This window comes from Paroedura picta, chromosome 4 (genome assembly GCF_049243985.1).
Source record: "Paroedura picta isolate Pp20150507F chromosome 4, Ppicta_v3.0, whole genome shotgun sequence".
In the NCBI taxonomy this organism is placed as follows: domain Eukaryota; kingdom Metazoa; phylum Chordata; class Lepidosauria; order Squamata; family Gekkonidae; genus Paroedura; species Paroedura picta.
In genome coordinates, this window is record NC_135372.1 from 132,667,438 (window position 1) to 132,811,616 (window position 144,179).

Consider the following 144,179-nt stretch of genomic DNA (forward strand, 5'->3'; position numbering starts at 1 on the left):
AGGCACCAAAAGGCAGAGCTTTTGCCTGAAATGCTGAAGAGACATTACTAGAGTTATGCATGATCTCACTCCTGGATCAACCTATTGGGGCAGCCATTTTGTGGTTGCCTGTGTCTCCCGGGGCAGCCATTTTGTGGTGGTGCCCACCATCTTGTGAGAGAATCCCAGTGGTATCCACGGGCTTAAGTAGCTGGGAACCCCCCGCCTTTAAGAAAGCCCCCAAGAACTAGTTTATGTTTCCCGCTCAAGAACTGTATGGGAAGAACCTCACATATGTCTTCTTCTGTTTGTGTATGTGTGGCTGACTGCAGTCTCCCAGTTTATGTAAGTTTCTCCCAGGTTTGCCATTCCCCTGTTGGGTATGGAGGGAGATCTGCTGCTGAGAGCAAGGGCTTTTCCCCAGCTGGCCAGCATATGTGTGTGTTTGTTTGTGTGTTTGTGTGTTTGTGTGTTTGTGTGTTTGTGTGTTTGTGTGTTTGTGTCTTTCTTTCTTTCTTTCTTTCTTTCTTTCTTTCTTTCTTTCTTTCTTTCTTTCTTTCTTTCTTTCTTTCTTTCTTTCTTTCTTTCTTTCTTTCTTTCTTTCTTTCTTTCTTTCTTTCTTTCTTTCACCAAAAAATGGTCTCGAGGTGGTGGAAGGGCAGGATTGTGGGAGATGGGGTTGAGATTAGTTACCCTGGGGGAAATGGTCTCTGAAGGGTGGCCTTTGTGGCATTATATCCCACCAAAGTCCCCCTCCTCACTCTCTGCACGCTCCACCTGCAAAATCACCAGGTATTTCCCACCCTGGTTCTGGCAATCCTATGCTAACCTCACTCTCCATGTGCCTGGAAATGACATCAGTGCATTACTGGAGGACACAGGGGGACTCAGGCACTTGAGCTAAACTCTATGGTTCAATCATAGAGTGTTGCCTAAATGCCGGAGCTTCCCCAGTTTCCCCCAGCAGCATGCTGATGTCACTTCCAGGCACAGGGGGAGTGATGTCATTGTGCAGCCAGGAATGTCATTATATCGCTGTTGAGGCCCCCCTCCTCTGCCAATAATCCCCCACCCCCACTGTTGCCTCGTCCTGCCTGGCAATTCTAGTTTCTCTCTCACTGGGAAACAGGACCTAGTTTTGAAGATACTGGAGTTTCCTATGTGCCATCTACTGACAGGCCAGGAGAATGATCTGAATAGGTAAGATTATCCCTGTCCACTGCACCACAGAGAACGCAGCACTGTTTGCATATGGAAAACCTCCATCTCTCGTGCCCTTCCCCTTTGTTTATTGAGCTGCCAACCCTGGTTTGCGACATTCTTGAAAATTTGGGCCATGAAGCTTGGAGAAGGATCTCTGAAGGGTATAATGCTACAGAGTCCAAATTCCAAAGCAGCCATTTTCCTTGGGGGAATTGCTCTCTAAAGACTGGAGATCAGATGTAATTATCTACGTCCTTCTTGAAGTGAGGCCTCCAGAACTGCACACAGTACTCCAGGTGTGGTCTGACCAGTGCCGTATACAATGGGACTATGACATCTTGTGATTTTGATGTGATGCCCCTGTTGATACAGCCCAAAATGGCATTTGCCTTTTTTACCACTGCATCACACTGCCTGCTCATGTTTAGTTTACAATCCATGTTTAGTTTACAATAAAACATAGTAATACAAAAATACGATAAAATAATATTACCTTGCAGAAGAAAACCAACCCACACCCGAAATTCATGACTCAACAGGCCCATCTTGGCCCAGTGTCTCAAGGCAGGTGCCCCCAGGGATACCAGGGAATCCCCTGGAATTACAACTCATCTCCAGACTAAAGAAATCTGTTTCTATGGAGAACATGGCTCCTTTGGAGGGTGGACTCCATCCTTATCCATTGTTGTTCCTCTATATATTTATGAAACAGCCTGCGGGGTGGGACGTGTCCGGCTGTCCAAGTTAGAATAGGGCCAATCAGGGTGCAGCCAGCTTTGCCCTGATCGGCCCTGCCCTTGCAGCTCCCACCCTCCGTCCCTGGACTCTAGCCTCTTTGCTCTCAGATGCCTCAGTGCCTGGAGCCAGCAGCAGGTAAGGGGAGAGGCCCTGGGCAAAGGGTCGTGGTGGAGGGCTTGCTAACGAGGGCCTCTTGGCCTGCTAAGCAGGGCCTGCTAACGAGGGCCTCTTGGCCTGCTAGGCTGGGCCTGCTCATGAGGACCTCCCAGCCTACTGACTGCCTGCTAAGGAGCTCTGTCCGGCCCTGCTAACGAGCTGCCCAGCCCTCGTCTGCCCCACTTGATCTGGCTGCGAACTGCAGCCCAAAGCCCCCTTAAGCTGCCTGTCCAGGGGCTAGGGGAGGGGCCTTTTCAAGGCCTGTTCTTAGGAACGGGCTTTGAAGCTAGTAGTATTATATTCCACTGAGGTCCTGCCCTGCCCCAAAGCCTGTCCACTCCCAGATCCACCCCAAAGTCTCTAGATATGCTCTTCAAACCCTTGTTAATCAACCGTACAGCTCTTACTAAACAGATTGCAGAATACCACTCCCCCTGAAAGCTTAACGTGGGTGTGCTTGTACTAACAGAAAACAAAGACCGGTCCTTTTCAATGGTCATTGTTGCCGCCTATTCCTTACTCTATTGATTTTTCAGTCCCCAACTTTACCTAGACTGTCCTTTGTTGATTGTCGGGACGTGAGGCCTGCTGCATCTGTACCATGCCGCTTGCTGCTATCGCAGGGTGCTGCCTAAGCGGGAGTCGGTCAGCGTGACCCACATCCTTAGTTGTTCAGTCACTGTGACCTAGAAAAACACTTCCACACAACATGTGTACTGTCTTTGACACACTGGAGGCTGTGGCGTTCTTTTGAAAAGATGGGTAATTGTGGTTCTGAGTTGCGACATCGTTTGTGGGATTTGGACACATCGCTGTGGAGAACCGTAGGCCTGGGTGTACTCGCTCACTATTTTGGCAGTGGTGAATTTCTTTAAAAGGGAGCATCCCTGGAATCCAGCTCCTTTGAAAGCTTTGGCAAATTTTCTCCCTCATCCTGGAGCGATGGTGGTTATAGTGCTTGCTCAGTGGTGTTACACACATTTTCTGTGGAGTGGTTTAGAGCAGGGGTAGTCAACCTGTGGTCCTCCAGATGTCCATGGACTACAATTCCCATGAGCCCCTGCCAGCAATGCTGGCAGGGGCTCATGGGAATTGTAGTCCATGGACATCTGGAGGACCACAGGTTGACTACCCCTGGTTTAAGTGCCAGACGAATACCTGGGAGATCCAGGTTCAAATCGCCGCCACTCGCACCATGGAAGCTTGCTGGATGACCTTGGGCCAGTCACGGTCTCTTAGCCTAACCTTCATCACCTATAGTCACGCATAGAAATCTAGCGTGCAAATAGATCTAGAATGAAGCACAGTTTTCTTTGGGGAAGAACTCCATCATAAATCATTGCAGCTGACTTATGGCGACTCCATGGAGTCTTCTAGGCCAGAGATGTTCAGATGGTTTCCCATTGTTTGCCTCTGCAACATGTCCCTGGTATTCCTTGGAGGCCTCCCATCTAAAAACTAGTCAAGGCAGATCCCACTTAGCTTCCAAGATCTAACGAGATCCAGCTGGCTAGTGTTGTATGACATGCTTTCTGGGTCTCCTGAGTTGCCCGGGAGGCTTGACTTCGGGGCCAGGTGCCCATTCTCGCTATGCTCAATCTTCTCCCATACTTTGCGTTCCTTTGTAAATTACAGCTGGTGGGCTCACCAACTACCTCTGCAGGGAGCTCTGCCTTATCAGCATATGGCCTTGGTTCCCAGGGGAACAGACTGAGGGCCAGCAGGAGACTTCCTGGCATCCGGGAAAAGATCGGTCTGGATGGATCCAGGTTTAGTGCCTAAATAGTTCAAAGGTGCTTTTGTTGTGAACCCCTTTTTCCCGCCTGTAGTTCCAGCACTATAAAAGCCTGGCGAGATCCTTACTCTGTGTCTCAGTCAATTTTGCGTTCTGCTGTGCTTGAGATTTCTATCATGCTTTGCAAATATCTTCAATAAAGACTCTATCCTTTACCGGGGCAGGGTCTGCACTTACTTTCTTTATTCCATTGTCAATCCTGTTGAATTCAGATCGCTTTGAACTCAGGTCTTCCTCTCTCCCCCCCCTTCCCCATTGAAACAGGAAAGTCTTCTGCACATGGTTAGGGAGGCTCAGAAGGTGGTGGTGGGGGAGCCAAGCCTCTTTCTTTCTTTTCTTGAAGGGGGGGGGGAAGAGGAGCCAGGCAGGGAGCCTCTTTCTTTTCTTGGAGGGGGGGTGGAGAGGAAAAATCCAGGACCGACAGAAGTTGAGAGAAATTAGGGGCTTCTCCTTTAAGGCAAGTGTGTCACATGACCAGGTGTAGCCTATCAGAGGTTCTCTACCACGGAGCTTTCTTTCCCAATCCGGATATTGAGGATTAAAAGCAGTCTGAGATATCGCACAATAAAGATATCTGAGATATCGCACAATAAAGGTAGGGTCACTCCGGATCAATCCTTCTTGCTGCAGAAGGAAAATTTAAATCGCCCAAAATCCAAACGGAAATCGCATTCTGTGTAGAGGGCAGGGACTGAATCGATCTGGGGTTGGAATAAAAGCTCCGTGCAGTTTACACCCTGCTCTCCTGAGTCGTGTGGATTAAGTCGCTGATGCTACTGAAACCTGTTCCTGACCGCTGGCGCTATCCAGATCAGAACACCGAAGTGTGTCGCTGATTTTTTTTTTTAATGCAAAAAGTAAAACCAGAACATTTTGCCTTCTTTGTTCGAAATGTCACCACTGCTTTCCCAAGACAACAGAAATTTAGGTCCGGCAAGGGCAGAAAGAAAGGGGAATACAGGCAAGTCCAAAGTATTGTAAAATTTATTGTTTTAAGTATTGCAGCTTTTTAAAGAATAGAATGACATATTCATTGCCACTATCAGTTACCGTTACACAAGAAGCATCTTACAACAGAGTTGTGGAAATTGGCGTCAGAGTACATAGTTCATACTAAAACAGCAAAATATAGATAAGTACTGCATTGCATGTGCTGTCTATTGTTTACATAAGTTTTCTTTTTTTCTTTTTAAATCTGAACAAAAATAAAATCAGGATACAGGACTGCCTATAACAAACTCCAAAAGCCAAAAGCAATGCAACTGGAAATTGAAGTAAAATATTAAGATACAATGAAATGTAACTATAAGGCAGGCAAATTAGGACTTTTAATGTGGTCCTTCATGAGCTTTTTATATTACAGCAAAAATTTTGAAAGCGCAGGTTTATGGAAAACTTATTTTCTTTCCCCCTCCTCCCCTCTTTTTTTAAAAGTTTGGTGTGGTCGATTGGCGGGGGGGGGCGCAGTCTGAGGGCTGCACAGATCTTAAAAGAGAATACAGAGTCATTCTGTTCTTGGCTACTATGTTTATGCTACAGATCTGGCTTGGTTTTTGTTCGACTCTTCAAAGGAAAATGCCGAGGCCTTTTTTCCCCGTTCAATATAGCATTTAGTGCAATTCTTTCCAAGAGAAAGGTTCAAATGTACTTTTTAAAAAGGCCGTTTGCATGAAGGATGTCGATTTTTAAAATTCTTAACAGGATCCCCGCTAATGATCAACTCTTGTTCTTCGATGAATAATGGATAAGGTTTTCCACATTTTGTGCCTTCGGAGGTTGGAAGCGAGAATGAAGAATGGAGACAAAGGAACTTTAAGATCGTGAGAAGAACCAGTCCTAACCTATCTTTCCAAGCCAACGTTAATACTCCAGTCGATCCCATTTTAGCGGAACTGGTTTTAAGAGTCCCGTGCTGTAAGAAACAACACAGAGATGTCCCAAAGGTACTGCCTCATTTCTTTTAAAGCTAACCCAACTCTTGATTTAAAAAAAACAAACAAACAAACAAAAAAACAAAAAGGAAAAACTGGCACAGGAGGTTGCTAAATATAAGCTACAGGTTGTTTCTGCTGCTTAATTGATTTTTTTAAAAGTTGCTTCTGCTCTGGGGCTTGTTCTCCTTGAGCTAGATCAGGGTACAATATTCCCATTGGCTATTCTTAAAAGGAGGTCTGCTGTAAAAGGTTCGGTAGTGAGTGGAGAACTGGGCTGGAACTTGACTGCTGAGAAAACCAGCAGAATGCTCATTTGTGAAGGGGTGCCTTCTTTTGTGTACAAAGATAGAATCATAGAATCCTAGAGTTGGAAGGAACTATACAGGCCATCTAGTCCAACCCTGTGCTCAATGCAGAATCAGCCTAAAGCATCCAGGATAAGAATCTGTCCAGCTGCTGCTTAAAGACTGCCAAATGCACAAATCAATATTAGGGTTGGTCGCTTCCTGGCGCAGCCAGTGCCGTGGGTAGGGGGGAAGGGAGGCGTGGGTGTCAGTGTGCCGGTGGGCGCACACACATGTAAATGAGAACCCTAGTTTAAAAATTTGAGGAACTGGGGACCTTCAGAGTTAGATCTATACTCCCATAAGGGGGGGAGGGATGACATTTTAACATGGCTATTAACCATGTAACAGTCAGATTTAGGTTGTTCTACCCCTGGGTTTGCTGAGTTGTTGGCCTATCAGCTTCCAGCTTTAACTGGTCAATTTCAACAGGTCAATTTCTTATTGCCGACATGGAACGGAAACGTCTTTTGACGTATCCCAGCTGATCTGCACAATGACTCCTGGATTGGGAAGTTGCTTGTGTTGTATTTGCTGCCAAAATTTCCTAGGCCAGTTTACGAGGTCACGGCAGGCAGAAAACGCAACACAGCATTTTGCCGGAGAAAGCTGCTTCAATGGGAGTTCTACCAGTTGGGTTTCCGATTCGCGTTAGGAGAACCTGGCAAATCTGGATCCTACGCACACGTTCCCTGCATGCCAGAAAGCCTTTTGGGAAGCACCCTTTCTTAAGCACTTAATTTGCCCTGGATCCATGGTTTGCACGAAGCCCTTGTGCAAACGGAAGTGGTAGTGTGTGAGAGAGTGCTGCTCAGAAGAAGCTGCTTAGTGTGCATGAAACTCATCCAAGGGATACCTTTTGATCCAGAAGGATGCTGCATTATCGCCGCAGTTTGACTACTCCTGCTCTGGAGCAAGGGGACATCTAACTGCATCAACCAAAAGCGGGGAGAAATTAATGCGAGAAAGTACCTGGCTGGCTTTTAGCTTCTGCTGAATGGGACAATCAATCTCCATCGGCATTCACGCTGTTTGGGGGAGAATTTCATTCCGCCCAGTCAAGAGTGGTGCCGGTGCAAACCAGCACTTGATCAGCACAACTGGCAACTTGACCCCCCCCCCCCTTGAAAAATCAAGGGGAAGTTTCAAACGATGAATGCTGAATCAAGTACGCGCTTTCATGAGAAAGGGCGGGCAGGGGGAAGGTTCAATTTGGAAGAACCGTTGCTGCTTTATCCCAGGGGTGGTCAAACAGCGCCCCTCCAGATGCACAGGGACTACATGTCCCATGAGCCCCTCCCAGCATTTGCTGGGAGGGGCTCATGGGAATTGTAGTCCATGGACATCTGGAGGGCCGCAGTTTGACCGCGCCTGCTTTATCCTCTGAAACAAACCTATGTTGATTTTGCCTTGTAAATAAGTCTACCTTTCCCTTGTAGCAAACACACTAAGGCAAAATAGATCTAATTTCCCCCCCTGGCCCTTGTCCTCTTAACAGAAGCCTGACACGCAGACATTAATGAAGGGAAAAGTCAATCATCGCTCCACGTTAGTCCACTACGAATGACAGCAGAAACGGTGCCGATAAAGCCGCCACCTGTCTGAGGCTGGCTTGTCTCACAGAAGGCACTCTTGTGACTTTAACAACCTCTGGTGCAGGTAATTATTCTGTACTTACGGCAGAGTCTCAGACACGAGATGCGCACTCTGCCCAAAACCTATTGAGGTAAGCATTTTTTCCCCCTCGTAGCAAACACACGAAGAAGACCACAGAACAAAGGGGGGGGGGGGAGTTAAAAGAACAAATCTTCATTATCATAAATCAACAATAACACCAATATCACTACTCACTCATTTTGGCTCAAGAAGGCAGCAGATATTAAATTTCAGCTTGTCTTTTGGTTGGTATTCTCGATTACAATATCCACCACAGTTCACAACCTACTGGAGCAGGATATGTGCATAAAAATGTATTCAAGTTACCTTACAAACAGTCCGGGGGGGGGGAGATGGCAGAGGAGCACCTGATGCAGGTAGGCACACCAAACTGAGCCAGAAGGTGGTGGTGGGGGATCAACCCTGCCCCCGCCCCCTTAAATAACTAACTAGAGAAAACTGAAACCCAGGGCTCTAATGGAAAACTGACCACACCCTGGACTTTTTTTTTAATCACTAGCAACTGACTGGATTGCTCCCTCTTAGGTTTTTATTTATTTATTTTTAAAAAGGGAGGTTTACTGTTTTTTTCCCGATAAGGCACTAAATAGATGCGTTACATAAAGGAAAGATACGTTTAAAAAACCCACTTCTACAAATTCATTGGCTTTGTACCATTCGTAGGAAGCGGGATTCACTCCTTTACGTTTTTTTTTTTTAATTAAGAGAAATCTGCAAATTGGAGGTCCTGTAAAGCTATTATCAAGAAACTACTGGACAGAGGAGAAGACAAGTTGCAATACCGTAAAAAGGGGGAAGTAGGTTCCAGGAATCTATCGCTAGGGGGGAAAAAAGTTCTCTGTTTTTTAGGGTTTTTTTCTTAAATGGTGGAAAATTTCAAGTTCTGATCATCCTCTTTAAAATACATATAAATAGCGTTTAGAAGGATTGGAACTTTTAAAAGTGTTCGCAGGTTGTTCTCAGAGTCCTCCTCCCCCTTTTCCTCCCCCCCCCCTTCAAGTAATAGAAAAGTCACATAAAAACCAAGAGTTTATTGCCTTTTATATCTTTCATTTATGTTACCTTACTAGTTAGCATCTGGCAAAAAAAGTGGAATGACATCTCCTTGAGAAAAAAGAAAACGGTCACTCGATTAAAATTCCCCCTCTGCAAACCGTGCTCCATCAGGGGCTTCTATGTTCCATGGTGGGCACAGCTCTGGAGCTGTGCAGGACTGCCAACCTCCCAAGCTGCCAGGGTTCCTGTGCCTTGATCCTCAGGCCATTAACAGGGCATAATCACATCGTTGGGCTGCACTGTGCTGTTCTACTCAGCGAATGGCATCCTTTTCCTCCAAGGCAAGAGGTTCTTCTATCAGAGACCCCTGTTAGCTCAGCTGGGCAGCAGGGCGCAACCCCAAATCTCCAAGTCCATACTGATTTCTGCATATGATGCAGAACAGGACTAGGCAGTGCCCCCCCTCACGACCCCGTCAGTTGGCAGCCCTTTCAGCTATCAAGTAAAACCTATGCACAATCAAATCAGAGTCTAGTAGCACCTATAAGACCAACAAAGATTTATTCAAGGCGTGAGCTTTCGAGTGCAAGCACTCGAAAGCTCACGCCTTGAATAAATCTTTGTTGGTCTTCAAGGTGCTACTGGACTCTGATTTGATTGTGCTACTTCAGACCAACACGGCCGCTCGTTTGAATCTATACCTATGCACAAGTTAGAGAAACAGGAGGCTTCGCTCCCTTAGATACTTAACAGTTCCCTCCCTCTTTCTCTCCATAAATTCAATCTCTCATTCTCTCGCATTTGGATCACGTACAAAAAAAAACTCACCACGAGGGTTAACACAACCAACTGGATCGCGACACAATATCAAAATGTAAACAATAGCGTTTGTAAGACAAAATGTTTCATGAAACAAGAGAAGAGACTGCGCTGGGGCGAGGGGGGGGGAATAAAAATTACATGACATGAGCTGATTTGTTTGAAAGGGAGCAGAGGCCAGGACCTCAACACGGGAGGGGAAGCAAAGGGGATGGCCGAGAGCGAAGGGCAGTCTTCGGAAGAGGTACAGGGTTTGCTTCTAAAGTGTCGAGCATGACTCTTTAACCTTTTAATACATCACTGCAGCTGACAGGTTTCCATCTACATCTTGCCCGGTGCCTCTTTAGCGAGAATAAATAAAAACACAGCAACCAGAGGCAGACGACAGAGGGCTGCACACCATGCGCGGCTGTGCGCCCTCCATTTCTTCCCATGGGTAGGCAGAGCATGTGGATGGCTCAAACCCAGAGACTGCCAAAGCGGCTTTAAGTACAGAGACTGCATATGCTTTCCTTTCCTAATTAAGGTTCCGAAATAGGCTTTTGTGTCCAGCTGTGCCCAAGGAAGCCAGCTACGGTGGCCCATCAGGCGCAAGATAAGCCCCCTTTCGCAAGGGCAGTTGTGCAGGTCCCAAATGAGATGACTGGAGGCAAATTTGCTTAGAAGACAGAATTTCAGAGCTGTCGATTTCCTTGGCTCTACACAGGACGCCTGCAGAGACGCCCCAGTTAACAAATAAGGCCTAGCAAAGCCCCCAAGGCCCTTCTCCAAACCTGGCTGACCTCAGGTTATGAAGAGTATTTAAAACCTTATAGAGCAGGGGTAGTCAACCTGTGGTTCTCCATGGACTACAATTCCCATTGTAGCTGGCAGGGGCTCACGGGAATTGTAGTCCATGAACTTCTGGAGGACCACAGGTTGACTACCCGTTATAGAAAATTGAGCTTCCTCATACCACGTAACCAGGGCATTTTTTTAAAAAAGTCATTTATAAATTTATGAGATTATTAAGCTTTTTTTAAAAAAAAAATCATCTTAATTGATGAAGAGAACCAGATTAGCCTGATATTAAAAAGACAATTAGTAGCAATCACTCAGTCATTAAAAGAAGGCATTTTAATGGCTACTTATACTTTTATGGGCCCCATCCAATTAGCTGGAGAGTAGCGGTAGAAAGGGGTCGCTCAATTGGCCTCCAAGGGCCTGGGGATTCTGCAGAGTTCTGTCGAAAGATCATGATGGGACTTAGCTGCACAAAACCCTGATTGCGCAAGCAGGGCTTTCCGCATCTGTTTCCACACTGTGCAGAGACCTCCATGCGCTGGAAGGCTCTGTAAGCAAAGACACCACCAGCAGTGAAGCAAAGACACCACCAGCTCAGTTACAGCCCCCCCCCCCCAAATTTTTAACCATGCTTCCAATAATCCTAAAACACAAACACATGTCAAAAGAAATGGGGGGGGGAGTTAAAATCCTGATTCTGTAGGCAACGTCAATAAGCAGGGTGCTACAATCTGTTTTTGGGAAGAGATATAGAAATACCCCACTCGCCTCCAAATTAATAGGTCAGTCGTGAAGGGTGCATGCATGTATAAATAGACTCTTTCTCCTTTAAGAAGACAAAGAAAGAGAGGTGGGTGCCAATAAGAAAAACAAATGGCAATTTACATATGCACAAGCTCTTGGCAACTTAAGCAATTGAGTGTCATCTGTCCCCAACGGCAACCATGCAGCATTTGACACGGAACCAGTTCAGATTTGGGACAATTGTGTGACTATGGAAAGTAAGAACATTTACATCAGATGCAGTACTTCTGTGATGTAACCGGCTAGTCCGGTTCAGTCTTCCGGGCTTTCCCCCTCCCCCTACGACTCCTTTAATCTTCACTTCAACGTATTTCCCTTAACAGTTTTGTTTAGACATGATAGAGGCATTTGACCAACACAAGCACTGACACGTTTATATTAAAAAATAGTGCAAAATTTCAACATTTATATAAATAACTCTAAACCCCTGCTTTTGTTTTTTTAAATGTTTTTTTGTTTCTTTTTTTTCACCGTGTTCTCTTTTTTTTTTACAATGTAATACATGCGTTTTTTGAGCTGGCCCTCAAAAATTTGCCGTATTTTAATTCTAGTTCAGAGAAAAAACATCAACAAAATCCCCCATTTCTTTTTCTCAATAGGCCTCTTCTAATATAAAAATACTCCAGCTTCCCCAAACACACATACAGTTTCTCTTATTTTTAATATATATTTATATTTATATTTATATATATATATATTGCAGATCTTTAAACAAATGTGTTTTTTGTGCAAATATTTTTTCGTCTTTAAAGTTAAGTGAAATAAACAAAAAAACGTAGCATTCGCACACGCAGCTCAACTAGAAACAAAATGAAGGGAGGCAAGGTAGGGGAAAAAAAATAAAATAAGAGGACCGCTGTAGATTTCATTTAAAAAAAAATTTAAAAAAATTCTAGACAGAGCTCAACAAAGAAATGTTTTTTTTTGTTTTTGTTTTTTGCAAGCTTTGTTGGCGTTTGTGCATTCAGACCAAACATAACATGTAAATATTTATACTACACAAGAACGGAGAAGGGCGTTTTTTGTTCTGTGCGCCTGTTTCCCCGTTTCTCGCTATCTTCCCCCCTCCAGTCAACAAGAAGTGCAGAGTGTTTTTTTTTTGTTTGTTTCTTTTTTTTAAAAGGGGTGGCCTTTTTGTTTCTCTTTCTCTTTGTTCCATCCTGTTGTGCTCTCAAGGCTGCTGATTTGAGACGAAGGGTGGAGCCGGCCGCCCTCCAGTATCGAAGGCATCCCGCTGTTGTTCTGCTGGTGCTGATAAAACGTCGAGCCGGGGAAATGACCTATGACCTCACTGTACGTAGGGGGCGGGCCTTCCATCCTGCCGTTGCTCCCGTAACAGGTCGCGCTGATGCCCGAATTGCTGCTGGGAGGGCAAGGCCCGCCATACACGGAGTTATCTATCAGGTCACTGTCAAAGATGGTTCGGTTGGGAGGCGCTCGAACGGACTCCCTGTTGAGTTCCATCTGCTGCTCTGGATCCCGGAGCTGCAGTGTGCAGGGCCCCTGGTAAGGAGGGGGCTCTTCTCCATCGGATAGAGAGATGGTGGGCGGCAGGTCGATCTCGTGCTGCATATAAGGGTAGGTCGGCTGGAATCTGTTGAAGCGGTCCCTCTGCAAGAAGGATGGAACGGCCAGCCTGTCCGTTGGCCTCGGTGTGTAGACCTGCTGCTAGAAACAAGAGAAGGGACTGACTATCAAGGATTTAGAGTTGGCGGCAAGCTGCAATTCCTGCCAACGCTCCTTCAAGCAGAGGGGAAAAGGTTCTGAAATATTGCTCTCACCACAGGCAACTTAATTTCAGATCAAGGGGAAACCCAGAAGTGACACTGTACTTCTCTAAGAACTGTCAGGAACGATATGGTTTACCATAGAGCCATAGAGCTTCTAATGATTCCTAGAGCTTCTAATGATTACCATAGAGCTTCTAGTGATTCCTAGAGCTGCAATATGCTTCTTCCAGCAGTAATGTCAACCTGTGTAACAAGGGTGCACCCCCCCCCCCCTCATATGACTGCTGTATACTGAATCAGACAATAGGTCCATGGTCAGTATAGTCTACTCAGATTGGTAGCAACTCTCCAGGGTAGAGGTTTTCCACCTCACTTTCTACTCAACCTTTTTAACAGGAGACAATGAGGATCGAACCTGGGACTTGCTACATGCCAAGACCACATTCTACCGTTGACCCACAGTGTCTCACTCATCCCATCTCCTACTGGCTGCCAGTTACTGGGCTGGCAACCTACAGGGAGTACATTGGGTATATTTTCACCGTGCTCCTTACCTCTGTTACGCCATTTCCTGACACTGTGCTTTCTGAAGGCCACAAGCTTCCTTCCTAAAGTTGGAAAGAACGAGAAAAGAGATTTCCTTCAGTACAGGGAAGCTTTCACCCTTCAACCCTACTAAGTGTATCATACATGGCATGCTTTGAGTATTCAACGTGCTTCATGTACTTGTAGCAGCCCTGTGGGGTTTGCTGATATTCTCAACAGGCTCATCTGAAAGACTCAGAAGAGGGGGCTGCTTAAGAGATGCCTACGGAAGCTTGTGAACTGGGTTCTTCTGGGCTTCAGAGAACATATTCTTAATGGATCACGGGGGCTAAATGAACAGGGAAGATGGAAGGCACCATAAATGAAATTTCAAATTTACATCTACACTTTGAGACGCAAGGGAGCTGAGGGCGAGTGACTGGCCCAAGGTAAGTTTCATACTTCTGTGGGATTTGAACCCACGATTTCCTGAACGTTGTATTTCTAGTTGCGACACCACACAGAATTGGTTCGTACAGTTCTCATCTGGAGAAACAATTTTGATTCGCATCCCCCCCCCTCCACATGGAGCTAGTTGGGTGACCTTTGGCCAGTCTTGGTTTTCTCAGAGCTTTCTCAGCCCCACCTACCTCACAGGGTGTCTGTTGTGGGGAAAGGAAGGGAAAGCGATTATAAACCACTGTGAGTAGTGAAAAGCAGGGTAAAAAATCAACTCTTCTTTTCTAAAGGGAACTTCCATGTTAAGAAGCGGTAAAACTTTGAATACTGGTGCCAGGAGTCAAGGCCTCAGCCTCTCTGACAGCCTCTTCTCAACTTTTTTTTTACCGTTGAGAAACCCCGGAAACATTCTTCAGGCTCTGAAAAACCCCAGAAGTGTCCCGATCGTGCAGAATATAGTTGGGAAGCAGAGCTGTGGACACGCCCACCTGGGTCACCTCAACTTCCCACCCCCTCCCGATCCATCATTTGTCACGGGGGAGCGGATTGGCATGGCCATATATGGTCATATCAGTCCATAAACGTTTAACAAATTTAAGAAATATATAAAAATGATGAATTAACTCCCACCCATTCAGGAAACCCTTCCAGGGTTGTGAAGAAACCCTGGTTGAGAAAGCCTGCTCTGTGCCATGTTGTTGGCCCTCCAGAACAGGGGTAGTCAACCTGTGGTCCTCCAGATGTCCATGGACTACAATTCCCGTGAGCCCCTGCCAGCAAATGCTGGCAGGGGCTCACGGGAATTGTAGTCCATGGACATCTGGAGGACCACAGGTTGACTACCCCTGCTCCAGAAGACCTGATTGGCCACCATGTCAGGCAGGACCCTGGACCAGATGCATCACTGGTTTGATCCAGCGGGGCTCTTTTTAGGTTTGTATGATTAGATGCCCTGCTTTTTCAGGGTTCCAGACAGTATGACGAGAGAATTTTCATTTCTAAAGAATAAACACAGTCTGGGTCCAAGGCTTGTGACAGCAACCTCGTCTCCTTGCCAAAGCACATTCCTACGTTCGTTCCGGACATTTAGAACACTTGAAAAGGACCACGAAGGAGCCAAGGGGAGGGCAAAATCATGGCACAAATGTGTTGTGTTTGTAGTGGCCTTGTATGCCGGTCAAAATGCCTCGCAAATCCATTTTATCCTGATATCCAAACGTCCTGACTCTGCATGCAAACCTCCAAGCAATTCTACAACCGGTGGTGGTGGTGGTGGTGGCGGTGGTGGGAGGGAGGGAGGGAGGGAGGGAGGGAGGGAGGGAGGGAGGGAGACGAAGTGATTTCTATGGAAATGAGTTGGCCCAGATGCTTTCCCTCCTTCCTTCTCTTTTATAGCAAACCATGTCTCAGAAATACTACATATAAGATAAGGAGCGAGCGATAATGGACTGCCAAAGTTGATTTCATACAGTATATTAATTCAGTCGCAACGCTGGAGTGACGCCAACAATCCAGCGGGCTCAGTTCAAAAGTTGCAGGGAGCCGTAATTTCATGACGGTGGGTTGGATCCTATGGATTTGACCCATAATCAGCAGTGCTTCCTTCCCGTGCAAGTAGTTTTGCATCAGACATGGTTTTTCCTCTAGTACATCATTCCCTCGTGTTGGGGGAATGTATCCTTTATGGGAAGAAAGCTTTGCCCATAGTAGGACAGATATAACCCTGGGATTAGCATGACAATTCAGCCATGGGCTGGTCCCTCCAGACCCCCTCCCCGCCCAGGACTGAAATAATTAACCTCCCAATGTTATTGTTAATTGTTATTTATATTACACATGTGGTATTGTAAACTTTTGATGTTTTACTGAAAGTTGCTTGGATGTTACAGTCTGTATAACGTTCCATGTAAGTTATAAAATGTTCAATGTAAACTGCCCAGAGCTGCAAAGAAATGGGTGGTATAGAAATCTAAATAAAACAATAAATAAATAAATAAAATGGTAATGGTTAACTGGCATATGGTAACCCAGAATGTGGTTTGACATTGGTTGATCAGCCACAGGTTTTATCGACTCCTGTACCAGAGGCAGGATCCCTCTTTGTATCAGTCGTGGAGGGGCACGGATGGGAAGATGGGTCATCCTCCTCAAACCCGGTTCTCCAAAGTACAGCCTTTGTAACCACTCCTCCACACTGGAGCTGTACTTAGACTCAGTGACAGCCTGAAGCTGGCAGAAGCAGGCCTTGACCTCTTTACCGAACACAGGAGATGGCCTTATCCTGAGTCACACTGTCTTTCCCTGAGTCAGCCTTAAACCTGAATCAGACCATTATCGTTTTCCATTATGGCTGGTGGCAGCTCTCCAGGGTCTTGGGTCAGCTGCTTTCACATTCTCAGCTACTCAGTTCTTTTTGCTGAAGATGGCAAAGACTGAACTGGGGACTTTTGTACGCAAAGTGGCTGCCTCAACCACTGATCCAGGGCTTCTGTCGCCCTCAGCATGTGAGCAGCTCTTGAAATCATGCCTCCCTTCTTCATAGAATTCCACACAGCGCTGTTTCTGTAGCGGCAGTTGTGGCTTTTGGGGATTTCTGAATGTTCAAGGGCTGAGTTGGCCCTGGGGAACTAACCACAACCACCCTGCTCAGATTTTACCGCCTCTGCATACAAGCCTGTTGGGTTGTCTCTGAGTGGGCTGGGTCCATCTCTTCTCGGCCTTGGCCCTGGCCTAGCAGAACGCTCTGCTTGAGGAAATCAGGGCCCTCTGGGATTTCACACAATTCTGGAGGGCCTGCAAAACCAAGCTGTTCTGCCAGGCCTATGGTTGAGACCATAATAACAGAAAAAAGAACCTATCCTAGGCTATAATAAACAATCTCACAATGAATGTAACTAAACGTGTCTAATCTCTTCTTTTAATCGAACAACCAGTCTAGTGACTAGACTGCCCCGTACCTGTGAGCCAAAGGCCACATATATATTATTTAAATCCTGCCAAGGAGAATTGATCCTATTGAAGGACTTCATTAGCAAACATTAAGTTGAAAAACAACCACTGATGAAAACTCACTTGAAAACGGTTATGATCTGGAGGCCGTTTTGGTTGTTCGATTAAAAGAAGAGATTAGACACGTTTAGTTACATTCATTGTGAAATTGTTTATTATAGCCTAGGATAGGTTCTTTTTTCTGTTATTATACTCATTTCGAACCGTCCTTTTTTCTTATGGTTGAGACCAGGCAATAACACCAAGAAGTAATGGCCTCCCCACAAGAAACATCCACCAGTGAAGACCCCTCCAAACTCTGGCTCATTCTGCACCTGAAGGATAATGCACTTTCAGCGTGCTTTTGCAGCTGGCTTTTCCAGTGTAGAACAGGAAATTCTACTTCTAAAGCGTATTGGAAATGCAGAAACCATTGTGTGCAGAATCAGGCTCCATAGGAAATTCAATTCTAGGAGGAGGCTTTTAATTGAAAGATTGTATGATATGATTATGTATGATTTTATATTGTTGTTCACCTCCCCGAGCTGACAAGATGGGGGCCATAGGAACAAAATATTTATTTATTTATAACGTGGAGGAGAAGACTTTTGTCTGGGAGAGAGCAGGCCAGACTAGAGGAGAGGCAGCCAGGTATAAGACGCAAGGATGAAACTTGGCTGGCTCTAAGGCCTACCTGATGAGCGTCCAAACCAGACTTTCTCAACCAGAGTCTTGTGAAACCCTGGGGTTTCTTGATGGCCCTGGAAGGGTTTTCTGAATGGGTGGGAATTAATTTTTAATATATTTTTAAAATATATTTTTAAAATTTGTCATTGTCAAACATTTATCGGGTGATATGACCATTTATTGACCTGTTCCCCCGCAATGGCCAATTATGGCCCTGGATGTGGTGGGAAGGGGAGGGACCTGAGTGGGCATGTACACAAGTATGCTTTCCAAACATGTTCTGCGCATTCATGCACCTATGGGGTTCCTTAAAGCCTGTAGTTGAGAAAGGCTGGTCCAAACCAACAGGCACAAGAGGGAAGTGCTGTGAGACACATAAATGCTTGTTTTTCAGCGTTTCATTGTGGCAGGTTTACTAAGTGGTGAGTGTTTCACCATATCAAGCTTGCTGGTTCACATTTAATTCAGTTAAGTCCATCGCATGGACCCCTTTGCCAATCCAGTTATTTGGAGCACAGCTGATGTCAGCCTGAATACTCCAAATTGTCTCGTAACAAAAGTTCTCAACAAAACCATTTAAAAAAATCAGAAAACACTCCTAAGACCATAACCACATTTGGGGTGTGTGTACTGATTGGGTTTTATTGGGGATTTTATATTGTTTTATGCAACCCGCCATGAGTCCATGGAGAGCGGTGGGATATAAATTGAATGAATGAATGGATGAATGAATGAAGAAGCACGCAAGCAAGCAAGCAATTATAAAATGCCTGATCTTTGTGGCAAATGATAAAGCAATTAAACACGTCATTCAATTTTTGTGCGTGAGTAAAGAGCCATCAAATAGCATCTGACTTATAGTGACCTCAAAGGGTTTTCATGACAAGGGATAGACAAATGTGGTTGGCCATTGCCTTCCTCTGTATAGTAGCCTGGACTTCTTTGGTGGCCTCCCATATAAATGCTGACCAAGGACGACCCTGCTTAGCTTTGGAGATCTAATGACATCAGGCTAGCCTCGGTCATCCATGGCAGGGCAGATTGCTATTCTTTCCAATGGACACCCAAAGCCAATGACGTCATTCTACTCTTCCATTTCACAGCCTCACAACTGCCCTGTGAGGTAGATTAAGCTGTGCATGTGTGTGGCTGGACCACAGTCACCCAGTAACCTTCCATGGCAGAGTGGGGATTTGAACCTGGCTCTCCCAGATCCTCGTCTGACTACTAACGCCACGCTGGCTTTCACAGTTGTCTATCTATACATCCGGCTTACCCAGGTAGACAGTTTTCTGCCAAGAGGGAAAACGAATTGCTGAATGCCAGACTTTTAGGAGATGCCAGTGTGCCAATCTCCTACCGCATTACCATGTGCAAAGACATAACATGATGTACTAGAGGAAAAACCACGTCTGATGCAAAAGTTTGCAAGCCAATCTGAAGGCTGTGTTCCTTATCAAGGGTTCTGGCTGCTTGTCAAGTTCCCACATGTGATATTTGCACACATCTAAAAGAAGAAGAGGGGGGGGGGAAAGCATGTACACCCTAAAACAGAATTTCAAAAGCATCTCGAAACCTTCTGTTGAAATTCTGGCTCAGAGAGCACATCATTTTAATTTATTTGATACATTTCTATGACACCTTTCCACTGCTGCATTCAGGGCAATTGATAATCCAAAGTAAGCTCTGCGTAAAAGGCAAAACGGACAGAAATGGAAGAAGAAAAACAAAGCTAGTTTGGGCCTTCAGTTTTAGATGATGTTTATAAATGCAAAATGGAATGGCAGCGGCCACTGAGGATTTGTAGAGAGCATGGAGCGCAAAGGTAGCTGGCCCCGTAACACAGATAAATATGTACTTCTTCTTTTTTTCTTTTTTTCTTTGCCATAAACGCACAGCTGACATATGGCAACCCCATAGGGTTTTCAAGGCAAAAATCATTCAGAGGCGGGTTAGCTATTGTATGTCTCTACCCTGTTTTCCTGAAAATAAGACATACCCATAAAATAAGCCATAGCAGGATTTCTAAGCATTTGCACAATATAAGCCATACCCTGAAAATAAGTCATACCAATAAAATAAAATAAAATAAGATTTCAGGGAAAAATATGTTCACAGTCAGAGTAGTTCAGCAGTGGAATAGGCTGCCTAAGGAGGTGGTGAGCTCCCCCTCACCGGCAGTCTTCAAGCAAAGGTTGGATACACACTTTTCTTGGATGCTTTAGGATGCTTTGGGCTGATCCTGCGTTGAGCAGGGGGTTGGACTAGATGGCCTGTATGGCCCCTTCCAACTCTATGATTCTATGATTCTTAGATGTGGCAGGATTTCTGTTTTGCACAATATACGCCATAGAAGTGAAGCTGTGGCTGCAGTTTTATTCAGCACTGTGGGTCTCTCTCCCCCAGCATCAACCAGCAACAGTCTGTGGCAGAGTTGCAGCCGCTTCGGCATGCACTGACCCCCGAGGCAACCAGTGGAGGAGAGGGGCAGTGCTGGCACCAGCGCACCAGCACCCCTCCCCTCCACACTGTGGCGCTGGACACTCCAGTCTCTCTCACCCCACACAAACACCTTTGTTGATGGCCTCGACTTTTCTAAATACCAATAAGACACCCCCTGAAAATAAGCCATAGTGTAAGGTGACCAGATCTTAACATTCGGAAAACGGGACACCATTGACTGGGGGGTGGGGTGGTTCTTGATTAAAAATTTGGTCTATATGGAGCTACAAATATTTTCATAGAATGCATAGAATGCAAAATTAGTATTGCAGCATGTATTTTTAAATTTCAACAGAAGTATAATTTGCCAAGTGCCCCCAGATGTCCCTCCAAAAGTGGGACGATCTGGTCACCTTACCATAGTGTGTCTTCTTGAGGAAAAATAAATATAAGACAGTGTCTTATTTTCGGGAAACACGGCATGTCATGATCCTGGACTTCCTCGGTGGACTCCCATCCGAATGCTAACCAGGGCTGACCCTGCTTAGCTTCCCTAATCTGACAATATTCGGCTAGCCTGGTGCCATAGCCTCATCGACTTCCCTCCCTCTGAGGCAAGATTTTCCCTCCGTTTTCCTTTCCCTATTCTGGCTGAGCCACCCTAGTAATGTGTTTTCTTCTTTGCTGAGGAATTCTGGCTGTCCCACCCTATCACAGCATGATAGTTTGGCTGCTGGTTCAGCCCAGGAATCTGAGGGAAGGATCAGGAGCCTGCTTAAACAACTTAAATGGTCCTTAAGGAGTTTTGAAATTCAACAACTATAAAATATTTAATTTAACCTAGGAGGGAAAGGTCAGATGAAATCAGGGGTTGAAATGACTGAGGCAAAACCAGTACATGCACAGACTTTAGTTCTTATGTTTCAGGCTAAGGAGTTTCTTAAGCTTTTCACAGTGACTTAAATCTTTGTCGAGAGGCTTTCGTTGCAGTGTTTCCCCAAACTTTTCTGTAAATTTTCATGGAGTAAATTCTAACTCTTTTGGTTTCCAGAAGCCTGGTGCACCCGTTCAAGTACCAAACACCTTCTCCTGAAACACCAGTACTTGTCCTGAGTTTTTAACTGACTCTTAAGGTTTCTACGGGCAATTTCTTTCCAGACCAGACCAGAGATTTCTGCACTCTTCACAGCTGGCTCCCCATTTTACTGGGTAGGGAATTTTCCTCACTCTGTATAAGTTCTTTCCCTTCTCCTTGGCCCAAATGGGAGTCTTTGTTTACTTCCCAAACTTCCTTGCCAACTTTTCCCAGTTCTTCTGTCTGTGCTAAACTGTTCCCAGGCAGGGCTGAATTCCAAAACTGTCAGTACTTGTGTCTTCTCAGCTAGGGCTAAAATCAGACACAATTCAATCAAGGTAGAAATCTGTTTGAACCTTGCTCAGCATATAGCTTGCTCAAGGCTTTCTCTGCTCTGCTGAAGCTAACCAATCAGATTGCTTGGAGCAGCCTGTCACTCAAGGCTATCTGTTATTCTTCAGCTGTCTGCAAGGCATTTCTAAGCTTTTAAAAAATGCAGCCCATCACACCTGGGCTATCCAGTCTGGGCAACTACAGATAATTAAAGATAAGCCAGATCTGCAGTCTTTGGTTTTGTGCACTAGGGGGAGCTTTACCACCCTTTACAGGAAAAAGCACCAATACATTATAAAGAGTTGTTTTTTTATACCCTACTTTTCACCATCCAAAGGAGTCCTAAAGTGGCTTACAAATATCTTTCCCTTCCTCTCCCCACAACAGGCATGTCAGAGATGTTGAGAGCAACGCTCTGATTTTGGGAAAACTCTGTACTAAAAAACTCAGCTTCAAATGGTAGAGTTTTTGCCAAAAACCAAGTGTGCTCCCCCTCCCCCCCCCGAATGAGCCCATCATACTGATATAGATTACAATAGCACCTTTATGACCAACAAAGAGTTATTGGTTGGTCTTAAAGGTGCTATTGGACTCTATTTTTTTGTTGTGCTACTTCAGACCAAGACGGCTACCCATTTGAATCCAGCATGCTGATGTGACTTTAGGGAGACCTCAGAACACTGAGATATTCTTCCTGATCCCGGTGAGTGTGTGTGGGAGGAGTGAAGGGGGAGGTCTGGGGAGGGTGAGGATTGCCCCTAAAGGGGTTTTTTTTGGGGGGGGGATCTCCCTCTGATTTATGAAACCCCTAAAAGGGGAAGAGCAATACCAAAGCAGCAGTCTGGCATCCCTAACCACAATATCAATTCTTGTACAAAGCTGGAAGTAACGTCAACACAGCAGGGAGACACTCTAGACTCCTAGGAGAACTTCAGCCATCTCCTGCAGGTTGGGAGCCTTAGCTCTACTCCAAAACATGTCGGGAAGCCTACCCGCGCCAGAATTCCCTGCCAATGTTGTAAAAGCAGACAGTGAGCAGCATGTAAACAGTGTGAACAATCTGAAGAAAGTTGACCAGGGATGGGTGGCAGGTGGGAGGTTGTCATCCTGAAAAGAGACCGGAGCCGAGCAGACTACTTACTGAGGACAGGTTCTCCTCTCTCCTCCGCCCTTGGCTGTGCCGATTGATGAAGGACCGCGCGGAGAGCTTGTAGTGGTTCAGCAGACACGTGATGACCACCACCATCACCATCATCACCACCACGATTATGATTATCTGCACAAACTCCAACTCGGCTGCAAGAGCAAGAGAAGGGGATGTCACCTCATTTGGAAACGTCTGGGTGAGAATTCTACAGCGACGCTGCTATGCAAAGCTAATGGAGACACATCATTGAATGGGAGATCCAGATATCCAAACCCACAAAACCCCCAGGCACATCCAGGTTACGGAATGTAGATACAAGACAAATAGCCATGGAGGCTCATAAACTATTTGTTCATTCGTTCATTCATGACTTTTCTTGTTCGTTCATAAATTCATTCGTTCGTTCCTTTTCTAGACCGCCCCACCCTGCAAGCAGGCCCAAGGTGGTCTGCAATATGCATTTCACATACAGAACATTATAAAATCACAGTTTATGCCCCAGGAGGGCAGTATATAAATGTAATAAATAATTAATATATAATAAAAATTTGTAGTGTTCTGCTTCTTGTTTATTTATCAATCCGTCTGCCTCTTTGTTTGCATCTTAGTATTCAGGGGACTAGCCAGGGAACAACTCTCCCGCCAGCTCTGCACCTACCAATAACCCATTGAACTCCTAAAACTAAATACGCGACAACCAGGCAGTAGCAGCTGAACACCTCCCATGCAGTTCTCAGGTAAGGGTTGATCCATAAAGTTGCTTTGCTCTTCAATGCATAGTGCCATTTGCAGTTACCAAGGAATGGCAATTTCTTGGATTCTGAAGGGGTCAGGTGTACAGCTAGCTCTGTGGTCACTGTCAGGAAAAGATCTAGGCCGGGGTTCTCCAACATGGTTGCCTATGGGCAACATGGCACCTGCCATCACCTTTCCCAGAACTCACCAAACATTTTAGAAAGTAAGTGGGGTAGGGTTGCCAGCTCTGGGTTGGGAAATACCTGGAGATTTTGGGGGGTGGAGTTGGAAGTAGGTGGGATTTGGGGCAGGGAGGGACCTGAATGTTGTATAATGCTATGGAGTCCACCCCCCAAAGCAGCCATTTTCTCTAGGGGAACTCTTTAGTCTGGAGATGACCAGTTATTCCTGGGAAATCCCAGGTCCCACCTGAGAATTGACATCCCTAGAACCAAATGGACTTTTTGCTCTGCACAGCTTCTGTAGGCCACTGGAGATTTGATTGGTGATGCAGATTTTAAGAAAATGTTGCTTTGGCAGCACCTGCCTCCACAGTACAAGGACTGTGGAGCTGAAGGTCAGCTATGGCAGCCATTTTGTGGCTGGCTTGGTCTCCTGTGGCAGCCATTTTGTAACTGCACCCGCCATGATGTGTCAGAATCCCAAGGTGCCTGCAGGCTCAAAAATGTTGGGGATCCCTGATCCAGGCTTTCTCTATTAGGGCTAGCACATGTGGGCCCTTCAGATGACTAAAGTCCACTGGACTGATAGGAACTCTTCAGCTTGACTGGATTTGCACATTCAGAAATCTCACTACCTGTTGGTTCAATACAATCGGCTATCAAGTGCCAGCTCAGGCAAAACAATCCTGTTACATCAGGACAGCTTAGATCTTATTTATTTTATTTATTTACCCCTCTCCCAGACCGGCTCAGGGTTGTGTACAACAACAACAATGTAGTCAATTAATTAAACATTAAAATGCATTTCTAAAAACATTCTAAACCTTTAAAGCGTATCAGTGTAAACAGTACAATCCCTTTAGGTGTTTTCCGTAGGGTTTTTCCCTTGGGGGACTGTTTGATGTTATTGGACCATTGGCTCCAACCAAAAGGTCTGTCTCATGGGCCCTAAAGAACTGAGACAGTTCCAAAAGGGCCCCGATCTCCTCCTCTCCTTGGTGTCCCCTTACGTTAGGTGTTCTCAACCAGGGGTTCATGAAACCCTGGGGTTTCTTGATGGCCCTGGAAGGGTTTCCCGAATGGGTGGGAATTAGTTACATGTTTTAATATATATTTTAAAGTTGTTAAATATTAATACAGTGATATAACCATATATTTTATTTGTTTCTCTATTACAGGGGTAGTCAAACTGTGGCCCTCCAGATGTCCATGGACTACAATTCCCAGGAGCCCCCTGCCAGCATTTGCTGGCAGGGGGCTCCTGGGAATTGTAGTCCATGGACATCTTGGGGGCCGCAGTTTGACTACCCCTGCTCTATTACAATTATATACCACCTCCCCTAAGGCTCACGGTGGTTCACATGGAACGAAAACAAAGAACAACACATCGAACTCCGTGACTATATTGAATAAAGGTAACAGTAATAATAATAGCAATAAACAGAGAAAATATCATTCTAACAAATAAACATTAAACAATCTAACAGACCCATGGTTGGTCAGCGTATGGGTTCAAGGGAGGGACATTCAGGAGCCCAGTCAACGTTGTTTAGCTTTGGTCAACCTCAACCAAATGCCTGGTGGAGGAGCTCCCTTTTCCAGGCCCTGCGGAACTGTTTTAAGTATGGTCATATTGACCTGCCCCCCCTGCCCAAATGGCCAATGATGGGCATGGAAGGAGTGGGAAAGGGAGGGTCCCCAGGTGGGCATGTACTGAGCTATGCTTCCCAGCCATATTCTGCACAATCAGGCCACTTCTGGGGTTTCTCAAAGACTGAAGAATGTTTCAGGGGGTTCTCGATGGTAAAAAATAAATAAATAAGAAAGGTTCTGGTAGTCAAACTGAAACTTCAGTTGATTAACCCACCAACTGAGGCTTGTGTTGACATCCAGCCTTTTCTCTCTCAGGGAAATGACTGTCAAGCGCGCAAAGAAGTCTTCTATACCATGCACTTTAAGCCCCACAGCCTAAAGAACATCTCAACCAGCAGCTGACCCCCCCCCCATTGCAAACCCTCCCTTGTGCGCCTAGCAAAGTCACTGAATGACACACAACTGACGGATACCAAAGTCTCGCCCTTCCGTTGGAAAGGGGGGGGGGAAGGGAAGCAAAACAAAACAAAAAACCCACTCAGGCTTTTCTTAACCTTCGCTGATTCCCGGTGGCATCCGCATACCAGACTTCCAGACGTAATTTAATTCAGTGCTCCAGTCAGCCAGCTGGCAGCAGCAACTTGAATGGCTAGAGCTGGCACCGAAGAGCATTGCAATAAAAAAACAAAAAGAGGGAGGGGGGGAAGGGATACAAACCACGCAAACCGAGCAAGAAAGCGACAACCGGCTACTAGTTAGCTTTCGTTTGGCTGGAGGAGGTGGACATGTTCAGCGAGTACAACACTGTGGTCAGGAGGATCCAGTTTCACAATCCCTGCAGGAGTGTGGCGGCAAGGATTTGACCCCACAGACATAGCCCCCTGTTGTTTGATAGGGATGATTATTTTGAAGATTGGGGGCCAAAAAGTCCAATAGCACTTTAGAGACCAATAGGTTTTTTGAGGTAGAGTCAAAGCTCCAAAGGGTCTCTTCAATAACTCATACTCGCAACATCTTGTTGGTCCCTGAGGTACTACTCGACTCAAATCGAGCTGTTTTGCCGAGACCAACATGGCCGCCCTCCAAAATGATTATATTCCCAAGCGGCTCTTGCCCCAGGAGGGTCTATTCTGCAAGCAGACATCGCAAGCCCTGCTCGGGTGAAACTATTGCCTGTCTGCAGGCCAAGGGATTAAGGCTGCCAAACAGAGAGGCTCACCTCGAACAGAAAGCGGTATGGGTTCCCCTCCTGTGCGCTATTAAGCCAGGCTCAGGGGGGTTTGCTGGGAATCGGCCAAGGTCACAATCTGGAGACGGGGTTTAGCCTCTGAAACCGTAACCGAGGAGTGGAAGAGTTTTCATTGGCACAGCTATCTCACAGATGGGCCGGGAGGGGAGGGGGGCTGGAAAGGAATGTGTGTTACGGTACATCGGTAGCCTATCGTTGGTACGTAGCCACAGGGGGGGACAGCGTGCAGCTCACATGGTGCAAATGTGCGTATTCTTTGGGACCTTCAGTGGAGTGATTCAGACTGGCTGTAATGACAGTCGACACCTGGAATGCACCACAAAACCTCCTTCTCAGCACTGTCGTGCGGAAAGATAATAGCCAGATGTCACAGTGAACGCACACCCCATCCTTTGGGTTACAAATGGCCCGCTTCCAGTAGGGGATTCCGGGCTGTCAGGGTCCGGGGTTTCTTGTTCCTTCTCCGCCACGATGTCGGGAGCTGAAGACCAGGCCAGGAAAGATAGTTCTCAGGATAGGCAGCGTCTCAGAACGGAGTCCTGTTGAATGACTTGCATTCAGGACTCCCGGGTTCAGAATAGTTTCCTCACTATGCTGAACCCCGCCTCCTCACAGACGCCGACTGCCCCATTTAAATATCTTTCCTCTCCTCGTCCCCACCTCCCGAGCCCTCAAGAACCTCCCACCAGTTCTTCCGGGTACACCTGTTCTTCATTATCTGTTCTGCCCTCACTTTGAGCCGGGCGCGACCAGTCTGTCGGCGTTCTTCGTTTCCTTTCTGTTCACTTTCCTCCTTTGTCTCTCCCGCGTATGGGTCTGTGGCCGCTGCCCCCTGTTCCCGAGAGACTGCTAGTCTGCCTGTGGGGAGAGGATCTTTGGCTGCAAGTCGGGCCATTCCCGACAGGGCTGCTGCTGATGTTTGTGGCAGGAGGAAGGAAAAGGATAGGGACTGCCTGACCCTCAAATTGATATAACTTTCAGGATATATTCTAGGAATTTCCCCTTCCCCCCATCTCTATGGCTTTTGCCATTTGGGGGAATTTCTAGAGCGTCATCCCGAAGTGACTTCTGAGTCAGATACGACTCTCCCCAGGCTGTGACAAGAAAACTCCTGAGGGCTGTGGACAGGGGCCCAGCAACTCTACTCATCCTGCATATATGTACATACTAGGGATGCCAATCTCCAGGAATTGCAGCTTATCTCCAGATTACAGAGATCAGTTCCCCTGGAGAAAATGCATCCTTTGGAGAGTGAACTGTATGCCTTCTACCACAGGGTATGACCTTTACCATAGATTCAAATGGGTAGCCATGTTGGTCTGAATAAATCTTTGTTGGTCTTAAAGGTGCTACTGGACTCTGATTTTATTGTTTTACCATAGAGTTTTTGACCAAATACCAGAGTGTCCCTGTGTTACCATTAACATGCAGATGTCACTTTGGGTGCACACTGGAAGTGATGCATCCAGCAATGCCAGTCTAGGGCTCTCTTCGCTCCCGTTAAGTCTCTCCGCTCTTTGCTGGTTGCCAGGGGCTACCTGGCAACCAGAGAAGTAGCTCTCACCCCTTCATCATCTTCGTTGGCCTCTTCTACACATTTTCCAGTTCTGAACTGCATGCAGTATTCCAGGTACAGGAACATCTGACAGAGTTTACTAAAATGCTAAGATGGAACAACTTCCCTTTCCCTCTAGGACATAGAGTGACCTTCCCTAGCCGCCGGGTCCAAAGCTGCAATCCGAAGCAGTCAGACCTGATAACTTGGTCCCTCTGCTTTTAAGCAAACAGAACACTTTCTGGAATAAATAACTCCAATGAGAGATTGGCAAGGTAAAGGAGGGGTGAGAACACTTAAGAAAAGGCATCAAATGCCACTCAGTTATGCTAACTATTTTTATCCAAGCTATGAACAGAGGAAAAGCCATGGAAACCATTTCTTTTTCTTTCTTTCTTTTTCTTTTTTTTGCTGTTGCAAAAATCTGCTCTTCGTTTGTAGTCAAAAAACAAGGCCCCTGCGCAGAGGACAGCGTATCACTTACTTGGGCAAAAGGTGGGAGAAAATCACTGGAGAGATTTCCTTCTGGCAGCTCAAGATGGTGAAGGGCCAATGAAAGCATATAAATTCCCAAACACATGGAAGGGCCACCGCTGACTCAAACACAGAGGCTTCTAAGTGACAGCTCCCGTGTCAGCCCTGGGATGGGCTTCAGAGATTTCCTGAGCCTCTTCCCAGGGCACCCAAAAGAACTCCAGTAACCATGAACCTCGTAAAAAAAATTATTTGCTTCTTTAACTTTGCATTAATTATTTTTGTTTTCACATATTCCCTCATCTGGACTGTCATATATACGTAGGGTTGACAGCTTTGGGTTCAAAAATACCTGGATATTTTGGGAGTGGAGACTTGGAAGGATAAAGTTTGGGGAAGTGAAGGACTTCAGGGGACGCTACAGACTTTACTCTCCAAATCAGCAATTTTCTCCAGGAGAACTGTCATCTGGAGATCCTTCCTTCCTTCCTTCCTTCCTTCCTTCCTTCCTTCCTTCCTTCCTTCCTTCCTTCCTTCCTTCCTTCCTTCCTTCCTTCCTTCCTTCCTTCCTTCCTTCCTTCCTTCCTTCCTTCCTTCCTTCCTTCCTCCCTCCCTCCTCACTTATCAATCTTATCACACTTTTAATTTATCAAATTATTTCTTTCATTTACAGAATTGAATGCCACTCCACTTTTCCCACCATCAAACCCTGAAGAGCAGCTTACTTTTCAAACAATATCAAGAATATGTAAATAACTCCTGTGACATCTTCCAGAAACCAGGCATCTATCCCAAAAGCTTCTGTCGCACGCACATGCTCTCATGAATCCCAAACTAAAATGGAATTTAAGCTCTGTGCAAGATTAAAAGTCAGCCTTAAACTTTCCTCCAAAAGGGCAAGACATAAGGCGCAGCCTTGTACGCAGAAGGCCCCATGTTCAATCTCTGGCACCTCGTATTAAATGATACGTTCTGTGGCCAAGGTTGCTACTCTGAGTTAGGAAATAAGGGGAGATTTTGGGGGTGAACCCTGAGAAGGCTAGGATGGGGGGCTGACTCCAATGGGGTACAATGGCATAGAGTCCACCTCCCATTTTCTCCAGGTGAACTGATCTATATTGCCTGGAGATTAGCCAGGAGAGTTCCAACCACCACCAGGAAGTTGGCAACTCTAAGCATGACTGGGAACATAAGTGATACCCTCTCCCCCCAACAATCAGTCTCGGTAGGCAACAATGGCTTGACTCAACCTTTCTCAACTTTTTTACCAATGAGAAACCCCTGAAACATTCTTCAGGCTTTGAGAAACCCCAGAATTGGTGTGATCATGCAGAATATGGTTGGGAAGCAGAGCTGTGGACATGCCCACCAGGGGCCCCTCCAGGCCCATCACTGGACGTTTGGGGAGGGGTGGGTGAGTCAACATGCCTATGTACAGTCATGCCACTTACAAAGATATATGTAAAAATTAATTAACTCTCACCCATTCGTGAAACCCTTCCAGGACTGTCAAGAAACCCTGGTTGAGAAAGCCCGGCTGAGACAGACCAGTGCTGATTTAAGCTCAGTTCTCGTTACAGGGAATGCATGCACCTCCTGCATATATGTGCATTTATCTGTTGGTAAGAAAGATGCGTCTTCACTTTGCAACTGAAACCTGGAACCGGTACCTGGATAAATGAGGGGTTTGTTTCACATGTTCAACTAAGGCACTATTCACAAGTGAAAGCCTGTATAATCCTTGTTCAGTGTACAGAGGATTATTCCATGCACATATTAAAAACATCTAATGTACATTGTACACCATACAAGTGTTCTCTGTAACTTGTGAACTGGGCTTTATTCTAAAGCAAGTCTGTATGTTTTTGTAACCACAAGCATGGGTTCTTCTTGTTCTACCATGTTGAACCTGATACATGATAAACGTCTTTTTTACTAGCCTCCTAGAGATTCACATGCTACCTATGTGAAGAGATATGTTCCTAACGACCAATCTACAGATCACTGGCAGTCTTCAAGCAAAGGTTGGATACACACTTTTCTTGGATGCTTTAGGATGCTTAGGGCTGATCCTGCGTTGAGCAGGGGGGTTGGACTAGATGGCCTGTATGGCCCCTTCCAACTCTATGATTCTATGATTCTAATCTAGCATCTGGCCTATGGGTTTTGTGTTCAAAGGCAGAAGGTCTCACAGAGCACATTAACAATGCAATCCAAAACAGAAACACATCATTCCAGTGATGGAGAAGGGTGCAGTTCCGCTTAGGATCACAATGTTTAGCAAATGTATATATGTGTGGATTTTTTGGGGGGTGGGTGGGGGTGGGGGAGTGTTACTAAAACCTGCTCTCCAGAAAGGCTGCAGCTGAAATATCAGTTTAGTACTCAGAAGAATCTACAGACTCCAAGTTTTGGGTTTTGTTTTGTTGTCAAGATTATGGGGAAAAATTGGCAGAGACATTGCCTCTCAAGTACTTGTCTCCTTCCCTCGTGCTGGGGTGCCCATCCACAATCTCTGCGCATCATGCACAGGCTACGAAAATATGGGCGTTCATCATCTTGTTTGCTTCCACATCTCCGGCACCTTTCCCCAACTCAAGATGCTACCAAGAGGTTCCCAAGTTGAGAAGGGGCTGAAGGACACAGTGGAAAATTTGCCCAGCAACACTGCATGGCTCTCCGTCTGCTTGCCACACACACTCTCTCTCTCTCTCTCTGGCTTTTCAGCACTTGAAGCCCATGTGCTGCTCCCCATTGAGGGAGTATCATAGCGTGCGCATATTGTTCCGCACATCTCCATATCCCTGCCGCAGCCTCTCACTGGGGATTGTCTGGAAGGCCTGTAAACAAACAGAGGCCTTTAAATCCCCTTACCACCACCACCACCACCACCTCCAAAACGGGGTGAGGAAGGGGGGAGAGAAAAAGGCAGAGCTTTCCTTTGTACTGTAATGAGATACATGTCCAAAACGTGGCACTGCGGGCGTGAAGGTTGGAGGGGATGAAGTGGGAACGACAAAGCCCAGTGGCACACAGGCCTCGTTCGAATGTTTAGCCCCTTTTGGGGGCGGGGAGGGGGGGGGGAGGAGGAGAGGGATATTCAAGGGCTCTGTTTGTAACAAAGACCCCTCCCCGCAGAAGCAAAAAGGCCGAGAGGCCACCAAATGCATGGCTTGCTGGGGCCTTTTGTCTCATCGCAGCCACGAGGGTTAAAGGTAACAGGAACCCGACTGGGGGATGGAGGGGGGTGGGAGGAGAGAACAGCCCCCTTGTCCTTGTGTTAACTGCTTTCGCCCGGGGTACGCTTGGCTGAGTCCTAGACAGCTTCGAGCTCTCTGGCAGACAGACAGAGAGCCTCAAGGGTGGAGTTCGGGCAGGCAAGTTTTTGGCAGTCGCATCACGCCCCGCCGGGCCAGAGAGAGGCCATTCACCACCGTCTGCCTGGTGGGAGAGTCGCGGGGGAGGGAGCAGCAGAAGTTCACACAAGAGCCCCATGGATATGTTGACTTCCCCTCCTCCCTCCCTCCCTCCCCACTAGCCCTCTTCTACGACTGACTGTCTGCCAGGGGTTCCCACAGACACTGTCTGCAGGCACACACATGCACATTTATGTATTATGTAGGGTTCCAGGGGTGTGTGTGTGTGGGGGGGGGGTGAATTGCTAGATCCAGGATGGGAAACTACTGGAGATTTGGGGATGGAGCCGGGGTGGGTTGGGGTGGCTAAGGGACCTCAGTGGGGTGCAAGATCATAGGGTCCACCCTCCAGGGTGGACCCTTCAAGCAAAGGTTGGATGCACACTTTTCTTGGATGCTTTAGGATGCTTAGGGCTGATCCTGCGTTGAGCAGGGGTTTGGACTAGATGGCCTGTATGGCCCCTTCCAACTCTATGATTCTATGATCTCTGTAGTCTGGAGATGAGCTGCGATTCCAGGGGATCCCCATATGTCCACCCACTTACAATCTGTCAAAACGTCAACTTGCCAACTTCAAGGTGGTACCTAGAGGTCTGCTATTACAATAGATCTCCGGATCACCAAGGTCAGTTCTCCTGGAGAAAATGGCTGCACTAGAGGGCGGACCCTAGAGCGCTATATCCTGCTGAGGTCCCACCCCTCCCCAGCCGCCACCCCACCCCAGTTTCCAGGTCATTCCCAACCCTGGACCCTAGGCATCACCCAGAATATTCCTTTCCCTACAGTCTAGAATAAAAGTGCATGATTTAGCTACCACATACATTTGTTTAATTCATTAATTCTGTACAGGATAATCTTAAATTTGAGCTATCAAGTAGAAGAAGAAGAAGAAGAAGAGTTGGCTCTTATATGCCGCTTTTCTCTACCAGAAGGAGTCTCAAAGCGGCTTACAGTCGGCATCCCTTTTCTCTCCCTCCCCCACACACCCTGTGAGGGAGGTGAGCTTGAGAGAGCCCTGATATCACTGAAGAAGAGTTAGTTCTTATATGTCGCTTTTCTCTACCAGAAGGAGTCTCAAAGCAGCTTACATTCGCCTTCCCTTTCCTCTAAAATAAATAAATGCCCCCCCCCCCCCCACACACACTGCTTTATACATTGGGACATTCAGGGAAAGTCTGAGATGCTCAGCTTTTCTTTTACAAAGACACACACAGAACCAGCGTTGCCATGACATAATGAGCATCCGGGAGACCAAGGTTCGAATCCCCACACTACCATGGGTGTCCTCGGGCCGGTTGCACACTCTCAGCCTATCACTGTCACGCTAAAACAGAGGAGCGGAGAATGACGTAAAACCACTGAGCCAAGCCCTGCTCTCCTCAGGCTCCACCTATAGAATCATAGAGCTGGAAGGGAACTTTGGGGCTATCTAGTCACAATGCAGGAAACTCACAACCACTTGCCCATCCACAGTGACCTCAATTCCATGCCCGGCAGAAGCCGCTGTGCATGGGCTGGTGTTTGGTTGATTGCAACCATCATCTACAACTAGAATGTACAAGACAAGCCAGCGGCCAATAACTGCTATAGCACGACAAAGACGCAACATCGAACGAGACCTGGACCCGGGCAAAGTGCTTCCTGCCAGTGAAAACAGCAGAAGCGGTGAAGAAAAGGAAAAACTTTTTGTTGCTTGGCCCTACACATCTGGTCCTCCTTGGGTCTTTCCCCCTTATTTCCTCTTTATTATTTCTTCTTTCCTTTCCTGATTGTGCTGTCTGGTTTTAGGAGGTAGTAAGGGGGTAGTTCGCGTTCCTAATACAATTATCCTGCAGCAGGGGACCCCAATTTAGCGTTTGTAGAAAGTGGTGGGGCCAGGTGGGGGGTTTGCATAGCAAGGTTTCTAATTGGCAACTGGAGATTTGATTGGCTGCCCAGGTTTGTAAAAACATTGCTTTGGCACCCGCTACCACCTCAGCACAGGATCTCCATCATGCAACTTAAGGTAATCTGCAGCAGCCATTTTGTGTGACTGGCTCTGCCTCCTGCGGCAGCCATTTTGTGACCATTCCGGCCACACTGTGGCCATCTTCAAATTGCGTTTGTATCCCGCTTTGCAAATTGATTTTTTTTCCCTGTCATTTCAGACAGACCTGTTTTAGTAACCAACTCTAAGCAGACTTTATTATCCTGTTCATACAAACCTGCTCGAATCAGGTTAGCAAAGCATGGCTGAGCTACTTTTGAGGAAAACTGTTTTCTTCTGTTTTCTACTCCTTCACTGAGCTTCTGAATTTTGGTCGAATATTCCAGAAATCTATCTTGCGCGTATATAAGATATGTTGTGTATATTTTATTTATTCTTCTGATTTCTAACCTGCCACTCCCGGCCTTTGGGGAGGAGGCGGGTAATAAATAAAAATAAGTGAATAAATAAGTGAATAAATAAGTGAATAATAATAATACTAATAATAATACTAATAATAATACTAATACTAATACATTAGTATTAGTATTATTATTAGTATTATTATTAGTATTAGTAGTAACTAATAATAATAATGCCAGCTCAAGGTGGCTTGCAACAGTTTAAATTACAATATTACAAATAACAGTAAAACCTAAAAATAACCTGATATTATGAAATACATCCTAACAGCATTGACAACAATCCCGCAAGTAACTCGATGTTCTTACTAACAGCACAGGGGTATTTTGGTTTAGGAAGGGCCCAAAATGACACTGAGGTACAGTCAGTATAGTTATTTCGCTCTTAGCTTAGGCCTTTTTTTAGCTGAGCTCATTGTGCAAGTGGCCAGCCTACCCCCTACTTCAGGAGGCCCTGGAACCTGAGAAGGTAATGCCTGACCTAACCCACCGCACAGTTTAGTTTTGTGTGGATAAAAATTAGGAGAGGGGAGAACAGTGTTATAAATTGCCCTGGGTCCTCACTGGGGACAGAAGTGAGTTATAACTATCTAAATAAACCAACTGTTATTACAGTACATAGGATAGTCTAGCACGCTGAAGTTCAAAGCTTGGGTACAAAATCTTTCATTACAGATTTATAACGAGGTACTTTTAGGAACTGCTCATCAGTCCGTTAAAGATTTGGGGATGCCTCAGAATTTCTGGTGAGGATATCAATGCACAAATAACACAAAGTGCAAAAGGGGAAAAGAGCCTTTCAGGGGACAGAACTGAGCTGCATCATTTATTATTCTGTTCATGCCTATTTATATTTTCTCTACCAAAAAAAAAAAAAAATCACCGCAACTCATTTTATATCTGGCTTCCCCTAATCATTGTCACTTTTCAATTAGAGGGGACCTCATTCCATTTTTCTTTGTAATTTTCCCCGGGGACGAGTGATAGATACACCAAGCTCTGTGTGACGGGTAAACGTAGCTTCGAAATGCAAAGTAAGGTCACACTAATTTAATTTAGCATAATTTTTTTAAAAAAAAAACCTCCTGAATACATTTCAGAAGGCAGGTTCAGACGCTGCGTCGAGGTGACACAACCTGGTTCCTTTGTATGTTCTGTCTAGACAAACACTGACAGTCTGGGAAACCAAGCAGCCGAGCAGCCGGAACAGGGCGCAATGCATAGATTGCTTTGCAAATAAACATTTCCCCCCTACCTTACACATTTCCCATAAGCTTAAGTTATCAGTTTTAAGAACGGAGTGGAAACATTCATCTATCACTAAGGGCTGTCTGTACTCCTACGACGGTCTCTGGAGCCTCACAATAGCCAGTTTTCTTCAATTATGGCTGTAAACCTCAAACCGCTTACTCCGGTGGGACTTGGTGAGGTTTTTGCAGAATATTGCGGTTCCTGCCTTACAGTGCGGTGCTGCGATCGCAGTTTTGACAGTGCAGTTCGGCCAGCACAAAAAGTGTTTCGCTGTTCATTGCACGTGTAGCCCGCTGCAGACCCACATGTTGGCACAAGCTTAAGCACCACAGCCCAGGGTCACAAGATCATCTAGTCTTCTTATGTTTTACTGAAATGAAGCTGGCCTCTGAACAACCAGTGGCTCAGAGGTAGAGCATCTGCTTGGCAAGCAGAAGGTCCCAGGTTCAAGCCCCAGCATCTCCAGTTAATAGAATTGGGTGGTAGGTCATGGGAAAGACCGCTATGGGAGACCACAGAACACTGCTGCAAGTCAGAGTAGGTAAGAATGACCTTGATAAACCAAAGGTCTACCTCAGCATAAATATAGCTTCAATCCAAGGTTTCAATCCACAACGAGAGGAGAGACACACAGCAGCAAGCCTGCCTTTAATTAACAGCAGCAGTGTTGATCATAAATTCAACCCATCAGATGGAAAACCACCGAACGATATGGGACAACAGGTTTCAAAATCCAAATTTCACTACAAAAAGGATGTGGACAAAACTGAGAGGGTTCAGAAGACAGCAAAGAGGATGATCCGGGGCCTGGGGACCAAGCCCTATGAAGATAGGTTGAGGGACTTGGGAATGTTCAGCTTGGAGAAGAGGAGGTTGAGAGGGGACAGGATTGTTCTCTTGAAGCATTTGAAAGGTTGACACCTAAAGGAGGACAGGGAAAGGTTCCTGTTGGAAGCAGAGGAGAGGGCCCGGAGTAATGGCTTTAAAGTTCATGTACAATGGTACTGCCTAGATATCAAGAAAAATATTGTCACAGTAAGAATAGTTCTAGCGTTTTCTTGGCAGACTCAACACAGGGTGGTTTGCCATTCCCTTCCCCAGTCATTAGAGGGCGTCACCCCAAGGGTCAGACATGACTCGGTGCTTGCACAGGGGATACCTTTACCTTTAAGAATAGTTCAAGAATGGAATTAGCTGCCTAAGGAGGTGGAGAGCTCCCCCTCACTGGTGGTGTTCAAGCAGCAGCTGGACAGATACGTATCCTGGATGCTTTAGGCTGATCCTGCATTGAGCAGGGGGTGGGACTAGATGGCCTGTCTGGCCCCTTCCAGATCTACAATTTTATGATTCTAAGAGAGGTGATTGGATAAAGGGGTCTGGGGCAGTGATGCTTTGTATTTTTGGTGCTTGGGGGGCAACAGTGGGAGGGCTTCTCGAGTCCTGTCCCTGCTGGTGGACCTCCTGTTAGCACTCAGGGTTGGGCTACTGTGTTACACAGACTGTTGGTCTGGATGGGAGGCTGACCTCATCCAACACGGTTTTCCTTACGTTGTTGTGTTCATAAGATTATTATGCCCACAGAAGGTGGGGAGTGGCCAAGCAGAGAAAGGTCACCTTTTACATATTAAGCAATTTGGAAACTTTGACATCAGTAAAGTTTTGTTCAGAACAGCAGCAATGGAGAATAAAGCAACAGGAGATTGCTACTTCAACAAAGATTCGATATCCAAATAAAAAACTGGAAGAACATGCTACAATAATGCGATCTAGAGATTTCAGATCTCCCCAAATAACAGTTCATCTCCAGACTACAGACATCAGTTCCTATAGAGAAAATGGCTGCTTCAGAGTGTGAACTCTTTGGCACCGTACTCACTGAAGCCCTTGTCTCACTCAATCCCCAATCTGCAGAAATTTCCCTACATGCATCTGGCATTCCCACCCCCATGGCTAGTTAGGGGGGGACCTGGCTACCCTAAAGTGATTGACTGTGTTTGTGTTTGTCTGAGTACATAAAACTGATACTTAATGCAAATATTAAATTCCTCGTCCAAATTAGATATGAAACTCGAAAGGCAACGCTTTATCCTAAGCCTAAATAAGAACCAGGAAGCTGTCCTGGCTGGTAATGTTCAGTGCTAGGGTATTAAATTGTCCTACCCCTTCCTTCCAAATTAAGACATTTCTAGAAATCCTAAAAAATCCAAACTTAGAAGAACAAACGGTTCGTGTGCTGCAGTGCTTTGAACGCAAGAAGATAGAGAGGTAAGGCGGGATCGAAGTTTCCTACAGAAATTTTTAAAAGAAAGAAAGAAAGCTGAAACTTGACCTATTAAACTCCCCCCTCCGCTGGCTAAGAGGCAAGCATATGCAAGCGCTGGTAACGTCTGGGCTCCCGGCTGCCCATGAAGGTACCGGGGTGGGAGGGGGAGGGCAGAATGTCTCAAATTTATGAAAATCTGATCTTGTTAGCCCGTGCAATCTGTGTGACGAGGCAGAGGGAACCTCATTGTCATTCTCACCAACGCACCCCAACTGACATGCCATGCAACGGGCTTCGCCGTTTCATTTATCTCGGCTCCAAGCGCCAGGCCCGGCCAAGGTTTTCCTCCTGATTTGAATGAAGAGCTGCGTCTTTAGAACTGCAAGCCAAATTGAAGCAGACACTTAAACGAATAACTTGGCGAGCGCCTTCACATGCTGTAGCCGTCGAGCATTTGCAGCCAAAAGAAAATTGACTTTGTTTCTTTCTATCTCTTAAGAAGAACACACACACACACACTCTCTCTGAAAAAGAAGATTTGGCTTTCTGCAGCCGTCCAAGAGAAAGGTGAAAATATGCCACTTTGAAGGCTTCCCAGTCACTTGAGTCAAATGGTCTTCCTACATTACGTTTGGGACTCACAGACAAGTTGACGATACCTTTCTTGTTCAGGTTGCCAGACAGGCCAAAGACGGCAACCCCTGTGAGAAACTGGGAGGCGGCACAGCCTGGTGTGCCAACACCCTGACATCACTTCCCGTAAAAATGGTGACATCATGAGATGCTCTAGAATTGATGTTTCTGGTCTTGCCGTAGAGTTTTCGTAAATTCTAGAGCATCTACTAAGCCCCTTCCCCGTTTTTACTGGAAGTAATAGTAGCATGCCTGCACGCACCCCGTTTTCATCTAGGATTGTTGACTCTGAGCTGGGAAATTCTTGTGGGATTCTTTTTTTTTGGGGGGGGGGGACCTGGGGAGGGTGGAGTTTGGGGAGGGGAGGGGTTCTCAGCAGGCTATAATGCCATTGTCTACCTGCCAAAGCAGCTGTTTTCTACAGAGCAGGTGATCTTTGTTGGCCCCACCTGGAGACTGGCAACCCTATTTTCATCCCCTCAGCCCCCCATTTCCTATGACAATGCTTTGGAATGCAAGGAACTTATTTATAATTATTAAGATTTCCCTGCAAGAAGTTCAGAACATCTTCTGAATTTGGATGGGTAGGTGGGGGGAAGTCCAGGAAATGAGTCACTTGGACGAGAAAGGAGTAAACCTTTTCCCCAGAAACAGCTTCCGCGGCTGCTACGGAAGTGGGAAGGTACAGGGTTGCCAACTTTGGGCCAGAGTGGCCAATCCTGCATTGGAATATCCCCAGTGATCTGGGGGTGGAGACTGAGAAGGGGAAGGACCTGATTGGAGTCCATCCTCCACAGCAGCCATTTTCTCCAGGGGAACTGATGCCTGTAGTCAGGTGATCAGTCAGCATTCTGGGAAAACTTCAGGCTCCACTATAGGTCACTGGCAGTCTTCAAGCAGAAGACTTCAAGAGGGATTCTTATCCTGGATGCTTGAGGCTGACCCTGCATTGAGCAGGGGGTTGGACTAGATGGCCTGGATGGCCCCTTCCAACTCTATGATTCTATGATTCTATGATTCTAGCAACCTTAAGGAGGCAGGAAGCCTTGTTTATGGGATGCAACCCCCTTCCGCCCAGGGAATTCTCCAGCGGATATCCAAGCCAAGATTATGCCATTTTTCTGCACTAGAACACACGGAAGAGAGACGTTCTACTTGCTTAACTGGCAGCCATTGATTTTGTCTGTCTGTACAGGTGTGCAGAGGATTAAGGAGAGATTGATTTTAAAACAACAACAACAAGACTTGCCTTCCTGGGAATACACAGAGGCAAAACCACACTTTGCATAAACTTGCACGGCACCCTACAAGAGCATGCAGAGGACTTTGAAAGAACCTGCACGGAGGTCCCTGCAGCTCACAGCGGGCTCTCCGAGGATCTTCTTTATATTCTTTTTCTGAAAGGTGTTGAAGGAGGGTAATCCTAAACTGATAGCAGCATGCTTTTGCTTTACTCACTCTGCATTACTGGACACTTTCAGGGGGTGGGGACTCACCTCCCCCCCTGCCCAGCGCAGGGCCTGTACTAAGCGCAACCACCTGTGCTGAATTCCGAAGATTATATCGGGTAGTTAGCGGGCAGGGAAGAAAAGCAGAAGGATAAAATAGATTAGACCATAAAGAGGCTTCCAATATATGAATGAATTCTTTTTTCAAGTCAGGGCGGAAAGTGCCGTGAAGTCACAGCTGATTCATGCCGATCCCGTCGGGTTTTCAAGACAAGAGATACTCAGAGGTGTTTTGGTATTGACTCCCAACGTGTTACAACCCTGGTCACCATTGAATCATGGTGGAAGGTACTTCTAGATCAGGGGTTCTCAACCTGGGGGTCGGGACCCCTTTGGGGGTCGAATGACCCTTTCACAGGGCAAGTAGCAGGGCAAGCAGCTTGCCCGGGGGGCACCATCCACACAACAGCCTTGCGGGGTTGATCGAGATACAGCGTTCCTCTGTCTGGAGCAGCGGAAAAGAGCGAGATGGGCATGGTGGAACAAGAGGCAGAACTGAACTGAGAAACCCCAGGAAAAAAACAATTTATATACAATCATGAACAATGGATCTTCACGCCATTGGTCAGTTTTGGTTTAATTTCTGTGAAAGAACCCTTGCATAATTTTATGGTTGAGGGTCACCACAACATGAGGAACTGTATTAAAGGGTTGTGGCATTAGGAAGGTTGAACGAACCACTGCTCTAGATTCATCTAATCCAACCCCCTGCAGAATGCAGGAAATTCACTGCTATTCACAACAAATTCACAAGTCCTTGGGGGTCTCCCATCCAAACACTAGCTAGGGACATCCCTGTTTTGAGATCTGATGAGATCAAAGAAGCCTTGTCTTTTTTTCAGGGGGCGGGATGAACCGGAGTTTCTTCTATGTCAGCAAAGATTAGGAATACTGCCAAGCCAGTATGTCACCTGGATTTTGATCCAGGTGTAACCATCTCTCCCTCTACTTACCTTCTATAAAAATGGGAAGACACGGGATAGGCTAGTTGGGTGCTGAACTAATAAATTCAACACCCCCCCCTCAACCTTTTTGAGCCTCCAGGCACCTTAGGAATTCTGGCACAGGATGGTGAGAGCAACCACAAAATGGCGGCCACAAAATGGCAGTCGCAGGAGGCAAAGCCAGCCACAAAACTGTGGTCATAGCTTCTCTTCAATTTCACAGTGAAGATCATTTGCTGCAGTGGCAGCTGCTGGCATGGCAACCGAATCTACAGTGGCCAATCAGAAGCCCTGCTGGACAAAAGCTCTACCTGGCTCTGCCCACTTTCTAAAAATACTTAGTGGGAACCAAGAAAGGTGTCAACATGGCATCCAATGACATCACGGGGGGGGGAGATGACTAGGCTGCTGTGTGCACATCTGGGTTCAACCCACCTACCAAACGGAGCAAGAGGTCTTGTAGATAACAGTATTAAAACGGGCCTTTTTTGCATGCCCAGGGAAATGCCAATCGCCACTTTTGAGATAGAAGGTGAATTTCCTCCAGGCCAGGCTGGCTAGGGAGTCTGGTTTTGGTGTAGTGGTGGCATCATCCAGACATGGAATTAGGGTCTGTGGATGGATAGGTAGTTGTGAGTTTCCTGATTTCTGCAGAGGGTTAGACTAGATGACCCTGGAGACCCCTTCCAACTCGATGATTCCATGATTCTGTGGTCTACTTGCCTGGCTGAAACATGGAACAGTCATTGCTTTGGAGAACAGTGCTCAGAAAGGCCACCAAAAACAAGTAAACAGTTTCCAGGTTCCAGAATTAACAGCACGAGTCTAGAAATCCGCAAGATGCGCCCCAGATCATCCCAGCTGCTTTTTCTGGTGTTTCTTAGCACCCCTCCCCAAAAGTAACACCTCCAATGTCCTATGCTTACAGCTGTACTCACAACAGTGACTCACAACAGGAAGAGCAAACCTTGGTGATAACTGTCCCCAATTCTATTTTCACCCTGATTTCCCAGTCCCCTCGTCCCTCTTCTCGGCGAACTGAATTTTGACGTTGTTTTCACCACCTTCTCAGAGGCCCTGCGAGCCGTGCCTTAGCGTATAACCTCAGCACATGTGTATACTGCAGGGTTTAACAGCACTGCGCACAAATGTATTCAATTGTCAACAGCAAGGCTTTCAAAGAGCACAGAGAGAAGAAAGGATGAGAGTTGGTTTTTATACCCCACTTCTCACGGCCTGAAGGAGTCTCAAAGCGGTTGACAATCGCCTTTCCCTTCCTCTCCCCACAACAGACACCCTGTGAGGCAGGAGGGGCTGAGAGAGCCATGACAGGACTGCTCTGTGAGAACAGCTCTAACAGGCCTGTGACTAGCCCAAGGTCGCCCAGCTGGCTGCGTGTGGAGGAGCGGGGAATCAAGCCCAACTCTCCAGATCAGAAGCCGCCACTCTTAACCACTACACTGAGAAACATAAAATATAATGGTCTTATTCAGACAGGTTTCAGACGATAGCTGTGTTGGTCTGTCGTAGAAGAGCTCGATTCGAATCCAGCGGCATGTTAGAGAGCAACAAGATTTTGAGGTTGATAGCTCTGCGATATCTGACAAAGGGTGTTTCGGCTCGAAACCTCATACCAAGAGAATGACACACCGCCTCTGAATGCTTCTTGCCTTACAACCCTGATCGCTTCATCCTAAGTGTTGCAGCGCGGCAGCACAAAAAGTGCCATGGGACACAAGTCTAATTCTTATAGAGACAAGACAATCCGTCTGCCGCCTAGGCTACAATTTGTGGCAGGCTGCAAATCTCGAGCTTCTGCAAACCTGGCTTTGAATTGGCTGCAAAGTTTACACAGCCTGCCTTTAGCAAAAGAAACATTGCCAGGTTGTAGCTGACTTATGGCGTCCCCATGGGGCTTTCAAGGCAAGAGTCAATTGGAGGTGGTTGACCAATGCCTGCCTTTAGATAGCAACCCTGTTCTTCCTTGGTGGTCTCCCATCCAAGTCCTAATCAGGGCTGACCCTGCTTAGTTCCTGAGGTCTGATGAGACTCAGCCAGCTGGAGCCATCCAGCAGATCAGGGCTGCATTAGAATCATAGAATCATAGAGTTGGAAGGCGCCACACAGGCCATCTAGTCCAACCCCCTGCTCAGGATCAGCCCTGAACATCCTAAAGCATCCAAGAAAAGTGTGTATCCAACCTTTGCTTGAAGACTGCCAGTGAGGGGGAGCTCACCACCTCCTTAGGCAGCCTATTCCACTGCTGAACTACTCTGACTGTGAATTTTACTGAGGAGAAAAATTCTTATAAGCCCCGGTCCTGCACTTCTTAAGCCCTGCGTGCTCTACCGAAATCGGACCGGGGAAGCTGTTTCCCGTCCCTATTGCCAGGATAAAAAGTTCCCCGTGCTGAATTTCGACGTTACACCGCAGCAAGAGACATAGGGACATGAAAAGCAACTGAGCAACGCTACTTATATTTCTTTTCCTGGGACCTGCATCATTACCTGGCCCAGAAATATGACAGCAAAGTCATAGAATCATAGAGTTGGAAGGGACCTCCGGGCTCATCTAGCCCAACCCCTTGTAGAATGCAGGAAAGTCCCCAAAGCTGGAAATCTTGGAAGTCCTTATTTGAGTGCAACTCCATCTGCAACAACAAGATGGACTCAAAGCAAGGCTGTGAGGACTATGAGCGTCATAGATTTTTTCTGTGCCTGTTAAGTGTCGGGCAGATACCTAGACTGGAGGTGTTCTTTAAAAAGCACTGTAAGGCTGCATGCAATGAAATCTGGCAGGGCGGATGGCCAAATGCATTGGCCACCATTCCTGGGCCAAGCTGGCTTGTGGAGGTTTATAGTAAACCCCCCAATAAAACATTGATAAAATTACAGAATTCTTAGCGGCACAACCCATCTGACTCCCCCCCCCAGTCCAATGACCCCTGAAACCACCCCAATGTAAGGGTTTTCCTCCATGGGAGGAGCTCCAGCAAAGCAACACATTTAATTTACAAGGATTATACAGGGATAGGGATACTGGTCCTCAGGTGGAGCCTGCGGATCTCCTGGAATCAATATTATTATAAAATTTATTCCCCACCACGCCTGGAGCCGGCTCGTGGCGGGCTACAGACGTCCGATAAAAACCCATTAAACCCCCCATTAAAAGGACACAAAAACCCAAAACATAAAATCACAATAGAAAAGAGGACATGGCAGATTATCACCCCACCCATCCCTACCTCTAGAGGGGGGAGGAATCAGGGTTGAGATTATCCAAGTTGTTTCTTAACACGGGGGGGGGGGGTTAGTTCGATCTTCCTTTCCAGCTCATCTCCAGCCTAAAGAGATCAGTTCCTTTGGGGGGAAATGGCAGCCATGAGGTCCCTCCCTGTCCCAAATCCCAGCTCCACCCCCAAAGTCTCCAGGTTTTCCCCAACCCAGAGCTGGCAACCCTATTCATTCAGTGCTCTCTACAGAGTGAAGTAGGGGATGAACTAAGATAGGGCAGTATTCTGCCCCAAGAAGGTTGCAAATGCTAGCATGCTCCTTTGACCTCCCTGTTACAGAGGCAGGTGGCAGCTCACGGCTACCTAACACAGGTGATTTTTTTTCGGGGTGGGAGGGGTTTTAGGTAGCGAACGTTGAACAGAATGGCTGGATCGACCGCAGTGTCTCTGCTTGGCCGTTTTTAAAATTAGCATAATCTAAAGTGTTTATTTCCCCCCCCCCTGCTTCCCAGTTGCACTCGCTGAACTGTAAATCGAAGGAAACTTTTAATTGTGCATATGCTTAAAATGAATTGGAATGCAAGCAGCTACCAGGCTTCCTTTTCTGGAAGAGAGGTTGTTCCTAACGCAAAGTTTGAATGCGGGGAGACATTTCTTCTGCACTGGGTCACGGCTTGCTTGTCTCCTTCCCAGTGTACAAAGAGGGGTGCGTTTCCCTCTCTCGTCAACAGAGCCAATTTGTGCTGTATTGTTTCCTTTTTAACATTCTGCCCTACTCTACATTTCACACACACTATATATGTTGCGAGAGCTGGTGTGGTGTAGTGGTGAAGAGTGGTTAAGAGCGGCAGACTCTGATTTGGAGAGGCGGGGCTGATTCCCCGCCAGGGGTGCACACTCGATATATCAGAACTGCAAAAATAGCTGAAAATTACCCTGTCTGTATTTTATGGCTATTTTTCCAGCCAGATACACATTGGGGCTGAATTTCGGCTCTCTGAATTGGCCACTTGGGAGTTTTTGGGACAAATGTAAAGGGCATTTAAAGGGATTTCAGATCCTTTAAATGCCTAACAGGCAAACTTGCAGTTTGCAGAAGGCATTTAAAGGGACAGCGAGCCCTTTAAACACCTTCAGAATTCACTCGCAGCTTGCAAAAAGCATTTAAAGGGACAGTGAGCCCTTTAAATACCTTTTCCACCTTCCATTGAAAGCAATGGAGTATGGAGGCACCTGTCTGAGGAAGGCTGTTTAGGATCTCAAAAGCTTATACCCTGGAAGTCTTGTTGCCCTCTAAGGCAGGGGTAGTGAACCTGTGGTCCTCCAGATGTCCATGGACTACAATTCCCATGCACCCCTGCCAGAGTTTTCTGGCAGGGACTCATGGGAATTCTAGTCCATGAATATCTGGAGGACCACAGGTTCACTACCCCTGCTCTACTAGATTCAATTCTAAATTACCAAACAGTATTTTTTAGAGAATATTCTTAGTCAACTCTTTTCGGTATGCAAGCTCTTCTTTGAGAACGGACATTTCTCATTTCTCAAAAGCAAAGAAAAGTTTCCAAAAAGAAAAAGAAAAAAAGAAAGCAGAAGCAAAAGTCAAACAGGCCAAAGTGTTCATCTGCACAATTTGGAACTTGTAAGCCTTGTCTGAATGATACCCCCCAGCAGTGTCCTCCATGTATCCCCTATTCTAGGCTAGGCTTAAACCAATTTGCTACCTGTCAAGATGAACATGGACAGCCAGCCATGGGTTTCCATCCACCTGAAGCTCCATTAGCTGCTCCACTGTCCTACCTAGGACTGCAAACAATGGTAAAGGAGGACACATTACACAGGTGATGAGCGGCATTCATTACAGTAGACCTCCTGTTGCTGTAGACGTGACTGTCAGACAACACTACTAACCACACTGCATGCACTCAAATCAACACGTATAAGCAGACATGGAATCATAGAATCATGGAGATGGAAGAGACCTCCAGGGTCATCTAGTCCACCCCCTGCACAAAGCAGGAAACTCACAACTACTTGCCCACCCACAGTGACCCCAATCCCATGCCCAGATGATGTCTCCTTCCTCCAAAATAACAGAATCCCTGACCAGTCTGACCCAGAGGAAATTCACCTCCTGACCCCAAAGTGGCGTTCAGTATTTCCCTGGGCAGTACACTGCTCCTACTCACACACAGCTGTGGAGTCATAAACCTGATGCTTAAGCCCAGAAGAAGAGTGCACAACATCCATGCATGCTGGCTCCCTCCCTGTGAGTGGTCACATTTAGGAAAGGGCATCCCAAATCAGAATGCCTAGGCATGCATGCCCTGATTGGAATAATTCATTCCAGCCTGATCTTGTCAGATCTCAGAAGCTAAGTAAGGTCAGCCCTCATTAGTACTTGGATGGGAGACCACCAAGCAACACCAGGGCCATTACGCAAAACTAGGCAATAGCTAACCACACCTCTGAACATCTCTTGCCTTGAAAACCCTACTTGGTCACCATAAGTCAGCTGTTGCTTGTATCACACAAACACAAAAGGCCCCAGCCTCCCCCACCAACAAACCTGCCTGACCAGAACATCACATGACCAATTCTGGTCAGTTGGGGCAAGGCCTCTTTCACCAGTCTGCAATTCACTGCTTTAGCCAGGGCTAGATGGTGGCCCACACAGTCAAATCGCTACCCAGATCTCTGGCTTAAGATGTCTGTAGGTTTGAGTCCCGATACTATCTCTAGGGAGTTCAATGAACCCATCAATTTTAACACACTTTGGGCCTAGCTCCAAGCCGGCTGGCAGTGCTGATGCAAGTCCAATTAAGAGGAAACACAGATGTCATTTGCCCTCCTGTTGCAGAGGAGTAATTGCTTCAATAACTCAGGAATAACTCTGTCAGTCTAGCCTTACAAAAGACGCACAAAATCCATTGAGGAGACATGGGAGAGACTTGTCTTGGCAGTAGCACGTGTGAAAAGGATCTGGGCATCTTTAGTAGATCATACACTGATCAGGAGTCAGCAGTGTGACTCGGTAGCTAAAAAGGCAAATGGGATTTTGGGTTGTATTAAAAGGAGAATAGTGTCCAGATCACATGAGGTGATATTACCACTTTACTCTGCTCTGGTTAGACCTCACCTGGAGTACTGTGTTCAGTTTTGGGCACCCCAGTTGAAGAAAGATGTAGAGAAACTGGAGCATGTCCAGAGGAGGGCAACAAAGATGGTGAGGGGTTGGGAGACCAAGTCGTATGAGGAAAGGTTGAGGGAGCTTGGTCTGTTTAGCGTGTTTAGATGACTAAGAGATGACATGATAACCATCTTCAAATACCTGAGGACTGCACAGAATTTTTTTCTGTTGCTCCAGCAGGTCAGACCAGAACCAATGGGTTTAAATTAATTCAAAAGAATTTTCAGCTAAACATTCGGAAGAAGTTCCTGAAATTAGAGTGGTTCCTCAGTGGAACAAGGCTTCCTCGGAAAGCGGTGAGTTCTCCTTCTTTAGAAGTTTTAAAGCAGAGGCTAGATAATTATCTGACAGAAAGGCTGATTTTATGGACTTAGGCAGATTGTGAGTGGGTGGGCAGGAAGAGATGTGCCAGCGTTTGTCTCTTGTGGTCCTTCCTTGCGTACCCAGGGATTTGCTGATCGCCACTGTGGGAGGGTAGGTGAATTTCCTACAGTCCAGGCTGGATTCTGGAGATTTTTGGTGGGCATGAAATTGGGGTCACTGTGGGTGGGCAGGTAGTTGTGAGTTCCTGCATTGCCAGGGCGTTGGACTAGATGTCTCTGGAGGTCCCTTCCAACTCTATGATTCTATGACATCAGGATCAGTTCTGTAAAGTTCAAGGAACTTGCACAAATGCTGTCCTGTGATCTTCCGGCTCCATAATGAAATGGAGCTAGGCTTACTTGGTTTACAGGCGATGTATCCCCCCCCCCCGCCACACACACACACACACCCCTAAGCAAACTAGGAGGTGGAGTCATTTAAAAAAAAAACTTTCAACAGAAATGTTGCTTCACTTCTGAATTTAGATCTATACGCTTTTGGTAACTGCCACTTAGGAATTTCATTTCCTGCTTGATCAAGTCCTACTGAAAGAGGCAATTACTAAATTTGTTTCTAGTTATGGAAATAGATGTCTGTTGTTGCCCAACCACATCTGTCTCGCCAGCAAACTGTCTGCTTTGGGCTCCCTAAATAATAAAGCGAAGGAGAGGAGGAAAGCGAAGCCATTCCTTGGAGAGAGCTTGCGACTGCTGCAGAAAGTTAATGGCCATCACATAGATCATCCCGCTGACTCTCTCTTTTTCCCCTTACACCATATCTCTTGGTACACAGTCACTTTATGCAGCTTTCCCCCCTCAAAGCCCAGCTCTGAAAGCACAACTGTCTCCAATTATCAGCCGAAAAGAGCAAGATTCCAGGAGCACATTAAAGACCAACACCATTTGTGGCAGGGAAGGAGCTTTTGTGAGTCACTGCTTGTTTCAAGAAGTGAGCAGGGACTCACGAAAGCTCAAACCTGTGCCACAAAATGTTCGTTTTTAAGGTGCTACTGGACTCTGACTGCCTTGATCCTTCCCCACTATCAGACAGGTAGTGCTGGTCACCTCCAGGTGGGACTTGGCATTCACAAGGAATAGGAAATGGCAGGTTTTGTAAGGTGGACTCGATGGAATCACAACCCTGCTGGGCCCCCTTCCCTCCCCAGGTACCGTTCCATCAAATATCCAGGAACTTCCCAAGCCAGAGTAATTCAACAATCCATGGAAAACAGATTCAACTGGGAACTGGCAACTCTGATTTTGTCCTACTGCTATATACTAATGCAGCTGCCTGCCTGAAGCTATTCTTTTCTATGGCTCCATGCCACAAATTTCCACATGTGCTAAGTATTATTCCAGTCCTCACTGCGGCAGTGGGAAAACTGCCGAAAGCCGAGGATGGACAATTTTGTCACAATCCCTGCCCCCATCCCTCCCACAGAACTCACCCCCCCCCCCAATACCTTCCCAATAACTTTGAGCTGGCATAGAATAGCAGCTAAAATGATGGGCCACCAGAACATCTTGCTAGACCATTCTAAGCAGAGGTATGCCTTTGCATGCCATCCTAAGCAAAGTTACACCCTTCAAAATTGTACCAAAGGGCTTAGAAAGATCTTTACTTTGCTTAGTATGGCGCTTAGAGACAGAAATCCTGGTGTATGGACTGAAAAATCAGCCAGCTCTTGCTATTCTGGTTCAGGTGAAGTAGCAGGACTATTATCATCATCATTATTATTAATATTAATTAATTATTATTATTAATAATAATTTTATGTCTCTCTCTCTCAAAATAGGCTCAAGGCAGTTTAACAACACAACTAAAAACATAAACAGCATCCTTCATTCAACTCTGAAAGTTGAACAACTAATTTATCTAACTTTAGCTAAACAACTAATTTAGCTAACTTGAAAGTCTTGGGAAAGTAAGCCAAACCGCATGCTTCATTGAATATATCGATGATTACAAATGCCAGACCCATGCATGAAGCAGTAAACAGGCGCACCATCATACTTAGAAGGGAGCTTGTATACAAAATCCATGAAAAAAAATATTTAGAACATTTACATGCAGTCCCTCCTTTAAAAATACTTTTGCTTTGTTTTGTCTGCAAACTGCAGGTGATTTCCCATCAATCTCAAACAAGATCTCTATCTCAGGAGAGAGTTCTCTGTTACAAGATAAGCATGAGATTCCTAACAATGTTTGAGCCTTACTGATGCTCATATGAGGGTTAAAGGCAGGGTTGCCAACTCCGGCTTAGGAAATTCATGGTGTTTCGGGAGGGTGGAGCCTGGGGAAGGTGGGATTTGGGGAGGGACCTCAGCAGGGTATAGTACTCTAGAGTCCACCTTCCAAAGTGGGACTTTTCTTCAGGGTTTCTGACCACTCTTGTTCATCCAAAGATCAGCTGTAATAGTAGGGGATCTCCAGGTCCCACCTGGAGGTTGGCAGCTCCAGTGGTGGACACCTGGGGGAGTGCCCAATTAAGGACCCAAAAGCAGCATAAATATCCCCTAAATAAACGGAAATATTGATCAGCACTCATTGCCCTGAAGTTCCATCTTCCCTCCCACAGATTTTCTCCTTTTCTGTCAGAGTTGAAACCCCAAATAGGAAGCAAATTTGGTTCACGGGAAACATTGAGATGGGGAAGGGGGATTTTAGTGTGGCCCAGATTTGGTTGGAAAATTCCTGGGGATTTGAGGAAGGTATAGTGCCAGCTTGGTGTAGTGGTTAGGAGTCCGGACTTCTAATCTGGCGAGCTGGGTTGGATTCTGTGCTCCCCCACATGCAGCCAGCTGGTTGGCCTTGGGCTCTCCACGGCACTGAGAAAGCTGTTCTGGCCAAGCAGGAATATCAGGGCTCTCTCAGCCTCACCCACCTCATAGGGTGTCTGTTGTGGGGAGAGGAAAGGGAAGGCGACTGTAAGCCGCTTTGACCGTTTATGCACTGGGAACTTCACTGCCCCACCTGCCATGCAGGAGCACAGATTGGGGGTGATTGAGGTGCACCGGGCCAAATGCTTCCCCATGTGGGTGCAGGAAGAGGTGGGGCAACCTGCCGCAACTAAAACTCCAGCCTGCAGCCCGGCATGAAACCTCCAGTGTGTAAACGGTCTTTGAGACTCCTTCAGGTAGAGAAAAGCAGCCTATAAGAACCAACTCTCCTTCTTCTAAAGGCCACCCTCCAAAGCAGCCATCCCCCCCTGGGGAACGGATCTTTGTAGTCTGGAAATTAATTTTAATTCTGCAATCTGCAATCGGACTCAGGGTGGTTTACAGTAGTGGATTATAAGTGTTATTCCAGTAGTTCCTGAGGTCTGAGGCAGGATTGTAAACCCGCATGGCAACTGACCAATGATTGGCATATCCCCTCTGCCGGATCCAGTCAGTTTAAACTGAAACTGACCAATCGTGCACGTTGGCAGGAAGATCTATTTGTGGGGCTTTTGTATAGAAGTTGGGGTTGGCTGTGAGTTTTCTCGTTTCACGTTTTGCTTCTTTGTACCTTCATGCTGGGGTCACAATGAGAGCTGAAATGAACTCCCGGGGTCCTGGCCCAGGAACCCGTGTATCTAACAATAACAATTCATAAAACAATGATTAAAATATAATCAAAGGTAAAAACTAACAAAGGCCCCTTTCCCCAACCACCTTCAATCTGGACTGCAGAATTGGCTGTAGGCAACGAACAGATACCCAGCAAGAACACAGGTGGGGTGGGGGAGAGAAAAACCTGGGAGGATTCATCATACCTAGGGTTTCTCGGTTCTGGAATACCTTGACATTTGAGGGTGAAGATGGGGAGAGATGGGTTTAGGGATGGGAAGGAGCTAACTAGCTAACTAGCTAACTAACCAACCAACCAACCAACTAACCAACTAACCAACCAACCAACCAACCAAATTAAGCATTCAATAAAGTCTGGCAATCCATTGTAATTCCAGGGGATCTCCAGCCATCACCTGGAGGTTGGGAACCCTAATTAAAGCTCAGGACCACGCATTTTTGAGGTCCCTCTACCCTCAACCCCAATCATTTCTATTGAACAGCAATGACAAGAACATTCAGCTGCTAGCGTTTGGGAAGGAAGGGGAAAGCACATACTACAGCCCCAAGAGTTTTGCCTGGTGCCTTCTCTAACTATAGTGGGGCTCTCTCCCACACAGCCTCTCAATGGAAGCCCCTCTCCCCATTCACGTGGGGCCCAAAGTGTAGACCGATGGAGGTGGGGGGGGGGGGAGAAGAGGAGAGACTTGCAGGCAAATATTTACAGCTTTTCTTTTTGCAAGGTCAACACCAACAATAGTTCCCTTTCCCCTCACTTGCCCCCAGCACAAGGGAACAAGACAAAGCAAGGGGATCCTCTTTTATTTCTAAGTGAAAAGAAAGCTGGCCAGCCCCCCTGCCCCTTCTCACCCACTACCAGTCCCCGCTAAAATTCAGACCTATTTTTAACTTCAGGGAACTCCCCCCCCCTCCCCGATGCATAGACCACGATGAATATTAAGATTTATGGAAAGCTCGCAAGAAACTTTCCTTTCGGCCACAGAGGTTGGAATCTTCATGTGTTTGACTGGGCGGTTTTTGTTGTGATGAGAAGGAGAATAAAACTGGAGGCTTTATTTTTTGGGGTGGGGGGAGTAACCAGAGCAGAGGGTAGGTTATCCATGAGCACAGCTTGTCTCTCCCCCCACCCCATAAACAGCAGCTATGGCAACGGGGTTAATTAATGCATCTCATCTGCATAACTAAAAAGCCCCCCAAGCCCATTCAGAGAGGACCATCTTGCTTCCATTCTTAAACCAGGGCTAAGGGGTTGGTGCTCTCATCCCAAGCAGCAGAGGAGGGGGGGGGGGGTAAAACATTACAAAGAAGGGGCTACTTTGGCGTAGAAACGTGGCTTTGGAAATGTGATCTGCTTAAGTGACTCTCAAGGAGAGTCCTGTTTTCACCCTTCCTTCCCCCCTCCAAAAAGAGAATGGGTGGGAAACGTAGAAAAAACTATGCAGAAAAACCACAGAGAAGCAACCAAGACAATTGCAGTTTCTTCTGGAAAATAACACGAGGCCTTTCATTCATGTATAGATATATATTTGATGAAAGCACTCTTTTTTTAAAACAAACAAAAACAAAATCAGGTGACAGGTTTAGAGACTGTGGACACAAGAGAGTTCAGGCGACCATAACCAGAGGCAGAACCGTTTTTCCCCCCTCTGCAGCCACGTCTCTGAATGATGTCTAGACAGTCATAAAAAGGGCAATTAAAATGAGGCAATCTGCAGTAAGCTTATGTCTCCTTCTCAGAAACCAGGTGATTTTTAGAAGCAGGAGGCTTTTTTCAACCCGCAAAAATAAGCACACCAAGAAAAGTTTGTCAGGTAAGGATCCGGGGGGAGGAGGGGGGGTTGGAAAGAGAACCTGAAATGTATTCCTAGGGAAAGCCCGTATAAATTCACCTAACCCTTGTCAAGCCCGTCCCCCTTGCACCTTAAACGTATCAAATATTCCGCCCGCGTCCTGTCTAGACTGTGATAACAAAGGGCATTTAAGCCCCCCCCCCCCTCCAATAGGATGCATTGACAGAGTGGCCATTTAAAGAGGCAGAACTGCAGAGCATTCTCAGCTGGCCCCAATTCTGCCTGGTCACATTCAAAGAAAAATGAGGCATTCTTGAGTCCGGACCACTATGATTCGTTTATTATTTTTATTTTTGAGATTTCTAAACCACCCCTGTCCAAAATTGGTCTCTGTTCCCCTCACCCAAGGCCATATTCCACACGCAAAACAAGCCTTGAAACAGCCCTGTGTGTAAAGTTTTCCTCCCCCCCCCCCCATATTTTTGTGAATTAATTAATCAATTTTCAATCTGGACGGTAGACACCTTTCATATCCTTTCAGAACAGAACCCCTGAAAAGGGCAACCTAGATAAATTTTTGTTAAGCAAACATATGCCTTATCCATAATGTGGCATTGTGACAAACATCGTGATAGTTTCTTGGCCGCAGCACCACCGCCATGCACCACCTTGTCGTTCTGACTGTATTTTCTGCCACAGGCACATGGTTATGACCTTTGCCCCTCAGCTATATTGCTGTTTTTTTTTAACCAGAGCACGATTAGCAGACTTTTATTAGCAGACCAAGTTGCAGTTCAAGGCAGACCAACAGGGTTCGGGGAAAACAAGAACTGCTGACCCTAACAACTGTGCTACCTGACAAGCTTCCTTTGTGCCCCTTCTTCCGGAAATGCCCTTCCCAGAACTTTGGCCTTCTCTGCATCTCAATCCCACCTCTAAAACGAACTTTCCTGCACAGGCTTTGGCATGACCCCTTGTTTGCATTGCTAGGGATGCCAGTCCACAGGTGGGACCTGGGGACCCCTGGAATTACAGCACATCTCCAGACTAAAGAGATTAGCTCCCCTGGAGAAAATGGCTGCTTTGGAGGGGGGACCCCATTGTATTATACTCCACCGAGCTCTTTCCCTGCCCCAAATCCCACCCAAAGTCCCATCTGACTCTACCCCCCAAGTTTCCAGATATTTTCCAACACAGAGCTGGCAATTCTAATTCTCACTCAAAATGCTATCTCTGCGTCTGCTTATGGTAATCTCTGGCAGCCTCCATCTTCCCTCTCATAAAAACATGAAGAACCTTACTGGATCAGAACAATGGTTCATCTAGTTCAGGATCCTGTCTCACTCAGTGGCCAACCAATTTCTCTGGAGGGCCAACCACAGGACAAGAACATCAGAAGAGCCCTGCTGGATCAGACCATGGGTCCCTCTAGTCCAGCATCCTGTCTCATACCATGGCCAGCCAGTTCCTCTGGAGGACCAACAACAGGGCAGGGAGGCTGAGGCCTTCCCCCAATGTTGTCTCCTCGCTCTGGGATTCTGAGGATTAGTACCTCTTCATGTCAAAGTTCCCCTCAGTCACCATGGCATAAGAACATAAGAAGAGCCCCAGTGGGTCAGACCAATGGTCCATCATGTCCATTCTCATTCCTTAGTCCAGTGGTCCCCAACCTTTTTTACGCCGGAGACCTCCCTCCCCCCTGCTGCGGCCCAGTACTGAGGGATCCATGGCCCGGTACCGGTTCGCAGCCTGGGGGTTGGGGAAGACTGCAAACCACTGTTAAAACTTATATTGACAAAAGTACTTCACATAAAAACGTAAAAGATCAACACAAGAAAACCAAACAGAAGGACACCACTAGAGAAACCCAACTCTGGGAAGTTCAATCCAAGGGCTTCTGAGGGTGGTAACTCCCTTCTCGCCCCTGTACCATCAGTCTGGTTTCCTAGCCAGTTCTAGATAAAGCCATTGGATTCAGTACGGATATTAATTATAGCACCCAGAGTGACTATGCATGCCGCTGGCCTACCAAACTGGGCAGTACAGCCTCCCGCCCCACCTTGTGATGCTCAGTAGTACACAATCTTGCGCCATATGGAGCACAAACAGAATACCAGACGCCTTCTTTCAATCAACGTTGCTCGCAGTTGGTATTTTTAGCAGGCACTTCTGCCCATTTTGTGGGATGCCACGGCATTGAGCAAGCTCCTCTCCCCGATGGCATTGTGTCATGCCAAGCGGGCAGAGCTTTGGAAAGACCAAGGCTCATCACCAAGATGACTCAACGTAAAGAAGAGGGAAGGAGACCAGAAATCGGTATGGTTCGGCACTGGACCGAAGCACACGTTTCAGATTGCTGCAGTTCAAATGGCGCACCAAGAGTTAAGTGATGCATCAGCTCTTTGAAAGACACTGCAGCCTTCCAAACTGCCTACTTAAAAAGCACAGTAGCCAACTCTGGGATGTGGGTTTTTTTTTCTCGTTTTTTAAATTGTAGGCAGCGATTTGATCTTAACGTCTGTACCAGCTTTATCAACAAAAGGGCATGTTTGTGGGTGGAGCAAAAACTCTCGAAAACAGGGCCAACACAGGAAGGCAGTCCCTCCTCCTCGGGCCGAGACTCTGCTGGAGATCTGAAACGTTTTGAATCGCAAGCAAGATTTGGTATCTAAGTATCTATGATGTAGAGCGCCTAAATTGTTGGAGCAGGAGGAGGGTGTGGGAAAGAGCCCTCGCCACCGAGGGGAAGGGTAGGTTTCCGGATCTACTTGCGCTGGGGAGAAATGTTCACCTCCACTTGAGTGACCGCGCTTTGCCATCCTGGGTCTCTTTTCAATGTGCTCGGAAAGAGAGGCAGGGCGTATGCTCTCCTTGTTCACGATGCATGCGCACTAGTAGCGGGAGTTTCCTCGGAACTGCATCAAATTAGGGCCAAATCAGACGTGACGGTGCCCTCACAGCTTCCACCACATTTCAAAAGCCATTTAAAAACGTCACGAGGGCTCAGTCCTGACCCAGCCTGCAGAACGGCTGGTTGAGGCATTCTAGTTCTCCCCCGGTACCCCATCGAATGCTGAAACAGCACCACTCCCCCACAAGGGAGGGGACATGGCTGCTGTGTGGGATCGGGCCTTTGTGGAATTTGTAATTGACTTCAGAAGGGTGGTGGCAGACTCGAAGTGGCTGTGATGATGCCGTTGTGTCTAGTTTGGTCCTCAGAGTTGCCGTAGCAGATGCGAACCCGACTGGAGGTGCGCCATGACTCATCTGCAGATTGCCACCCCTGCTGAACTCTGCCCCGGAAGAAAGTGACCAGCTAGGTAAGGTTGATTTATTTTCTTTATTTTTATCCCACCGTTCTCCCTAATGGGGATCCAAAGGGGCACCGCAAGGGGGCCAAGGTAGTGAGATTCCTGCCTCCTCCTGCAGCTCCACCTGGAGGTACCCAGAGAGCGCTGGGAGATTGGTGGTGAGGAGGCTCAATGGTAGACTGCAAAGGGCCCCCATCAAGGGCCCTCAGGACATGCACCCTGGTCACCACGCCCTAGATCCACCACTGCTAGAAAGCTAAGCAGGGCTAGTACCTGGGTTGGAGTCTTTCTAGGAAAACTCTACAGAGGAAGGCAGAAGCAAGCCACCTCTGCTTCTGACTCGCCTTGAAAGCCCCTTGCTGAGGTCGCCAGTCAGTTGTGACTTGACAATGCTCACGCCCACACTAATTCTTACCGCCGATTCACCACATCCACATCCATTCCGCTGCCTCTTCCTGCTGCTGCCGCCGCCGCCGCGGATCCCCCTTCCCTCCCCCATCTCTCTTGTTTCTTAATTATTATTTTAATAAGACTGCTCCCAACATCACTGCACGTTCCACAATAGCCCAAGGGCTACAACTGTTCATTAGACAGAATTTCTCTTTTAATTGCACTGACACAGATGTGTAGGTTATCTGAAAGAAAGTAACTAAAAAGGCACGGTGGAGAATAGAGCTGGATCCACGTCTTCCTTTTGAAGGCTTCCGCTTTTTGAAGGCTCATTCCCCCGACGTTTCCCCCCAACGTTTCCCCCATTTCCCCCAACCCATTTCACCAATTGCCAAGTCACTTCCTGTCCTTGGCAAGTCCCTCTGCATGCCGAAGACAGAATCATCGGCCTACCACTGGTCTCATACGCCATTTATACCCAAGAAAGATGGGAGGGTTTTGTTGCAATGCTTAAGAACGGACCAGTCTATGCTTACAACCTTGATCCTAAGGAGGTGGTAAGCTCCCCGTCACTGGCAGTCTTCAAGCAAAGGTTGGATACACACTTTTCTTGGATGATTTAGGATGCTTTGGACTGATCCTGCGTTGAGCAGGGGGTTGGACAAGATGGCCTGTATGGCCCCTACCAACTCTATGATTCTGTGATCCATACTAGTCTAGCATTGTAGCCAACCATGGCCAAAGAGAGGCCTTGCAAAGTTCCCCAACGGGGCGAGTTCGTGATCACTTGCCTCTATGGTTTGCTGGTAACCCAAGGCATTCTAGTTCTGCATCTTTAGCTGGCCCTTGACCAGCCATAACTGTAGATATTTTAGAGACAAGCATTTATTTGCAGGTCCCGATTGTTCTATTGGCACTTGCTCCTCTAGCCTCAGCAGCCATCCATCTACTCTGGATGGTAAGCAAGGATTCTCCCACTCTGTATCAGTGCCAATACGCCTTGTTTCCTAGCCAGTTATAATACATGGGATGCTCCGGTATAAAGAACCCACTCAGGGACAGGACGATGCCATAGAGCTCTGTTCTGGGCTGGACAGAGAGGTAGAGTTCTTCAGGGCTCTGCCCTGCTTCCTTTCCCTGGGCACAATGGAGATGCTAACAGAACTGGCATTTCCTTTCAGGCAGCCTATTCAAAATTGGCCATGGTTGGCAACTTCAGGACGGCGGGAGCGCTGGCGAGGACTAGCTCGCTCTCCCCCCCCCCCCCCAGCAGTTCGGCTGAGGCCTGGTGAGGCCATGGACGGGGCTGCTTGGGGCAGGGGCAAGTGCTGGCAGGGGTTCCTTCCCTCCTCCCCCCCCCCAGGCCCACAGTCTCGGGCCCTCCCCCCTCCCTCCCAGCTCCCACTGGCTGCTTAGCTTAACATGGGCTGGCACTTCTTCCACATGGAAGAAGTTGGAAGGGGATGCGGCCAGGGACGGGACAACCTACCTGATTGGCAGGCAACGAGTCCTGGCTCCTCCCACCAGCCCCTTCCCATTTTATTTATATGTTCAGATCAGATAATTGTACTAGGACAGTAATTCACAATTGGGTTTTCCTGTGCCGACAAAATAATCCACACAACAACGTGAGGATGCCATCCAAGACTAGTCATATAAGCAGGCCAACTTCCAGATGATATCTGGGGATCTCTCGGAATTACAAATGATCTCCAGACTCCAGAGATCAGTTCCTCTGGGGGGGGGGAATGGCTGCTTTGGAGGGAGGAATTTATGGCATTATATCCCACCGAGGCCCCTCCCTTTCCCAAAGTCAACCCTCCTTAGCTTCTGAGATCTGACAAGGTCAGGTCAGCCTGGGCTATCCAGCTCATAACATCCATTCAGAAGTCATTTTTATACATTTCAATGGGACTGGCTTCCAAGCAAGTACAATCACACTTACAAGTTTACTCTTAAAATAGCCTGGCTGATGGGATCAAAACGTGAATCTCAACCACAAGAAAGGACAGACAGCCCAACCCCTACCCTAAGGACAGGCAGCCCAACAACCCCTCCCGCATTTGCAAAGTTAAGCTTAGAACATGATTTGAGCAAAGAGGGAAAAACACCTCACCACAAGAAGGTGTATGTGGTGGGGAGGGAAAATTAGAAATCTGCCCATGCAAAAACATTGGCTGGCACAGCTTTGTTGCTATGGGAGTGTATTTGCCTAGGATCTCACAAAGATATTTAAAAATTCTGCTAATGTGTTTCAACAACACCCCCCTGAAGATCGAACATCTTGTGTGTGGAGAGCAGTAGACAGAGAGAACGTCAGCTGTGCCCTTTCTGCAGGCATACATTGCTTAGACTGGTTGTGTGTGTGTGTGTGTGTGTGTGTGTGTGTGTGTGTGTGTGTGTGTTTAGGTGGCTTTGGTCTCTTGGTCCTCACTGCTATTTGGCTGCTTGCTTGCGACTTTACTGGCATAGGCTAAAAGGTTTTTATTTAGACTGTGTGTCAGCTGACAATCTGTGCATGTACGAACTGGAGTGGGAGTAATCTTGACTGCATTTCAAAAAGCACGTCTCTCTTGGGGAGCTGCCTTGGTAATTATTTTTCTTTTAAAAAAATGGGCATGCTCTGAAAGCTGGCCTTGCTCTTTGTGGAACTGGCTGGTTTGGGGGGGGGGATTTCCCAGGCATAACCCCCTTCCCCCCACGATGGGAAAGCAGCCACCACCGACTGGGAGGGGTGGAGGGGGGGGGGAACTGGCTGGGAACCCTACTGTAACCCTTTGACCTCCCCAAACAAAAGGTAGAGAAAGCGTCTAGACCTTCGGTCTGAATGTGAGAGAAGACAAGTATTGTATCAGAGAGGAGAACAGAAGCCCACGTATCAGAGAGAGAGAGTGTGACTCTGTGTGTGTGTGTGTGTGTGTGTGTGTGTGTGTGTGATGGTTAGAAGCAGATTTGGAAAGCACAGTGTGTATATGTGTAAGGGAGGTGGGGAGAGAAAACGAAGACCGAAGAATGTGCTAGACCTAGTTCTGCTATTGGGGGGTGGGGGAGAGACATAATTTTGCAACCACGCAGTACTGCAAGCCTGCCAAACTGTGGGATAGATTTTGCATTTCAAACCATGCAAGGACCCCCCAGGGCAGAGACAATACCGGCCTTCAGCATGAAGGCAACACACCAGACCTACCCCCCTCCCCAACGTCACGTATTATTTGCATTTTTACCGAGGCATTCAAACGGGGTTTCAACTCCGCCACCCCTGCCCGCCACCTTATACTTCCAGTCCGGCCCAGAGTCAGAGAGGAGCTGAAATCTGACACAATAGAGATGCCAACCTCCAGGTGGGATCTGGGAAGCCCCGGAATTACAGCTCCTCTCCAAAGATTAGTTCCCTGGAGAAAAGGGATGCTTTGGAGGAAAGATTCTGCAGGGCCCAATTTCCACCCCAAACTTCCAGGAATGTCGCAGCGTGGATCTGGCAACCTTATCCCCCACCCTCCAAACCTCCCCCTACCGTTGGCCACAAGGAACCTAACAACTCTAATGCACACACCCATTTTAAGGTACTCCCAAGTGAACATAACAGGGGTGGCCAGACTGTGGCTCTCCAGATGTCCATGGGCTATGATTCCCACAAGCCCCTGACAGCATATGCGTCTTTATACCAGGGGTGACTGGAGATGTCCTGGGATGATAACATACAGGCAAGGTGGCAGAGATCGCATTGGAGCCTGCTCTGTACCAGCATTTAACCATTTGGAAGTGATCCGATCCCTCTTTCTGTTTTGGACCCCAAGCACTGAATTGTCATACTTTTTTGGGAACACTGCTAACGAACGATTTGTGTTTCCCTTCAGTGCAGGATCCAACCAGTTGTTTATTTCACATCCTTCCCTAGAATCCAATGCATGAGAGGACTGCGGACATCCATAGAGCCTACTGAGATGAGTGGAGTTTAAGCTTACATCTTAATTTTCTTTTCTTTTTTTAAAAGAATAGTACACTGAAAGGACAAACATTGACACAGCCACAGCTTACTTATCTACTTATTAACTTGTGCTTCCTGCACAAAAGCATCAGTTTCATGCATTTCAGGTGGTTTGTTTTACATTGGGCAACTCTAGGAAATTGGGTGGCCAGCCTCCAGATGCAGCTTGGAGATCCCCTGGTAATAAAACTTATCTCCAGATAACAGAGGTCGGTTCACCCTGGAGAAAATGACTCCTTTAGAAGCAGGGGTAGTCAACTTGTGGTCCTCCAGATGTTCATGGACTACAATTCCCAAGAGCCCCTGCCAGCAAATCTCAGATAGTTGTGGCCCTCCCTTCCCTGCCTGGGGAACAACCCAAGTTTCTCCTGGGGACAGCCAGAATAGTGTAATGCTGAGAATGTCGAGCTGAAACTTGGGAACTTGCTGGGTAATCTCGGTTCAGTCACAACCCCTCAATTTAACCCACCAAACAGGGTTATTGTGAGGACAAAAATGGTGGAAGGGAGAAGAAATTACCTGAAGCCTGAATGGTGCGCCATAAGCCAAAGGAAGATCTGCAACAAGCATTGGGCCAATGTACTCACTGAGGCAATTTTGCATGTTCAGCTGCGCACCAATGTACTCACACTAAGTATCAGCCACTGGTACCAGCCAATGGTACCAAGGGAACTGCCTTGTCAGTATAGGCCAATGGAACATAGATATCACTATGGCTGCTAACCTCCAAGTGGCACCAAGAGATCTCCTGCAATTTCAGTGGATCTCCAGATGACCTCCTCTGCTGGAGGAAGTAGCTGATCTGGAGGGTGGACCCTGCCCTCCCCAAACCCTGCCCCCCCTAAGAGACCATCCCCAAGATCTCCAAATATTTCCCAACTCAGAAGGCAACCTTAGTCATCATCACCCATCTGCTCAAAGGCAAAGCTTTAGATAGGGTTGCCAGAATAGAGGTATCACTGAAATGTTTTTCAGGCTTCGAGGTACCAAGAAGTGGTATCTGCTGCCCACGTCTCCCTGCCACTCCCCCCTCAGAGCTGAGAGGAGCCTTGGCCAGCCAGGCTTAAAATGGCTGCCCCCCCCCCTTCTCATCCCCTCCAGGCCCATCATTGGCCACTTTTGGAGGAGGTGGGGCAAATCAACCTGCCCAAATAAGGACAGACTTATAAAATAATAATAAAATAAAACCCTTTTTCTTTCCTCTTTGCTTGGAGCCAGAAACAGGAGACAAATTTGGGGAGAACAAGGGACCACAGTGATCCCAACCTTCTTTCTAAAACCACTTGGGGAACATCAGGAAAAGGGGTGTCAGTAGGTTCCGTGCTCTATCAGCTTTACCACTGAGCTAGGATCCTGAAGTCTGTAAACAGCCCCAGGCCTCTGCTGGTTCCTGAAAAAGTCTGAATTTGAACCCACAGCGCTTAGGGTACAAGCTAAGGGCAAATTACTACAACTAAATTACTACACTACCTAGCCTAGAATCTCTGACAGAAATGGAATTTGTCAATTGTTCCTGACAGCCAGCGTGATGCAGTGGTTAAGAGTGACGATGTCTAATCTGGAGAGCCGGGTTTGATTCCCTGCTCCTCATGCAGCCAGCTGGGCGACCTTGAGCTAGTCACAGTCCTGATAGTGGTGTTCTCACAGAGGAGTTCGGTCAGATTTCTCTCAACCCCATTTACCTCACAGGGTGTCTGCTGTGGGGAAAGGAAGAGAAGGCGGTTGATTGTAAGCTGCGTTGAGACTCCTTTGGGTAGTGAAAAGCGGGGTGTTTTTCCAGGGTCTGTAGCGAGAACCGACGGTCAAAAACACTCAAAGTTATGCTGCTGTCTTTTGGAAATGGTAAAATAAGTCTCACGGGAGGGAGTCTGAAATTTCACAATGCCACCCACAAGACTTGCATGTTATTAAAAAACAACGCCACTTTGAGAACAGATCTGATAGTGGGGAAAGGCCTGCCTTAAACCAGCTTTTCAAAAATCCTCAGAAGTCTCTTCTAATTTTGCTATGTTGGATGCTCTCCCTCTCTCACCTTTTTGCCTGACATTTAAATAAATTGTTTTCCAGCCCCGTGAGGGGGGGGGGGAGAAGGCGATGGCGAGGCTTGCCAAATGCTTATAAGAAGTCTGAAGAGAAAGAAAAAAACCCAAAAAAAAACATGCTTCAAAAGTATTACTCTTAGGAACCGTTCTTCAAAATCTGAAATTGCTTTGTCCTCTTTCATTTCAGTGCCGTCAGCAGTGATATAAGGAATCTCTACGCCTGAGGTTCTGAAGACCACATTTCGAGAGGGAGAGAGAGTGAATCATGGAACCTGATATCTTTCCAATATTCTGAGAAGCAGAGGTTTAATTTCTTTTTAAAGAAAAGTTCCCAAGCCCACTCCCCTCCTAAGATGCGTCTTTAAAGCATTTCACTTAGTGAAATTTCTGAAACTAGAGAAATGTTCGGTAAGGACTGCCAAGAACACAGGTTGGCTGAATTCAGCATCACAGTTTCCTGTTTGTTCATGATGAGGTTTAGCCTCCCCCACGTTTCAAGACTAGGTATGACATTATACCCCTCCCCTTCCCAGGCTCCATCCCCAAATCTCCAGGAATTTCAAACCCAAAGTTGTCAACCATAGCGCCAACAGATATAAGAGAACCCCTTTCCAACCTTGCAACTGTGGAGGTACCACTAAAATATCTTTCAGGCTTTGACGTACCAGGAAGTGATGTCAGCTGCCCACGCCTCCCTGTCACCCCCCCTCCCCCAAATTGAGAGGAGCCTTGGCCAGCAAAGATATACATGACTAGGGTCCCTCCCCTTCTCATCCCCTCCAGGCCCATCATTGGCCTCTTGGGGAGGGGGCAGGTCAGCCTACCCAAATAAGGGTAGACTTTAAAAAAGAAATTTAAACCCTTCCTCTTTCCTCTTTCCTTGGAGCCACAAACTGCAGGCACAGTGTGGGAGGGCTCTCCCTAGCCGCCATTTTGAAAAAAAACATGCTATGGTACCGTTGAAGAGCCTTCAAGGTACCGTATACTACTGCGACACAGTGGTTGGGAAACCCTGTTGAGAGTGCTGGGCTCTGACTTGGGGAGATCTCCATGTCCCACATTGATGGAAAGGCTTTCTTAGGTGACTTTGGACCAGTCACTGTTTCTCAGCCTGACGCACCTCGTAAAGGTGATGTGGGGAGGATAAAACTGGAGGGGAGAATGCAGCGGCTTTGGATCGTCATTGGGGAGGAAAGCAGCATATAAATATCTAAAGATCTTTTAAAAATTGGCCAAAGTGTGGCTCAAGGGTATCCTCGGCCTTCCAGTAAAGCAGCAGACCTGTATGAATAGCATGACAAATGATATAGAGCAGGGGTAGTCAACCTGTGGTCCTTCAGATGTCCATGGACTACAATTCCCACAAGCCCCTGCCAGCAAACGCTGGCAGGGGCTCATGGGAATTGTAGACCATGGACACCTGGAGGACCACAGGTTGACTACCCCTGATATAGAGTACCATAAAGGCTAACCTGTTGGCCTGGAACTGGGGAGACAGTGAGTTCAAATCCTCATTCAGCAACGACCCTTACATTTTGGTGGAGTGATTGGTTCAATGTTCCTTCACAGGCCTGCTGAGCGGTAGAGATGCCAAACACCAGGTGGGACCTGGGGATCCCCTGGAATTATGCCTTTTGTCCAGAGTATATAACCAGCCCCCCCTAGAGAATACAGGTGCTTTGGAGGGTGAATGCCATGGCAATGTACGCCACTGGGATTCATACCTTCCCTAGGCTCCACACCTGAATCAGCAGGTGTTTCCCAATCTGGATCTGTCAATGCTACTCCTCCACCCCTCACCCATGCCTAGGAGCGGCCCTATTGAGAAGACAGAAATGTAGGAAGGCAGAATGACATAGGCCACCCTTGGATAAAAGTGCAGTCGAAATGTCAACCCATTTGTCGAGGCCCACGAGCTCTTTCGCAGTACAGCAAGGGTCATAATTAGGTCTTGACAGCTCCGCGAACACATAGCTAAACCAGTTTGCCTGGGAAAGTACGGCCAGACAGTCAATGCCTGAAGACATCCGAATGAAAAACAAACCCAGAGAAAACAAACCTGTCTGCAAGCACACCCTTCGCCCGGGCGCACGCGTGACGATCCTGGTGCAGCCAGGGATGCCAGACACAAGATGGCCAGTCCTGGACTCCAAGGTTTAAGGGGTCTGTGTGAAATGTAAGTGTGCAAACACCGACAATCCATTTGCAAAAGGGGGTGGGGGATAAAGGTTGAATGCATGCAAGGAATTCCCTTAATTGGCTAGCAGATACCTCCCAACAGTTTTAGCTGTTGTTGTTGTTAATTGTGAAGTTGTGTCCGACCCACCATCACGACCCCATGGACAATGATCCTCCAGGCCTTCCTGTCCTCTACCATTCCCCGGAGTCCATTTAAGTTCTCACCGACTGCTTCAGTGACTCCATCCAGCCACCTCATTCTCTGTCGTCCCCTTCTTCTTTTGCCCTCAATCGCTCCTAGGATTAAGCTCTTTTCCAGGGAGTCCTTTAGGTGAGAGCATAGCTTACCAAATGGTAAGCAGTCGATTTGCTCGTCTGTACTTCAAAAATATTCATTTTTTTAAAATAAAAAGGTCAAATACACTTGAACTGGTGGTTTCATAGGTACCTTTTTAAATCACAAAATCCAAAATTGCATCATCATCATCATAAGTAAAAATCCTGGTTTTTGCTGACGGTCTCCCAGCAAAATACTAGTCAGGGCTGACCCTGCTTAGCTTCCTAGAAGTCTTATTTCATGAGTCTCTGCTTCCTTTTCTCCCTTTCCCCATACAATGGAAGCCAAAAGCATATCAGCAACACAGACACAAAGAATCGAGTGGTAAGCCAAAATGGGCCTACAGGGAGGGCGGTATATAAATGTAATAAATAAATTTTGCAACACTGAGCTCATTCATGGTATACCCAAGGAACCAACTTTGTTCCTGTTTACAAAAGCTGTCGCAAATGGTCACTGGGAAGAGATTCATATTCACTGCTATTAGGTAAATGGCTATCTGCTTGCTAGCCTGTCCGATGTTTGGAAAGTAATTTGCCTTACATATATATAAGATGACTTACAAAAAGTGAATTAGGTAAAGGTAAAGGTATCCCCTGTGCAAGCACCGAGTCATGTCTGACCCTTGGGGTGACGCCCTCTAGCGTTTTCATGGCAGACTCAATACGGGGTGGTTTGCCAGTGCCTTCCCCAGTCATTACCGTTTACCCCCCAGCAAGCAAGCTGGGTACTCATTTTACCGACCTCAGAAGGATGGAAGGCTGAGTCAACCTTGAGCCGGCTGCTGGGATTGAACTCCCAGCCTCATGGGCAAAGCTGTCAGACGGCTGCCTTACCACTCTGCGCCACAAGAGGCTCTTACAAAAAGTGAATTACCTCATGCAAAAGGGTACCAGCCTGCCAAGTGACAGATAAAAAGCCAACTCTTCAAGCCTGCCATCTCCCAGGACTTTATCACTAAATCTCACTGTTTGACACATATTTGAGAAGCTGAAATTTGTGACACCCATGATAGCAATCTTAGAAACCTAGGGTTCAAGGAAGAAGCAGTGATTCCCAAACCAGTTCCTTGTGAAAAGTTCCACTGGAGACACTCACCTTCCCACGCCTTCGAAGGCCACTGAAAACTGCACTATCGCACAAACGTTACACAATCACGTTCTGGCCTGGAGCCCTGCTGCTCCAAAAAGGTGAGATAAATCCATTCAGAGGTCTTGTTGCCACGATGTGGTTGAATTACCAAGACGACACGAGAGGCAAGCAACCACAGACCTGGCTGGTTGGTTCATATCAGCACATGAAATAACAATTCATTGCACTTAAGAAGAAGAATTGGTTCTTATATGTCGCTTTTCTCTACCCGAAGGAGTCTTAAAGCAGCTTACAGTCGCCATCCCTTTCCTCTCCCCGCAACAGACACCCTGTGAGGTGGGTGAGGCTGAGAGAGCCCTGATATTACTGCTCAGTCAGAACGGCTTTATCAGTGCTGTGGCGAGCCCAAGGTCACCCAGCTGGCTGCATGTGGGTGAATACAGAATCGAACCTGGATTGCCAGATTAGAAGTCCACACTCCTAGCCACTACACCAAGCTGGGTGCACCTGCACATGAAAGCTGATACTCAGAATTAAACTTTATTTATTATTATTTATATATTTATTATTAATTAGATTAGATGGATGTATTAACCACCACTCTGGCTCATGGCGGTTTACAACAGAGTAAAAATAGTAAAATAAAAAGATAATAACATCCGCAATAACAACCAATCCTCTTAAAATTCATGCCTCAACTCAACAGACCCCTCCTGGCTTAATGCCTCAAGTTAGGTGCTTGGAGGAGGGACCTCACAGATCTTCCTTACCCTGGTCTCGACCAAATACCGGGCAGAACTCCATCTTGCAGGCCCTGCAGAATTGAGATGGTTCCGACAGGGCCCTTAGCTCTTCCAGGGGTTCCTTCCACCAGGTAGGGGCCAGGACCAAAAAGCAGGTGTACCTCATGGGAGCTGGGGATCATCAGATTTTGTTGGTCTTATAGGTGCCATTGGACTCAAACCTGATTAATCATATGTCAACTGTATATTTAGTCTAAAAAAGTTCTGATTTAGAAGCATGCTCCCTTGGGCTCTTAATCCTTATCCATTGTAGTTCCTCTATATATTTCTGAAACAGCCTAGGGGGTGGGGCATGTCCGGCTGTCCAAGTTGGAATAGGGCCAATCAGGGTGCAGCCAGCTTTGCCCTGATTGGCCCTGCCCCTGTGGCTCCCGCCCTACGGCCTTGGATTCTAACCTCTTTGCTCTCAGGCGCCTCAGTGCCTGGAGTCAGCAGCAGGTAAGGGGAGAGGCCCTGGGCAAAGGGTCGTGGTGGAGGGCTTGCTAACAAGGGCCTCCTGGCCTGCTAGGCTGGGCCTGCTGACTAGGGCCTCCTGCCCTGCTGACTGCCTGCTCAGGAGCTCTCTCGGCCCTGCTGACCAGCTGCCCAGCCCCCACCCACCCCACTTGATCTGGCTGTGAGCTGCGGCCCAAAGCCACCTTAAGCTGCCTAGCCGAGGGCCAGGGGAAGGGGCCCTTTCAGGGCCCGTTCTTAGGAACGGGCTTTGAAGCTAGTAATGCTATAAAATAACTTCAAGCTTTATCATTCAGGCATCTTACTTTCCGTCCCATTCCCTTTCTCAGTGCAGTGCTTACACAGCCATATTCTTTCACATTCTGTTCCTCTGAAGAAGTATGCATGCATACCAAAGCTCTCATCCAGGCTTTCTCAACCAGGGTTTTGTGAAACTCTTGGGTTTCTTGACAGCCCTGGAAGGGCTTCCTGAATGGGTGGGAGTTAATTAATTTAAATATATTATTTTAATTTGTTAAACACTTATCGGGTGATATGACCATGTACAGTCATGTCGACTCCCCCCCCCCACCTAAAATGGCCAATGATGGGCCTGGAGGGGGTGGGAAGTGGAGAGGCTCTAGGGGCATGTCCACAGCTATGCTTCCCAACCACATTCTGCACTATCGTGCCACATCTGAGGTTTCTCGAACCCTGAAGAATGTTTCAGGGGGTTCCCAAGGGTGAAAAAGTTGAAAAAGGTTGCTGTAGACAGTTCCGCTTCCAAACACCCCAAATGAGAACATCAGCTCCATTGCTTGGTGATCAGGAACGTGACCTCACACCACCACAATACAATCACTATTCCTGCAGTAGGACATTGCACCAACTGGTGGCTCCCAATTAGAATCAGGAAACCACCTTCCTTATCTTTGCCCCTTTTGGAAAGCTATCTTGACACCATGTAGGCCAGGGGTAGTCAACCTGTGGTCCTCCAGATGTTCATGGACTACAACTCCCATGAGCCCCTGCCAGCGAACGCTGGCAGGGGCTCATGGGAATTGTAGTCCATGAGCATCTGGAGGACCACAGGTTGACTACCCCTGATGTAGGCAATACTGGAAAACAAAAGATGACTCCCGATGCAATTCTGTGCCCATGTAGGTAATGACCATTTATACAGCCGCTGAGTGTCCAAAGTACTTCACAAATATCCTCTGCACCCTTGCAAAATAAACCACAGCAAGGTAGGTTATTCTAATCTCTTACTGCAGATTGTGTCTAACTTGTGTCTGTATGACACAGGTGAAACATGAACCATTAACTTCTGCGTTTACACACAGCTTTGTATTAACTATCCTGCTAGCTGGGGTCTTAAAATACTGGCCATGGAAGACTCAGATTTATGCCTTCGCTTGGCCAGGAAGCTCCCATGGTGGTTTTTGATAAAACATAATCTCTCAAATGAATCTGTCTCATAAGATCGTTGCGATAACAAATTCAAAAAAGAAATACAACGCTCGTACGCCAAATGCTGCGAGAGCGCGTCGTGAGCATCATAAATAAAAAAAAGCATCAGCAGCTACGCGGAGAAACGTTTTACATGATCAAATTAAGGCTGGAACTAAAGCTAGGAAAGGAAGGGAGGAGAGAGCAGGCCCTCGAGGAAAGAATTCTGCCTCTGATTTATTTTGGGAAAATAATCTAGCAGATAGCAGTCCAGTGTGAACTTTCACTATTCCAAATTATGGATTTCTTTTGATTCCTCCCAACATTTGTAGTAATGGCTGCCTTCTGGTGCCCCTCAATAATCTCAACTGTGGACAATGTTTTATTAATTGCAATTATTAGACTAGACCAGGGGTAGTCAAACTGCGGCCCTCCAGATGTCCATGGACTACAATTCCCAGAAGCCCCTGCCAGCATTCGCTGGCAGGGGCTTCTGGGAATTGTGGTCCATGGACATCTGGAGGGCCGCAGTTTGACTACCCCTGGACGAGACTGATCTTGTCACCTCTCAGAAGCTAAGCAAGGTTAGCCCTGGATAATATTTGAATGGGAGACCACTGAGGAATTCCAAGGTTGCTACTCAGAGGCAGCAATGGCAAAACCCTTTCGGTCCCTCTCTTGCCTTGAAAACTCTATGGGGTCATCTAACATTTGGTGTGACTTCACAGCGATTCCCACCACATTACTAGATTGTATGGTTGTTTTAACTCCGGGCCTTGTCATGGTTTAGAATTTTAATTCTTTAAAAGTCACTCTGGTCTCCATCTGGGGAACAGAATCCCTTCTGGGCTGCTTAGAGGAAGAGCAGCATTAAAATTTGAGAGGAATGAGTTAAAAATGATGTACCACAAAAGATACCAACAACAGATACAGGAGCTATGGATGCTCAAGCATAGAAGCACCTTGTATTCCACTTCCCTGGAAAAACGAAAATAGTTTTGGGCCAGTCCCCAAAACCACAGAGTCTCATCTTAGTCAAGGAGACAGAATCATAGAATCAATTAATCATAGAGTTGGAAGGGGCAATACAGGTCCAACCCCAATGCAGGATCACCCTAAAGCATCCATGATAAGTATCTATCCAGCCACTGCTTAAAGACCACCACTGAGGGGGAGCTCTCCACCTCCTTGGGAATGGTAGAGGACAGGAAGGCCTGGAGGATCATTGACCATGGGGTCGCGATGGGTCGGACACAACTTCACAACTAACAACAACAACAACCATTCTGCACATAGTTTAAACCCATTACTGCAGGTCCTCTCCTCTGCTGCCAACAGGAATCTTTCCCTGCCTTCCAAAGGACAATCCTTCAAATACTTCATGTCCCCTCTAAACCTCTCCTTCTCCAAGAGAACATTCCCAAGTCCCTCAGCCTTTCCTCATAGGGCTTTGCTCTCCTCTGAACCATCTCAATGTTGTCCACATCCTTTTTGAAATGAGGTTTCCAGACTTGCACACAGGAGCAATCTTACCACTGTGATATACAGCAGGATGACATCTTGACCGTTTATGCACTGGAGGTTTCATGCTGGGCTGCAGGCTGGAGTTTTAGTCGTGGCAGGATGTCCCATCTCTTCCTGCACCCATATGGGGGAGCATTTGGCCTGGTGCACGTCCGCCCCTGATTTGTGCTCCTTCACAGGAGCTGGGGCAGTGAAGATCCCAGTGCATAAACGGTCCTTTTGAGGATTCTTTTGCTTTTAAAAAATCGTATTATTTTACACAAACAGCTTGAGACAGAGTGCGCATCAGTTCTTAGTGTACAGCAAGCATCACAGCATGCTGTGCTCAGATGTACCGAGCTCAGCGGCTGAACTTCCACCGGGCAGCCATGTTAACTTGTGCACATCCCATAAATCTTTATTTAAATGCTGCACTCTGGACCATTCATCAAGGACGCAGAGACGGAAGTGAAAAATGCGACCACGATCAATGCCAACAAGTTTATTACCATCCCCTTGCTCTGGGTACCCTACTAATCAAAGAGAAAACAGTCCATTTGTTTAAACTTTCCAATGCCCACGAGAGACCTTCCTCATATATATTCAGAGGCAACCTGCCCAGTGTATGCATTAAGAACCAAGGGCAAGTCTATAACTCCTCAGTTTTTAAATAAATGAGCACAAGGAGAGAAGGTCCGGTGGATTGTGGGCTTTGGAGGAGTGGGTATTTCCATCAGTCACATGAAATTAACACTGAAATTAGTAAATAGGTATTCATTGACAATGAGCCTCTTGTGGCGCAGAGTGGTAAGGCAGCAGAAATGCTGTCTGAAGCTGTCTGCCCATGAGGCTGGGAGTTCAATACCAGCAGCTGGCTCAAGGTTGACTCAGCCTTCCATCCTTCCGAGGTCGGTAAAATGAGTACCCAGCTTGCTGGGGGGTAAACGGTCATGACTGGGGAAACCACCCCATATTGAGTCTGCCATGAAAACGCTAGAGGGAGTCACCCAAAAGGTCAGACATGACCCAGTGCTTGCACAGGGGATACCTTTACCTTTACCTATTCATTGACAATGAGCTCCAAAGGAGGATAAACCCCTCAAACACCCGCCGCCGCAGAGAGCCCACCCAGAGGACCGCCGCCGGGGGACACAAAGGTTAGTTCCTAGCGCCCGCTGTATTCCTCATACAGCGGGCTATATTACTAGTAGAATCAAAGAATTGGAAGGGGCCATACAGGCCATCTAGTCTAGCGATCCCCAACCTGTGGGCTGCGGACCACATGTGGTCCGTCGACTAATTTGAGGTAGGCCATGAAGGACGCCTTCTCCCCCCCCCCCCCCCGGCCCTTTACAACACACTTCGGGTGTCCTTGTCTCCCATCACTCCCAGATGGGACTATCTCGTTGCAGAGAAACAAGCTCAGGGTTCCCATTGATTTGTCATTGTCATGAGTTAAAATTTCCATGAAAATAACATGTTCCTTATGTTCATTGTTGTGGCGTGTCTGTATCTTATTTTGAAGGGATGTTAAACATTACCATAGCGATCAGAAAGCGTTAGGGCAGTGGTTGAGAGTAGAGGAGTAAACTACCCCCCCCCACCCTCAGTAAAAAGCATTGAGTGGTGAGTGGTCCCCAGCATTGCGTGGTCCCCAGTGATAAAAAGATTGGGGACCACTGATCTAGTCCAACCCCCTGCTCAATGCAGGATCAGCCCAAAGCATCCTAAAGCAAGTAATTATCTCCAAGTAAGGTTCAGGCTCCAGACCAGGGGTAGTCAAACTGCGGCCTTCCATATGTCCATGGACTACAATTCCCAGAAGCCCCTGCCAGCAAATGCTGGCAGGGGCTTCTGGGAATTGTAGTCCATGGACATCTGGAGGGCCGCAGTTTGACTACCCCTGCTCCAGACCCTAAAGAACCCGTCTGAGTCGGCAGTACCGATTCTGATGGACGGGTGGCCTGATCCAGTACAAAGCAGTTTCACATGCTCCAATCGACACTTTGAGGCTAACCTCCAGCAAGACCTGCCCTCTGGATCGCATGCGGCCATCCCAGGAGTCAAAGGAGATGCAGGGTTGGAGGCAACAGCTTCAGTTTTGCAGAAGCAAACCTGAGACTCTAACCTGTGCCGGGTTCTGATAAACCAGTCCTGCTTATCGAAATTAAGTTTGCACGACACCTGGCTTCAACCTTGCAAGCAGAGCTCGGGCGAAGCCAAAATGTGACAATAACCTTGCTGAAGGAAATTGCTGCGAAGAAGTCAACAGTGTACATAGGATCAGACCAGAGAGAGAGAGAGAGGGAGAAAAGAAATAGGGAGGACAGAATGCATGCAAAAACAGCAGAGAATCCTACAAAGCTTCAGACTCTGGAACCTGCCACTCCAAAAGCAATCTGTGTTGGCAGGTCAGTGAGAAGACAGTGTTTTGTTTCCTGCAAAGTTTCTAAAGAAAAGTTCCCAAATGCACTTTTCTCTAAAAGGGATAGCATTCAAACCATGGCAAAGTGCCACTTGATAGTTTGGAGAGAGGGGCGGGCAACCTTTTTTATTCTGAAAGAAAGCCCTCCATTTCTCCGTCTCTGAAGAGGGGCACAGCATGGACGACACTAGGAGTCTCCTGATCCACGGTGACCACTTAAAGATCCGGCACCCACAAAACGAAAAGGCTGGAGGCTCAGGAACTTACACTCTCCCCCCCCCCCCCCAATCCCTGCTGATGGAATTTAACAGGCCACAGCAGCTGCAAGACTCACCTCCAAGGCTTTTCAGAAGCGACTCAAATTTCCTCCCGTACAGTAGGAGGATGACTAAGCACTGACTCATGCTTTCCTTCAATGGGCCTTCCTCGCAGGTTTGCTTGGCGTCCTTCTTTCCACATCCCCCCCCCCCCCCGAAAAAACCCCAAGCAGCTGATGGCCCTTCTTTTGAGTTTATCCTTACCGCAAGGCGAGAATCTGTACACCAGATTGCGGAGAGAGGAGCTGGCGAGTTCCGAAACTCTCAAGTGCAAAGAAATCTGGTGCAGGGTTAACTTTGCAAGAGGCTCCAGTGAAAGATTCCTAGACGTGGAGTCAGGAAAGGCACACACACACACACACATTCTACCCCTGCCTGTAGCAAAAGGAACAAGAACACAGAATGGCACGCACTCCCTTCAAAAGGCTTTTGAGAGTGAAGCACACTCAAGTGCTGCTGAGCAGTAAAGCCCTACGGTACTTTAAAAAGAATAGGCCCTCTTTTATTCAGACTCACAGCAATGGTAATAATTGAGCTTTAGCCAAGGCCTGGGATGCAACACTCTCTTCTTCTTGGTAAGAACCAACCTTAGGAACCAACTGGGGACTTGGGAAAAGACAGAGGCCAGAATGAGGCAGGGGAATGGACTGAGTCCACTTTGGAGTCTGCATACAGGCAGAAGCAAAGTCTGCCTCAGAATGGTCGACAACACAATACCGCTCCCAGCAAGGACCTGAAAGTAAAATCAATACACATTGTGATGTTCTAGGATTCAGGCAAAATTCTATGGTTTTACCAGAGAGTTTTGTCAAAATCCTAGAGTGCCCTGCATATGTCACACTGGTGACGTGCCACCGCTTCTGAGCATCTTCTCTGCCCTCTCTTTCACACACTGGTTGCCATGAAGATAAAATGGAGATGGGGAGAAGCCTTAAACTACTGGCAGAAAAGGTGGGATTAAAACCGCACTAAATAAAACAAATATCACATTGCCCCACCTTGGCCACTGGGAGTGGTGAGACAGGGTTGCCATGTATAGGTTGGGGTACTGCTGGACATTTGAGGTGTGGAGGCTGATGATGATACGGACCCCAGTGGGGTACAATGCCACAAAGTTTACCCTCCAAAGTATCCATTTTCTCCAGGGAAATGGGCCTCTGTAGTCTGAAGATGAGCTGTAATTCTGGGGGATTCCCAGGTCCCACCTGGAGACTGGTGCCCTAACATTGGTTAAGCTTGGAGGCAGCAGATATTACTTTAACTCCAGCCCCCAGCAGTCCTAACACAACCATCTCTGTGTCTCTCACTTTTGTATGGCAGAAAACACTGCTGAAGAGAGGGAGGGGGGCACCCCCAGAAAATGGATTTCAGGCCTCATTTTAGGCTGCCACAGGAGGGAGGAAGCCAAGTTGTCCAACTTCATGGGAGGAAATCCTCGTTCCTGTGGACACCTTGGGCCAGACCCTACTTGTCTTCTTGACCAGGGGTAGTCAACCTGTGGTCCTCCAGATGTCCATGGACTACAATTCCCATGAGCCCCTGCCAGCAAATGCTGGCAGGGGCTCATGGGAATTGTAGTCCATGGACATCTGGAGGACCACAGGTTGACTGCCCCTGTTCTTGACCACCCGCAGGACAACAAAGGGGACAGGGGACGACACACAAATTAAATGTGATGTCTCTGCCTGAAGACAGCTGCAATGTTAATGTTACACAACCCTCTAAGTGACAAGAGCCCAGCCCTGCTCTGGGCCTTGCCTTTGTGAACACAGAGAAAAAGAATGCACAGAGGAAAACCAGCAGGCTGTGGCCACAAGCAGGCTCTCTTGACTCCAGACTGAGCTGCATCACCACTACAAGGAATGCATAAACAGGTGTGGTGATACGGATGCCAGCCTCTAGGCCGGACCAGGAATTGTAACTCATGCTTTCCAGAAATCAGTTCCTCTGGAGAAAATGAATGCTTTGGAGGGTGCACTCGATGGCCTTCCACCCCACTGTCACTACCCTCACCAGGCTCCCTCCTTTGGGGTGTTATGTGGGGCAGGGGAGGAAACTGGGGGGAAATCTGGAGCCCTGTCCATCAAAGAGTCTGCAACCCACTTATTGGTGCCCACTAGAAAGTGGTGCTCTTAGCCAGCTGGGTTTCTGATTGGCTATGCAGATTAAAATAGCCTTGTTTCTGTGGCGGCTAATGCCGTTGATTCAGTCTCTCTCTCATCACTTTTCTAGGGTATTTTAAAAAATGACTCAGCTTCTCCCCCACACTTGGGCTGCTTCGGTGACTCTACCAAATGCAGCAGCCATTTTGTTGGTGGGTCCCGCTACAGTGGGTCAAAATTCCAAAGGGAGCCACAGGCTTAAAAATTTGCGGACCCCATAGACCTGTCATTATCGGGGGTAACCGCTAATGTCAAACAAGAAGCAGAACTAGCCTTATCGACCGTGAGATCTAGAGGCGGGGTATAATTGTAAAGAAACATAACATTAGGGGCCCGTTTAACTAGAATGAGGGGCGACGCCATTATAACAGGTATTAATGGCAATCCTTTGTTTTCAGAGCAACCTGAGAGGTATCTACCGTCATTTCCTCCAGGGGAGTTGATCTCTGTCGCCTGGAGATGTGCTGTAATATCAGGAGATCTCCAGGCCCCACCTGGAGACTGGCAACCTTAGGTAGAAGAGCTGTTTTCTAAGATCTCAGGAAGTGCCGTGTTTGTGGGAGTCACGCATTTGGAAGCAGCCACCTCAGCCATAGGAGTGTTGGGCTGAGAACTTTGTGATTCACCCCAGCCAATATAACAACCATTTTGTGGTTGCCCTGTGGCAGCCATTTTGCAAAGGTGCCGACTAACAGTTCACAAATTAGTCACAATTACATGTGCTGTTTTGTCTGCAGCTTCTCTTTCATGCTCGACACAAACAAACCATGGGACTTTATTGTGCCTGTAGCTACTTTTGGAATTTGGAGCACATGCCTATGACTTGCCGAAAGGTCATGTGAAGAATTAAAATTCATGCAGAAATTGCCAAAAAGTATTTTGGGTCCAGTTTATACAACCAAGGCCTCTTGTCTCAGAGATTCTTCATTTACATATATAAGCCACGGGTTTCCAAGATGCCTACAACATTGTACAGACTGTACATTCTCACATATCTTTATATATTTGTGTACCTGCCCCAAATGAGCCTATAAGCAAAATCCAAATAAAAGTTTCCTGGGAGAAAGCCCCATTAATAATTGGAAAGGTAGTCCCTTGGAGGAGAGCAGGGAAGAGTTCCTGTTGGCAGCAGGGGAGACGACCTGGAATATGGTTCAGCAGTGGAATAGGCTGCCTATGCTTTAGGATGCTTTGGGCTGATCCTGCGTTGAGCAGGGGGTTGGACTAGATGGCCTGAATAGCCTCTTTCAACTCTATGATTCTATGATTCTATTCTATGATTCTATGACCCTCAGTAATGGGTTTAAACAACGTGTAGAACAGTACTGGCTAGATACTAGAACAAAAATAATTCATAATCAGAGTAGTTCAGCAGTGGAGTGGACTGCCTATGGAAGTGGAGAGCTCTCCCTCACTAGCGGTCTTCAGCCAGTGGCTGGACAGATACTTATCCTGGATGCTTTGGGCTGATCCTGCGTTGAGCAGGGAGTTGGACTACATCGCTTGTATGGCCCCTTCCAACTCTATGATTCTATGATTTAAATAGGATTCTGAACAGACGTGCCTAAAATGGCACTGCATATCTTCTTAACAGAATGAGAGAAGGTGTTCTCAATAGCAGATCCTTTGATGGGCACAGAGACAACAAAACAAAGGTTTTGATGTCTTTCAGTAAAGAGAACAATCCAGAAATATTTAAGACCGATACATTAGGTGGATAGATAATTTAGAAGCTCATTCATGCTAGGAGCATCTCCAGCAACCTGAAGAGAGGGTTCTGTATGTGTGTGTGTGTGTGTGTGTGTGTTGTTTTTTTTAAAGTAACGGTTAATGTTACCTAACTGGTTTATTCACGAAGAGTCATTGGCCCATATTCCACCATCTTGCCTACACCCACCTTCCCCCCTCAACGCCATAAATAGATCCGAAACAGTTTCTACCAATGAGCATGACCCCATTTGTTTGTGCACTCTGCCATGTGTGATTCATTCTTGGCTAGTAGCAGCTTTTTGGAATTACTAAAAGATAACTAGGAGACAGACAGGCCAATAAATGAATCATGCTTTCCATAAAGCCATACCTTGGGGCTTCTGCAGACACCAGTCACAAAGTGAAAGGAAGAAGGTGGGGGGGGAGAGGACAAAGGAATTATTCATTCTCTTTGAACAGTGCCATGCAATGTTAATTCATAAGGACAAACTAGACATTCATTATGAGGAAACGAAAAGGCGGAAGCGTTTTAAACCTACAACCAAGGAAAGCTGAAATTAGTGTATTTCTCAATGCGCAACCGGTTACCCAGCTGCTAAACTTAAGCTCTGTATGCTAGAAGTTTCGTCCTAAAGTCTGGGGTCTGTTTACTAAGGACCACCAACATGCCGTAAATACGTCTGTTTGTTGTGGCAGATCTAAGGACCTGTCCTCCAGGTGTAGCACTTCTCTTCTGGCTTGCACATCACTGAACTCCAACCCCAAGAGATGGAGTTGCATATCTGAATGGGCCACATGGATAGCACCAGGTCCAATTCAGGAAAATCTCTATTCCCTTGAGGAAACAGCATGATTCAGAAATAGACAGTGGTTGCTTTCTGACTGGCTGTTTTAAGCACTAGCACTTGGACTGTCAGGGTTTCCAATGATGGAAAATAAAACATATTGAGATACGTATACTGGCCTTCAAAGAGGTCCAGGAAATATAATTTAGCATATAGCCTGCTATGGTGGACAACCCCACACTCATGCTCCCACGGCTTTCCCATGGAGCAGCATGAGCAAAGTGGGTGGGGGCAGAACTGGCCCTGACGTTACTTCCTCTTTTGAAACTGGAAGTGACATCACAGTGTTCCATAACACTATGGATTTCCCAAATTTCTATGGTAAAAACCAGAGATTTGAGAAATTCACAGAACATCACACAATGGCATGTGGCCACTTCCCAGTTCTGAAATAGGGATGCCAATTTCCAGGTGGTGCCTGGAGATCTCCTGCTATTACAACTGATTGCCAGGAAACAAAGATTGAGTCACCTGGAGGAAATGGATGCTTTGGAAGATGGACTCTATGGTATTTTACCACAATTAAGTCCCTTCCCTCTCCAAACTAAACCCTCCTCAGGCTCCATCGCCCAAATTCTCCAGGCATTTCCCAACCTGGAGCTGGCATGGCTATTCTGAAACCAAAAGTGACACCACAACATCACCTATCCCTAATGAGAAAGAGAAGAGCTGGCTTTTTGTACCATGTTTTTTACTACTTAAGGAATCTCAAAACAAATTATTATTACCTATCCTTCCTCATTCCCCCCCAACAAACACCCTGGAAAGTATGTGGGGGGCCAAGAGAGCCCTGAGAGAACTGGGACTGCCCCAAGGTCACCCAGCTGGCTGCCTGTGGAGGAGTAGGGAACCAAATCTGGTTCTCCAGATTAGAGGTTACTGCTTTTAACCAGTACACCAAGCTGAGGCCCTCAGGCATAATGGAAATAGTGAAACATATATATAAATATATTTTTAAAAGTTGTGAAATGTATCAAATGTCAAAATATCAAGTCTTTAAATGTGAGATACCTGCCTTGAGGGCCCCCCGAATTCTCCTCCCACAAAACTGGCCCTGTCCACATTAGTTAATAACTATTTGATGCACATCTTGCGCAGTTCCCCTGCCGAAAACCCTCTACAATGACCCCGCTTTCCCTTCTCTCGCCACTGTAGTCATTACTGCAAGAAGCAACGAGGGGACCACAGCCAGGTAAGCAACTTTTCAAAAACAATCCCTGTGGAAATTGTAATTGTCATCCACAAATATTTTTCATCAAGACCTCTGTTTCACCAGAGAAAAAACCTCACTAAATAATACCGCCAGTTTGGGCTGTGGCAATATGGAACAACATTAAGGCAGCCCCCGCAGAACAAGATCCTGAAGCTTTGAGGCCCGGTGCCGTTAAGTATTTCACAGGTATTTCACCACTACTAGACAACCGAACCAGTTCTTAAAATAAAAACTTCACCGTCCAAAGTTTGAACTTTAAATGTTAGCAGGAGCTGAGCCCAAATGACAACCGGTAATATTCTCCTCATAAGAATCATCAAAGAGCTCAGTTGCAGGGACAAATAGCCACCAGGACACTAAGCCCGGCAAATAATGGCTCTGATGGTTAACAAACTGCAGAGCTTCCATTCAACACCTGGAATTTTTTATTTCATTTCACATGAACATATGAAATGGCCTTATTCTGAATCAATCCCTTGGTCCATCAAGGTCAGTCCTGTCTACTCAGACTGTAGAATCATAGAGTTGGAAGGGGCCATACAGGCCATCTAGTCCAACCCCCTGCTCAACGCAGGATCAGCCCTAAGCATCCTAAAGCAGTCAGCCATTCTCCTGACTTTCAAGGCCTTTCACACGTTCAATTCCCTGATCGTTTCAACTGGAGATGCCAAGGATTATACCCGGATCCTTCTGTATGTCAAGAAAGGGCTCTTCCTTTGGGCAACTGCCCCTCCCCTATTTCCTTCATTTATACCTCCTCTTGCTCCCCAACGGGAGCCCTGAAGCGGCGTATCTTGTTCTCCTCTCTTCCAGTTTATCCGTGTGATTGAGGTCCGGCTGAGAGTATGTGTCTGGTCTAAAGTCACCCACAGAGCTTCCATGACGGAGTGGGGATTCAAGACCACTGCGGGGGAGCGTTTATGTTCAGAGGCAGTCAGTTGCCAGGAAGCAACATCATCTCAGTCTTTATGCGCTGTTGTTGGCCATCCAGAGAAACAGGATGGCCAGAATGCTGGACTAGATGGACCACTGGCCCCATCCAGAAGGACTCTTAAGTTCTTAATCTCCACATTAAGAGACACCAAGCTCCTGAATGCCAGAGCCAGGAGGCAACATCAGGGGAAGGTCTTGACATCTATGACCTGTTGTTGGAACTCCAGAGAAATTGGTTGGCCTTGGTGTGTGACGGGAGGCTGGACAAGATGGGCTATTGGTCTGATCCAGCAGGGCTCTTGTGATGCTTTTAACCTCCACATTCAGAGGAAACATCAGGGGAAAGCTTTGGCCTCTGAGCCTTGTTGGTGACCCTCCAGAGGAACTGGTTGGCCTTGGTGTGAGACAGGATGCTGGACTAAATGGACCACTGGTATGATCCAGCAGGGCTCTTCCGATGTCCTTATGAAGGCCTCAGCCTCTATGCCCTGTGTTTGGCCCTTCAGAGGAACTGGTTGGCCTTGGTGTGAGACAGGATCCTGAACTATAGGTCTGATCCAGTGGGCCTCTTCTGATGTTCTTATGAAGGCCTCAGTCCCTATGCCCTGTGGTTGACCCTCCAGAGGAATTGGTTGGCATCTGTGTGAAACTAAATCCTGGACTGGGTGGACCACTGGTCTGATACAGCATGGCTCTTCTTTTGTTCTTAAACCGGGATGCTGCAAATCCTACACTCTAACCACTACACTGCAGTGGCTGTTACTAGTAATTCCTTGTAGACTCTACAGATCCATTTTAGAAGTAATTAATTTATAGGGTCGCCATAAGTGGGAAGCGACCTGACGGTGCTTCACCAGCATGTGATCTTATAATCAGACATCTAGAAAAGCTTTTCAGCAGAGCCATACGTATTACCTCACACTTTTACACAGCTGCAACACATGGGAATCTCACCGGAGTGTTAATTCTGAAAGACTGAAGAGTCACCTCATTTCTTGCAAGAATCCCTTTCAGCCACATAAGCCTTGATTCACACATACACACACGTACACTACCTGCTGTTCTTTAATGATTCAGCGCTTGTCTCATAGTTGCATAAGTGAAAAGGTATTTGGTCCAATAATTCACCAAAGCATATGAAGGAACCACTTGCATTATGTCACCTGTGATGACTATTTCGAACTTCATTTGATCAAGGGTGACTGTGCCAACATACTGGCATATAACACAACATCAGGAACACAAACCAACAAGCTAAATCCACTAAGGGGGCATCTCATGGAAATCCAGCTGAAAGTCCTCAATGGCAGAGTAAGGATCAGGGTCTTTCTTTCATGCCAACTCTGGAAAGTGATCATAGGACGAGACAATAATGATCGCATCAGATTACCTGTGGGACACATCTTATCAGATAGAGCCCATGTTAAGATGAAGTACATGTTTACCTGCGTGCAGGTAGGGCATAGAGTTCTCCTGGAATGACAAGTGGTTTCCAGGCTGCAAATACAACTTCAAATACAAATACAACTTCCGCTAGAAGAAATAGCATCTTTGGACGTACACCACTCTATGGTATATCATAGTGTATCAGAAACAGAAGTCCTAGAGATCATATTTCCACTGAGCTCCATTCCTTCCCCAAACTCCATTTGCCTCAGGTACCACTTTCAAGTCTCCAGGAATTTCTGGGGCCGCCAGCTTTCGGGGGTTGGCTGAAAATCTCCTGAGATTGATCAGCTCATTTGGAGAAAATGGCTTCTTCAGAGGGTAGACTCTATGACATTATGCTCCACTGAAGTTTCTCCCCTTCCCATACCTTTTCCTCTTCAGCCTCCACCCTCAAAATCTCCAAGTATTTTCCAATTTGGAGCTAGCAACCCTAGAGATTTACCAAACTAGAGTTAGCAACACTGCTTTATTTGAGACATGGCATGAAGGAAAAAACAGATCTCCTTGAACTACCTTTGAATGGAAAACCAATCTACAAAATGGTTGTTCTAAAAATCTGAGTTTGGTGAACCAACAGAGCTTTGTGCACTACCATTAACACTACCATTAAAAGTACCAGATGGCAGATTACTAGCCCAGGCCCGGATAGCCTAGGTTAGCCCAATCTTGTCAGATCTTGGAAGCTAAGAAGGGCCAGCTCTGACTAATATCTGGATAGGAAACCACGAAGAATACAACCCCATGGGGTTGCCATAGCTGTGACATGTTGGCATTTCCCACCAGTGGATGACCACTTTTGGGGTGTTCAAAAACTGCAGGTTGACGAAGCAGAAAATTTAAGTTCCAGGCCGGAGCAGTGGCTGATTCGAGAAGACAAAGATTCTTCGGGACAACCCTTCCTAACACTGAGACCTGGAGGAAGAGTATATAGATCCCCATTAGCCTGCCAACTGGTAACAACACACCACGGAGCACTCATAACCATGTGGGGATCCAGTCATCTGTAGCACCCACCCACATTTATTTATTTAAAATTTATATCTCACTGACATCATCAGCATTGCTTTCAAGACAGCGATCAACATGGGGATTTTTCCACCATTAAAGGAACAGTTTTTAAAAAATCACTAAAGGGAAGAACAGGCGTGTTACGTAAGGTGTGTCAAGTCACAGCCAATTTTACAGCGACTTTTTAGAGTTTTCGAGACAAGACACATCCAGAGGTGGTTTGCTGTTCCCTGGCTCTGCCTTGTGACCCTGGCCTTCCTCCTACCCATGTACTAAACAGGGCTGACCCTGCTTATCTTCTGAGATCTGAGGAGTTTAGCCTGGAATATCTAGGCTAGAACACTAAGAACATGACCAGCATAAAAAATCATGAGAACATCAACACTTAAGCACTCTTTTTAAAGATTTATGATGCTATTTTTAATCATATAAAATATTTTTAAACTTGTAGCCTACCGCTAAATAAAAGAAATGAGCTAGGAAGTGCCAACACAAAAAGACAAGACACCACCAAGAAAATAAAGACATTTTTTTGTCTGGCTCCTGAAGACCAGCATGCTCGGCGCCCGGCAGATTTCAGGGTTCCATAATACGGGTGCCACAGCAGATAAGGCTTATCCCTCTGAAGGAGAGGGTAGTAGGGTTACCAGCTCCAGGTTGGGAAATACCTGGAGATTCTGGAGATGGAGCATGAGGAAGGCGAAGTTTGGGGAGGCACTTAAAGGGGGTATAATGCCATCGAGCCCCCTTTCCAAAGCAGCCATGTTCTCCAGGGGAACTGAAAGAGCAGCAATAGTGAGAGAAGGCTGGCAGCCCTAGAGAGTAGGATGAGCAGAATTTTGGACACTGACCCAACCCTGCAGATAGAACTGCTTTCCCTCATTTAAACCTAATCTCTTGCTTGCTTTAATTTCCAATATGTGATAGGCCATCAGCCACTGTCTAGTTATGCGCGCACGGGAATGTTCTCACTAGACGAATGGCCACCTGTATTCACCACTGGATGCTTCCAACTCATTCCACAAACACAAGGCCTGAACAAGTCCACCCTCTTGTCCGTCTTGCTCAGCAACTATCAGTGGCCCAATCTAGGTAGTTTTAAACAGGGATGGACTTGACACGAGTTAGCCTAAAGAACAAATTGTGTAGACTGTCCTATCAGTTTTTTCTGGAATCACCGTATCCCACCAAGCAAAGGCTGATTTAGCAACTTCAAGACATTGGCACAGACATTCATGGTACGGGTTAACATCCCTCAGCTTCAACCATACTCAGTAATGTGAACTCATCTTTTCACGTCTGCGTTGTGAATCTCTGCTATGGGATTCAGTTTTGACCCCTCTTAAAGCCTGGGCAAAGACTCACAGATCTCAGTGGAGTCAGAACCACAAAGAGTATTCAAAGGTTCCTTTAGAGCATGTGTAAACCCATTCCAGGAATACTTCTAGACATACATGTATCAAGGGGACGCTTAATGTATACCACTCTCTCTAAAAAGCACTCTGGGCCTATTCACCTAGTCAGATCCCTCTGGTTAATAACCCCTTAACTTCCCGTTTCCTGCTAATCAAAAGAGCAAGTAGGCAGGCAATAAGAACAAAGCCGTAAACGCCGCTTGAGGTCTCGAGGAAGAAATTAATATTTCACTGCAGAAAAAGTTACCGGTGTGAACTCTTGCAACGGTGCCAGATCAGTTACCCATGATAATAAGCACAATAGAACAATCTAAACGCAATTCTGTGCTATACAGATGGGGCCACAGCCTTTAAAGAAACTCCCTGGGTCTTCTGGAACACGAGGACAGCCCTGGATCACATAAATTATTTGGAAGAAGAAGAAGAGTTGGTTCTTATATGCTGTTTTTCTCTACCCGAAGGAGGCTCAAAGCAGCTTACAGTCACCTTCCCTTTCCTCTCCCCACAACAGACATCCTGTGGGGTGGGTGAGGCTGAGAGAGCCCTGATATTCCTGCTCGCTCAGAACAGTTTTATCAGTGCTGTGGCGAGCCCAAGGTCACCTAGCTGACTGCATGTTGGGGACTGCAGAATCAAACCCAGCATGCCAGATTAGAAGTCCGCACTCCTAACCACGACACCAAACTGGCTCTCAATTTGATTCAATTTAAAGCACTCCCTGCTCCCACAAACAAACTGGGATGATCTTATGTTATGCATTTTATCAGGGACCTTAAGGCCATTTCATGTTACATTTCAGGCGCATACCTAACAGGGTTGTTAACTCTGACTTAGGAATTCTGGTAGTGGCAAGAGAAACTAGAGTTTGGGGAGGTAAGGGACCTCTGCAGGTATGCAATGCCAGTCTAGGACTTTCTTTTCTCTTAGATTCTATGGTACACCATAGAGGCCACCCTCCGAAGCCACCACTTTCTCCAGGGGAACTCTGCAGTCTGGAGACCAGTTGGAATTCCAGAAGAAAACCCAAACCCAAAACCCTTCTGGAGATTGGTAGCCATACCTAACATGCCACAAGTGTACATGGATCACAGGTCAAGTCACGGCCCTGCCCACCTGAACCCCCCTGTGGTGCCAGAAGAAGGGGGACTTATATACCCTCTCCTTCTCTCTTCACACTAGCCATCTCTCTTGCCCCTTTTAAAGCCAACTGCACATAGCCTGCAACTGAACACGTCTTGTTGCCGCATCTCTTTTGTCACAAGGAGAACTGACAAGCTCTCCTGTGGGAGGAAGGGGGAAGATATGTTCGTTGGCATGGCCAGTCTCCAACCCCAGCCTTTTTCAAGTTACTGCTAATCTGCTGTGAATTGGGCCGGGGCTTTTAAGGGGCTGCTTGTTATGGAGTCCACCTTACAGAGGTCCTTGGTCGATCTAAGGGGGGAATTCAGGGAACATGAGGGCAAACTCAGGTTTATTATGATTATGATTATTTATAATTCATTTGTAACCGTACAGAGCAGGCTTTCTCAACCAAGGTTTCATGAAACCCTGGGGTTTCTTGATGGCCCTGGCATCGGTATAATTTGGTAAATATTTATTGGGTGATATGACCATATATGGTCACGTTGACCCACCCCCCCACTCCCAAAATGGCCAATGATGGATCTGGAGGGAAGGGGAAGGGGAGGGGCCCTGGGTGGGCGTGTCCACAGCTATGCTTCCCAACCACTTTCTGCACAATCACACCACTTGTGGTGATTCTTGAAGCCTGGAGAATGTTTCAGGGGTTTCTTAAAAATAAAAAAAATGAGAAAGGCTGGTACAGAAGCACAGGTGAGTTTACTTTCATGTAATACATGAAGGACTACAAAAAAAATGATGGACTATGGAGGGGAAGAACTATAGTTGAAAAAATAAACCTGTTCCAGATGCAAATACATTCGTCAGAACAAATGCTTGGGACAGGCTCACTCAGCCTAGAGATTATTTTTTTTCAAGTGCAATATTCTGCATAATGTCAATAAGGAAGTGAAGAGGTTATAGCTCGGTTTAGATTCCCCTTTTCCCCTCACCAACAAGTAGCCACTGCCTAACGCCTCCACACATTCAGAAGCAGAGTTTTCCATGAGAAAGAATTTGTTCTCCAGATAAGCCTGGCTCCAATCAGTTTACAAGCCAAACTTATGTTTCACTTTTCCAAGTCGGTTAAAAACAAAACAAAACAAATAGCAGTACCCAAGGCATGGTTGGCAACTATATTCTTTCAGTTGCATGTTTTATGGTCTTTGGGGTGATGAAATTTCCCAGGCAGCTCTGAGCACATGGAACCAGCATTTTTGTGCTTCAGGTTTTGTGAGGGAAGGGAACAGTCAGTTTGGGATTAAAACCTCACACAGGGATGATTTTACTCCCAAAAAAGTGGGGGAAGAACACTCAGGAGACAGGAAAACAATGGATGAGGCACATAAGGTGGCTGAAGAGATGGAGCAAAGAACACGGAGAATGCAATGGGGTAATTAGAGAGGAGGCTCTGAAGACATATTAGACGGGCTGTATACTGCAAGGGAGGGAAGACAGGATCTGATAGCCATCTTCAAGTATTTAAATGGCTGCCATACAGGGGATGGAGCAGAGTTGTTCTCTCTTGCCCCGGAGGGACGCACCAGATCCAATGGGATTAAATTAATTCGAAAGAAATTCCATCTTAACATCCGGAAGAAGTTCCTGACAGTTAGAGCGGTTTCTCAATGGAACGGGCTTCCTCAGGAGGTGGCCAGTTCTCCATCATTGGAGATTTTTAAACAGAGGCTGGAGAGCCATCTGACCGAGAGGCAGATTCTGTGAAGATTCAAGGGGGTGGCAGGTTACAGGGGATGAGTGATAGGGTTGTGACTAGATGACCTAGGAGTGGGTCAGAGTGCAGGGGGTTGGACTAGATGACCTAGGAGGTCCCTTCCAACCTGTTGATTCTATGATTCTAGGATGACCTGGCTGAGAAATGGAATAGCTCAGGAAAATAGGATGGAGTGAGCAGTGGCTTGAAAAGCAGGAACCAGCACCCCCCCCACACACACACACACAAACACTCCCCCAACCAAAAGCCTGGTGAAAAGACCTGGGGCAGAAGAATGGAGGAGCCAAGAAAAAAGTAGGCCTGGGCAGGGAAGTGACAGACATGTGGTAGGGGGCAGACAATGAGGGTCGTATGGTTGCCAGGCCTTTTGTCTAGGCCATGACAGGGGAATTGTGCCAACCGTGACTTCTATTGTTGCTTCAACTTTGTGACCTAGCAACCCTCAAAGAGCCAAAAAACAGCGGCTGTGTAGGAACCGAATTTCACAGATTGACTTGAACTGACTTGCCAGTTTGATGCAGTAGAAAACTTCTATTATCACCTTTGCTCTGGCATCTAATGCCACAACCGTCTTCTGCTAAATCCACCGGAACGCAACAACTCTACCTTGAAATGACCCCAAAAATGCAAATTAAGGTCATCACATTGAGCATACTTCATTTGTAACTTAAGCAGCGTCATTAAACTGGCCTTACTTTTCACAATCCTCACAGTAACACTTTAAAGAGAGAGAGAGAGAGAGACAGAGACAGAGAGAGGAGGGGATCCTTAATTATTGAGACATTATCTGGCAATCCCATTTGCCCAGGTTTACCAGGTTAGAATTATAACAGGATAACAAGAAGAGCAGGACCCTCTGGAACCAATACCCCGTTTACCTGAGCATCTCTGATCTCTCCAAGACCATTCAGATATCTCTCTATTAGCAATGCTCAGGAAAAAAACTACATCTCCAAGGATTTCTCACACAGATTTCTTTTTGTCCACATTACATGTAAACAGAACCAGGAGCGGTTAAAGGTGGATTCTTCTTAAATAGAATGCTTAATACTCTTTAGGGGTGATGAATAGGGAACAGGGAAGGAAATAATTCACTAATTCATTAATCTGGAATAACGGAGTGCGGCCTAGCACAGGCACTCAACAATATACATACTTGACCTCCACCCCAAAAAAAAATTCTGGGAAATCTAGTTTCCTGGACTGAAGCAGACAGCCATTCTCCGATGGCTACTCGGGTTCAGCAACAACAAACCAACGCCTCACCGCCAATATCAGACAGAGCCAACGTGCTGAATTAACAGTTTCTAGGAATCGTAGGAAACCAGAAAGGGGATGAATGAAGGGACCGCAGCCCTTACTCAGCTGCATCCGACCGATTTGTTATTTACAGACAGAGCAGCCAACGGCACAGTCTGCCTTGACCCCGTTTCACTTTGTCTGGCTGATTAGGACCACACCAGAGAGGTCTGGCTGGCTGCTCCGAAAGCGTCGCCGTGGATGGTTGCTATGGCAGGTCACTCACCCAGTCTGTACAGTAGTCAAGACTTTGAACTTGGAAGGGGAAGGGGGTGGGTGGCAACGGGAGAGAAAAGCAAGGCAGAGCAGAGCCTTGGAGTATTCCTAACCCAAGAGTTGAGTGACACTGAAGCAGGGTACCGTCTCTGCCTAAATAGACAGATATCACGATGAAGAGCCTCCCCAAAAATCTTTGCCTAAGGTTGTTATAAACTAAATAACGGAACATTCTTTATTTGAGCTGGCTCCATAATAAGTGTGGATTAACAGGGTTTTTAAAGGTAATTTTAGGAGGGCAACCGTGTGGGTCCATAATAGAAGATTCGAGTCCAGTAGCACCTTAATGATGAACAAGATTTTTGGAGTGTAAATTTCCAAGAATCAAAGCTATCTAACCAAAGGGAGTTTTGACTCTTGAAAGCTTACCCAACAGCTTGTTAAGGTGCTAATGGACCCAAATCTAGCTTTCTTTTTTTTGGGGGGGGAGGTGGGGGGGTAAGCATGGTTTACAGCATAAGATTTCCTTACAGAATTCAACATCTTCCATAGCTTTCCAGAGTTAGATGAAGTTATTATGAGATTTTTTTTTTGCTGTTCTTTAGGGGTAAGTATACCAAAGACCATTCCACGAGCCTCAATCAGTCTGCAATGCTTGTCCCTTCACACAGAAGTGAATCCCTCCCCCACCCCTTGAAGGTATGTTTAAAAGGGGAAATAGAGGTCTTAATATTCAGGGAGACTGTGAATTAGGAAATGGGGAGAGGAAATCATTAAGATGCATTGGTCTGGAATCAGAGGGTGCACACTATAACATGGACTGGCTAACAGAAGGCATTCTATACTTCTTGCCTCTCTCCCTATTTTAAAAAAAGACTGATGTAAAGAGAGGAGAATTCAGAAAGTAATATGTGTCTATAAGAGCCTGCTACTTCAGTCTCTAGAGATTTCAGGGAAAACTCTAGTTCCAGGAAGAGTTCACGTTTCAAAGGACCTGATCCAAGGGGAGTGTTGACTTCAACATACTCTAGTCAAGGGAGAGAGCAAAGCAGCTATAGATGGGTGCCCAGCTAGAAAAAGACACCACTAAGAAAGTAGAACTAATTCTTTCTGCAAACTGAGGTGCAGCCCAAACATACTCCTTTTTACTCAGATGTAAGCCTCTTTTTAACACATACATATACCCAGCCTTCACCAAAATAATTCCCCAGTCTTGCTCCCTGCCCAGTTTTGTCCATAGCATTTTGCCACAAATTTTTATCAACAGGCTAAAGGAATCTTCCCAGTATTGACAATTCACGTTTTAGGGAACAATTTTTTGAAGCTGCATCTTCAAAGTGCCACGGAATCATTCAAAAGAGAACACATTGTTCCAAGCAAGAAACTTTTGCTGTGCTGTCAAGACTCCTTCCTCCACAAGGAAGTTAAGAACACATTTGGACTAGGCTGATTTTTAAATAATGCTTTTATAATAACGTGTCTAAAAATAATCTCTTAATTCTGGAATGAGGCACGGCTTTCGAGGCTGATTTAAAACAATTCACTTTCAGAGTCAATCAAGAGAGAATTGAATCTCATCCCACACTCTATGGAGCCAACGCAAATCAAGAAGGATCAGTTATTTAGGAATAACAACCTTCATAAATACCTGGCTTCACAGACTCAAAATGGAATGGCTATTTAGAAGTTCCCCAGTTGCATCTGCACAGAGTATCAAGGCTTAAACTAAACTGAAATGAGGTCAGATTTTGGCCATCTGAATTCTGAACACAGCAAGAATAGAGTCAAACAGTTCTTCGGTGAGGCCAGACAAAATTCCAAATGCTATTTGCTACTGAATATGTCCACACACGGTAGACAGAGAGCCAGACTCTCTATCCACATTATGACCGTTTATGCACTGGGAACTTCACTGCCCCAGCTCCTGTGCAGGAGCACAAATTGGGGGCAGATGAGGTGCACCGGTCCAAATGCTCCCCCGTGTGGGTACAAGAAGAGGTGGGGCAACCTGCCACGACTAAAACTCCAGCCTGCAGCCCGGCATGAAACCTCCAGTGCATAAACGGTCTATGAGATGGTATTTCATTGCCTTCCGAGCTTCCATAGCTACCTGGCACTACCACTGTAGATATGCCCTATGAAGACTTTATCATGCAACTGTGTAAAATGCTTGAGGGCATTTTAGGCTTCCTGCAAGCAACTGTATTTGAAAATAAGCTCACCTGAGTTCAACAGTTCTTGGCACGCTTCCTTGAGATTACAGACCAAGTGAGATTTTGCCATGAAATGCCAAGGAGAGTCCATAGGATTAAAAAACTCAAAGCAGAATCTAGCTTGTATCTATTTAAATATTCTTGTATGCATCGAATTGTAGAATTTCCAAAGAATTACAAAGATCTAGCTACAAGATTAAGTTGTTGAGGGGAGGGCTATTAAAGAAACAGGTGCTTGCTTGCATATACTACATAAGAATAAAGAACAGAGAGGCTTTGACTAACAGGAGACGGCACAAATGATTCCCCCTCCCCCCCCCCAAATAATATTCTTACAGCAATTCAAGAAGCTACATAGAAATAAGACAGCTGGATGTTCCCTGCCCTATTTCTCTTTTAGCACCCAGTCTTAATGCAAGAAGGTGTGTGCTAGATATATATTTCTGAATGCATTTGCTACCATTGCTAACCTTGCTGATCAAATCCCCCTGAGTACCGCTTCGTCAGAAGAGAGAAATGAAGTCTGTTTGGAAAAGCAGACAAGTAAATTAACAGGACTGCCTCGGTGTCAGCCAAAACATCATTATGGCTGATTAGCCAAGAGGAAGAGACTGAAATAAAAGTGATGAATTTGAAGAGGGAATACACACACGCACGCACGCACACACTCACACACATGCATAGAAGGGCAGGAATATTTGGCATTACATTACAGAGTAGGCAGAAGCCCCCTGTGCATTTCTGCAGCAAACAAGACACTGTAAATAATCCAAAGACTGAGCCAAACCAGTTTAAAGAGCAGAGCTGAGATGGGTGGGAGGGGGAAGAGAAATCCATTTAAATTGTTGCGATATTTAGAGAGATAATCAAATTTTCCCGTGGACATTGATTTTTAATTTGCAGATTCTAAGATGAAATAATTTGACACCTCTCTCCTCACCAGTATGGGGGAGGAACACCCCCCCCACACACACACACACACAGCCATTAGAAGGAGAAAGCCCCCTGTGTCTGGGTGTCTACTGGGGTCGCAGCCACTGCAAGGGCACCTACATGCTCAGAATTAATGAGGATGTGGCCATGTACAGCTTGTATCCTGTGCAAAGGTTTCAGGGTGTTTAAATATCAGACAGCCTGCATGCACAGAAAAAGGAGGGGAAAGAAGGGAAGGGAAGGGAAGGGAAGGGAAGGAGGCAACAAACCAGCCCAACTCCTCACAGAAGTGCTGGTATTAGGAACATTATAGACTTTGGAATCTCCCAGAATTTCCTCATATCAAAAGAGTTAGGGTTAGATCCAGGGCTCAATATTATGGTATTATTTATCATTATTAATATCATTATTAAAAAAAAACACTTTCTCCAAGGAAGTTGCTTTAGTGCTATTTCTGGACACGTCATAAGATCCAGGATGGTGACATTTAATGAGTTCGCTTAAAGAAAACTTTACAGACACCCGCAGCGGGGGCTGGGGGGTGGGTGGGGTGGGGGCTGCCAGTCCTGTCTGACTTGGCTTTTCCCAAAGGCTAGACAGATCCTGTAATCTACTTCTCAGACCAAGCGACTGCTATTTATAGACGCCAATTCTAGCTTGCTGGACAGAGGGTTTGCATTCCCCGCACACACACCAGACACACACACCAGACTAGGGGAGACGACTTAATTGCTAAACTGTTATCTTATTTCACCATTAGGACTGTGTCACAAAAACAATTCGCCAACGCCTCCGATAACCTTCTTTCTCCCGCCCTCCCCCCCCCCACAAATTGATTTTGGACTCCAAAACTGGCGCAGACAGACGAAAGGGACCAGTCAGGCCCTGCTGGATCGGATCAAAACTCCACCTAGTCCAAAGCTCCCTTTCCAAAACAGCCTGGGCAGATTTCCTTTGGGAGGAAACTGACAAGCAAGGGAGCAGGAGGGCCACAGCTGGCTTCCCACCCCTTCCCTGGCATTCAGACAGACTGCCACAGAACATGGAGGTTCTAGCGGCCCAGAAGGCTGAATTGGTCTAAAGCACCTCCACACCTCTCCCCCCCCCCAGTTTAAAAGGGTCTTAGAGGGGGGCGAAGGCTATTCCATCCAAAGGCTAGGGTGGGTGAGGAGTCAGTGGCAGGGGCTCAAGCGCTTTGCAGTCCAGGTGGAGGTCCCGCTTTGCACGGGGCGGCGAAAAGGCTGCCCGGGCGGCTGGAACAGGAGAGGCGTCGTGGGAGAAAAAGGCTCCCGGGGTTGCTCGGGGATTCTCCAACAGAGCCTGTTCTTTAAATAGCCCGAGCAGGCTGTGTGTCCCCCCCCCCCCCCGGTCTGGCTTCGGAAGCAGACAAAGCTCCTCGGGGCGATCAGACGCCGGGCCCGGGATCCCTCTGCTCCCCCCCCCCCCCGCCTTGCCCCCTTTTTGCAGGAGACCCCGGCCCAGCTCAGCCTCCCCCTCTCCAGGGGTCTGCGGCCAACGCCAGCGCCCCCCTCTCGCTCGCTCCCGCCCGGCCACTCCGCCTAAGCGCGGTACTGGACCCATTGGGGGGGGGGCGGAGCGGGGGTGTCCGATCCGAAGTTCCGCCGCGGTCCAGCAAGCCCCTTCCCAAAGCGGATTGGGGAGAAGCCGAAAAGCTGGCCGCCGCCCGTCCCGCAGCAACGCCAAAACAAAAGTCTACGCGCTCTTCTGTAGGGTGGCATTTCCCCCTGCAAACTTTTCTTAAAACTTTTGGGGCGCCCCCATGGACACAGCGCACCGAGTTGGGGGGTGGAAGGGGAAAAGAGGCGCAGATCCCGGGGGGAGGGGAGGTGAGGGGAAGGTGCAGAGGTCCCCCTCCCCGGCCCACTTCGCCCCCCCTTTCCGCTCTCCTTCGCCCCCCTTTGGGACACCGGGCGAGAGCAGCTCCCCGGGCGCCCGTAGGAAGCAGGGAGCGGAGAAGCCCCCCAGAAGCCCCGAGCCCCCCTCCGCCGCCCCGAGCCCGTTCAAAACACTTTTGGGGGGGTGGGGGAAAAGGGGGGGTGCCGAAGGACCAAAGGCAAGAATCGCGCTACTTACTGATCTCCATGCTCTGAAACAAAGACCGTTTGCAGTTGCATGTACAGGAGACATTCGGCTGGATGACTCCGGCGGTGCCGTTGAGACCCATCAAGTTATACATTTAAAAAAAAAGTCGGAGAAACAAAGGGACGGGAAGACCCCAAAAGATCTCCGGGCAGCATAACCTAAAGGCTGGGGAGCTCCTCGAAAAAAAGGGGGCACGATGCGGGAAGGAGGAGGAAGAGAAGCAGGAACTTGAAAGGGGGGGGGGACCCTTTCAAAAATTATTAAAAAAAAAAAAAAAAACCTCCCTCCCCCAAAAAGAAATTGCAAAAAAAAGAAAGATCTTAGCGCGAGAGCCCGTGGCGAGGGCGCCCCGCTCTGCAGCCCTGCTCCTTCCGCCCCCCTCCCATGCCCCCCTCCAGACCGAGGAGTCCGCTCAGAGCCCGGCTTGGAAGAGACGTGCGACTTTGTTTCCGTCTCCCTCGCTCGCTCGCTCGCCTGCCCAGGCAAGATCTTCGCGAGCGACTTCCCCCCTGCGCTCCGCTCCCCTCCCCGCCCCTCCTCCCCGCACTGCTGGGCTCCTCATTCAAGTCCAAGGAGATTCGGTTTCCTGCGCCCGAGCGGGGAGGCTGGCGGAGCAGACAGACGGGGTGACGTCAGCGCTAGACTGGAACTGCCCTTTCCAGCGGGGAGGGAAGAGGGAGAAAGCGACCGGAGACGCAGGGAGGGGGGGGGGAGAGGGAAAGGGGGAGGGACGGGCAATGAGGGCCCCGCCGCCCAATCGACGCCGAGCCAGCCGTCAGCCCCGCCCACCCCGGGAGTCTAACCCCGCCCAGCCGGGCCTCTTAAAGGTGCCCGGAGTCTGCCGCTTCGCAAAGCGAAAAAGCGAGGCGGGATGGAAAAAGCCCGTGCGAGGCTCCGAGGCACCAACAGAGGGAGATTGCGCCTTGTTGGCCCGCCCGGAGCCTTGGTCCTTTATGCGAGCGGGCAAGGATGCAAGAAGTTGCAAAATAATACTACATTATTATTATTATCAATATTAATAAAATGATATTAATTATAATTATTAATAGTATTATTATATTGATAATTATTATTTAGGCTTATAATGTTGCCATTAATAATAATTATTATTATTTAGTCTTATTATTTTGCAACTATTTGGCAATAATAATAATAATTATAATAATATAATAATAATAATATAATATAATAATAATAATATAATTATTATTATTATTCCTTGTTTTAATCGGTTTGGGTGCGCTTCCGGCGAGGAAGCTATTCCAGGACTGGAGTTGCAAGGGGGGTGGGGGGTAAACGGAAATGGGGGAGGGGGCCCTCCAGAGACAGCGAGACCTGGCCGATCCGGTGGAAAAGAGCAGCTGGGGGGAGGGGGAGGGGAAAGCGGTGCGAGGGATCAAGCATAAGCCAGCAGCGCCCTGCGGATCCCGTTGCAGATCTAGCCATTTGCCTCTTAAACCCAGCTTGCCCCCAGATGTCTCTCTGATCCGCTGGAAGGGCCATCCTTTAATTCAGGGGTAGTCAACCTGCGGTCCTCCAGATGTTCATGGACTACAATTCCCACGAGCCCCTGCCAGCAGTTGCTGTCAGGGGCTCGTGGGAATTGTAGTCCATGAACATCTGGAGGACCGCAGGTTGACTACCCCTGGACGGAAGAGACTGACGGACATGCCTGATTTATTTCATTTGTAAAGATGCTCCACCACACGAGAGCCAAGAGGTCGGATCAGACCGAGCATCCATCCTTTCCATTCCAACCAGACAGATGGTTTGGGGAAGTGAAAAAGATGCCGGTCCATTCTTAGCTGTGTTGGTTGTTGCAGGATACACGGCCTCTGAACATGGAGGCTCCATTTGCCTTGGGCGATGAAGGGGTCTAAAAGCCATTTCCAAGAGCTGTTCTGCTAGCCATTGTTGTTGTGTCAGAAATACAATCAACAAAGGGGGGGGCATCTCATTTTATGCTAGGGATGCCAGCCTCCAGGGGAGGGGGGCTGGGGATCCCCCAGAATTACAGCTCATCTCCAGACTACAGAGATCAGTTCTCCTGGAGCAAACAGGTGCTTTAGACAAGGATAATGTAGTCTGTGGCACAGTATCCTGCTGGGGTCCCTGGCCTCATAGGATTCCATCCCCAAATTTCCACCCATTTCTCTGCCTGAATCTGACAACTGCACTCCTCCCATCCCCCATTAGTGGTCAGAAGGGGCCTGACTTCCTATTTCTTGCTCCCCCATTTCCTGTCTCTTTCCTGTCTCAGAAAACTCCCATGGCCTCTCCCCTTTTCCTGCTTCCTTCTCTCCTTTAATTGCCCCTTCATCTGTCTTCAGCTTCCTTTCTTTCCCTACCCCTGGCAGCCTCTCTGGGAAAGCCTGGCTGTGCTGCATGATGGAGGGGTCTAGTCTGGGTTATGCATTGTCAGGCCAAGCCAAGCTATGCATGTGGTCAGTTCCCATTAGTCACTGCTGGGCTAGTTTCCAGGGTGTCCTCAGTAAGGGACGCAATAGTAAGGGGGAGAGGGAGCTTTTGCAGGACTGGATCGACCTCACAGTCCACACCTTCCCCTCCTGTTTTGCTTCTCAGAAAGCAAGGGTTGGAAGGCTGGGCATTATAGTTATGGTAGCCTAGCAACCCTTCAAGTGGCACTGAGAGCTCAGTGGGCATTCCTTTCTTAAAGCTACAGAGGTTGTTTCTGTTATTTTTTGGGGGGTGGGGAGTGTTACACCTCTGAAATATTGTGGGGTGCTATCAGATTTTTTAATAACCTCAGGACTTCCATCATATTTGTAGAGAAACTCCCCTTGTCGGTCTCTAGCTCCATTTCAAGGCCTTATTGAACATACCCTCTATGTGGCATGGGTCAGAAATAGATATGGGTCAGAAAGTGAGAACCTACAAGACTTTTTTGGGGGATTGCATCATCCCCCCTAATTCCTGGGCTGCTCTCATGGTGATTTCTCAGTTCAGTTCTGCCTCTTGTTCCACCATGCCGATCTCGCTCTTTTCTGCTGCTCCAGACAGACGAATGCTCTATCTCAATCTATCCCACAATGCTGTTGTGTGGATGGCACACCCCCCCCCCCCGGCCAAGCTGCTTGTCTTGCTGCAACCCCTGTGAAAGGGTCATTTGACCCCCAAAGGGATCCCGACCCCCAGGTTGAGAACCACTGAAGAAATGTGCCTGCACATGAAAGCTTATACCTTTAATAAAATGTTGTTAGTCTTTACCCACCTGAATTATGATGATGGTTATGATAATGAGGATCATTAACCAGATGGCCCCTATGCAGAACAACTGCTTTTGTTTCAGAAGGGTTCGTTTCAAATTGTCAACTCTCTGACAATTCTTCAAAATAGTTGCTTCCTTGAGCTTTATTGGAGGGAGTGGCCTAAAAGAAAGGAGAAACAGCTCATGATTTGTAGAAATGGGCATTGCCAGGCAGAGGCAGCGTTAAAAGGGGGATTAGGTTGCTTCATGGAAGAGAGGTCTACGGTCTATGGAGAGCCTCCACATTTGGAGGCAGTCAACCTCTGAATCCCAGAGACAGGAGGTAGCATTAGGGAAAGACCTTGGCCTCTATATATCGCGAGAGAAACTGCTTGGCCATGGTGTGAGACAGGATGTTGGACTGGTCTGATCCAGCAGGGCTCTTCTGATGTTCAAATGTTCTTATTGACGTGTCTGAAGTTTCTTATTATGAATTTGTAATTCAGCAGGCACTGAAAAGGCGCAAAATGCCTTCTCTGGGGTTCAGAGTGGTCGGATGGAATCTAAAAGAGAGAAGTCTTTAAAAAATAGAGAGAAATAGAAGCACTCATTAAAGATAACAGACTCCAGCAAGTTAATGACTTGAACCTCACTGAAATATTATTTTCCAATGTGCAGTTTTTACAGGCACCTGCCCGCCTGAAGCTCGGTCGACACGGTTACCGCCTCAGAGCTTAAACAGCAGATCATAAACTATTCTGTTATGACGGCTGTAAATGGAAGCAATAGTCATTTACCCAAAAGAGCTGTTAACGTAAATAAGATAAGGAAATGTGGTTACCCACGGAGTATTTCAACCTGATGCCATTTGTTTCACCGGCGTTAACTTTCCAGCAAGGCTGCTTAGAACTGATTTTTTTTCTTTCTGGAAGCAGCACACAGCACAGCCCTCTGGTGGGACTGTACCGCTTTAGGGGTGCGGGTGGGTTTGAATGAGCCCCCTCACAGGGTGAGATCTGGCATCATAAGAGATTGCTTTCTGATCCGGTTTTCGGCAAGGATCAGGCATCCCTTTAGCAGCAGACAGCTCACCAGGTGCCGGGTCACACGGAGAACTGCTAGAATATAGCGAGAAGCTAATTAATGAATAAATTATCAAAGGAGCCATGAGACCAAAGTACATATCCATACAGGAGATGCATGGTTTTTGCATGACTCACAGCTCTGAACTCCTCTCCTTCCAGTGTTCCTCTGCCAGGTAATTGAGACATGCCAAGTATTGATAGAATCATACAATCTTTCCTGATGTAGAGTTGCCACCTGTTAGAGGTCTGTATGAATCATTAATCACAAAAATCTCCCTGGGAAGTTTGGGAATCGGTCTCTTTTAAATAAGGGCTGCACAGCAATTTCCTTTCCTTTGATGTGGGTTTAGGGTTGCCAGTTCCAGGGCAGGAAATTGCTGGAGATTCCAGAACGGAGGCTGGGAAGGGTGGAGTTTAGGGAGGGGCCTAGATGGGATGTGATATAGAATCACAGAGTTGGAAGGGGCCTCCAGGGTCATCTAGTCCAACCCCCTGCAGAATGCATGGAGTTCTATCTCCATTCATGGAGGCTTGCTGGGTGAGCTTGAGTTAGTCACACCTAACCCAGCCTAACCTACCCCACAGGGTTGTTGTGAGGATAAAATGAAGGAGAAGAGAACGGTGCAAGCCACTTCGGGTTCCCATTGGGGAGAACAGTGGGGTACAAATGAATAAAACCAATACATTTATTTGTGGACGGTGTGTTTAAATAGACAGGCACCACAAAAAACACTCCAGAAAAAAAATGTCAATTTTGATTTAGTCCAAAGTGCTTTTTTCCTCCTCAGCTGAGAAATAAACCTACGTGAAGGCAGGAATTTAGAATAAAAAATGCTGATGCTAGCTTACCCGTAGCAGTATGAACAAGCTACTGAAATACTCGGTGAATCCTGCTACTCAGAGATAAAGGAAGCTTTAAGATCTTGTAGAAAAGAGGGGGGCTGTTTCCCTTCATAATTCCTGATAGTTGTGAATTACTGCCTCTGAGTTAGCAAAAGGGTCTTTATTCTGCCCCTCAGCTCCCTACAGAAGGAACAATGCCAAATGTGCAGACCGAAAGGCCACATGGCTGATAAGAATAATAAGGAAAAACATGAATAGAAAATGACATGAAATAACATGCAAAACTCCCCCAAACCTATGAAAATAACGAAGCGCCAGGCCCGGCCTCCCTTCATGGCAAGCGTGAACTTGTATTGCCTTCCGTAGAAAATAGGATTTTAAAATAGTATTAAATAAGCTTTTACATTCTCTCGAGTCTGTTTGGAAGCCGGCAGTCCTGATGAAAAGGGCTTTTTTTAAAAACAGAAAGCAGCTCCCCACAAGGTTGTTTAATCTTCACACTTTTGGTACCTGACAGTCTGTGGCCGGGATGACAATACTCGATAATCCGGTGGTGGGAATGAGAAGGAAAGTCTTGTATCACGGAGAACAAATGTGATTTAAGGAGTTAAGCAGCTGTAAGGTTGTGAATTATCATAGGCTTGAAAATGGAACAGGAGGGGAAAAAACTTATTAGGTCATTCTAACCTGCTCTCAGATGATTCCGTCTCCCCACCCTAAAGAATCTCAGTGAGTGGAAAACAGCAATGATTTTTTAAAAAAGGGAATCATAGGTCTCAGTCATTTGTTATTGAGGCAACAGACCACCACTCTGTTCTGGGCATCTCTGCCATTCATTCCTGAACGGAATCCTATCTGGTGGCTAGAACTTTTTAATGTTTTAAGAATTATTTATTTATTTATGGATTTATATACTGCCCTTCTCGGACATACCATCTCGGAATGGTTTACAGAAATTAAAACACAATAAAACCCAGTATAGTCTGTATACCAGAGCCTGCTTGGTGAAGTGGTTAGGAGCACTGACTTCTAATCTGGCAAGCCGGGTTTGGTTCCCCACTCCTCTTCCACATGCAGCCAACTGAGTGACCTTGGGCTCACCACAGCCCTGATAAAGCTGTTCGGACCGAGGAGTAATAACAGGGCTCTCTCAGCCTCACCCACCTCACAGGGTGTCTGTTGTGGGGAGAGGAAAGGGAAGGCGAATGTAAACTGCTCTGAGACTCCTTTGGGTAGAGAAAAGTGGCATATAAGAACCAACTCTTCGTCTTCAGTAATATTAGGGTTCTCTCAGCCTCACCTCCCTCACAGAGTGTCTGTTGTGGGGAGAGGAAAGGGAAGGCAAATGTAAGCTGCTTTGAGACTCCTTCGGATAGAGAAAAGTGGCATATAAGAACCAACCTTCTTCTTCTATATAAAGCAATATAAAACAGATTTTAAAAATTTAGAGCTACAATCAGGCATAGCAGCATCAGCCAAGATGCCGGAATTCGAGGAATTATAACCTGCCAGTTGTTAGGTACTAGGAGGTGTCAGAAAAGGAAAGGAGAGCAGAAGAGGCAGAAGGGAAAAAATCTATTTAGTGAGCCCTTCTGGAATTTGAGAAAGGGTGGACTACCACAAAATGGCTGCCATGGGAGGCAAGACCCATCACAAGATGGCTGACAAAAAGCTAACATGAAGCTGCCTTATACAGAATCAGCACCGTGGTCCAGCAGGGCTATTATGATCTACTCAAAACAGCAGTGGTTCTAGGAAGAGGTCTTTCCCATCATTTCACAGCCTGGTTCTTTAACTGGATATGCTGGGGATTGAACCTGGGATCTTCTGCATGCTGCAAAAGAGGTTAACTGCTGAGGCATAGCCCTTCCCTGGTCAACCTGGGCGTATGGATGAACAAGATTTCAGGCAGTTCTAACCTTTGCATTGTCCTATGATGGGAGCAGTTTAGGGAAACCAGACCACCTCCCTTATTTCCTTCAATTGTCTGAGGACAAGTGACAAGGAAGCCCCAGTCTAAATAGGATCATGAGGGCTTGTGTCATGGCCTTGGGTCGACTCGGCACACCAAGCATCTTCTTGGAGTGCCACAATTTGAGAAGGGGGAATATGTGGATAAATGCAACCAGCTCACCATGGTGGGGTATTCCAATGGGGAGAGTCGGCAATGAGGATTAGGGGGTGACAAAGCGGGTGGAGGAGGGAAAGTCTCAGGCATCAGCTTTGTTGGATGGTGTAAGTCTCTGTAATACTGTGATAGCTGGAAAGATTTGGACATGAAGCTGCCTTATACTGAATCAGACCTTTGGTCCATGAAAGTCAGTATTGTCTATTCAGACAGTGGCTCTCCAGGGTTTCAGGTTGAGGTTTTCCCATCACCCTACTGCCTGGTCCTTCTAACTGGAGATGATGGGGATTGAAACTTTGCTCTGGTTCAGCTTCACTTGGAGTACTGTGTTCAGTTTTGGGCACCCCAGTTGAAGAGGGATGTAGACAAACTGGAGCATGTCCAGAGGAGGGCAACAAAGATGGTGAGTGGTTTGGAAACCAAGATGTATGAAGAAAGGTTGGGGGAGGCTGGTCTGTTTAGCCTGGAGAGGAGATGAGTGAGAAGGGATTTGATAACCATCTTCAAATATTTAAAAGGCTGCCATATTGAGGATGGAGCAGAGTTGTTCTCTCTTGCCCCAGAGGGATGGACCAGAACCAACGGAATGAAATTGATTCAAAAGAAATTTTGTCTAAACATCTGGAAGAAGTTCCTGACAGAGTGGTTTCTCAGTGGAACAGGCTTCCTCGGGAGGTGATGGGCTCTTTGGAAATTTTTAAACAGAGGCTGGATAGCTATCTAACGGAGAGGCTGATTCTGTGAAGGTTCAAGGGGGTGGCAGATTACAGTAGATGAGCGATGTGGTTGTGAGTGTCCTGCATAGTGCAGGGGGTTGGACTAGATGACCCAGGAGATCCATTCCAACTCTATTATTCTGTGATTCTATTATTCTAACTGGGACCTTCTGTCTCCTGCCTGGTGGAATAGGCTCCCCGGGGAAATCAGGGCCCTGACGGAAATTGCCAAGTTCTCAAAGCAGCTTACAATTGCCTTCCCTTCCCTCTATTAAACCAGGCTTATGGTTGAGGCCAATCCAGAACTATACTGTAATAACTCCCCGGACCTCCCCCCCCCTTTTCCCTCCCTCCACTCTGACTCCCACCAACTCCTCATCCTATAACATCTATAAGCCATTAAATATATACCATCAGTGCATACAACTGCTTTATAAACCGCCGCGAGTCCAAATGGAATGCGGCGGTATATAAATACAAAAATAAATAAATGTTTAAAAATGTTATACTGCTTCATTGTTTGTTGATATGAATTGTAAGTTGATTTAGCTGTTCACTGCCCCAAGATGGCAAGTCCAAGAGGGGCGATATACAAATTAAACTATGAATAAATATATTAAAAATTTAACGTAAAGGATTTTCCACTGAGCCATGGACCCAGCCATTAAATGTATACTGTCAATTTATTGGTTGACCCAAGATGGCAAGTCCAAAAGGGGCGATATACAAATTAAACTATAAAATATATTAACAAATTTAATACAGGAGATCTTCCACTGAGCCATGGACCCAGCCATTAAATGTATACTGTCAATTTATTGGTTGTCTTATTGTTCTGTTTTTACTGCCACAGGCACACCACTTAGACTATTTGCATCAGACACCAACCTGGCTCAGGGGAGGGGCCATGGCGTCATGGGAAAACCTTGGTTTTGCGTGCAGAAGGTCCCCGGTTCGACCCTTAGCACTGCTAGTTAAAAAGGGTAGGATGGGATGTGAAAAACCTCTAACTGAGAACCTGGAGAACGACTGCTGGGCTGAATGGGCTGCACAGACCCTGCTGGACCACTGGTCTCATTCAGTATAATGCAGTTTCATGTATGTTCATGTTTTGCTAGTTTGGCTCCCCCCCCCCCCCCGAATCTCAAAGCACAGTCTGAATGTGACCTTTCTGAAACTATGCAGATCTGCTGGAAAGGAAAAATGAGATGCAAATGCAATTAACAAACTGAATAAATATTTATTCATTCCAGGCTGGAAATGGTGCCTTGCATTAGCAGAGAAGCAGAGCATTAAGAACAGAGAACCAGGCTTTCTGAACAACCATGACTGAATGAAACAGCCTGCTTGCAAGAAACCCATCCGATCTCAGGGAAAGAAGTGATTAGCCCCTCTCTGAATCAGTCCTGTGGCAAGATACTGAATCTATCGATCACATCTTTTCCTGGAAAGTTTTCCAGGTGCCACAGTTCTGATCGATACTTCTCTTGGCAGCCTGTTGTAACCCTGTGGACCCTGTCACGTGTGGTGGCCCTCCATTTTATTTCTGACCACATGTCTGAATGTCAGTGTGGTGTAGTGGTTAAGAGCAGTGGCCTCTAATCTTTAGAGCTGGGTTTGATTCCCTGCTCCTCCACATGCAGCAAGCTGGGTGACCTTGGGCTAGTCTCAGTCCTGTGTGAGAACAACTGTGTCAGAGCTCTCTCTGCCCCACCTACCCCACACGGTGCCTGTTGTGGGGAAAGGAGGGGAAGGCAATTGTAAGCCTCTTTAAGACTCCTTTGGGTAGAGAAAAGCAGGGTATTAAAACCAATTCTTTTACTTCTTGAGTGAGCATCATACAGTTATATTACTGCTCTTTTATATTCAAAATTCTCTCATAACTCTTTCGTTGCTGCCAAATCACAGCTGACGTTTGACAACCCTGTGGAGTTTTTCAAGGTGGCTTATCATTGCTTGCCTCCATGTCACGACCCTGGACTTCCTCAGAGGTCTCCCATCCAACTACAGGGCTGTCCTTGCTTAGTTTCCGAGGTCTCACAAGATCAGGCTAGCTTGAGCAATGCAGGTCAGGGCTTTATAACCTTACCTCTTTTCTTTTCTCCCCAGCTTCAGCTTTGGCACAGAATCTTACCTCAGGACTGTGTTTATAATTTAGACAACTGGACTTGCAAAGGGCCTGAAGCCGAAACAGGATGGCAATCAAGTTTTTAAGCTAAATCCAAACCACACCCAGGGCCGGTTTAACCATGTAGCACGTGCTACGGGCCCCGCACTCCTAGAGGCCCCGCACAGTGCTTCACCCTCCTGAATCAGGGCCATACCCTCTGTCCTCGCCCCTTTTGTCTCTTTAAGGACACTGACAGAGGTCGCTCTGCCCCCAATCTGGCAGCCCCTGCAGATCCTAAAACTGGCTCTGTCGCTGTGGGCCCCCGCAAAGCCTTAAACCACTCCTGACCACACCACACCGCAGCTTATACGATGAGCACATGTCTTCACACTTACAGTATAGGGCTGAGTCATAAATAAGTCACTCTGTGAACAAGACACATTCGCTCATGTTTCATGGGGAGCCATGAAACAGTGACCTACTTACACTAACCTTACAATTAACTGTTGAGAGGCCCTCGTGTCTTCAGGTGGCTATTCAAATAGGAGTGACACGATCCTGGATCATGTTACAGAGAGGCTGAAACCTGTCTGCGTCTCAGATGTTGGGCTGACTCTTCGGTTCCAAGCGATGGGGGAGTCACAATGTTTTTGGGAGATCCCTGGCAGGTAGCGATTTCTGAAAGCCGTCCAAAAACGCTCCCCCTTACGACTTTTCTACGTTGGTCGAAGGATGGCGGTGAGATCCAAGAAGAAGAAGAAGAGTGGTTCTTATATGCCACTTTTCTCTACCCAAAGGAGGCTCAAAGCGGTTTACATTCGCCTTTCCTTTCCTCTCCCCACAACAGACCCCCTGTGAGGTGGGTGAGGCTGAGAGAGCCCTGATATCACTGCTCTGCCAGAACAGCTTTATCAGTGCTGTGGCGAGCCCAAGGTCACCCTGCTGGCTGCATGTGGGGGAGCGCAGAATCGAATCCAGCATGCCAGATTAGAAGTCCGTACTCCTAACCAAAATGGTGTGAAGAATTGGTTTTTATACACCACTTTCTCTGCCCTAAGGAGTCTCAAAGCAGCTTGCAGTTTCCTTCCCTTCCTTTTCACACTGCAGGCTGGTGGGGCTGAGAGAGTTCTGAGAGGACTGTGACTGGCCCAGCCTGTGCTGGATTTTGTGCTTGGGAACTGGGGATCAAACCTGGTTCTCCAGGTTAGAGTCTGCTACTCTTAACCCCTACACTGTGATGGCTCTCTAGAACTAGCTACTCATGACAATCAGTGTAGGTTAATTACATTTCATATACTCCTGTTACCCTGGGGAATAGATGACTGCTTGTGGAGCAGATCCGGACTGGTAGAAATTAGTCAGAGTTAGCAAAAAATCGAGCTTAGACTCATGGTCTAAAATTGCGGCCCGTTATAATATGCAACCTAAGCTGGTCATCCCCAGATCTTTTGGTATGGTGATCCACAGGTCCAAATTTACTTGGTACAGTGACTCATCCAGTACAGGCCCATAATTTTTGGTTCCTCAGGCAAACTATGACCTTAGCACACATCTCATTCAGCATTCCATGCTCTGCAGTGGCTAACCAGATGTATATGAGAAACCAACAAAGCACAACAAGGGTAGCTCCCTGCCTTGCAAGTCTCCTTTCATATGGAGATTCCATTCCAAGCTTTGTCCACCCTCTTCTTGGTGTAGTGGTTAAGAGTGGCAGCTTCATCCAGGTTTGATTCCCCACTCCTCCACATGCAGCCAGCTGGGTGGCCTTGAGCTGGTCACAGCCCTGATAGTACTGTTCTGACTGGGCAATCCTGTCAGAAACTCTCACCAGTGTGGTGAACTGGCTACAGTGCTGGGTTTGGATCTGGGCTACCCTAGTCCAAATTCCCACTGCGTTGTGAAAGCCGGTTGAGTGACCTTGGGCCACTCCCACCCGGTCTGCTTCATTTGCCTCACAAATTTAGGCTGCTTTGGGTCCCATTCGAGGGAACAGGTGGAGTATGAAATGAAGTAAATCAATCAACAACCCTGTGAGGTAGAACATAGGTCGAGTCCCTTGGCACCTTTCAGACCAATAATGTTTAATTCCGGACATGCACGCAAAAGCTTAGAATGGTTCCACAGGGCTTGTAAAATGGATGTGTTCCACCAGGCCTATGGCCGAGGCCCAATAAACGCCAACAAATAAAACTGGCCTCTCTGTTGAAACCTCCCTCATCCATCTGGGGCTGTTCAAATCTCTCTGCCCTCTTTCCCTCCTGCTGTTGAAAGATTAGAAACAGGCACTGCAGGGCAGAACTGTTCCGTTGTTAAGATTTTCATTTCACTATAGAATACATGTTTGTACTTTTAATTTTATTGTATTGTGTCATGTGATTTGATGCAAAGAGTGGGTAACAAATATTAGTAGTAGTAGTAGTAGTAGTAGTAAGATAAATGTGCCACTGGAATCAAACTTTGTTCTGTTGCTTTAGACCAGGGGTGGTCAAACTGCGGCCTTCCAGATGTCCATGGACTACAATTCCCATGAGCCCCTGCCAGCAAATGCCTGCCCCTGCTCCAGATGCATCTTGTCAAGCCATAATGGCTATAAAAGAACCTGGAATGATTTGCAATAGCCCTTATCATCTTTCACATTTCTTGCCCCAAAGATTATAACTGCAGTAGCTACTGTAAAAAAAATTTTCCAGTTCCACTCTTAAAGCAAAAATCTTCCTTTGACTGGAAAGCTGCTTCCTTATCTGATGTACTGAATTACTGTGTATATTGTTGTATTGCATCGCTATAACTTCTAGGAAAGCAGCTGCCCCCAAACTAGTCCAGAAAAACCAGGCAGTTGGGGGTCAGGGGTCAACCCAAATAGGCAGGAAAACATGGCTGTGTGAATTAACAAAAAGAAAAAATACCCTCCCAAACTAACGATGGCCAATGTAGTAAAAAAGTATATTTGGCCACAACCAGGGCCAGGATGTTTTCATTCCTGGCTCCTATTTGGTGGAATGAGCTCCCAGAGGAGATCAGGGCCCTGACGGACCTGGTGCAATCCCACAGGGCCTGTATCACCAAAGGGACAGGACCTTTTTCTTCAGGCACGGTGGCAACAGGAGACAGAAAAGGTGGCCGAACATCAACGTGATGGTGTCAGATCAACACCTGTGGGGCTTGCCCTCCTGTACCAGCCTTAAGTGTAGTTGCGTAAAGGGAACGCGTCAGCTCTTGTGCTAAACAGATCAATGATAGTTAAACAGTATTCGTTCCTGCTAGCAGTAGGGGGGTGGGGACGGATGGAGTCGATTTGCGTGTGTGCCCAAGGCCCCTCGATTCATTGGTGCGGGATAGGAGCCTTTCCCCAGTCTGGTCTGCATGAACCACGGCACAGCAGTTCTCACACCGCTGCTCTCCATCTTGTCTCATTCCCAGCCACCCTCCTGTGTCAGTAACTCTGTCCAGCACGGTGTAGTGGTTAAGAGCACCAGATGCGAAGATGGAAAACCAGGTTCAATTCCCCGCTCCTCCAAAAGCAGGTGACCTTGGGTTAGTCACAGTTTTCCTAGGGCTGTTCTTGCAGAGTGTCTGTTGTGGGGAGAGGAAGGGAAAGATATTTATAAGCTGCTTTGGGATTCCTTTGAGTAGTGAAAAGCAGGGTATAAAACACCAGCTCTTCTTCTTGTCCCAGAGTTAATTCTTTGCCTCCGTGTCCCTGTTTATGAATGGATTAGATCACCCCTAACTTCCTGGGGTACAATCCAGTGTATTTCACCCTTGTTGTTTATAGCCCATTAATGCCACCCTTTCTCTTTAATTCTGAACCGACCTGTTCGATCCTTGCCTGCAGTGGCCAGATCACTGATTTTGGGATCAGCCTCCTGAAATTGTCCTAAACCTAGGGCATATCTGCACATTGAAAAAAACAGCATTACGCCAGGGAAATGGTGTAGTACTAAAAATTATTCCGCCCCTGGCCATTCCTCACCTTCTTGCTGTCTCACTTTTGTCTGCCGCCTTCTTGCGGTCCTTACACTTCACATGCCTGCCTGAAATGTCGGAACAAAGCAACATGCTTTACACGTGCCTCTCTTCCACTTGTCAATCAAGCCAGGCAGCCAATCCCCTTTCACAATGTTTGGTGTAGAGCCAGTTTGGTGTAGTGGTTAGGAGTGCGGACTTCTAACCTGGCATGCCGGGTTCAATTCTGCACTCCCTCACACGCAGCCAGTTGGGTGATCTTGGGCTCGCCACGGCACTGATAAAACTGTTCAGAATGAGCAGTGATATTAGAGCTCTTTCAGCCTCACCCACCTCACAGGGTGTTTGTTGAGAGGAAAGGGAAGGCAATTGTAAGCCACTTTGAGCCTCCTTTGGGTAGAGAAAAGTGGCATATAAGAACCAACTCTTCTTCTAAAGCCCACACTGGCCACTGATTTTTCTTTTTAAAGTAAAACTTCTCCATTGAAATGACTATGCATCTAATGATGTATTTCATCTAATGATGCATCTAATGATGCATAGTGCTTTTTATGGAATCACAAATCTGGAATCTTAAAAAAAAAAGTCTCAGGGAGAAGGGTGAGGGAGGCCGGTGTGAGGGCAGGACATTGGAGGTGTAAGTAGCGCTTCTTCGCCTCCACACATTTCTTTAGTGTGTGATCTGCTGGTTGCTTTCCTGTAGCTCACACCTTTTAGGTTGGGGAATCTATTTTTTGCGATGCCCCAACTACCGCTATAAAATGGCGGATGTTGCTTGAGGTTTGCTGGATGGACACGGGAGGTTGGCGACCTTATGCAAAACGCCATAAATATGGCATCTTCATAAGGTGAGCATTTCACTATATTTATTGGGTGCGGAATGGCCTCTAGTCTGGTTCCTTGGTGCTACAGAGGCAACAAAAGACACAACAGATGTCTATCTTCTATCAGCTCCAGTAGCTGTGTGGTTAGGGTGGTTAGAGGGTGTTGCGTTTGGGAAAGAGAATCCCAGCTGGTTCACGGAGCAAAAACAAAGCTGCAATTCTTCGCATCATTTGTGGGACCCAGCAGAGTCCTCCTCCTTCTACTCTCCCCAGATTCCAGAATTCTTGAACTCTTGCGTTTGCCTACCCTGAGACTTCACTTTTGGATCGATGTTCTATCAACACTGTACAAAAGCAACAAGGCAAATATTCGTTGCCGTGGTGAATAATTTCATGTTGCATGCAATAGGGACCTTACTTCTATGGGTTTGTTACAATATATTGTTGAGGGCACACGGTTTGTTTAAGATGCATAGAGCTCACATCATTTGGAATTTTGAAATGCAGGTTTCTCTTCCTCGTGGCTGCAGCCATCGCTTGAGCTGGTCTCAGTTTAGCACTCATAAGGGCCATGAGGTCTACCAATAGGTTATACCCATTTGTCACACCGCCCAAAAGCCTGGTTTTCCTCCAATTAGTTAGAGGAAGAGATGCTTCAGATAGGATTGCCAACCTCCAGGTGATGGCTGGAGATCTTCCATTAACCTGGGGGTGGCCATCGTGCAGGGTTACCATGCCTGGGAAAGGGGGTGGGAGCCTGGATGCCTACTCCTGGCGCATACTGCCTCCTGCTCTCCTCACTCAGGCACCCTTGGGTATGGTGGGGAGGCGTGGCCAGCTGACATCACTTCCTACCTGGATCTGGGGCTCCTCAAGGCCTGAAAAATGTTTCAGACGCTCCTCCATGATCAATCAGTTGAAGAAAGCTGCACTTGATATCTTGTGATCAGATCTGCAGTCATAATGGCTAGGAAAGGGACTGTGTCCATATGGCCAAGAGAAGTGCTGATGGCCATTTTGGGATCAGAAGGTGAATTTCTTACAGGTCAAACTGGCCAGGGACTCTTTTTTTTGGGGGGGGGGCATTATCTGAGCATGGAATTCAGGTCACTGTGGGTATGCAGGTAGTTGTGAGTTTCCTGCATTCTTCAGGGGGTTGGACTAGATGACTCTGAAGGTCCCTTCCAATTCTGTGATTCTATGAAATGGCATTCCAAGTTTACCACTTAGTATTTTATTTAAGAGGCATGAGGATCAGAGGATATTTAATTCTGGATTCCAAAAACTGCACTTGGTCGACTGGGACAGGGAAAGAAGCCGCATCTTCTTTCTACAGCTACAACAAGGTGTCCAAGACCACTTAAAAGAAAGGAAAAGTGTGGCATTTTGGAGTCATTCTCATTTCCTAATGTTGAAAAGCACCTTGTTGTAGTTGGGTTCAAGACTGAGTCCATTATCACTTGAGGTCAGCTGTGTTGTCTCTCCCCTTTTTGCTCCTTGTCAAAGAAGAAGGCCAGAAGAGAGAGGAAAACAAGGGAGAAACAAGGTCCCAAGCTGGCAGAAGGTACCCTTCCCTTGCTTTTATTTACAGCCTTTGTTTCTACATCCAGAAGCAAAAACAGACAGACCAAACCCAAACCTAGAGACTACCTGGCTTGACTCATTGTGAGAGGCAGCTCTGGTGCTTTAAGGGGAGGGAGAGAATGGATCCTCCAATCTAAAAACAAACCCAACATCCACCTGGACCTTTCAATACCGCACAAAGCAGCCTGCCAAGTTTTTGGAATTCACTGCAATTATTTACCTAGCTGGCTCTTACAAGCATCAAAGCAAGACAATAAAGGGAGCAGGGCAAGGGATGATCTCAGGACCTGAACTTGGCAGCATCCAGCATTAACCGCTGAGTCGGTCCACAGACATCCCTCAGAGCAGTGCCAAGAGACCCGGAGAGGAAACATCCTGGCCTGTATGCAGATTGCTAGCTGATGCCTTGCAGGTGAATAACATCACCTGGTAGGTAACACCCGGCTGTGCATCTATTAAAGGGACAGGACTCTCCCCCCCCTGCACCCACAGCAGTGGTGCGATCTAACCCCCTCCTTATCTTCTGCTTTGAACTGCCAGGAGAAAAAAAAATAATACGCTTATCACGTTCGATTTATGGATAGATCCATCTTGCCAATGGGGGGGGGGGAGGAGGAGGAGGAAGGGGGGGGGTGCTCGTCTTTTGCACCGAACACGTTATTCCCAGCCCAGAGTTCAAGCTGCTCTATTTGCAGGAAGGGAGCGAGGCTGGGAGAGAAGCTCCGGGCTTGTCTGCCGGGATTTAACGAGCACCTTCCATACCTGCCCGGAGCGGGTGGGTGGGGGAATCCACAACGCAGCCGGCAATCGCGACGCTTTGTGCCCTAGGGCAGGGGTAGTCAACCTGTGGTCCTCCAGATGTCCATGGACTACAATTCCCATGAGCCCCTGCCAGCTGGCAGGGGCTCATGGGAATTGTAGTCCATGGACATCTGGAGGACCACAGGTTGACTACCCCTGCCCTAGGGAGAGGAGGAGACATCAGGAGGGACGAGGGTGGCCTGTCACTTTAAGACGCCTCTCTCTCTCTCCCTCCCCCTCCCCCTCCCCCCCTGCTCCTCCTTCCCAGGGTTGGATTCCAGACGGGGCTTGGATAGCGCAGACACGACTTTGCCGTCTCGACATGTAAATGACACCTTGCGCCTCTGTCGCCGCCGGGCCCCCTGCAGCCAATGGAAAGCGCGGCTCGCTCAGGTGCAGCAGCCCTCCCCACTGGCTGCCGCGGGAGCTCGGCCGGCTCCGCACGCGGGCCTCGCGCGGCCACGTGGTGGAGGGCGTCTGCGGCCTCAGACACAATTCATTACGGGCCAGGCGATCCGGCGGGGAGGTTGAAAGGCGGGCTGCTCACCTCCGCCTGACCCGACGCGCTCCCCAAGGAGGGCTACGCGCAGGGCGCGCTCCAGGGGCAGCCGGCGGGGTTGGCTCCACCAGATCTCTGCCCCCCTCCCCTCCCCAATTGTTTGCCCGCCGGGCTGCGGCTTGGTTGCGAAGGCAGCGCCGCCGCCCGGCCCCTTCCTTTCCTCCGGCGTCCGTGGCGGTCGGCAGCTGGGAAAAGCAAGCCCTCCTCCCCCCCCTCCCCGGTGTCCCCTGCCCCAGACAAGTTCATCCGAGGCCGAGGTGCTGCGAGGGGGACGGGTCTTGGCCTGGTGGAAAATCCCTGCTAATCCCTTCGTGGCCGCCGTGCAAGGCCCGGGAGGCGTCTCGCGCGTGCACGTGCAAAATCCTCGGCTCTCGCGCGCACGCGCGGACTGGCTGGATTCGCAGGTCTGACTGCGAGGGGCGTCTGAATTTGGAGGGACATCTGAATCATAGAATCATAGAGTTGGAAGGGGCCATACAGGCCATCTAGTCCAACCAGGATCAGCCCTAAGCATCCTAAAGCATCCAAGAAAAGTGTGTATCCAACCTTTGCTTGAAGACTGCCAGTGAGGGGGAGCTCACCACTTCCTTAGGCAGCCTATTCCACTGCTGAACTACTCTGACAGTGCAATTTCCCCCCCTGATATCTAGCCTATATCGTTGTACTTGTAGTTTAAACCCATTACTGTGTGTCCTTTCCTCTGCAGATCTGGGGTCACCTGGCAAATTGTAATTATGTTGAAATTAAAAATATATATATTACAATACTATTTTTGCGTTCTATGTGTTCTATGACAATTTTTGTAGCTCCATATAGACCAAATTTTTAATCAAGACCCCCTCCCCTGTCAATGGTGTCCCGCTTTACCAATGTTAAAATCTGGTATAGGGTGGCCAGGTCCCCTCTCACCTGCGGTTGGATTTCGAGATGGCAAAATAGAGTCCTCTGTGGCGTGCAAGGACATAAGGCCCACCCTCCAAAGCATCTGTCCCCCCGGGATCTCTGTAGTCCTGGAGGTGAGCTGTAATTCCAGGGGATTCCCAAGTCTGACCTGGAGACTGGCGTCCCTAGTGGGGTGTAATGCCAGACTCCTTCCTCTGAAGTTGCCATTGTCTCGGGAACTGATTGCTGTAGTCTGGAAATGCTATAACTCCAGGAGATCTTCACGTCCCACCTGGAGGCTGGTAACTTGCCAACAAACTAGCCTTTCGGCACAAGAATTCACCCTCCAAAGCAGCCGTTTCCCCCAGGGGAAGTGGGCTTTGTCATCTGGAGATTGGTTGTGATTTTGGGAGATCTCCAGGCCCCACCTGGAGGCTGGCAACCCGGAAGGCTTGCAGTGGAATGTCAACAGGGAAAGTGCAGGGCCCAGTCTCTTTGTCCTTTGGCAACCCCACGCTTAGGAGATCAAACCCGGCCTGGCCTGTGTTACAAACACCCGATGACATCTCTCTCTCCACAGGAGTGGAAATTTCGAGCATAAATTGACCAAAATATCAAGTGTGGGTGGGTGCGAAGCATTTGTTTTATCTGTAATGCTTTAATTGTTCTTTAATACCGATCACACCGCCGAAGTAAAAGGAAAAACCTTCCGTCCTCATTGTTATTAAAAAGAATCCAGAGTTCTTATAACCCCCAAGGGGGTAGGGAATGAGATATCATACTGACTTGAATCAAATCAAGAGCCGTACTCATATTTTAGAAATATGAAGAGCCAGATTAATGCAGCCGCCGGGTGTTTTGCCTGAATTTTGCAGAGCTGGAACAAGTAATCCTTAAAGCCACATTTTAATGAATCTTATGAATCAGAAGCTTTGGTTGAAGATCCCCCCCCCTATAATTTTGGCACCCCTTTCCTGATTATATGTAACAAAAAATTATAGCTAAAGGAACCTCGACGGGGAGGAGCGACTTTAATTCCAGAGGGTAGGCATTTATTATTTCTCCCCAAACCAAAAAGAGTTACAGCATTGTCTGAGACCCGAAGGCTTTACTTCTGCAAATCTCTTTTTGGATAGTTTTGATCCGGCTAATACATTGCCAATGTTTCCAAGGAAACGAATATGTTCTTTCACTCTCTCGTAACCGATGCTAAAACAATTAGGAACTTAATCCGGAGGTCTGTTTCTTTACTGTGTGTGTGTGAGGAGGGGAGTGAGGGGAGAAGGTTTCATCTTACACGTTTTAATTAAAATTGCAATTGCCGATAATTGTTTGTACACATATGCTAAAGTTGTGCCATGAACCACCTCCTGCAAATCGGATTCCAGCACATTCTAATGACAAAGTAAACGCGTTTTCCAACCAGCCCAGAAAGGAACAAATGAGATGAAATTGTGATAAATGGGTCTGGCACAGCCGTTTGGCCGTCACCCGCTCAAAATGCTGCATTACGTTTGGGGAAGATCCGTTTGCGGAAATGGTCTGGGGAGAGCTGCTTTGATCCCCTGTACATTGCACGCCTCCTCCCATGCTGAAAACAACCTTAAGATACATGTGGAAGCTCACCTTCAGCAAAAATGGGGAGGCAGTGAATCCCTTGACCTATCCACCTCACAGGGTGTCTGTTGGGAGAGGAAAGGGAAGGTGATTGTAAGCCGCTTTGAGCCTCCTTTGGGCAGAGAAAAGCGGCATATAAGAACCAACTCTTCTTCAAGGTTCGGTTGGCCATTAAGGCAACCAGGCAAAGTTCAACGCAAGGTGGCCCTCACCCTGTAAAGGGACCGGCACAAGCTGCTGCTGGGTGGTAGCCGGAGCCCTCGCCAGCATTCTGGCTCTGTCTCCCTCCCTCCCTCTCTCTCATTTTGGGGGTACAGGTCCCTTAGTACAGTTGTAGCCTGTCTATCCCTGATGGCAGATGTCTGGGTTTTGAGTAAATCTTGTTACACAGATTACCCTGGTCCCTATTTTGCATGGCCAGACAGACCTCCAGTTTACAGGGATTAGGTCCCTTGGATACAATTGCTACTTTGGAGGGTGGACTCTATGGCGTTATACCTTTCAAAGTCCTTCCCCTCCCCATCCTCACCGTCCCCAGGCTCCACCCCCAAGCCGCCCAGAATTTCCCGGTCTAGAGTTTGCAGCTTTTCTGCAGTCAATTCTGCACATTTAAGTGGGTGGACAGAAGGGACTGTGTAGGTGCTTGGCTCTTGTGGCCATTTCCTGCATTCTGCAGGGGGTTGGAGTGCCCTGCATAGTGCAGGGGGTTGGACTAGATGGCCCTGGTGGTCCCTTCCAACTCTATGATTCTAGAGCAGGCCAAACTAATTGCTGGCAGGGGCTCATGGTAACTGTAGTCCATGGACATCTAGAGAGCCAAGGTTTGGTCACGACCGTCAGTTCTAATGGCAGATGGAGGATTCCATTTAGTGACCATCTATGTGTTTTGTGGGTCGTGGCAGGGAGGGTTACAGCTCAGACGTGCCCATCGGGTTGCTCAAATGAACTATCCCCAAGCATTTAAAAAATGCAAGATTGATTGCAGATGTCTGGGCTTTAAGTAAATCTTGTTACACAGATTACCCCGGTCCCTATTTTGCATGGCCAGATAGATAAGAGAACAGCCTTGGGTGAAATCACTATGATCGATAGGAGTTAGAGGTGCATTAAACATATGAAGTTGCCTTAACCCAGTCCAAAGCTCTGTCCTTACTCAGCATTTCACACTCTCCCTAGTGCCGGCTTCCTATGATTTTGCACAGAGAAGAGGGTACCTGCTATACCGCAAGCAGAGCTGACAACTTCTCAGTGGAACAGGCTTCCTCGGGAGGTGGTGGGTTCTCCATCTTTGGAGAATTTTAAGCAGAGGGCTGGATAGCCATCTGACAGAGAGGTTGATTCTGTGAAGGCTCAAGGGGGTGGCAGGTGACAATGGATGAGCGATTGGGATGTGAGTGTCCTGCATAGTGCAGGGGGTTGGACTAGATGACCCATGAGGTCCCTTCCAACTTTATGGTTCTAGGTTTCTAGGATTCTAACTTGAGGTGTGGTAAAGCATATCTTTTGTTTACAGCAGATCCCACATTAAGTGGATTTACAGAACACCTGAAACATGATGTGCAACTCAGGCAAGGTTGCTAGCAGCACAGAGAAAGAAAATGCCCTTTTCCATTAACAGAGGATTAAGGGAATTTCATTGTCTGGGTAATGTTATTTACCTCCATGCCATAGAAACTTTAAGCTGTCCATTTTCATACATTAAGCCTTTGTTAAAACGACAGGACTCCCCCCCCCCCCTCTGGATTGTTGGTAATCTCCCAAACATGCCCTTTCTTCCTTCCTTTGTGTGCATCTCCAGCAGCATGTAAAAACACAGGTCAAATGCTACCTGAAGCTGGGAGATTGTACTCCAATTAAAGGAAGAGTTAGGCACAAGGGAAGCTTTGACAAAACCTTTTGTACAATGAGAATCTCTCCCTTGGGTTGCCAAGTTCTAGGTGAGGCCTGGTGTTTCCACGGAATTACAGCTCATCTTCAGGCTACAGAGCTCAGTTCCCCCTGTAGAAAACACCAGCCTCAGAAGGCAAACTCTATGGCAGGGGTAGTCAAACAGTGGCCCTCCAGATGTCCATGGACTACAATTCCCATAAGCCCCTGCCAGTGAATGCTGGCAGGGGCTCATGGGAATTGTAGTCCATGGACATCTGGAGGACAGCAGTTTGACTTCCCCTGCTCTATGGTGTATCCCTTTCCAGTTTCCTCTCTTCACAGGTAGTGTCTCCAAATCTCAAGGAAATTACCAGCCTGGAGCTGGCAACCCTCCCCCTCGTGAGTCACTATAGAACAGCGTTTCCCAACTATTTAACTGTTGAAACTGCCAAAACATTTTTCAGGCTTTGACAAACCCCAGAAGTGGTGCGATGGTGCAGAATATGATCAGGCAGCATCGCTGTGGACATGCCCACCTGGGGCCCCTCCCCTTCCCACCCCCTCCAGGCCCATCATTGGCCATTTTTCTGGGGGGGGGGGAGGAGTTAACATGACCATATATGGTCATATCACCCAATAAATGTTTAACAATTTTTAAAAACATATTAAGACTTAATTTACTCCCACCCATTCTGGAAACCCTTCCAGAGCCGTCGAGAAACCCCAGGGTTTCACAAAACCCTGGCTGAGAAAGCCGGGTATAGAAAGATGGTGTAGGAATCCCATCTCCTACATGGGCTCTGCTTTCCCAAGGGAAAGGCTGTAGGAACTCCTTCTTTAGGATCTGGCTCCTGGTTTTGGCTCTGCAAACGGGGCTGTGATAGGCTGAAGCCTAACCACTGCCTTTCTTCCCCCTAGGAACATTATTGTAACATCTGTTCCAGCTGTGAGGTCAAAGCTCCAAAAGAGATATTAAAGGAATGAAATACATCATATTGAAAGTACCTTGTCCCCCCCCCCCTTTGAGTTTCCCCCCCACCCCTCCCTTTTGGGAATGCAGTTTCCAAAATGATTTTCACCCATCTGCCTCTCCAGTGCTACGACATATCTGGAATGCATTCCAGTCCCTTAATGAATGTGCAGAAGTGAGCCTGCATCAGACAAGGGAGGCGGAGAGGGAGAAATCTTTCTAATGAACAACAAATGCTCTTCGCTGCTGCAACGCCCATTGCCCGGAGCACTGGGCCGATGAGCAGATAAAAGTTTCTGTTAGATTTTATCTTTGTGGTTACATTTCTTTTTAAAATTAATTTAAAAAGGGAAGCACTTCATCACCCAAGGAATAATTGCCATGCGGAATTCACTGCCACAAGAAATGGTGGAGGCTACAAGCATAGACAGAGCCTCTTGTGGCGCAGAGTGGTAATGCAGCTGACATGCTGTCTGAAGCTCTGCCCATGAGGCTGGGAGTCCGATCCCAGCAGCTGGCTCAAGGCTGACTCAGCCTTCCATCCTTCCGAGGTCGGTAAAATGAGTATCCAGGTAATGACTGGGGAAGGCACTGGCAAACCACCCCGTATTGATTCTGCCATGAAAACGCTAGAGGGCGTCACCCTAAGCATCAGACATGACCCGGTGCTTGCACAGGGGATACCTTTACCTTTACCTTTACCTTTACCTTTACCTTTACCTTTACCTTTACCTTTACCTTTACCTTTACCTTTACCTTTACCTTTACCTTTACCTTTACCTTTACAAGCATAGACAGCTTCAAGAGGGGGACTGGAGAAACACTTAGCTAGGCGAGGGGGGCATAGGGGCAGCATTTGGTGGGAACACTGATTCACAGAGAAAGAACCTCTTCCTTTGATCTACAAGGTGCCAGCAGCGGACCATGTGGTATAGAACAGGGGTAGTCAACCTGTGGTCCTCCAGATGTCCATGGACTACAATTCCCATTAGCCCCTGCCAGCAAACGCGTTTGCTGGCAGGGGCTCATGGGAATTGTAGTCCATGGACATCTGGAGGACCACAGGTTGACTACCCCTGGTATAGAGGGAACACTCAGTCTGGGGCAGGGATGCTCTGCATCCTTAGTGCTTGAGGGGCAACAGTTGGGGGGAGGGTTCTGGAACTGTCCCCGCTAGTGGACCTCCTGACGGCACCTGGGTTTTGGCCACTGTGTGATGCAGTGCTGGACTGGATGGGGTAGTGGCCTGACCCCTCCTCTCTCTCACCAGAGGGGAGAGTGGACTTGGCCTGGCGAAATGCTCAGCTAACTGGGATCAGGGCCTAGTCTGCACACAATAGATAATGCACTTTAGAAGTAGATTTTCCTGTTCTGCACTGGAAAATCCAGCTGCCAAAGCACATTGAAAGTGCATTATCCTGTGTGTGCAGACTAGGCTCAGGGCTCTGTGGGACCTTACCCAGTTTTGCAGGGCCTGCAAGACAAGGGCTGTTCCGCCAGGCCTGTGGTTGAGGCCAGGACCCATACCAACTAACAACATCACCTTGGCTTCTCCCCCACTCCTGGTTCGAGGAAACACCTACATGGAAAGATCTATGGGAGAACCAAGGGCTATGCATCACTTTGAAGAACGAAGCCCTCCTTAATGCTCACCCAACGAGTGTACATCTTGGGGAAGTTCTAAAATGTTTAAATTTAATAGGGTTTTTAATATTGACATTAATGTTCATTTAATTCAATATTTTAATATTAGTCTCAAGGGCAGGATGGGTTATAAAAATAAAGTATTTGTTTGTTTGTTTTATTTATTTGATTTCTAGCCTGCCGACCTCGGAGACTGGCTCGCAGCGCTTACAAAAAAATGCAATAACACAATGAAACCCATAAAATCCCTTTAAAAACCCCAATACTGGCTTACAGATGTCTGGCACCGAGATGAAGACACTCCAACAAGCTATCTATCTGTCTGTCTGTCTGTCTGTCTGTCTGTTTCAAATAATATATTTCTGGTAAGGGGTTAGAGGAGGAAGAGCTGGTCTCATGACTTAGGTGCCATACTTCACTTAACATCCACTCAGGGCTGCTGTCCCTCCCCTGAGTTCCTCCTCCTCCAACCAGCTTGCCTGTCTGTCCAGCAGCCAGCCAGTTGCTTCTGTCCCCCACCCCTGACCACCCCCTCCTCCTTCCACTTCCCTCTGAGGCTCAGAGGCTGCAGATCCCTGCCACATGAGAGCTGCTCCTGCCGGGGAGTTCCCTAACAGCTGCCTGCAGCCTTTCCAGTTCTTGGGGGGAGGGGGAAGCCATCTGCAGGGTTCCTCCACCCCCCCCCCTTCTAGCACCCATTGTATTCCTGAATGCAACGGGCTTGGCCCCTAGTTATTATGATAACTCTTGTCCTCTCATTTCCTCCACATGGCCTTCCCCGGAGAGAGATGTCTCTGCAGGTCTCTCCTGTAGATACAATCTCCATATTCTCCCCCACACATGATACTGGACAAAGATGGCCATTTGTAAGAAGGAAAGCACTCTTGAGATTAGGCTCTTTCTTTGCTTTCTGCTGCAACTGGAATGTGAATTGGATTTAATGACTGCACTCCGTATCACGCTTCTACGACTGGGCAAATATTATATTGACCAAATATCCCAGTAATACATAGAATTTGTGGAAGGATCCAAGCTAGGCTTGACTGAAATCCAAAGCAGAGAAAGCTCCTGAAGGGGACGGGGTAGAGGGGAAAGGAGCATGCCGGGGAATAGATTGTTGTTCGGACAAGCAAGCACAGTCAGTGAAAGGGCCGTAGATCAACCGCAGAGCACGTCACGCACATAAATAAGTCTTTATCTGCTGTCTTCCTGCCTCTCAACAGGACTCTGTGGCCAGTGGGATCAAGGGAAAGCAAAGACCCAGCAACTATAAATAAGGTCTCAATAAATGTGTGCTCTTGCATGCACAGGTTCTCAGGTGTAATGTGCAACATCTGTGCACCAGAAGAAGGAGAAGAGTTGGTGTTTATATGCCACTTTACCAGAAGGAGGCTCAAAGCGGCTTACAGTCGCCTTCCCTTTCCTCTCCCCACAACAGACACCCTGTGGGGTGGGTGAGGCTGAGAGAGCCCTGATATCACTGCTCTGTCAGAACAGCTTTATCATTGCCATGGTGAGCCCGAGGTCACCCAGCTGGCTGCATGTGGGGGAGCGCAGAATCGAACCCAGCTCAGGAGATTCAAAGTCCACACTCCTAACTGCTACACCAAGCTGGCTGAACATAAGAAGAGCTGTACTGGTTAATTTTGTAGATGATAACTGGTTCTGGTTCCCTCAATAAGTCTGGCTCAAGATGTTTATTGGGCCTGGTCATTTTGAATTCTTATATCTGACCGCAGCCAGCGTGGTGTAGTGGTTTAAGAGTGGCAGCCTCTTATCTGGAGAACTGGGTTTGATTCTCCACATGCAGCCAGCTGGGTGACCTTGGACCACTCACAGTTGTCTCAGAGTTTTCTCAGCCCCCACCTACCTTACAGGGTTGTGGGGAGAGGAACTGAAAGGCGTTTACTACCTTTGGGTAGTAAAAAGTGTGGTCTAAAACCCAGGTCTTCTTCTTCTCAAAGAACTTGAGGGGAGAATTGTCAAGGACTAGAAAAAGAGACAGGAACGGTGTGTACGTAGGGATCCAAAGGATCCTGTATGGAGCCACAAGATTACCTAACAGCCATATCTGAGGGCTTCCTGGATTTCTCCCCCTATGATGTTCAAGATTGTCTCCTCAGAAAGCTAAACAAAAGTTGCACAAGTATTGATACATTATTACATCTGACAATTTCTGCCTCACCTGGGTTGCCGGCTCTGGACTGGGAAATACCTGGAAATTTGAGGGGTGGAGTCTGGGGCGGGTGGGGTTTTGGGAGGGGAGGGACCTCACCAGGATGAATAATAATAATAATAATAATAATAATAATAATAATAATAATAATAATGCCATAGACTCCATCCTCTGAAGCAGCCATTTTCTCCAGGGGAACTGACCTTGGTCATCTGGAGATCTATTGTAATAGGAAGAGATCTTCAGGTGGCAACATTAACAATAAGTGCTGTGTGTGTGTGTGTGTGTGTGTGTGTGTGTGTGTGTGAGAGAGAGAGAGAGAGAGAGAGAGAGAGAGAGAGAATTGCATTTTTGTGCATTTGTTTCGTCCTGGAGAATGCACATTTTTGTTTTCAATGTGGAAAAACTGTCCTTCCTTTAAGAAGAGAAAAGAAAGCTGCTTCTCAGGATGCTAAATCCTTTGCCCTCTATCCCGACTTGTTAAGTAGAATACACCCTGCTGTGAATACAGAACCTTCAGTGCTTCCTCCCCCCCCCCCACTGCCCCATTACACCTCTGAATGATTTATTTGCAGCTCAGTCCCAAACCTGGATGTTGACACATTGCTGAAGCCCTCTTGTTCCAGGAAGGCTCCTGTGCCTTTGAGACCGTCAGTGACCAATTGCCAAATCCAAGGTGTGGCTCTCTCCCTATCACTGCTTGTCCAGGATGGGTAGGCCTGCCCAGGCCAAACAGCAGAGCTTGTTACTCTCCCTGAGTTCAATGGGAGAGCTTGTCCTTGTGCTGGCTTTCTCAGGGATGTACTCTAGCAACAGGGACCGGGACACGGGCTGAAGGCACTTCAGGTATATAGCAAGACCTGGTGCTCCTGAGGGACTGCAGCGATGCCAGCACCAGATCGATATGGGTAGGAGGGTGCTCTCCTAGCCTACCACCAGGTTGCATTGACAAGGGATTCAGCTGCTATCCACAGTTTACAGACTAGCCTTCGGATGGTGCTGTTTATTACAGAAAACAAACAACGACCCTGGAGTTGAGTCGAGTTTGTTTTTTAATGTGCTAGCTCTCCTCGGAAAACAGGTTGCGTCTAGGCATTAATATTCTCCACACCGCTCGGTTTGCTTTAGACTGAAACGCAGAGACCTGCCGTGTTCCCTTGTTTAAGAAGGGGGAGGGGGGGGGAACACGAGGGAGACGCAACTTCGGGTGGCTGAAAACGTCCCTTGAAGCTTTGTCATCAAACCTCGATGCCCGGAGAATACAGCGATGAACCTGGAGACAGGAGCAAGGAAGCGGCACAGGGAAACAAAGGTAGAATAGGAAAGCAAAAGAAAAAAGAAAAAGAAATGAAATGGGAAATGCGGCAGAAAGGGGGGGGGGAAGCAAAGTTGTGTGTGAGTGTAAAGTAGTGTCAAGCTGCAACCCACCTGCGGCGACCACAACAAAGGGCTTTCAAGGCAAGTGAGGGACAGAAGTGGTTTGCTGTGGACTTCCTATCAGGGGTGGCCAAACTGTGGCTTGGCAGATGACCTTGGACTACAATTCTCATGAGCTCCTGTCAGCAGCATGCTGGCAGAGGGTCATGGGAATTGTGGTCCATGGACATCTGGAGGACCACAGGTTGACTACCCCTGCCGTAGGGTCTTCAAGGCACGAGACTTTGAGAGGTGGTTTGTGATTGCCCAACTCTGCATTCCAATGCTGGTATTCCTTGGAGGTCTCCCATCCAAATACTAGCCATGACTAACCCCGCTTAGCTTCCAAGAGCCAGCGTGGTGTAACGGTTTGGAGCCGCGGACTCAAATCTGAAGAGCCAGGTTTGATTCCCCACTCACCCCATCACGTTCAGCCAGCTGGGTGGGCATGGGCTACTCGCAGTCCTGATAGTGCTGTTTTCTTAGAGCTTTCTCAGCTCCGCCTACCTCACAGGGCGTCTGTTGCGGGGAGAGGAAGGGAAAGGTGTTTGCAGGCCATTTTGGAACTCCTTCGGGAACTGGGAATAAGGGTACAACAAACCGGCTCTTTCCTTCCTTCCCTTCCTCTGATGAGATCAGGCTACGGTAAACTTAGCAGTCCATATGGGGAAAGGAAATGCAAAAAGTATCTCTCTGAATCTGACAGTTTTGGGTATAGGAAAAGGGTCAAGTTTGGCTTTCTGTTTGTGTAAACAACCCAGCTTTCATGTGGCTTCCTTTCAAAGTGGAGCAGCATTTCCCCTGCCCCCTCTCAAATTCTGATCTGCAGCAGCCCACGCCCACACACCTGCCAATGAGGCTCCTTCCGTAAAACACGGTTTCATCCCATCGGCGATTATGAGTGACATGTGTGGAGGACAGTGAGGAGGGGGTGGAGAGGAGGGGGGCAAAGAAAGGGGGGGTACGGAAACAGTTCTAACATATGTGGGGCAATCGCAGCTTGTCACTATTAGCTAAATCTGTTCCTCGAAGAACATTCTGGTATTCCAGCACATTGTCAGTGTTTGTGTATTTATTCTGTGCTGATCGACGGCATTGGACCCAAAATGTTTTAACAGTTCCTCCCCCCCCCCCCCAAAAAAATCCCCCAAGCCCCTTATATTGCTAAGAAAAGCTGAAGCTTTGCTCTTGATAAGTTTCAGCCCTGCAGTCCCCAAAGCAAATCTAGAGAAATCCCCAAAGCAATCTGGAGAAAAGAAGAAATTTCCACCCTCAGGCTCAAGGTCGACTCAGCCTTCCATCCTTCCGAGGTCGGTAAAATGAGTACCCAGCTTGCTGGGAGGTAAACGGTAATGACTGGGAAAGGCACTGGCAAACCACCCCGTATTGAGTCTGCCATGAAAACGCTAGAGGGCGTCACCCCAAGGGTCAGACATGACTCAGTGCTTGCACAGGGGATACCTTTACCTTTAAACATACAATGGTGAAGATGGGGGGGGGGGTTATATGAGAGCTCCCCGGTGGTTATGTGGCCTTTCCCAGAAATTTGGATGGTCGGTGGCATCACTAGGACATCACTGGAGTCCACCTCCCCTGTTGCTCTACAGGTGTGGTTCTACTTGCTATCTCCTCTCCTGGCTACTCTCCTGGCAGCTCACCTCCTATTATTCTGCAAAACAGCTGGAAGTAGGACTGCTGAAGTGTGGCAGGTCATGGGCTCAAGACAGGAGGAGGCAGAGAGTGGAGCCAACACAATGGAGGACATGGCTTTACCCACATTGTGTCCCTGCCCCAGAAACGACGGCTTTCAGTTGGGAACCAGAAATTCAAGGTTGTGCATCACTTTAATCTCTTGGTCTCTATGGAAATGCATTATTTACATGAATCCCTGCTATCTGTCTTTGTACGTGATGGATCTGCGATATGCTATAGAATTAATTGTCACAGATTGTGGCAAGGACTAGTGTTTGATGCTTATGACCTGAATCAAGTAGGACAAACATACAGTTTTCCTAGCTGCAAGAGACTCCCCTGCGTTGTTTAGATGGGTGCCATTCAGAGACTTCCACTCAGAGACTTCCAGGAGTCCTCAAAACAGGACATGAAGCCAACAGCTGAAGGGTCTTAGCAGCATCGTTTCTTCTTCCTCTCACAGAATGGAATCCTTCTCTTTCCCATCACATGATAGCTGCCCTTTATGAAAAAAGGCTTTCCTGCAAAGCTATTGTCTTATTAATTTGCCACTTAATGCAAATGGCGTCATTAATATTCAACTAAAATGTCTAGAATAAGGTGGCAGTAGTACTTGGATATATCCACAGAGCTGGGGGAAAAAAATTCACTCCAAAACAAGAAACCACAGGTATCCGATATGGGCCTGTTAACATGAAGAATATTAAAAGGTGCTACACCAGATTTCATTTTGATAATCACGAGGACTAGTGATAAGCCACAGGAAATGATTTATCCTAATCCATAAAGTGCCAGAAAACAAACTCTAAATGAAACTTCACAAAGGGCATGGATCCGTTTCTCCTAAAGACAGTGTTTGTCTCTTAAATGTCCTGCTTAAACTGTGTTGCTAGATCCAGATTATTTGGCCTAATCCAACCTTTCTCTAGTTTTTGACCGTGGAGCAGCCCGTGAAATATTCTCCAGCCTTCGAGGAACCCCAGAAGTGATGCTAGCTGACTGTACCTCCCCGCTATGTGTCTAGAAGTCAAATGTTTACAGTGTACATGACATTGCTCATACATGTGAAATGCTTGTGAAATAAAAAGTGCTTGTGAAATAAAATGCTTGTGAAATAAAAAGTTAGTTTCATTGTTGCGTGTACAGTACCTTGCCTGAGCAAAACAGGGAAGCATTCATCTCAGCTCTCATAAGGCCCTCCACGCAAAGCAGCAAATTCTCCTTAAGGGAAATTATCTGTGTGATTTGGAGGTCATATGTAGCTTTGGGAGATCTCCCTCTTGCTACTTTTCCATTGTTTGTGAATCCAACAAAGCCACTGCATCCATCTGTCCGTCCGTCTGTCCGTCCATCCATATTCAGGGAATTGCTGATCGCCACTGTGGGATAGTAGGTGAATTTCCTCCAGGTCAGCCTGGATTCTGGAGATTTTTGATGTTGGTGGAGACTCACTTGGACATGAAATCGGGGGCACTGTGGGTCGTCTTCTTTCTCCAGGAATGTTCAGCCTGGAGAAAAGGAGGTTGAGAGGGGACATGATAGCCCTCTTTAAGTATTTGAAAGGCTGTCATTTGGAGGAGGGCAGGATGCTGTTCCCATTGGCTGCAGAGGAGAGGACACGCAGTAATGGGTTTAAACTACAAGTACAATGATATAGGCTAGATATCAGGAAAAAAATTTCAGTCAGAGTAATTCAGCAGTGGAATAGGTTGCCTAAGGAGGTGGTGAGCTCCCCCTCACTGGCAGTCTTCAAGCAAAGGTTGGATACACACTTTTCTTGGATGCTTTAGGATGCTTAGGGCTGATCCTGTGTTGAGCAGGGGGTTGGACTAGATGGCCTGTATAGCCCCTTCCAACTCTATGATTCTGTGATTCTGTGATTTTTTATCCTTTAGCTGGCGAATGGCGATGGGTGGAGCAGGCTGTCCTCTCAGCCAATACGCTGCTGTAGGTGCCGCTGGATTTTTTGCCTTGTTTATATGTTTCCACTCTTGGCAATTGGTGGCCGTAGTTTTGGCCATGTGGACAGTCAACCGCTGGCTTCCAAGGTCTTCCTTGATCTGTTTAAGCCATGTTTTCTTTGGCGCTCTTTGCTGCATCTTCCATTCAGTTGGCCGTTCTTGCCAGAGGAATTTATGAGACAGTCTGCTGGTGTTCATTCTGCAGACATGGCCAAGCCACTGCAGCCTGCGCTTTTGGATTGGTTCGTTAATTTGCGGCTGGTTGTCACATTTTGTCTGCATTGTGTAATTTCGATTATGATCACGTAGAGCGACACCCAGAGTCTGCTGCAGGCATTGCATTTGGAACGTTTTGAGTTTGTTTATGTCAGGTTTCAGTAAAGGTAGGTTTTAGTGGGTAGGCAGGTAGCTGTGAGTTCCTGCCTTGTGTGTGGGGGGAGGGGCGGTTGGACTAGATGGCCCTGGAGGTTCCTTTCAACTCTAGGATTCTATGATTCACATTGCAGAGACTATTTCCCCTGGAGGAAACGGTTGCTTTAGAGCAGGGGTAGTCAAACCGCGGCCCTCCAGATGTCCATGGACTACAATTCTGCCTACCCCTGCTTTGGAGTGTGGGGAGGGTTGCCAGCTCCAGGCTGGTAATTTCCTTGAGATTTGGAGACACGACCTGTGAAGAGAGGAAACTGGAAAGGGATACACCATAGAGCAGGGGAAGTCAAACTGCTGTCCTCCAGATGTCCGTGGACTACAATTCCCATGAGCCCCTGCCAGCATTCACTGGCAGGGGCTCATGGGAATTGTAGTCCATGGACATCTGGAGGGCCGCAGTTTGCCTACCCCAGCTTTGGAGTGTGGTCTGTAAGATATTGGATCCCTGCTAAGCTCCCTTCCTGGTCCAGGCTCCACCCCTCCTTGGCTCCACCCCCAAATCTCTGGAACTTTCCCACCCGGAGTGGGCACCTCTAATCCCCTTGCATTTCTCTCCAGTTACGGAGGTGGATTTTTGCAGCTGCAGTAATGGCTTCTTATGCCGCTAATACTTCTGCATGCACCAAGGCTTATTGAAAAGAACAGAGCTTGTGCATACGGAGTTGCTGGTGCTGCTGAGGAAGCAAATGCCACGTGCTCGCAAGTCCCGGGTATCTTTGGGGCTCTTTTCTTTTCTTGCTGCCTTCTACTGCTGCCTGTTCCAATGAATCTTGTCTTCTGATAATGTGACTCAGGTATGAAATTCGGCTTAGCTATTTTAGATTCTAGAGAGGGGTCAGGCTTGATTTGGTTTAGAAGCTACTTACTTTTGGGGTCCACAGTATCTGTAAAACTTTCATCCATCACTATGTTTCAACATTCTTCCTGTTGGCTTTCTTAAGCTTTCCCACCCAGATACCATTACGGGAATAAAATGGCATGAGTTATCTTGCTCTTGGCTGCTTGGTTGATCTTGGATCCATACTCTTGAGGATCTGATCAAGCTTCTTCTTGTCTGCCCACCCCAGTTTCAATCCCCTGCTGACTCCTGTAGTCTTCCTTTGGGTAGACAATGGAGCCAAGGAACAGGAAATTGGAGCCGGTTTCCGTTTCTTCATCATCAACATTACTCTGTTCTGGTTTGGCCTCACTTGGAGTACTGTGTTCAGTTTTGGGCACCCCAATTGAAGAGGGATGTTGACAAACTGGAACGTGTCCAGAAGAGGGCAACAAAGATGGTGAGGGGTTTGGAGACCAAGGCGTATGAGGAAAGGTTGAGGGAGCTTGGTCTGTTTAGCCTGGAGAGGAGACGACTGAGAGGGGATCTGATAACCATCTTCAGGTATTTAAAAGGGTGCCATATGGAGGATAGAGCAGAGTTGTTCTCTCTTGCCCCAGAGGGACAGACCAGAACGAATGAGATGAAATTAATTCAAAAGAAAGTCCGTCTAAACATCTGGAAGAAGTTTCTGACAGTTAGAGCGGTTTCTCAGTGGAACAGGCTTCCTCGGGAGGTGGTGGGTTCTCCAACGTTGGAGATTTTTAAACAGAGGCTGGAGAGCCATCTGATGGAGAGGCTGATTCTGTGAAGGCTCAAGGGGGTGGCAGGTTACAGTAGATGAGCAATTGGGATGTGAGTGTCCTGCATAGTGCAGGGGGTTGGACTAGATGACCCATGAGGTCCCTTCCAACTCTATTATTCTATGATTCTCACATTGTGTGATCCCTCAGTAGTCACTGTTTTTGTCTCCTTGGTGGGCAGCTAAGGAAGTAAAAAAAAAAGGGGGGGGAGTGGGGGAGAAGAAAAAACAGGATTTAAGGAATTCATAATACCTTGCTCCAAATCCCACTCACTGTTGTTCCAGTTTTCTGTAGCATTTTGTTCTCAACCTGCTCCGAAGACGATATCCAAAGGGGAAGAAGCTGCCGCTTGTCCAGACTTGGTAGACAATTGCGGCAGGTGGGAGTAACTTATGCTGTCAGTGTTCAATTAGCACTGAGTTAAACTAAATGTCTTGTGAATATTTCATAACAATCTGGATGCCCCCAATGTGAACTCCCTGGTTTTTACCAAGCCCTTGCTTTCCAAAAACGGCATGATGCGTAATTAAGCTGGGATGAAGGACCAATCAGGCGTGTTTGATTACCTGTTCTTGGAAGCAAGATCTTCTGTCTTTACATAGAACAGCCAATTAATTCTCCAGTATCAGCTGGGTGTTTCTGATTTCTTCCATAGCTATCATCACTACTGCTATATTATGTGTCGCAGCTAGGCTTGTCAGGTCTCCTGCTGCCTCCTCGAGAACCTGCCCTTTGTCTACCGGCACCTTTGTATGCCAGTGGGAGAACTGGGGGGAGGGGGAGAGGAGAGAATTCAGGAGTTTGCCAGCATCACCAGCTTGGAAATTTCTTTCTGTTTATTTATTAAGCATTGCATTGTCATGCTGAAACACTTCCACCTAAAAATTATATCATTGATATGCTGGGATTTTCAAAAACCATAGAGTGTTTTGAAAATTCTTGAGCGTCTGTGACGTCATTTCCAGGCTAGACCATAGAGTTTTTGTATAGCCTAGAATTTTAGATATTGGCATGCTGATATTACATCTGGGAAAGAAATGGAAGTGAAGTCACCTGATACTTGGATGTTCAGAAACTCTATAGTAAAATTCTAGGACAGAGTTTTTTTTTAAATCCTTGAGTGTCATTTCTAGGTTTTTACCATACAGTTTTTGAAAATCCAGGTGTCTAAACCATAGGGTTTTTTGAAAATCCCTGCATGTCTGTGATGTCATTTCCTGTTTTTTCCTGGTTTTACCATAGAGTTGTTGAAAATCCAAGTGTCTGGTGATGTCACTTCCATTTTTTTTTTCCAGAAATGATGATGGTATGCCAGTCTCACACTAGCATGCCCCACTTCCGTTTTGCTCCTGGATGTTGTTACCTGGGGCCAGGGGATTATAGTCACAACTGAGAATTCTTATTTCTTCATCACCCCTGTGGGGTGGATTGGGCGTAGTGTTGCCAGCTCTTGGCTGGGAAATACCGGGAGATTTTGGGAGTTGGGGAGGGACCTCAGCAGATTACAATGTCCTAGAATTCACTTTCCAAAGTGGCCATTTTCTTTTGCTGAATGGATCTCTTTCGCCTGGAGTTCAGTTGCAATAGCGGGAGATCCCCAGCCACTACAGGGAGGTTGGCAACCCTAACTGAGAGGCCTAAACAGCCCTGAAAAACGGCCACAGCTCATCCTGCCACCTCTCTCACTGAAAGACAGCAAAAGAGAGGAAGTTCTGCCATGTTTATAACTAGCTATACCACACTTGGACTGACAGGGCAAATCTAGGTGCCTCTCCCCACCTGTCACACCACATTTGGCCTGGCAGGGAGAAGGTGCCACCATGCTGGACCCCCTGGATGCTGCCATTTCTGTGCCTGTGCTGATCCTTTTCTGATGGGACTGGTGAGAAAGAATGCCACCACAGCCTTGCTCCTCTTTGCCAGCTGCACCATGCCCAGACTGGTAGGGAGAAGCTAGTTACCGCTGTGTTCCTTCTCATCCTAATGTGGGGCAAAAGGCCGCAGTCCACAGGGATTCCTTTTTCTGGCAAAGAAAATGGCTAATCGGCCACCATCTTTCTTAAAGGACATGGCCAGTCACTGGTGGGTGCCATGGTACGCCTGGGCCCACATGCTGGCAGGGGCTCATGGGAATTGTAGTCCATGGACATCTGGAGAGCCACAGTTTGGCCACCCCCGGAGACAGTCTCCTTTAATTTCATGACACACATTTATTTATTCCAGCATCACCCAGCAAGCTTCCATGGCAGTGAGGATATTTTGACCTGGGCCTCTCAGGTCTAGGGCTACCAACAACTTGGAGGGAAAAAGGTCTTAACAGAGGCTTAAAGCGTGTTGCCCCTTTTTAAACCCAGAAATTAGTTAATTTACTGTTTGTGTTACAGAGAATGATTCTATTTATCCTAGAATGCTAGAGTCTTCTTACAGCTAAAATTAGCGGCTGGGGCTTACCACAGCCTCTATTGATGATGCGGGGGGTGGGGGGGGTGGCCCATGAAGGCGGTGACAAGAGTAAGGCGACCAGATTTTAACATTGGTAAAGCGGGACACCATTGACCGGGGGGGGGGGGGGGGCTTCTTGATTTAAAATTTGGCCTATATGGAGCAACAAAAAGTTTCATAGAACGCATAGAACGCAAAAATAGTATTGCAATATATATATATATATTTTAATTTCGACATAAGTACAATTTGCCAGGTGCTCCCAAGATGTCCCTCCAAAAGTGGGACCATCTGGTCACCTTAGACGAGAGGGATCCGTGCGGGGGGAAGTGGCTTGGCCGTGTGAGTAGGAGGCGGGGCGCGGGTGCCTATAAAGGCACCGCATGCGTCTGCCTCGCCCTCTCCACACCTCTACAGCCTAAACAGCTTCCCTCCCACCCAGTGTTTTGGGTTTCATTCTAGTGTTTCAAGTCTGGTTATCTTCTATTGTCCCAGCTGCGGTTTAGGAGCCTGTTGGCAGGAGTCCAATTTGGGTACTGCACTCCCTGGAGGTTGGGGGTCACCCTAACGAGACGGGCAGAGTCACAAGTGCGGCCTACCTGGCTAGGAGGCCAGGGGCTCGTAGCCAAGCGACCAAGGAGTACCAAAGTGAGGTGGTCGCCTGGTGGGCCCTGCTATGGTCTCTTCCCTGGTGAAGGATTCCAGATGCACGGGGCCTGCTCTCCCGGCTGGGATGAAGCAGGTCTCAGGGCATCCAGGGACCCTCTGGTTTAACAGCCCCATGGCTGAGGGGTCTGGCTTCCTTACTGGGTTGGGCCAACCCTTTGGAGGGAGGCATAACAAACGGCTGCGGCCATATTAATGCCAAAAATGAGTCACGTATTCATTGGCAGATTAGAAGTCCGCACTCGTAACCACTACGCCAAACAAGGCAGAGAACCTTGTTCTGAGTGGAAATTTATTTATTTATATGTATTTATTATTTGAGTTATAGACCGCCACTCTCGGCCCGGCCGGCTCATGGCAGTTTACAGTCAGGCATAAAAACAACATTAAAACCGAATACAATCTATGCAATCAAAACCATACAATCAAAACAATACAACTGATGGCGGCAGCAGTCAACTCCCCTGTGGACCCTTGACTCTCTCACAGTCGTTGTGGCCTGCTGGATGACCCCCGGCGATGTTAGCCTGAGGGGGGTACAGATCACAAAAGGAAGGAAGGGAGGGACCTGATCTTACTCCCCGGCAGTACTGTAGATAGGGAGGGTTGTCACATCTCAACTGATTGATGGTGATTCTGTAGGGCAGGGGTAGTCAACCTGTAGTCCTCCAGATGTTCATGGACTAAAATTCCCATGAGCCCCTGCCAGCAAATGCTGGCAGGGGCTCATGGGAATTGTAGTCCATGAACATCTGGAGGACTACAAGTTGACTACCCCTGCTGTAAGGTTCTCAAGAGAGCTAGCTGGGAATAGTGGTGAAGAGCAGTGGACTCTAATATAGAGAACTGAATCTGATTCCCCACTTCTCAACATGCAGCCAGCTGGCTGACCTTGGGCCAATCACAGAGCTCTCTCGGCCCCACTTACCTCCCAGGATGTGAGGGGAAGGATAGGCAATCGTAAGCCGCTTTGAGACTCCTTTGGGTAGTAAAGAGCAGAGTACAAAAAAAACAAACAAACAGCTCTTCTTCTTCTTCTTCTTCTTCTTCTTCTCTTCTTCTTCTTCTTCTTCTGCTTCTGCTTCTTCTTCTTCTTCTGCTTCTTCTTCTTCTTCTTCTTCTTTTTCTCAGTGGCCTCCCCTCCAGGAACTTTTTGGAGCTAATGACCCAGCAGGCCTGGAAACTGGGGGGCATGGCATCACTCTAAGTGTCTCTAGGTGCAAATGTGTCTGCAGCCATCTTTCAAATGGAAAAGAGGCATTTTTGGCTATGGCGCCAGGTGTAAGGAAGTCTTTTCTTTGACCTCTTCCCATCACATTCTTTTAAGGGGGAAAAGAGATCCACAGACATCTGGCTTTCGCAGTCGAGAGTTTACAATGCAAGCCACAAAGCAGATGTCCTGCTATTCAAACTTATTTCCTACCAAGGAGATGGAGGTGACCTCCTGAATAATGCAAAACAACACCGGGGCTCTGAGGATCAGATTCATTACAGGAAGTCTTTCCACATTAGCCGCGTGGACTTCAAGAGTCTTCCAGACAGTGGCTTCCTGCAGTCCAGGTGTGCAGATGCCGTAGACAGCTAGAAATGTGAAGTGACCATAGACCCAATTCATCCAAACTGGAGGAGGGGAGAAGTTGCACAGGGAAATGCAGGGCAGGAGTGTTGGGTCTGGGAAGATTGCGTTCAAGTAGCAGAGTGTGCGAATGAGATCTCGGGGTACTTGTGGACTGTAAGCTAAATATGAGCAGTCAGTGTAATGTGGTGGTCAAAAAGGTGAATGCTGTCTCCTGTTCTATCAGCAGAGGCACCACATGGAAATTGCAAGATGTCATATATCACATTGTTCCCTGGAGTCCTGTGTGCAGTTCTGGAGGCCTCACTTCTACAAGGATGTGGACAACATTGTCAGGCTTCAGAGGAGAGCAAAGAGGATAATCTGGGGCCAGGGGACCAAGCCCTGGGAGGAAAGGACGAGGGACTTGGGAATGTTCAGCCTGGAGAAGAGCAGATTGAGAGGGGACAGGATTGCTGTTATTTGAAAAGTTGTCATTTAGAGCAGTGGTCCCCAACCTTTTTATCACTGGGGACCGGTCAAAGCTTGACAACTTTACTGTGGCCCGAGGGAGGGGGGTAGTCTTTTGCCGAGGGACGTTGCCACTGCCGCCTGAGCCCCTGCTCCACTTGCTTTCCCGCCGGTGCCCTTGACTTCCCACCGCCTGCTGGGGGGGGGCGCTGGCAGCAGCAGCTGTGCGGTGCCACGCCAAGGGGGAGCCCCAGCCATGGTGGGTGCTGGAGAGCACCAAAGGTGAGCTGGCGGGAGAGTGCCAGGGCAGCTCCCGAAGCAGCAGCCAGGGAAGAGGATGAGGAGGAGCCGTAGCCTGGTACCAACTGATCTATGGACCGGTACCGGTCTTCAGACCGGGGGTTGGGGATTGTTGATTTAGAGGACAGCCAGGAAAGGTTCCTGTTGGCAGCTGAGGATAGGACCTGCAGTAATGGGTTTAAACTAGATGTAAAATGATACGGGCTAGATATCAAGAAAAATTTTTCATAGTGAGAGTAGTTCAGCAGTGTAATCAGCTGCCTAACGAGATGGTGAGCTCCCTTTCACTGGTGGTCTTTAAGCCGCTGCTGGACAGATACTTCTCATGGATGCTTTAGGCTGATCTTGCACTAGATGGCCTGGATGGTCCCTTCCAACTCTATGGTTCTATGATTCTAAGTCCCCATTCTGCTCTGAAATTGGCTGAGTGATTTACATGCCATGAAAGCACTTTTGGATCAGAGATATGACCATAGAGGAGACTCAGGGAACTTCTGCACATTGAAAAAAAATAGCATTACGCCAGCATAATGGCGTAACACTAAATATTATCGCGCCTCTAGCCATTCCTCACTTTTCTTGCTGTCTCGCTTCCATCTGCCACATTTCTCACCTCTTACACTTCACATTGCCTGCTGGAAATGGCGGAAGAGAGTCCCCAACACGCTTTCACGCAACTCTCTTCTGCCTCTCAATCAAGCCAGGCAGCCAGCCCCCTTTCTCAATGTTTTAAAGGGCCCACGATGCTCGCTACTTTTTTTAAAAATCCAATACTTTGTTGAAATGCCTATGCATCTAATCATTGATGCACAGACATATTACAAAATTTTGGGATCTGATTCCACTTGTCAGTGTATGTGTGTGTAGAAACAATTTTAGAACTCAAGTGCTTTCTGTTCGTTCATGATTTTGATTTTGTCAAGCAACAGATATGAAATTTCATCACCTTCAAATGACAAATACAGTCAATGTATTGGTGAACTGCAGGGGCTGCGACTCAGTGGCAGAGCATTTTCTTGGCATGCAGAAGGTCTCAGGTTCAATCCCTGGCAGTTTGGTGTAGTGGTTAGGAGTGTGGACTTCTAATCTGGCATGCCGGGTTCGATTCTGCATTTCTCCACATGCAGCCAGCTGGGTGACCTTGGGCTCTCCACAGAACTGATAAAACTGTTCTGACCGAGCAGTGATATCAGGGCTCTCTCAGCCTCACCCACCCCACAGGGTGTCTGTTGTGGGGAGAGGAAAGGGAAGGCAACTGTAAGCCACTTTGAGCCTCCTTCGGGTAGGGAAAAGCGGCATATAAGAACCAACTCTTCTTCTTCCTCCTCTTCTAGTTAAACAATCTGGCAGGAGGGGATGTGAAAGACCTCTGGAATCAAAACGCAAAATATTATAATGTTTTATTCTCAACAACACACACACACACAAAATTATTCAAACTTCATTTTAGCTTCAGTGAGCCAACTGACAACTGGTTTCCAAGCTAAATGAATTAAGGTTTGTAAAAGCATTGTAGAGCCTCTTGTGGCACAGGGTGGTAAGGCAGCTGACATGCTGCCTGAAGCTCTGCCCATGAGGCTCGGAATTTGATCCCAGCAGCCGGCTCAAGGTTAACTCAGCCGTCCATCCTTCCGAGGTCGGTAAAATGAGTACCCAGCTTGCTGGGGGGTAAACGGTAATGACTGGGGAAGGCACTGGCAAACCACCCCGTATTGAGTCTGCCATGAAAACGTTGGAGGGCATCACCCCAAGGGTCAGACATGACCTGGTGCTTGCACAGGGGATACCTTTACCTTTACCTAAAAGCATTGTGAACAGCTAATTTCACTTGGTTAAATGGGACCCCTCCTCTCTTGAAGAGCCACTGCTCGTCTGAGTAGACAATACCTTTCCATGGGTTGACCAGAGGGTATTATTTTTGGCATCATTATTATCAAAATAGCCATGTGGCAGAAGTTCTGCAACAGCTTTGGAGATCCCTGCTTTTCCTATCAACTCAAGGAACTGGGGCTGAAACAGAGCAATACTCTGGGCCGCCCAGCGAGATTATATAACCGAGCAAGAATTAGAACATGGGTCCCACGGGCCCAAAGTCCTTTATTGATCTGCTCAGGCTTAGCTGTGTCAGGAAAGTAACGAGGGGAAATTATTAATCATTGAGCTGCATGTAAGCTATCCCTTTCATCCGTTTTATTAAAAACTCTGTTGGTAGAAGCGATCCGAAATTACCATTTCGAGGTGGGGAGAGAACCAGCCCCGCCAATTTGCCTGTTGCCCGCAGGTCACGCCAAGATACTTTATTACCTTTGTGCTGTCAAAAGTGTGGCGTTTTTGAGTGCTGAAGTCTTGGGGGTTGTTGTTAATGCCAATTTAATGGTGCTAAAATGATTAAACGTGGCGGGTTTTTAAATAACGAGGTACAGGGAAGGTGTTAATAACCTCTTAAGAGCTTTCATAATATTCCGGGCTATCGTAAAAAAAATTTTTTTTTAGTAATTGAGCCTCTTAACTTTCATCTGCTATAAAGTAACAAAATTATTGGGGGGGGGGGAAGGGGGAGGGAGACACTTGAGCTGAGCAGCCAGGCAACTGAATGTGCTCTGCTGATTCCAAAAAGAAAGGAAAAGAATGCAAAACTGAAAAGGGAAGCTTGTTGGACTCTTGTAAATGACATTTCCAAAGGCAATATGCCCCTAGGAGAAACTAGCAGCAAGTGAATTGCTAAAGCCACAGAGTAACCGACTGGAGCCTGTTCCAGGTAGTACCAGGACTTCTTCTAGAACTCCACCTGGATTTCAGGTCGCGTTACCAAGTCCCTCCTGGAAATCAGTGGGAGATGGAGGGGATTTACCAGGAGCAGCAGTGAGGGCCATTCAAAGTACAGTGAGAGATCAATGTGACCTGGAAGTGATCCATCACTTTCGGGATGCTGGGGTGCCACTCTGGTCTTTGGGCAAAAACCATACGATAAATTTGGCTCCTACCATAGAGCTTTTGTCCAAATACTAGCGCATCACCCCAACATCCTGGACGTGATGATGTCACTTCCAGGTCACGTAGGTAGCAACATGGACACGTGGCTACATGCTGGATGGATTTCCCTCTTTTCCAGGGTATGTGCTCCCCCTGCTGGCCAGTTGGTCGGCAGTGGGGAGGTGGGGCCTGCCAGTGGGGGACCCCCACCTCCACTGGGGAGGTCTGGCAACCTTAATCCCCAGACTACAGAGATCAATTCCCCTGGAGAAAATGCGATCCTTGGAAGATGGACTATATGGCTATCGTTAGTAGCTATCACACCCCTATTGAGCTCTTGTCTCCTCCCTAAACTCCAACTACAGATCTTCAGGGGCTTCCTAACCCTTCATTGGCAACACACCCTGACAGGGATAGCCCAGGACAGCCCCATCTTATCTGATCTTCATGTCCATTCTCTGAGGAATCTTTTAAGCAGCAGGCCTGTGATTGTGAGAAGGCGCACTGGGACCCCTCTCTCTCAGCTTTTAGAAACCATCCAGGGTGAAACTGGGTTTGTTTTATCCAACGCCATCATCGGCAGATTTAAATAGCCGGTCATAATTTGTGGGGTTTATGAATTTTATGTACTTTGTGGCTTGCTGTTTGCATTGTAAGGCACCTCGAGCCGTTGTAAGGTGGCCTGTAAATATTTCAAATAAACAAACCGTTACAACGACTCTGCAAGGTAGGCCAGGACTATTATGCATGGTGGATGCAGAGAAGTTTAGGAGGCTCAGCACCTGTGACTCTCCAAGGCTGCACCTATGTCAGTTTCACCTGTGGCATCTCATTTGCAGCTCTTTTGTCATGCTTTGTACACTGTGCTTGGCCTCAGTCGAAATGCAGATCGAGAGAGGATGGGCAGAGCTCCTTTCCATCGTTACCCGCAGAGGCATTTTTAGCAGCGGTCCCTGTCTGTGCTGCTCACCTCCCAGTTCCAGTCTATTTACGGAGAGCGAGGCCGGTGTGTACTTTGGAGTCTGACGTGGAGCCACCAAGAAGTTTGCTCACGTTCTTTGACACATGAGATATACGGCATTTAATTAAAAATCGTTCTCTCCTCAACAGGTTTGTTTCACTGGGAAATGTCAGGGAAGACTGGCTGTTCGGCTCCCCTCGCCAGCCACAGAGAAGCGATGCCGTTCTAAGGCATCCTCCCCCCCTCTCTTATTTGGGTTACACACACACAGATTTGCCCAGTAGCATCTTCTTCTTGTTGTTAGTTGCGAAGTCGTGTTAGACCCATCGCGACCCCATGGACAATGATCCTCCAGGCCTTTCTGTCCTCTCCCATTCCTCAAAGTCCATTTAAGCTTGCCCCGACTGCTTCAGGGACTCCATCCAGCCACCTCATTCTCTGTCGTCCCCCTCTTCTTTTGCCCTCGATCGCTCCCAGCATTAGGCTCTTCTCCAGGGAGTCCTTCCTTCTCATGAGGTGGCCAAAGTATTTGAGTTTCATCTTCAGGATCTGGCCTTCTAAAGAGCAGGCAGGGCTGATCTCCTCTAGGACTGACTGGTTTGTTGGCCTTGCAGTCCAAGGGACTCGCAAGAGTCTTCTCCAGCACCAGAGTTCAAAAGCCTCAATTCTTTGACGCTCGGCCTTCCTTATGGTCCAACTTTCGCAGCCATACATTGCAACTGGGAAGACCATAGCCTTGACTAGACACAGTTTTGTAGCATCTTAAGAGTATGCTAAACTGAGGGGCAAAACGGTGGTGGCTGAGAAGTGCTGTCAAATCACAACTAGGGTTGCGCACTACAATGTGCTCCAGCCGCTTTCCCACAGTGCAGAGCTATACCTGCGTGCAGGTGCCAGCTGGTGTGCCACCGCTGCCCCTCCCCTCCGCATTCTGGCCACCTTGGGCTTTGGTGTTCACCAAAGCTGCCTAAGCACGCCGGAGCCTGTAACCCTAATCACAACTGACTAGGGATGCCAGCCCCCAGGGGAGATCTGGAGACCCCCAGGTTTGAGAGCTTATCTCCAGATGACACAGATCAATTCCTCTGGAGAAAATGGCTGTCATGGAAGGTGGACTCCACAGCACTATATGACGCTGAAGTCCCTCCCTGCCCCAAATATTTGAAAGACAGCAGGAAGTTCCTGTTCTAACTAAGCTAAATACACCTCTCCACCGATGCCCTCTGTAGGGTGTTTTTCATATCCTTTTGATATGCATACTACAGATCTTGCCTATCCCAACAAGACTGAGAAAGATCATCTTGTCCGTGCCGCTGTGTCCTGTGCATTCCGTCTGGCAGTGGCTCTCCAAGGAAGGTCTCAGGCACAGATAGATCTTTCTCAGTGCCTGCTTCTGGAATGATTCTTCTCTTCACATATGAATATGGATCATACCAGACCACTGGTCTAACTAACGTTGTATGGCCTGCTGTGATGGGCAGTATTGCTCTAGTCTAGGTCCTCAGGCTAACATCCGGCTAACATCCGGAAGACATTCCTGACAGAGCAGTTCCTCAGTAGAACAAGCTTCCTCGGGAGGTGGTAGGTTCTCCTTTCTGGAACTTTTAAAGTAGAGGCTGATTTTATGGACTTAGGCAGATTGTGAGTGGGTGGGCAGGAAAGGATGTTTGTCTCTTGTGGCCCTTCCTTGCATATCCATAGAATTGCTAATTACCATTATGGGATAGTAGGTGAATTTCCTCCAGACCTGGGTGGATTCTGGAGATTTTTGGTGGGCATGAAATTGGGGTCACCATGGTTGGACAGGTAATTGTCAGTTCATGCATTGGGCAGAGGGTTAGACTAGATGGCCTTGGAGGTTCCTTCCAGCTCTATGATTCTATGATTCTGAGGGACACCTTCCCTACTGCTGTGTATGCAGACTGCTGTGTGGAGACATGCCAATGAAGGCTTGACAAGCAGTCCATCACTGATCATCTACAGACTCCAGAAATGGGCCAGTTGCTGGACTCCATAAAGGACCTATCAGGTTACGTGGTGGGCTGCTCTAATTGTATATAAGTTCAATAGATTCTAGTGTTTGCTGTTCTGCATTTCTTGTCGGAGTTGGTATTAATAAAGAGCTGTTTTCGAAGAAATCTCCACCTGTTTCTGCCAAACCCACAGACTTAAAACCTACCGCCGTGGATCCTTGAGCTGGAGAAGCCAGGGACTGAAGCTGGCACCCCCGGAATGCAAAACTGATGTTCCACCATTGTCCTTCTGCAACTGGAGATGCCAGGGACTGAACCTGTGCTAGTGTGGTGTAGGGGTGAGAATGCTGAACTAGGATCCGGGGGACCCAGGTTCAAATCCCTACTCTGCGACGAAACCTCACTGGGTGACCTTGGACCAATCACACATGACCAGTCTATCTAGGTGGTTGTGGGGATGCAACAAAGAGAAAAACGATATAAGCCACTTTGGGTCCCCACAGGGAAGAAAGGAGGGGTCTATAGGAAGTTGCCAAATAAATAACAAGTAAACTCAGGAACTTCTGCATAGAAAACTCTCCCCGTGAGCCACAGCACCCCCCCATAACGTGGAAGAGAACTGTACCTTCTTAACGTTTCTTTAGCTCTCGTGCTCCCCTGGGACAGAGCACAAGTCATGTAGCCAATTCACTTTGCCTTTTTTAAAGAGAGAGAGAGGGGGGGATTATTGTTCTTTTTCATGACCCAGCACAGGCATCCTGTGGGCAATTTCGGAGGTGTGGGGAAAGAAGGAAAGGAGCTCTTTCCTCTCCTCATCCCTCCCATCGGTATATTTAGCCGTGACCTAGAAAGACCATTCTTTTGAGGGCTGAAACTGTGATTCAGACAGTCTGCTGACTAGCTCAGACGTGACCCCCTTGTCTGAGCAGAAACCGCCAACGGTGCCGAATCATAAGCTGATGCAAAAGGTGGGAGAAAGCCGAGAAAACAGCAAACTTCAGCAAATGCAGTGGATTAAAATGAACAAACAATCCCACCCCACAAACACCCCCCAAGCGCGCACACACCAGCAGCTGATAGTTAACATAATTTAGGGTGCCTGTGTTATATATTTACTTAGAGCCGATCTTGCCTTCTCCTGCAGCGAAAAGCTATGAAATCACAGATGGCTGGGCACTCTCTGAGTGTATTGATTCGTGCTTGCCTTTCACCTAGGTGCCCCTTGCAGGTTTCCTTGGGAAAGAGAGAATATTTTGTGTTTTATTTATTTGCACTATTTATAATCTGACTTTCTCATTTGGACTCAGAGCTGATTTCGGGTTGCCAGGTCCGTTCGCTTGTGTGTGGGGTCTTACAGGGAGCAGCAGAGAGGTCCATCTGACATACGGTGATGTGTTCATGTCCCTGCCCACATGACCTGGACGTGATGACACCAAGTTTAGGACGGCATTCTAGAATCTGGGCAAAAAGTCTATGGTAAATTTGACTTCGAGGATAGAGCTTTTGCCCAAATATCAGAGACTTGCCCTGATTTTATTTATTATATTTTATTTATTTATTTATTATTAAATTTATCATAGAATCATAGAGTTGGCCATACAGGCCATCTTGTCCAACCCCCTGCTCAATGCAGGATCAGCCTAAAGCATCCAGGATAGGGATCTGTCCAGCTGCTGCTTGAAGTAATGGGTTTAAACTACAAGTACAACGATATAGGAAGTACAACGATATATTGTACTTGTAGTTTAAACCCATTACTGCGTGTCCTTTCCTCTGCAGCCAATGGGAACAGCATCCTGCCCTCCTCCAAATGACAACCTTTCAAATACTTAAAGAGGGCTATCATGTCCCCTCTCAACCTCCTTTTCTCCAGTCTTGGTACTGTCACTCTCTCTGGGTCTGTCCTGCTTCCTAGGACTGTTGTGAGGGTAAACAGGGTGTCTGTTGTGGGGAGAGGAAAGGGAAGGCGACTGTAAGCCGCTTTGAGCCTCCTTCGGGTAGGGAAAAGCGGCATATAAGAACCAACTCTTCTTCTTCTTCTTCTTCTTCTTCTTCTTCTTCTTCTTCTTCTTCTTCTTCTTCTTCTTCTTCTTCTTCTTCTTCTTCTTCTTCTAAACTGGAGGAGGAGAGGGCTGTGTCTTCCACCCCAAGTCCCTTGAAGGAAGGGCAGGATAAAAATAGAGACAGGCCTGCATGGGAGGACTGTGGGAATCAGATGTCCTGTGGATGCAAGTTTCCATTCATTGATGCTCTCTGTTTCCTTCCCATTTCTTTCTTTTGAGTTCTACCTTGGCAGACTTACAAAATCTTTGCATGTGTGCAAAAATAAACCCCCTCCCTGCCCTTCCAAAACCCATCAATCAACTTGACGTACGGCTGTTCCTCACTCTCCCAAATCCTCGGAATCTCTCTGAATGCTGGATTTCGATCAGAAGATCTCCGATCAGCTCTCTCTGATTTCCCTTGGCATCTAGCCACCTGGGCCGAGCGTAGCCAGACAGCCGGCTGGACTTCAGCCAGACATCCAAAGGTGAAATCTTATCTGAGAAAACAGGAGGGGATGCAGATGGTGTCTACAACCTGTCCTGGTAACACAGTCAAAGAGTTTAAGTAGGAGGGAAATAACCCCAGCCTAAATCCAGCTGGGAGAAGGAAGAACACGAGGTTCAAGACACATTTTAAACAAGGGGGCTCCCGAATTGTGATCCACAACATCCCCTTTTGAGAGGTTAGCTTATTTAGAATCGCAAAACACAAGAAATCAGGAGAAAATGCCCTGAATTTCTTTCCTCTGCATGTGTTACGTGGACCAACTCTGTGAGTTTTAAACCACAGACATACCTACCGTCAGGTGATGGATGGAGAGCTCCGGCTATTACGCCGGATTTCTAGGTGAAGTAGAGCAGTCCTCTTGGACAGGGGTAGTCAACCTGTGGTCCTCCAGATGTTCATGGACTACAATTCCCAGGAGCCCCTGCCAGCAAACGTCTCCTTTCCAGGCTAAACAGATCAAGCTCCCTCAACATTTCGTCATACGTCTTGGTCCCCAAACCTCTCACCATCTTCGTAGCCCTTTTTTGGACATGCTCCAGTTTCTCTACATCTTTCTTCATCTGAGGTGCCCAAAACTGAACACAGTACTCCAAGTGAGATCTAACCAGAGCAAAGTGGCAACATCACCTTGCATGATCTGGACGCTATTAATACAGCCCAAAATCCTGTTTGCCTTTTTAGTCACCGAGTCACACAGCTGATGTGTATCTAGATAGTGGCAACACTTGAAACAGCATTGCATTTAACATTTAAGGCAGTCCTATCTCGGACAACACCGAGGAAGAGATTATCAGAAATACTGTGATGTCACTTCCAAGTGGCTATCCAGAGTGACATTACAGGCCCTGCAACACTCTGGGAATTTCCTCAATCTCTATGGTTCAAGTAAGAAAAAATGGGGGAATTCCTAGAGAGTCATAGATGCTGTGACATCACTTCTGGGCAAGCACCTGGAAATGGCACCACAATGTGCATACCACTGACCACTCACATGTTTCTCCTGCTGCTCAGCTGATCGACTGGAGGCAATAAAGAATGAGGGCAGAGTTGCCCTATCATGAGCAGGCACCTGGTAGGGCTAACTGTCCTAATAAAAGGCATTATGTTCTAGGGCCCATTCTGCACACATAGGATAATGCACTTTCAATGTGCTTTGGCAGCTGGATTGTCCTGTGAGGAACAGGAAAATCTACTTCTAAAGTGCATTGAAATACCATTATCTGTTGCATGCAGAATAGGCCTAGGTTTTTGGATTTTTCTTTAGGAACAGTACAGCTGATAGTGTGCTTGTGAATCCTGCCACTATATTTTCATGGGAGGGAGAGGGCAGAGCCTTCCTATGGCTGGCCTCTTGGTATGTCATCTCCAGATAATCTTTGCTCCTCTTTTCCTGGCATGCAAAAATATCAGATGGACGTCCTATTTTGCCACTGCTGCTAAGTAAAAAGAAAGTGAATTTCAGTAATAGAGCAACATTTTACAAAAAATTCTAAGTCCCCCCCCCCAACTCAAATTGGTTTATTTTTTGTGCTGATTTTATGTAAAGCATTTTACAAGGACCAGTTGGATTTGTGATTGTCTGAATTCTAGGGCTGCCAGATGTCCTGCTGTGGGAGAAAATCTTTCACCAGTATCCCTTGTTGGCTGTTACCACTCTGAGCAGCAGTGAGAGAAAAGGTTTTACCACAACCTCACTTTGGGGAAAAATCCCCAGAGTGGCACTGGATAATGCTAGGAATTGCCAGAAATTTCATTGGAGAACCAATTGCCATAGAGTTTCTGACAATTCCTAGCACTACCTAACATCACTTCCAGATTTTCTCTGGAAGTGACATTGTGGTGCCCGTGAAGCTATGTTCCCATTATAATCCCTGGCCCATAATGCCCCCACTGAATGCATGCTCAGTCTCTCTTTTAAGGCGTTATTCATAATCATTATTATTTGAAGGGGGGAGGAGACTGGGAGGAGCATCCTGCCAGCCATATAACATCTTTGCTAAGCATTTGTTTTCCCCTTCCTGGGCGTGTGGCTAGAGGCCTGTGGTTTTAGATGAATCAGCCACTGAATCAAGACTGATTCAATGCATGTTTTTTTATTTTGTCTTTTGTTTTATTTAAGTTGTATTTGTATATTGTTGGGACCCACTTTGTAGTAGTAGTAGTAGTAGTAGTAGTAGAAGTAGTAGTAAGTAGTAAGTAGTAAGTAGTAAGTAGATTCTGCCACTGTGAACTTAGGCAGAAGGGATTGTGTCAGTCTTTGGCTCTTGTGACCCTTCCTTGCATGCCCAGAGAAATGCCAATGACCACCTTGAGATTGGGAAGTGAATTTCTTCCAGGCCAGAGTGGTCTGGGATTCTTTCCCCCATGGGGCTGGTGGTGGTATCATCCGTGCATGGAATTGGGGTTACTGTGGGTGGGCAGGTAGCTGTGAATTTCCTGTGTTCTGCAGGGGGTTGATTAGATGACCTGGAGGTACCTTCCAGTTCTATGATTCTATGAGTACTAGTACTGATTAACCCCAGGGTCCGGTTGGAAAGGCCATGATGTAGCTACCATGGTATACTAAGAAGGTCTGGAATTATATAGTTCTTGAAACTGTTGCATGCTAGGCAT

At 47.3% G+C, this 144,179-nt stretch overlaps 1 protein-coding gene across 3 annotated transcripts; it reads right to left on the reverse strand.

Moving 5' to 3' along the window:
* Positions 1-4,837: 4,837 nt before the first annotated feature.
* On the reverse strand, positions 4,838-98,107 carry PMEPA1 (prostate transmembrane protein, androgen induced 1). 3 transcript variants are annotated; one of them, XM_077335700.1, is made up of 5 exons: positions 98,001-98,107; positions 96,805-96,961; positions 22,609-22,763; positions 13,513-13,566; positions 4,838-12,896 (listed from the first exon to the last, which is right to left on the reverse strand). In XM_077335700.1, the coding sequence occupies exons 3-5, from the start codon at positions 22,720-22,722 to the stop codon at positions 12,345-12,347; spliced, it is 720 nt and encodes a 239-aa protein (XP_077191815.1). In that variant the 5' UTR covers positions 22,723-22,763; positions 96,805-96,961; positions 98,001-98,107; the 3' UTR covers positions 4,838-12,344. The 3 variants fall into 3 exon arrangements, with proteins under 3 accessions (XP_077191815.1, XP_077191813.1, XP_077191814.1); XM_077335698.1 differs by lacking the exons at positions 96,805-96,961; positions 98,001-98,107 and adding an exon at positions 93,564-94,201; XM_077335699.1 differs by lacking the exons at positions 96,805-96,961; positions 98,001-98,107 and adding an exon at positions 93,564-94,196 and having other exon boundaries at positions 4,838-12,893.
* Positions 98,108-144,179: the final 46,072 nt, after the last annotated feature.

Coding starts and splice junctions, on each gene's coding strand:
- PMEPA1 (XM_077335698.1), bottom strand. CDS start 93,666: ATGTATAACTTGATGGGTCTCAACGGCACCGCCGGAGTCATCCAGCCG. Junction 22,764..93,563: donor GTTTCAGAGCATGGAGATCA/GTAAGTAGCGCG, acceptor TTGCTCTTGCAG/CCGAGTTGGAGTTTGTGCAG. Junction 13,567..22,608: donor GAGAGGAGAACCTGTCCTCA/GTAAGTAGTCTG, acceptor TTCCAACTTTAG/GAAGGAAGCTTGTGGCCTTC.